At 32.0% G+C, this 130,281-nt stretch overlaps 8 protein-coding genes across 13 annotated transcripts; 2 read left to right on the top strand and 6 right to left on the bottom strand.

Annotated features, from left to right (window-relative positions):
• Window positions 1-18,194: 18,194 nt before the first annotated feature.
• Window positions 18,195-31,760, bottom strand: LOC143070574 (uncharacterized). Its single transcript, XM_076244817.1, has 6 exons — window positions 31,654-31,760; window positions 22,244-22,325; window positions 20,914-21,043; window positions 20,443-20,513; window positions 19,719-19,824; window positions 18,195-18,597 (listed from the first exon to the last, which is right to left on the bottom strand). Exons 2-6 carry the CDS (start codon window positions 22,296-22,298, stop codon window positions 18,555-18,557), a joined length of 405 nt encoding a protein of 134 aa, XP_076100932.1. The 5' UTR covers window positions 22,299-22,325; window positions 31,654-31,760; the 3' UTR covers window positions 18,195-18,554.
• Window positions 31,761-33,688: 1,928 nt separating this feature from the next.
• LOC143072037 (uncharacterized) lies at window positions 33,689-42,250 on the bottom strand. Of its 2 annotated transcripts, none has more exons than XM_076246810.1 (6): window positions 41,986-42,250; window positions 40,006-40,069; window positions 39,293-39,467; window positions 38,266-38,336; window positions 37,498-37,606; window positions 33,689-35,259 (listed from the first exon to the last, which is right to left on the bottom strand). In XM_076246810.1, exons 2-6 carry the CDS (start codon window positions 40,058-40,060, stop codon window positions 35,160-35,162), a joined length of 510 nt encoding a protein of 169 aa, XP_076102925.1. In that variant the 5' UTR covers window positions 40,061-40,069; window positions 41,986-42,250; the 3' UTR covers window positions 33,689-35,159. The 2 variants fall into 2 exon arrangements, with proteins under 2 accessions (XP_076102925.1, XP_076102924.1); XM_076246809.1 differs by lacking the exon at window positions 41,986-42,250 and adding an exon at window positions 41,822-41,979.
• A 2,500-nt stretch (window positions 42,251-44,750) lies between these two features.
• On the bottom strand, window positions 44,751-56,778 carry LOC143072039 (uncharacterized). 4 transcript variants are annotated; one of them, XM_076246815.1, is made up of 8 exons: window positions 55,294-56,778; window positions 51,787-51,851; window positions 50,715-50,771; window positions 50,160-50,331; window positions 48,794-48,870; window positions 48,524-48,635; window positions 46,304-47,183; window positions 44,751-46,267 (listed from the first exon to the last, which is right to left on the bottom strand). In XM_076246815.1, exons 4-7 carry the CDS (start codon window positions 50,297-50,299, stop codon window positions 47,147-47,149), a joined length of 366 nt encoding a protein of 121 aa, XP_076102930.1. In that variant the 5' UTR covers window positions 50,300-50,331; window positions 50,715-50,771; window positions 51,787-51,851; window positions 55,294-56,778; the 3' UTR covers window positions 44,751-46,267; window positions 46,304-47,146. The 4 variants fall into 4 exon arrangements, with proteins under 4 accessions (XP_076102930.1, XP_076102928.1, XP_076102929.1 ...); XM_076246813.1 differs by lacking the exon at window positions 50,715-50,771 and having other exon boundaries at window positions 55,294-55,598; XM_076246814.1 differs by lacking the exons at window positions 50,715-50,771; window positions 55,294-56,778 and adding an exon at window positions 52,644-52,787.
• A 1,406-nt stretch (window positions 56,779-58,184) lies between these two features.
• LOC143072038 (uncharacterized) lies at window positions 58,185-64,037 on the bottom strand. The gene is made up of 6 exons (XM_076246811.1): window positions 63,882-64,037; window positions 63,424-63,488; window positions 62,563-62,743; window positions 62,175-62,245; window positions 61,471-61,570; window positions 58,185-58,496 (listed from the first exon to the last, which is right to left on the bottom strand). The coding sequence occupies exons 2-6, from the start codon at window positions 63,476-63,478 to the stop codon at window positions 58,406-58,408; spliced, it is 498 nt and encodes a 165-aa protein (XP_076102926.1). The 5' UTR covers window positions 63,479-63,488; window positions 63,882-64,037; the 3' UTR covers window positions 58,185-58,405.
• Window positions 64,038-68,729: 4,692 nt separating this feature from the next.
• On the bottom strand, window positions 68,730-83,344 carry LOC143072036 (uncharacterized). The gene is made up of 7 exons (XM_076246808.1): window positions 83,212-83,344; window positions 77,850-77,914; window positions 76,984-77,173; window positions 76,554-76,624; window positions 74,199-74,301; window positions 73,141-73,170; window positions 68,730-70,540 (listed from the first exon to the last, which is right to left on the bottom strand). The coding sequence occupies exons 2-7, from the start codon at window positions 77,902-77,904 to the stop codon at window positions 70,435-70,437; spliced, it is 555 nt and encodes a 184-aa protein (XP_076102923.1). The 5' UTR covers window positions 77,905-77,914; window positions 83,212-83,344; the 3' UTR covers window positions 68,730-70,434.
• Window positions 83,345-88,456: 5,112 nt separating this feature from the next.
• LOC143072033 (CST complex subunit CTC1-like) lies at window positions 88,457-130,050 on the bottom strand. 2 transcript variants are annotated; one of them, XM_076246803.1, is made up of 24 exons: window positions 129,949-130,050; window positions 128,331-128,417; window positions 127,494-127,720; window positions 126,183-126,273; window positions 123,185-123,272; window positions 122,672-122,780; window positions 114,936-115,004; window positions 114,006-114,066; window positions 113,403-113,489; window positions 112,890-112,982; window positions 112,248-112,408; window positions 111,685-111,778; window positions 111,380-111,460; window positions 110,721-110,848; window positions 110,233-110,344; window positions 107,595-107,753; window positions 105,600-106,463; window positions 104,172-104,236; window positions 101,553-101,671; window positions 100,387-100,636; window positions 99,476-99,718; window positions 95,990-96,131; window positions 90,152-90,320; window positions 88,457-88,634 (listed from the first exon to the last, which is right to left on the bottom strand). In XM_076246803.1, exons 2-24 carry the CDS (start codon window positions 128,385-128,387, stop codon window positions 88,498-88,500), a joined length of 3,606 nt encoding a protein of 1,201 aa, XP_076102918.1. In that variant the 5' UTR covers window positions 128,388-128,417; window positions 129,949-130,050; the 3' UTR covers window positions 88,457-88,497. The 2 variants fall into 2 exon arrangements, with proteins under 2 accessions (XP_076102918.1, XP_076102920.1); XM_076246805.1 differs by having other exon boundaries at window positions 129,934-130,049.
• Window positions 92,633-93,667, top strand: LOC143072035 (uncharacterized). The gene has a single exon (XM_076246807.1). The coding sequence runs from the start codon at window positions 92,741-92,743 to the stop codon at window positions 93,665-93,667; it is 927 nt and encodes a 308-aa protein (XP_076102922.1). The 5' UTR covers window positions 92,633-92,740.
• On the top strand, window positions 93,677-95,047 carry LOC143072034 (uncharacterized). The gene has a single exon (XM_076246806.1). The coding sequence runs from the start codon at window positions 93,677-93,679 to the stop codon at window positions 94,712-94,714; it is 1,038 nt and encodes a 345-aa protein (XP_076102921.1). The 3' UTR covers window positions 94,715-95,047.
• Window positions 130,051-130,281: the final 231 nt, after the last annotated feature.

Below are 130,281 nucleotides of genomic sequence, written 5' to 3'. Positions count from 1 at the left end.
AGACTCATTTTGTTTATCTGCAGATAAATGCACATGCTATATTCCCCTTTCTTTTGTATTATGAAGATAACATAGACACAAAATCCGGATCTTCTATTGGTGCCATGTTGTTTTAACAAAAATGTCTTTGTTTAGGGTTTGTATCAACTTGAACCATAGTAATCTTCATGTTCCTTTATTATTTGTTTGTGCTTAGATACATGCTTTTTATGAAACAAGATAGGTATCATTTTTCGTTGACAGTCTAATAATAACTATCATTAGTTTGCTTGATCTGAATCCAAAGTTTTTGCTGATATATTGAATTCCATGATGAATCATTAATCGTTTGTTTTATTTTTTGGTCTTTGCTTTCAACTAATACTCGGAAAAAAATATGGATCGATAATGTTGTTTTTAGCCAGCGTGGTTGTTCGTTTTTAAGATTTAGATACTTATAAAATGCAGTGCTACAACTCAACCAACATAAAACAATAACTTTATGAAAATTATTCCTGGACTTTCCACAGAGCTGCCTAGTGATTTTGTATACTACACAAAGCGTGGAGAGCTCAGTGTAGTATACAAAATCACTAGGCAGCTCTGTGGAAAGTCCAGGAATAATGACGCACCAGTACTATCCAAAGAGTGGAAGCTTCTTACTACAGATAAGGAAAAGTTTGATCGTTGGGCAGAACACTTCAAAAGTATCCTAAATAGGGCTGATGTAAACGATGATATACCTGACATTCAACCGTTTGGAGATGCAATGGAAATAGACACAGAAGCTGTATGCAAAGATGAAATCCAAAAGGCAATTGAATAACTAAAAAATTGTAAAGCACCAGGTATAGATAACATCAGTGCAGAACTACTAAAATCAGACATACAGTCAACAAGCGAGATACTGCATTATCTATTTTCCAACATATGGATAGATGAAGAAATACCAACTGAATGGGACAAAGGAATTATAATAAAACTGCAAAAGAAGGAAGACCTGAAACTCTGCAGAACCTGGCGAGGAATATCACTACTTTCAATCCCTAGTAAAGTATTCCTCAGAGTCATCAAGAATACAATTACTGATTCCATCAACGGTAAGCTGCGTGAAGAACAGGCAGGTTTTAGAAATAACAGAGGCTGCATTGACCGTCTATTTACCCTCCGAAACATCATAGAGCAATTCATAGAGTGGCAGAACAAAATAGTATTAAACTTCATTGACTTCCAAAGAGCATTTGACAGTGTAATAAGAGAATATATCTGGGACATACTAAGAGCATATGGAGTACCATAAAAAATAGTCAAGCTGATAAAAATATTCTACGACAAGTATGAATGTAGTGTATTAAACAATGGACAGCGTTCTGATTGGTTCTCAGTGGATACAGGTGTCAGACAAGGATGCATAATCTCTCCTCTTCTCTTTTTAATAGTTGTTGACTGATGAATGAGATCAACCTTAGGAAATGGAAACACTGGGATTAGATAGACACTCAACTCCTTTCTTGAAGATTTGGACTTTGCAGATGACATTTGCTTACTATTCAGCAACAGAACACAAATGCAAAAAAAAACTTCAAGACTGAATGATATGTCAAACAAACATGGGCTCAAAATAAACATCGAGAAAACGAAAGGCATGTCAATCAACAACCAATCAAATAAAATTCCAATAAAGATTGGATCCATAAACATCGAGGAAATAGAAGACTTTACATACCTAGGCAGTGTAATAAGCAGTGTTAAATTCTCCCTCATGAATTCGTCCGAATTTAAAACATTTCTATACTAAATACATGGCTAAATAAGAGACAAGTCATAATTTAGGTTTGTTTGCTCGCAGTAACTTTCTTATTTTCTCAGCGAAACAACATTTAATATCTTGTAAACATTTTACAAATTACAAAAATATACCACAATTCCATCTATATACATTCACAATGTCCTCTAAATACATATCAATACAAACATAACTGTAATATATTATGCAGAGCTTAACGTTAACTTCGTCTATCAAAGTTACTCGAGCACATCGATAATAATCAAACGTAATCAGGACTTATATATGCCTATAAAACCCCACCCGTACTACCGCCCTCGAAATATACGTGCAGAAAACAACAGTAACATCAAACCACTTCTGATTTACATACTAGCCAAACTTGTACCACAAGTCTAAAGATAGAAATAGAATAGGGAAATTCCAAATATAACGGAATAGAAATAAATTTAAATTCTCCCTCATGAATTCGTCCGAATTTAAAACATTTCTATACTAAATACATGGCTAAATAAGAGACAAGTCATAATTTAGGTTTGTTTGCTCGCAGTAACTTCGATAAAACAAAGGAATAAATAATTTGAGAACTATATGCCAAGATTCAAGGAAACAGCCAATTGAGATTTTAAATTGTCTTTAATATACCCATCTTTGGCTTTATCAGAAGCCCATCTACCGTGGACTTTAAGTAACCTATCAGAGACTCCTCTATTAGCCCCGTAGAAGCGCCACCACTTCTCAAACTATGAAGCCCAAACTTAAGCTTATCTAAACCAATATCTGATAAACTCTCTAACAAAATTTCTCTCGCTCTGGTATAGGACAATGGACTATTTACATTACATAATTTATAAACATCTTTCGATTTCGTAAAAGACAGTGCTCTGAAAATATAGCTATCAGAATTTTTACTCAATTCAGCTAAATTGATATACTTATTTAACCAAAAAACTGGACATAAATCTGTACCTGTTGCAGCTATAACAACAGAATTACCCCTTCTGTATAAATCAGTTTTGCTTTTATCAATGCGAATTTTAACATGACTGACTTGAAACTCAATATTATTCATCTTAATATTAGCCAATTCACTATACCTCAAAAATCCAGAAAATCCTAACAGAAATAATACTACTACACGCAATTTTTTGAGATTATTATGATCTCCGAACTTCAAAACAATTTTCCTTAATATATCTGGCGTAATAGGTTCTTTTTTGTTTATAGGTTTACTTAGCAATCTCCTTCCTCCTTCATAAATAAAACCAAGGAATTTGTCTGAACAAGGATTATATTTGAAATTAAAGTCATGAAACCATTTTATTGAATAAAAACTTGCATCTAAAATCGCAACACTGGATCCCTGTTGAATGAGTCCACCTATATACATAGAAATCGTAGTAGTTTTCGCTGGTAAACACTCAAGTGAACATGAAACACACCATTTTTCAAACTTTTTAAAATAGCACTTGTATTTCTTAATTGTAGAATTTGATCTAGACGATTCGACAAAAGAGGGTAAATCTCGTATGATACTGGCAAATCTTGAATCATTGGCATAACACTCAAATTGTTTCCATTGATCTGTAAAATAAATATAATAATGAATACCAAGTAATAACTATAAACAAAGTAAATATGATTAACATTACTACTATAAATGAATGCGGCATTTCCCTCGCAAACAACCCAGTGCGGCATTTCCCTCGCAAACAAATGAATGCGGCATTTCCCTCGCAAACAAATGAATGCGGCATTTCCCTCGCAAACAAATGAGTGCGGCATTTTCCTCGCAAACAAATGAATGCGGCATTTTCCTCGCACACTTACTGTGGCATTCAACCTCACAGTATTTAAAAAAGTCATATACTTATATATATACAGTGGCATTAACCCTCACTGTATTCATAAACAATTAATCAACAATGTTAACAATGACATATCTAATTGTTGCAGTTAAAACATCACAATGTTAAATTTAACGTTCTTTCGAATATAGTCTCTGATAACTGCGGCAAATAACCATCGCAGAAAACTAAATCAACTACAGTCTGTATACAACATTCAATGCATAAATCTCAATACTTCGAGAAATCCAACAACAAAACATATACATTACTGTTAAAAGGTCTCTGTGCAAATATACTCTTTTCTTGTGAACCTTTTGTAAAAAAGTTCATAGGTTTTACATACTCTCTAAAGTCTATAACAAAAGATTTAAATCTGTCTGAAAACCTATTCACTAAGATAGGCCAAAATAACGCTGATGGCCATTTAGGTACAACTAAAGTGCCTTTAGCTTTACATAATTGCATGTGATTTAAACACTTGCTAACTAAACAAACTGGTGGAACTAACCAGTTATTATGAGCAGACCAATCATATGCGAAAGCATCAACCCCGGAAGTATCCGGTGAATAATATCTAGAGTTAAAATAGTCTACTTTTTTGTTTTTCGAATCTGCAAAACGATCGCATGTGAATGGTCCCCATATTTTATCAAAATATATAAAAATTTGATAGGAACACCCCAATCGTCATAATCAAAAATTTTGCTCAGATAATCTGCATAAGTATTTTTATCTCTAGGTATCCATTCAACATCCAAGAAAATATTATGTGACAAACAAATATGAAATAAGCTTAAAGCAATGTCTTGTAATTCTACTTTCATGCTACCCTTTTTAACAATCTGTACTACATTTTGGTTATCTGTATAAAGTTTAACAAATTTTCCTGTTAAATCAGATTTAAAAGAAGAAATATTCTTTTCTACAGTTTTCAATTCTCTCCATGTAGAACTTTTGCTTCTTTCATGACCATCAAACATAAAATGTACAATTTTGTTATCATTCATTATAAACCCTGCTCCGGCATACTGACTAGCGTCAGTGAAAATTACACGCTGTGGTATTCTATTTATAGGTACAATGCGTTGGAAAGATAATGACTCACATTCAAAATACCAAAATTTTAGTTCCTTCAAAATGTTGTCATTTATAGGGATGACATCGTCCCATGCAGATCTACAACAGACTAGCATATGCATATGCTTCGTCATCATTTGACAAACGTTACCAAGAGCAGGAATCATAGAAATGATTTTTCCACATATTTTAGCAATACATCTATAAGTCAAAATAGTTTTGCCATCTACTACGCTCGATATTACCAGCTTTAAAGCAAATAATTTTTAAGCGATATTTCTAAAGTACAATCTTTAAAGTTCCAAACAAAACCTAACCAATCAATATTTTGTACTGGTTCCCAGACACTCTTTTCTGTATTAGCAATAAAACCGGAAAGCAGTAAATCATTTTTTACTGTTTTCGATAATTCAAAACATGTATCAAAATTTTCTGCTGTACCCATACCATCATCTAAATAAACCACCATGGGAAATCCTAAAGATCTCCAGTATTTAACTAACACACGTACTGTCTTGGTAAATATATGACCAGCTGATGAAAGTCCAAAAGGCAAAACCGAAAAAGTAAAATAACGCACTGTATCACCATATTGCCAAGAAAATCCTAAATATTTTTGATGATCAGGGTGAATTTCTATATGGTGATAACCAGACTTTAAATCAAATTTAAACCCAAAACCGCTAAAAATTACAAATGTCATAGCTTCTTTAACCCCTTCAAATTTAACTTTTTGTTTCTCGACAAATTTATTAACATGTCTCAAATCTAAGACTAATCTTTCTTTACCCGTACTATTTACCGACACAGTAAGTGGATTAACGACAAATGGTCGATTTACTTCTTTCATACATTCTTTAGTTAAAAGTTCTTCAATAGAATTTTCCACAAATTCTGAGTGTTTTAACGCGGATCTATTATTATTTAGAAAAATAGTCGGTGGTTCACTCAGAAAAGGAATTCTATAACCAAAATTAATAACATTCATTATAAAATCATTAGCGTTAAGTACATTTTTCCAAAACAATGCATGCTTTCTTAAATTTCCTTTCACATTTATAAGATTTTGACCAGATTTTTTCTCATACTTGTTAACAAATTGAAAACAATACTCAACTTCATCTATGTCTGTATCTGTTTTGTTACTGGGTCTTTCCTGTGTTCTGTTCCTGGAACTTTGTTGCACCAACTGTCGCTGTAGTACTCCTTTTTTCGGGGCAGTTCCTTGCAAAGTGCCCGGGCTGGTTACAATAGAAACACTTGTAACTTTCTGACTTGCCTGCTTTGGAGAACTCGGTATCACTGACTTGGCCAAGGCCACGAAAAAAACTCCTAGAATTGAATTCTCCTTTTCCGGAACCACTATTGGAAGATTCTGGTTTACTGTACGGCTTGGAACTTCTTTGACGAGAAGCCCTGGAAATAGCAGCACGCAAATCACTAGCATCTTCTTTATTGTCGGCCAACGGACTATCCAAGTATTCTTTAACCGTGTCCCATCCATACTTGTCGGCTATCTTTAGAATTTTGTTACGCTTACGGATGATTTCCTTTTCCTGGGAAATGATTTCACTAACTTCGGAAGCGTTTCCAAGCTTTATACAACTTTCAACGGCATCAAGCCTCTCCAGACGCTCGGTATTAAACGAATGTTGCACTTTAATTCCCTCACTATGGAATACAAATTCTGGTTGATCGACACCGGTTGCTTTAACACTTTTTCCTAAACGAGCTTCAGAATGATTAATCAAGGAATGTTTTTGCTTCTCTAAAGCATTGTTTAAAGCTGAAGTGAAAAGCGAAATAGCCCCATCCGTACTTAACTCTGTTTCGTTACTATTTTCAGCATGTTGAGTAGTAGCACGGCGTTCATCATGGTCGGAGCCTTCCTCGGACATATTATGCAGAGCTTAACGTTAACTTCGTCTATCAAAGTTACTCGAGCACATCGATAATAATCAAACGTAATCAGGACTTATATATGCCTATAAAACCCCACCCGTACTACCGCCCTCGAAATATTCGTGCAGAAAACAACAGTAACATCAGACCACTTCTGATTTACATACTAGCCAAACTTGTACCACAAGTCTAAAGATAGAAATAGAATAGGGAAATTCCAAATATAACGGAATAGAAATAAATATAATGGGATCACCAAAGACATCAAAGCAAGCCTGAGTAAAGCTAGAACATCCTTCTGTCTACTCAGACCAATCTGGAAATCGTCATCCCTTGCCAGAAACACAAAGCTTAAAATCTACATCAGCAATGTCAAATCTGTACTGCTTTATGGCTCAGAATGTTGGAGAATTATACAAACTGACTTCAACAAACTGGCTGCATTCCATAATACCTGCTTGAGAAGAATATGCAAAATCTTTTGGCCCAACAAAATAACCAATCAGGAACTATTTAAACTGACAGCACAAAGAGACATAAGAGATAAAATAAAAACAAGAAGATGGAAATGGATAGGCAATGTCTTAAGGAAGGAACCAGCAAACATCGCTAAAGTGTCACTGAGGTGGACTCCAACTCCAAAACCTAAAGAAACATGGAGAAGAACAGTGGAAAGCGAGATGAAGGAGGTTGGGATGTCATGGCGAGAAGTAGAGAAGAAAGCACAAGACAGAGTGTTATGGAGGGATCTAGTGTCGGCCTTATGTGTATCGAAGCACGAAGAGGATTAAGTAAGTAAGTTATGAAAATTGTGTAACTGTTTTTTCATGAAATCAATATAGATGATTAGACTCATTGGATGAATTGTAGAATTTTATCTATGTGTTTGATAGAAACATCTTGGCAAAATATGCAAACGTAATTGAAGGATAACAAATGAAAAATATGTTCTACCTTGCACTTCTAGTAAGGACTTCCGCTCAAACCGATGGTAGGGGTCGTTTTGAACTTGCAGGATGAGGTGATTATAATGAATTTTCATAGATTTTAGTTTTTTAACGCAAGGTTAGATTTTATTAGTATAGGAAGTCGTTAGAGAACCAATGACTTTCGTCGGGAAAATTGGAAATCATTGTCAATACCGATTAGATTTGAACGCTCCTGTCACTTGAACAAACAGCATCAGTGTTGTTATGCTAATGTGTGCTGTCGATACATTTCTTTGACTCGACCAAAGCTTTCTGAACATTTTGTTCGTCTTACTTTTGAATAACGACTTTCAGAAAATGCGCTTTTTCTATGCATCCTGTTTTGTCGGATACGTGTTGTGATTATCTGAAATGATACATCTCATTATTGCTTTTCCATCAGACATACTTGGTAAAAAAAAAAGATTGGAGACGATCTTTTAATCTTTAATTATGAACTTGAGAGTAAATTGTAGAAAAAAAATAAGTTATAATACAGTTGTTTTTATTCAAAGCTAAAATGATTTTTTCTCGTAAGGTAGGCTGACAGAAATTGGAGGAATGTTTCTCGAATATTCGACAACTCCTTTTTCATTTAAATTTGGTTGTTCAGTTGAGCATTCAAATACATCCAGTTCTTGTAACTCCTCCTTTGGTTGCTTCTAAAAGATATATTTATATATATTTATATATACTTACAGTAATTGATTTCAGGAATATCTCAATACAATTTTGTGTAAGTAGTGATTGTTTGATGTACTAAGTTTGATGTTTACAGATTTTTTTTGTTCGAATTCTTGTCATAAGATAGCAGCTTCAATATGTCTTTTGAGTCATCGATTGTTCTGTTTATGCTTTGAAGCATCAGTCTGTATCAAGTTTGCAGTACACTTACAAGTATACCTAAATATTTATTTTAACAAATTATGTAGCAGGCGGCATCATACATTTAACTGATTTACTAAATATGGTCTTATTGGACGCACAATTATAAAGTAGTTTATATATTTGTGTGTACAGTTGATCATGTTTGTACTAACATGAGCAAGATGAGGAATACCGTATGTGGATCAGGATCTGCTAGCCGTTGTTAGTACTTCATATCTCCCACGGTTTTAGATTGGGTTCGTGTTGTTCAGTGTTTTTTTTTTTTTTTTTTGTCTTTTTTGTGTTTTGTATACTGTTTTGTGTGCTTTGTATATATTTTTTTGTGCAACTAAATATCTCTGATGGAATTTGGTGTGGTTTTTGTTGCTAGGTCTCAAGTTTTCTATGTTGTTTATGTTTTTTATTCTGTTGCATGTGTGTTGTCTTTTATTTTCTATAGGGTTGTCAGTTCATTTTTGTCTGATGAGTATGAATGTCCCTTTGGTATCCTGACCTCTCTATTAGACGACAAAAAGCAAATGGAGCATGCTCTCTATTCAAAAGTTCCTGACATATAAGACGTATCAACGTTTAGCCTAAATGCTCGATTTTTAAAGCATGATTTTATCCACTGTATATTACATTTGCGATTATATAAATAACTTACACAATGTCTCAGTAAATATATAGACATCTTTTTTTAATTGATTTATGTCAGTCACAAAAGATGCGTGTGCTGATAATTAAAGATTATTTTTCATTTCAAAAGTCGACATGAGTATCAATCATTTTATACTCCATAAATCATGTTCATATTAAAATATACACTAAATTATCAGGACCAAAAATAAAAAAATATAAGTTCTTTCAAGCTATACTTCTAAATATTTGTCAGTACTTTGAATCCCTTATATAACTGTATTATGCATATCTCTTGAAATAGTCTATCTCTTTTTAAAACATGAAAATTGACGGGGTAAGTGAAAGACAATAGACCATCGAATCGATAAAACGCATTTCAAACCTATTACAATGTAAATCGACAGTCAGAAATTCTCAAATATAACATTTCTTTAGTTTCAGCTTACGTATCAAGCCGCTTTAAACATTAACATCATAAATAATACCTCATGGTTTCCTAAAAATACACTCAACTTATTTAACCTGGTACTAAAGTAATCGCTTATGAATAAAAACTCACTTTGGTAAAGTATGTTTCCGTATGTGATCTGTGTACTTTAAAGAAATAAGCAACAATTATTCCGCTGGCTACCGCTCCAATGATTACAAAAACTGTTGTCATGCATATTCCTTAAAATAAAAGCATAAAAGCATTTTTTTTAAATATTCATAAACTGTTTTAAAATAGAAATTTGGAGTGTATAATATAACTAAGAGGACACATTAAGGTTAATGAGAAAATTATGTTGAAAATGACCTTCTTTTAAATAAAGCAAATACTTTACTGTATTCTATTACTTCAAATATGAAATGCTTAAAATGTAGTACTTGAGACATGCGTTCGGCAACATAAACATTGATATACACAATAATACAAATTCACTTTAACACAATAGAACCACTGTGTATGCTGATAAAACTACCTTTACAAAAGAAAATAAAGTAAACAGTATACATCCAAATAAGATGAAAATGTTAATTTTTCAATTTTGCTAAAGGGGGATAACCAAAACTAACAACAAGATGAAAAGGCAAACTACACATTTATAAACACTTAAGTCATTTAATATATATATTATAATAGCTGCATTGTATTAAGTAGGATTTTGTCTCTTCATTGTTACACATGCTTGTTATGTACTTATAGTGATAGATAGTGTCATAGTTTTACTTGTATACATTTACATTTTTAATTATACTTTTTTCAAAATTAGCTATAGTGTTTACATACTATTTGCTATCTCAGTAAAAGGGATAAATGATTATTATAAAGATCAACTGTCAGAGTTTAGTCAATTCTCTTTTATCTTTTATTTCAAATTAAATTGTTGTCATAATATAATGCGGATACGTAAGAGAAACAACTCTTTGCTTCCTAATTTTCCATGTACAACCTTACATTATCATCTAATAAGTCTTTATATATTTCATCTTTATTTTCTCATTTAATATCAAACACAACTGATATATTGAAAATACATTGTATCTTCTAAGAATCAAAAAGTAAAATCCCAAAAATACTGAACTCCGAGGAAAATTCAAAACGGACAGTCCCTAATCATATGGCAAAATCAAATGATAAAACACATCAAATAAATAGACAACAACTGTCATATTCCTGACTTTGTACAGACATTTTCAAATGTAGAAAATGGTGGATGTAAAGCCCCAGATATAATTAGGATTAATATGATTTTGAAATTAATTCAAATAATTGTTCGTACATAAATGACAGTGCATCATAAGCCTCTAAAGGCTGTTTGATATAAATTTAAATTTACTGTTAGAAAAAGATTATAACTTCACTCAATACACTTTTGTTTTCTATGACATATTACAAGACAGTGATCACCTTCAGCTGTCGATTTAAACTGCATATCTGATCTGAAAAAGTATAAGAAAGTTAAAATACAGGATTTCGCAGAGAAATCGATTTTCGTTCAATCACATACTAAGCTTAAATTTATATTAATTTAGACTGTGTAAAAATAAAATCTTATTACTTATCACACAGCCTAACATTTAAATGCTGCTCTTTGTAAAACTAATGGAGCTTTTTATTATATTCAAGGGGCATTAAAACTGCAATCATTTTAACGGGACCAATATTACTACACCAGATATGTATTTCTACATTTAATATCAATTTAGTGATGTAGGTTAAAATATTTGAAAATCCAAAACTTATTTAAAAATCAAAATGCTAATAAAACTATAAACAAGGCCACAAAGTTTAACAAAAACCGTACGTGAATCTAATCTTTGCATGAGGAAAGTATATTCCATAATTTTGTACAACTTCCAAAATTGAGTAACCGCATATTTCTATTAAACAATATTCGTATTTTCGTTCCAGGAACAGAGAACTTGCTAAATGGCAAGTAACACTTATCCGTTTGATTTTTTTCTCACTGTTATGTCAGTTAAATCAGAACGATTCCATAGAGAAGTATCCCTATTCAATTTGAAATTAAAAATAGATATCGCTTTTGTTGAATTTTCTTCATCAGGAACAATAAAATTTTGAAAGACTGGCATCTTGAGAAGTTTTATGACTTAAAAGGAATAACAAAAAGTAAATAGAAAAAGTGAACTAATGTCTATATTCAGAAGAAGGTGGAAATTCAATTCTTACTTATTTCTAAATTGATAAATATTAAATGAATATAAAGTATTTTTTAAGTACTTTTTTATGGATTTGGCTTTCAATGATTGTTGCTTTGGTCTTATATTTTCTCGATATTAAAGTATGTATCCATCTTTGACCTTTATTCTTACAGTTTGGGCGTTCCTGAAGAAAGTGATTATAGAAAAGCGCTTTTGACACGCACAATTAATATTCAAGATTTTTTATGTTTAGACACTTGATAATGCTTGGGTTAAACTAACGAAAGATTTTTGTTCAGTCTAATTTTTTTTATTGATGTCTACATTGTTTGGCTGTTAAATAAAACTTTTTTTTTCAATAATAGTTTTTTTTTACAAATGGTACTTTAAGCAAAATCGGATTGTCCCTTATCAAATTGCAACATAAAAATACGTGATTGCTAAGGTATTATATGTCGTTGCTAGGGACAAAAATGTCATTTCCAGTATTAAACATTTCATATTTATATTAATCATAGCCTTCTAAGTTCAAAAATATATGGTTGCTAAGGTGTTTTATGTCGATGCTAGGGACTTGACCTCTGACCTTGACCTAACTTTGTAGATCTTATTATGCTGAACATTTTTGCAATTCAAAGTTTCTTTCTATCTCTAACCACTTTTGAGTTATAACCAAACAATCATCATTTCGGACCCCAAAAACAGTTTTGGTGCCCTAGTTCCAAAACAGATTGTCCAATAATTTTAAATCCAACATAACAAATGTAGATCTCGACAAGACACACGTTGTTTCCGTTACATTTTATCAGCCATCTTTTACGTTTATTGAGTAAATCCGATGGCAGATCATTTTTAGCTTGTGTATTATTTATTTTTGACAGTTGAATGGTGACATATTGACTTTTGACTGATAAGTTGCTGTCTCACTGGCACATATTTCGTATACCGTTTTAGTAATGCATCAACACCAGTAAATGCAATTCGATTCAAATTATTTGCGTTTCAAGATTTATCTTGATGTAATGTTTCATGAATAAACTGATAAATGCTTAAAAGGTTAAACTTAAACTTGTAGCTCGTTTCTATATATGTTGCACTGTCGTTTGTTTTTGTTGCACTTGAGTGTCTGTGCTTTCGTTGTTTTCCTCTTATAGTTGATGTGTTCCCTCGATTTTTATAAAAAAAAAAAAAAGAAGATGTGGTATGATTGCCAGTGAGACAACTATCCACAAAAGACCAAAATGACACAGACATTAACAATTATAGGTCACCGTACGGCCTTCAACAATGAGCAAAGCCCATACCGCATAGTCATCTATAAAAGGCCCCGATAAGACAATGTAAAACAATTCAAACGAGAAAACTGACGGCCTTATTTATGTAAAAAAAAATGAACGAAATAGAAATATATAACACATAAACAAACGACAACCACTGAATTACAGGCTCCTGACTTGGGACAGGCACATACCTAAATAATGTGGCAGGGTTAAACATGGTAGCGGGATCCCAACCCTCCTCTAACCTTGGACAGTGGTATAACAGTACAACATAAGAACGAACTTAAAAATCAGTTGAAAAAGGCTTAACTCATCAGATGGACAAAAATACAAGTGGTTTGTAACCCGGATTAGTTTTCTCTCAATTGAAATATGACTTTTGAACTGCGGTATACTACTGTTGTCACTATCTAGATGTTTATAACACAATATTTAACAACAAAATGTATTAAAATGTGAATACATTGATGATAACAATTACATACAAATGTTAATCACAAACAACCAGCTGTTTTTAGATAATCTTCTAAAAGTTCAGATTAGTTAAACAAAATCAACCAGAAACTAAATACAAGGCTTACTTTTATTGTCATCAAAAATAAATCTGGGTCTATCATTTCACATTGCTTGCCTATATATTTACTAAAACATCTTAAAAATAAACATGATTCTGAACACGACGAAAATATCCCATTAGTCTTAAAAGACAATACTTTTTTTACAATGAATAAGGATTTACTATTTCTATTTCAAACATGTTTGCCAATAGCCTAAAATCATTTGCCAATTGATGGTATTTTTTTACGTTTTGCTTTGTTCGATTTGCTGATGGTTTGATAATACCACGTTGTATTATGTATTGTTGTGTTTTCATTATAGCATAAAAACTCATATAATACTCATGCACATTGCACTATCCTGTCTTCTACATATACTGTAAAGCACGTTCCTCCATTCAAACAGGCTAATGTTTGTGTTTCGTTATCTGTACATTTTAGTCTATGATTTTCTGGAATCAATTGGCTATTTACTTCTATAAATATACGGAAATCGTTATACAACATTTGACTTACACGGATACTAAACATTTTGTCATGAATTATCAATAAGATAGATAAATCAGAAATATGAAATGATTTAAAAATATAAACGTAGTTCAAGCAGAGTTCTTGGCAAGTTACAGATGTTAAGACTACACGATGACGTTTTCAAATAATTACCTGAAGTTTTCATCAAATAAACAAGTAACCTTAAACTGTTCTGTGCAAACATCATAATATATGTTAATTATAGTGTTATCAATAAGATAAATAAATCAGAAATATGAAATGATTTAAAAATATAAACGTAGTTCAAGCAGAGTTCTTGGCAAGTTACAGATGTTATGACTACACGATGACGTTTTCAAATAATTACCTGAAGTTTTCATCAAATAAACAAGTAACCTTAAACTGTTTTGTGCAAACATCATAATATATGTTTATTATAGTGTTAACTTTCCAATATTGGATACAAAATGAAGTATTTGGTATGTTACTCTTCAAAAATAAATAACGTACGATGCTCAGTTAGTTATTAAATTTAGCATATCATCCTCAGAGAATTTTATTTTGCATTCACCATTGTAAATAAAACGAGCATATAGCGATTGAGATTTTTTATTCAGTTCATTGAATGCTTTTGTTGTCGAAAAGGCAATATAGATGAGTTCTTACTTTGAATACAATTAAATATCTTGGCAAGTTTCTTAGGTTAATAAATTCATCATAAATACCAGGATTGAAATTTTATATATTTGCGCCAGAGGCGCGTTTCGTCTACAAAAGTCTCCTCAGTGACGCTCGAATAAAACAATGTTTAAAAAGGCCGAATAAAGTACGAAGTTATAAATTTACCTGTATACTCATACAGCAGACAAAAGCATGATAATAAAATGTTGCTTTCCTGAAAAAGTTAAAACATTTATAAGAAAATAAGGAATGATCAAGGCTCCGATTCAAAAGTGTACATATTTCCATGCAGACCGAAAAAAAACGCAAAAGTTACACAATATTTATAGTTACTAGAAATGATGTATTTTCATTAATCGTTGATTTATAAGCCTGATATCTCTGAAGAATTTTTGCACCATTCAAGCTTCTAGTCTTTTATAGGCTTGAATCACAAACGTAGGAACGCGAACGGTCAGGATTCAGGTCAGAAAAACAAGCAAATTCATGAATGAGGCTTGATTGCGAAATTCCATAATTTAATTCGTTCTTTTTATGATTTTAAAGTACATACTGTTATCATTAATTAAAACACTTATAACTACAATCCGTTTCCCTTTGCACGAATGTGACCTACGGAATAATACTATTTACTGGGTGTGTGATAACATGAGCAACACGATGGGTGCCAGGATCTGCTTAACCTTCCGGAGCACCTGAGATCACCCCAGTTTTTGGTGGGGTTCGTGTTGCTTAGTCTTTAGTTTTTAATGTTGTGTATTGTTTGTCGGTTTGATTTTTTTCTTCTTTTTTTAAGCAATGGCGTTGTCAGTTTATTTTTTATCTATGAGTTTGACTGTCCCTCTGGTATCGTTTGCCCTTCTTTTATTACATTGCATGTATTTATTTTTTAAAGAAACAGGAAATAAATCTGGAAAGAAAATTTTATATAGTTGTCGTTAAGCATATTATATGAAGTTCTTTCGTGTTGAATACGGTATATATACATGGAACTAAATATGTTAGTTAATGTAGCTTCGTGATGATCTATTTTTATTTTAGAACAGACCTCTTTCAGAGCAACATTAAACATGACGACGCACCAAAATCTATTAGTTGTTTCTATGTAATACCTCGATGCATTTCGTTAAAGTTCCGACGCGAACTCTCATTTTTACTGATCTTACCTTTCAAAATTTCAGCTAATAACTCACCATTGCATTCCCAAAAAATAATGAACAATTGTAATAGAACGTGCATGGCTTCCAAGAAGAAGTATTTTTTCGTGGATATTCTTATCGTTTAATCTACAGATCCGTGTAAATTGCTTCTTATTTAATTATAAAGATCGATTTTAAATATTACGCCTATTTGTCTGTTCAGCGACCCACCAAAATTATATCATTCATAATGTTCTAATACCAATTAACAAATAGAACTGAAATAGGTAACTCGATACTCTTCGATAAAAAAAAGTGCAAATCTTTACATTCTTTCATAAAGTCGTACTCCTTTCATTTCGTATTTACTAGAATTCATAATATAAAAACTTCTTAGATCTAAGCATATTTTTTAATAGTTTCTTCCAATAAATAGTATTCCTTGTTTAAAAGATGATTGTTAGTACAAAAATGTAGATATCAAAATATGATTCAACTTCAAATCTGTCGAACAATTTTTATTTTAAAACAAATTTATTCTGTCAAAAGAATTCTTATTACTGACTTTCTGAAGGTAAATGTTTAAAGGCAATTCTGGTCACATACCAATATACCAATATATAGCATACAACATTCAAAGCGTTAGATATAAGCACAGATTCCAAAGAAATGAAACTATACATTTTTATAACCTAAACAATAGAAAATGCAAAATCAAATTTCATAAATGTTATAAACTTCATAAATTTGGCTACTGTAAAGTGTGGAGGTTCTTGAAACCACTCTTTGTAAAAAAAAAAAGCAACATTGAATAAATCCAGAAGTGCCAATACCAATCGATCAAGAGTCATGAAAAGCTGTCCAGATAGGTTGACATTTCTTCCTATTAACTGTTTCCTTATAAACTAGCATCTCTAAAATATATTTTAAAGCAGGGTTCATATTCATATAAAATGAGGGAGGAAATATACCAATTGAACAGCAATCACCTTTATCAAAGAAATTATGGAAACAAAACAATCAAGCGCTTTAATATCGTATCAACTGATATATACTCCAAAAGCAGGCGTTGCTGGACTGTTGCGACAGAAAAATTGAAAGTGAACACTTTTGAAGCTGAAATAATCTCTGTTATCGTAAATTTTTGTTTTCAACTGACCCTTATTGTTATTTCTTTTTTATGTTATTCAAAATATGACCCGTATTTTACAGTTCCTGTTGTATCTGTTATCTTAAGTTCAATGGGATATATGAGTTCAACATAGCCATCAACTTTGAACTATCAGTGAGAAAATAAAGGCAACAGTAGAATACCGCTGTTCAAAATTTATAAATCGATTGAGAACAAGAATGTGTCCAAAGTACACGGATGCTCCACTCGCACTATCCTTTTCCATGTTCCATGGACCGTGAAATTGGGTAATTATCTAATTTGGCATTAAAATTAGAAAGATCATATCATAAGCAACAAGTGTACTAAGTTTCAAGTTGATTGGACTTCAGCTTCATCAAAAACTACCTTGACCAAAAACTTTAACCTGGACGGACTGACAGACGGACGGACGAACGGGGCCACAGACCAGAAAACATAATGCCCCTCTACTATCGTAGGTGGGGCATAAAAAAACTAATCCGGGTTACAAACTAAAACTGAGGGAAACGCTTCACATATTAAATAAAGGAGAACTACGACACAACAGAAACACAACATTAAAATGTAACACAGAGAAGCGAAATATAATATAACAATGGCTATTTCCTGACTTGGAACAGGACATTTAAGAAAAAAATGGTGGTTTGAACCTAGATTTGTTACATGCCAAACCTCCCGCATTTATGGCAATGTTAAATATAACATTAAAATGACAACATTACATGACAGGACTACAATACAATTACATGGGAGAACATATAGTACAGAGAAACACAGTAATAATAGCTAACAAAAGGTACCAGGTTTTCAATGTTAATACGCAAGATGTGCGTTTCGTCCACACAATAAAATATGACTTTCATTTTCAATGACATTGGGTAAATTTAACATTGTCATATAAACAGGGGTTTGACTAGCCATAAAACTAGGTTCAACCCACCATTATTTCTTAAAATGTCCAGTACAAAGTCAGGAATATAACTCTCGTTTTCAAATAGCTCGTTTCTATGTATGTTGCATAAGTATTTTTTTTATTGTTGCATTTTACTGTCATTGTTCTTTTAGTTGTTATGTTTCCTTTGATTTTAGATTGTAACTCGGATTTGTTTTCTCTTAATCGATTTATGACTTTTGAACAGCGGAATACTACTGCTGCCTTTATTTATTAACTATCAATGTGTTCCTCGCAATTAATTGTCAAAGTTTGCCATTTTGTTGTTATCTGTGTTTATGTTTTCTTGTGAGGACAGTTTTCCAAGGAATGTGCGTACATGTCTGTAACATTAAAAATGGAAATGAGGAATGTGTGAAAGAGAAAACAAACCGACTAAAGTGAAAACAGCCGAATTTATCTGTTTATATATCATGTAAACAGTCTTAAATTGTTGAACGTTAATAATTGTATTATTCGTACATAGAATATTTATAATCAAATACACATAAAATCTCTGTTAACCTCTTACATAGACTAGTAGAAATTTTATCATTTTTTTTTTGTTTACTTATATAGAAATTGTGTGAAGATACACCAAAAACTAGCAGCTGGTTCTGGTTGCTGTATACTGGTTGCCAACAGGTCTGAAAATAAATAATATAGATTATGAAATTATTCATTTGGTAAAATGTCACAATCCATTTTGACTTAAAAAGCTTGAATGACTTTAAACGACCCAAATCACATATAAAAATATCTCGCTATAAATGTAATGCGTCATACATCGATTCTTGATTCATTTCATCAGGAACTATCAAAGTGGAGTATTTGAAATCCAAAGATGTATAAGAACCGAAACAGTTGAAAAGAAATACTACCTAAAGGATTGTAAAATAAAGCTAAAACGTTACAAGGTCAACTTAGCCTCCAGGATATGAAACCTTAGTTTCTGAATATTTAAAACGTTATAAATCATACCTGAAACGAAGTACTAACTATGTTACAGAGCTCATGATACCATGTTGGACTTTTGAATCAAATTTTGCAGGAATAACCAATTCTGAATCGAACTAACTTAGTTAAAAATAACTAAATATGGATACATTATGAACAAGAACATTTCACATGTTCGAACTTTTGTACAACTTTGGTGAATATATTAATCATATCATAATGCTGTAATTTTAAATTATTTTTTAAAAAGTTCCGGTCCTATTTTCGGTTTGTTTTGCTCGCCAGGTTTCTTTTATGTTATAACACCATATCTTCGCGGATAAGATAAACTTGATGTATTGTCATGTATGTAAAATATTGTTGAACATAATAAAATGAAAAATATTTGATAGGTGTTTTTCTAAGCTTGGACATGTTTGCTATGACTGACATTGCATTTATATAACGCTTTGATGATATCTTCAAATACTTAAATATGATTGAATATAGGAAGATGTGGTGTGAGTGCCAATGAGACAACTCTCCATCCAAATAACAATTAAACAAAGTTAACCATTATAGGTCAATGTACGGTCTTCAACACGGAGCCTTGGCTCACACCGAACAACAAGCTATAAAGGGCCCCAAAATAACTAGTGTAAAACCATTCAAACGGGAAAACCAACGGTCTAATATATATAAAATAAAAAAAACGAGAAAAACATATAAATTACATAAACAAACAACAACTTCTGTTCATTTGAATAAGTTTCCTTGGTTCACACTTCGGTAGACCGTGTTGCCGAAACTTACCTTCTTTTTACAAACTTACTTTTGTTTTATAAACCAAACGCAGCCAATTATCACAAAAGCAATAAATAGGAAAATTGATGCTGCAAAACCTGAGATTAATCCAATTGCGACTTCTTTTTGTCCCGCTGAAAAGACAAATACTGTTCATATCATATCTTTTACATTTTCTTTATTTTCTATTAACAGACCTTTTAAGATAGTTTTAAAATTGATTAAAAATATTGACTGATGAGTTGCTGTTTCATCGGCATATATTTCACATTCTGTTTTATTCATAATTAACTGTTTACAATCCGATTAAATGCTTTTGCGCTCACATATTTATCCTGATGTACTGTTTCATGGAAACATGCTTAAATGTTTATAACACAATGTTATACCGAATCAATGAAAATCATGCTCTTCAACCATTTAGTAAAATTTTTATTACACTAAGGAACATAATTGCATCCAAAAGCTAAACATAAACTATTTAACATACCAGATTTAATTAATTATCTTATTGATAACGCATCTACACGAGTGGTTGCACTACATAAATCTTACCAGAAGCACTCATTTCAGAAGATCAAAGGCAAAAATAATTAGGGATAGAAGAGAATAAAAAATAAAAATTATCAAAACGAAGAGATTTTAATCGGCTTAAGTCTAGAAAAGTATTTAACAGTAATATATATAAACGGCTTCGCTTCGAAATATCTTTGCCAGCAGGTCATAACTTAGTGGTTGAACAGAAGACTTACTTTCTTTGTCATCAAATATTATTTCTGGGTCTATCATTTCACAGCGCCTTCCTATATATTTACTATAACATCTAGAAAATAAACAACAATCAGAAAACGAAGATAATATATTGATACATTTGACATTAAACTTGAAAAAAAAATATTTAGGATTTCGTTTTACATACTATTTGGCAATAGATAGATATCCTTGCCCATTAATGGTTTCCGTACACACGAATATCATGCTTTGCTTTGTTTTGTTTGCTGGTTATTTGTTAGTTCCACCAAGGATTTGTATAGTAAGTCTTATTATACAAATCCTTGGTTCCACGTTGTATTCTGTATTGTTATTGTTTCATAAAAGCATTTTATTCAAGTATATAGTTTTCCAAAATACCTGGCTTATAATCTGATACGCCAGACGCGCGTTTCGTCTACAAAAGAGTCATCAGTGACGCTCAAATAATATTTTTTATTAAAGATACTCACGCACATTGCACTGTTCTGTCTTCTACATATACGGCAAAGCAAGATCCTCCATTTAAACAGGCTACCGTTTTTGTCTCATTATCTGAACAACTAAGTCTATGATTTTCAGGAATCATTTGGCTATTCACTTCTATGAAAATACGAAAATCGTTATATACCACTAGCCTTGTAAAGATATTAAACACTTTCAATCAATCTTTACACTTTTAACAAGTTGTCTCACATGTTACTGAATTTGTATATCAAATGAATATCCATAATAAAGACTTTACTGTCTCAGTTACTTATGTCGAACTGGGACCGATATATTTATAGGGATTATGTGCTATATATTTTGTACACATTTTGTCATCCATTATTATTTTCATAAAAAAAAAAAGAAAAAAAAGTGTGATTCAAGCAGAGTTCTTCTACATGGTAAATATAGTACAAAATTGCTTTACGATGACGACTTCAAATAATAATTTAAATTTTTCATCGGATGAACACCATTTGTTTTGGTTCAACACCAGAATGTTTGTTTATTAAAGCGTAAACTTTTTCAAGGAAAAGCTACTTATTGACAACTTTTTAAATCTTAGTGTTTTATTTTTTGTACATCTCTTTTCTTTTCGAACATTGTCTAAACATGATTTTGATGAGAACGGCTTGATCATGCATATTTTCGTTCTTTCATTGTATCGTAACCTATTTCTTGGTTAATAGTCTAAATTCATGAGATGAACACTGTAGCTTTTTCTTCCATTTCTAAGTCGGTAAAATTGATTTGGATATGTTTGCTGATTCGCTTTCAAGCTGATACATTTTGACAAGTGTTGTAAATATTTCGGAGTGTGATATAATTTGTGTGTTTAATTTTTTTTCATTGTGTGATTCGGTTATAGCACTAAACAAAAATATTTTCACACATATATCTATTCTAAAAATACAGTTCTATACAAACATTAAACTACTCAAAAGTTAGTTATCGTTATTGAATGGTCTGCTGCTGTTCAACAATACATAAATTGCTAAGCTTAGTCAGTTATTTAAAAAAGGATACCATCGCCATTAGAATTTCGTTTTGCATTCACTATTTGTGTTCATCTTTTTGAGATGTATTATGGATATTAGCACATCTACGTCGTTTGTACAATACATTTGTTTATATTTATTAACATCTTATCTATCAGATTTTATTTGTTTTGGTTTTCGGAATAAAGTATTTTTATTATTGTGAATGAAAAAGAGCCTATATTTTTTATTTAATTCATTGAATGTTTTGTTGTCGAAAAAGCGATATAAATAAGTTCTTACTTTGAATAAAAAAAAGTTTCTTATGTAAATTTACCTGTATACACATACAGCAGACTAAAGCATGAAAACGATAGGCTCACTAATAACATGTTGCTTTCCTAGGAAAGCTAGACAATCTATAACAAAAATAAGACAAGATCAAAGCTAAGATTCAAAAGTGTACATATTGCCAAGCAAGTACAAAAATGAGACTTAAACTAAGAAATTCCATAATTTTATTCATTCTTTTTTTTTATTATTTATACAAGTACAGACATATTTCCATTGATTAAAACACATATACCAAGGAATAAATCTGGTAAGAATAATTTATATAGATGTCGTTAAGTCCCAGTCTCACTAGACCACGATCGCACCACGCTCACCGTGATCTAAAATAAATTCAGATCGTCGTGAGGTCGCAGTATGAGGGGCATGAAAATGTTAATTTTCGTTAATTTCAGGATGCTACTACATCCTCATTACGCTTCTACAACGCTCCCGCTACGATTATACCACGTTCTAACCATGCTTTCTCTACGATGATCGTGATCTTACTACGCTCATTACGTTATCACTACGACCATACCACGAGTTATCTCAATGCAACACGATCTTACCATGCTTTTTATGCGATTAAAGCACGTTCTTACCACGATTATACCACGTGTATACCGCGATCTTTCTACGTTCTCAGCAATAACGTAAAATAGTGTTCCATATAATACTGTTCGTTTCCTTATATTTCTGATTAATAAGTAGATTTCTCGGATATAACACAGTCAGGCCACCAAAATTTACCAGAACATGTGGGCGTGATGGTAGGAGTAGGTGTAGAGGTAGAGGGAGCTCTGATACTAACGAATCCTGATCTAGCAGAGACGTCGGACCGACCAATACAACCTAAATCACAACCTATTGCTGGTCCATCAAGCTCAAATGACGATGTTTAAGTGAACACCAGCAGAGATGACACATAGGTGTCAAGCATGATTGAGCTGTAGCAGAAAAAGGACAAGAAGTCCAAATTGCATTCAGACAAACAAAACCTGGAGGGTTTTTATATATTTCATGTGAAAATGACAATGAGCATGATGGTCGTAGTATGAACTTATTCAGGTCGTTCGAAGAGCGCGATGAGGACGGCATGCATGGCGTGCTAGAATCGTACTATGGTCTTGAACAGCGTGGTGTAAACGTAGTATAGTCGTAGTGGAAGCGTAGATGGGTCGTGGTGAGAACGTGATGGTCGTAGTGAGGTCGTAGTTACGTCGCTGTGATATCATAGCACAGTCTCTCCGAAAAGAAGCACGATTTCGCTACGCTCTCGCTACGATGGTACAGCGACCTTTACTATCTTACCACGACTTAAATTCGCTCTCACTACGCTTCTACTACGACCTGATTTCGCCACGACCATACCACGATTGTTTTGAACATGTTCAAAGATGTCCACGCTCATCACGATCTTGAAGACCTCACCATTACCGTATTATGACCTTACTGCAATCTTCACGATCGCACTACGATCGCCAAATTTTGCATTTTTTTCACAAATCATAGTGCGATCATGGCCTAGTGGGACTGCGGTATTAGGCATATACTAGTAAGTTCTGTCGCGTTCAACAAGGTATATGTACATGGAACTGTTTATGTTAAGCTAGGTTCACACTTCCGATCAGACCAACTCGACCAATGCCGATCAAGACAAATTAAACGATCTTGAGACTGGTCTGACTCAATTGACAAAAATGTTCGGGGTGGTCTACCTTGGATCTGACTTTCCTGCCGAGAGTTTTTGAAATGTCAAAAACATTCGAGTAAGGACCCAGAAGCCGTTCACTCGAGAAAAGATCGAGAATTTGTCGACTAGTGGTCGAATTGATCGAGAAAGAATCGTGTAGAGATCGAGTTTGGTCGGAATACAAATAGTTTACCGATCAGCACTCGATCATTTCGATCTTTGCTCGACTTATTTCCGATCATTTCCCGATCAAAACCAACCTGTTCGATATGTGGTCCAGATTAACTCGATCAATGCCCGATCGCTTTATAATCACTGCGACTTCTGTATTTTTTTCATCCTATACCAACTAGACCAACACCCGATCTCTACGCAACCACATTCGATCGACCACTCTTCGATCTCTACTCGGCCAAACACGATTCTCTAAATATGTGTGAGCTCTGATTAACTCCCGTAACTTCGTTTCTGCAAAACTATGTTGTCTCTATTTATTTCTAAACTATACACAAATGCCTCCATGTACAGTACGCGTCTGTACTTTTGCAAGGAGGCGTACAATTTTAAAAGACAGACAAAAGATACTAAAGGGACAATCAAACTCAAAGGTCGAAACCGACACAGCCAAAGCGAAAAATGAAAGCAGATGAGAAGACAAACAGCAGTCTACATAACACAACCTAGCAACACGAAACCCAATAAAGCCTGGAATGATCTCAGGTGTTCCGGAAGGAAAGTAGATCCTGCATTTTGAGCCAAGAGAATTTTTCAAATATGAAAGTAATTGTGCATTTAAACTCACTAACAGACAACTGATGACTAATTTAGCTTTCAAAGGTAGTTTTTAAGAACATCAATATTATTTTTAACCTGTCTAATAGGCAATTTTTGTTTGGCTGTCCGTATTTTCCGTATGTCCATAAAACTTTTGTAGTATAAAAATAAGAAAATGTGGTATAATTGCAAATGAGACAACTCTCCACAGGAGACTAAATGAAACATAAATTAACAGCTATGTGTAACCGTACGGTCGAATGTTCACAAACACTTTTTTCATACGGTTTTTGACGCAATTTTATAAAAAAACAATGAGACGAAAGACAAATACTTTTTATTTAAATTCGTGAAAGATATATGTAAACAGCTTCAGAAACAGTATCCTCCAAGAGATTAAAATTTTATATTTGGCCAAATTAAGTGAAAACATGCGACATCTTTACCCCTTTTTTGCAATATTATTAGTAAAAACAAGCAGGTTGTTGCCATGGATACACCAAAAAGGAATAGCGTGAACCATTCAACTACTGGGTATCAGATCTATGGAAATAACTGATTACATACATTCAAGTATGCACACATATGGCACAAACAGTAGGCTTAATTTGTAAGAAAGTAAAAATAGGGGATGGAACAATTGATGTTTAGATGTTTATTTCTACATGTATCTAACATGTATTTTACACCAGTACTTATCGAGTGCCAAATAGCAAGAAAAGAGCAGTTAAACTCCCATAACAAATCAGCGTCTCCTCTCTGTTGAGCTTCTGCAAATCTCTCCTACTTTTGATTTTTCCATTTGATTAGGGACATTCCAGTTTCCTCGGAGATCAGTATTTTTGTGATTACAATTGATACTGCCCACATAGTGGTCGCTGTGTCAACAACTGCATCATCCGTCAAAGCCATTAACCTGTCTATCTGAGCTCTAGCCACCTTGCCCAATAATCCAACTGCTTTATTTCCATGTAGATACTTTAAATGTATAATAATTTTTCTCAGACATTCTGTGAACTACTGAATCAAACCAAATAAACGGAAAATGGAACACAGATAATGCCCCAGCCTGCATATAACGCTATAAAGAGTGACTTACTTGACTTAATCCACTTCGTCCCATGGGGGACATAGGGCGACCACTGTAGCTTTCCATCTTTTCCTGTCCTTTGCCAGTTTCTTTGCTTCACCCCATGTTTTCCCAATTTTCTGAAGATCAGATGTTAAATCTCTGCGCCAGGTGGATTTTGGTCGCCCTCTTTTACGATGGCCCTGAGGATTCCAATCTAGTGCCTGTCTTGTTACATTTGTGTTGCTTTTACGAAGAGTGTGTCCAATCCATTTCCATCTTCGTGTTGTTATCGTTCTTTCTATTGGCTCTTGCCTTGTCCTTTTCCATAACTCTTTGTTGCTGATTGTGTTTGGCCACTTGATTCCAATGATGTTTCTTAGGCATCTGTTCATGAAAACTTGTAATGTTTTTGTAGATGCAGCTGTCAGTCTCCAAGTTTCTGACCCATAAAGAAGAATAGATTTTACATTTGAATTGAAGATCCTAATTTTGGTGTTTGTTCTGAGCGCTTTGCTTCTCCAGACTGGTTTTAGGATAGCAAAGGCTTGTTGAGCTTTTCTTTTTCTTGATTGGATGTCTTCATCTGTCCCACCTGATGTACTTATGACACTTCCAAGATATGTAAACTCATTGACATCTTCAACTTCAGCATCTCTCACTTTGGTTTTGTTAAGTTGGTTTGTGTTTACCCTCATAGATTTTGTCTTTTTTGCATTTATGTAAAGTCCTACTTGTTTTGCAGTTGTTTCAAGGTTGGTTGCTTGCTTTTGTGAGTCTTCATGGCGATGGGAAAGCTGGCAGATATCGTCTGCAAAGTCCAGGTCTTCAAGGCATGACTGTAATGTCCATTTAATACCTAATGGAGTATTGTACGATTTCCGACTCACCCAATCTATCACTATTAGAAAAAGGAGAGGGGAAAGTAAACATCCTTGTCTGACACCCGTTGATACAGGAAATGGATCTTTCAGAGTCTCTGCATGGCTCACTTGACATGTAAAACCGTCATAGAGCTGTTGGATGACGGTTATGATTTTTTCGGGTATTCCATAATGTCTAAGGATGTTCCATAGTACTTGATGGTCTATACTATCAAAGGCCCTCTCGAAATCTAGAAATGTTAAGTATAGGGATGTCTGCCATTCAATGGTTTGCTCGATGATGATTCTTAATGTGGCAATTTGGTCAATGCATGATCTCTCTTGTCTGAAACCGGCCTGTTAGTCTCTTAGTAACTTATCAACTTCTTTCTTTAACCTCTGTAGGATGATGTGACATAAGACTTTGCTAGGAATGGAAAGCAAAATAATTCCTCTCCAGTTGCTACAGATTGATTTGTCGCCTTTCTTTGGTACTTTAATGAGGATTCCTTTACGCCAGTCATCAGGTATATGTTCGTCATTCCATATTTTGTTAAGTAGTTGGTGAAGTTTATCAATACATATGTTATCCATTGCCTTTATAGCTTCAGGGGGTATGTTGTCGATCCCTCCTGCTTTCCCATTCTTTAGTTGTCTTATTGCAGTGTTTACCTCTGTTTTAGTTATATCTCCTGTCTTGATGTTCAGGACCTGTCTCCCTTCAATGTTAGGTGGGTCTGTTGGAGGGGGTCTGTTTAGCACTTCTTCAAAATGATCTTTCCATCGTTTTAATTGCTCTTCAATTTTTGTTATCACATTGCCATTTTTATCTTTAACTGTAGCATTTGAGTTCGATCTTCTTCCACTTAGTTGTTTAGTTGTGTTGTAGAGAGATTTTATGTCTCCTTTGCTACATGCAATTTCTGCTTCTTGTGCTAATTGTTCAACATAGTTTCTTTTATCCTGTTTACAGTTCTCCTTACTTCTTTGTCTTTCTCTCTATAAAGGTCTTGTGTTTGTCTTTTTTGTTGTCTTGTGGTGGCATTTAAGACTTTTTCTTTGGCTTTTCTCCGTTCTTCAACCTTAACCCATGTATTATCTGACATCCAGTTTTTGAGGTTATACTGCATGTATCCTAATGTTTCCTCACATGTTTCTAGTATTACATTTTTTGTCTGCTCCCATGTGTTGTTAATATCATTCTCCTCTATATCCAGGTCACTTATAGCTGAGAATCTATTTTGAAGAGATATTTGGAATTCTTCTCTTATGTTTGGTATTTTCAGATTCCCAACGTTGAACTTTCTTCTTTTGACAACTGATTTTTTTGGGGCTAAAAGTTTCATCTTTATTGACCCTATAACTAAATGATGGTCTGATGCTGCATCTGCTCCCCTTTTTACCCTTACATCTTGCAGTGAAGACCTCCATCTCTGAGAAATAGTTATGTGGTCTATTTGGTTTTCTGCATTTCCTGCTGGTGACACCCAGGTTACCTTATGGCAGTTCTTGTGTTTGAAGAGTGTTCCTCCTATGACAAGGTTGTTGGTAGCACAGAAGTCTGCAAACAGTTCACCGTTTTCGTTCATTTTTCCTATCCCATGGGGCCGATTTCTCTATCCCATCCCTTTCTTTCTGATCCAACCTTAGCATTTAGGTCACCCATAAGTACCAATAGGTCTCTTTTTGGCACTTTTTCTATAGTTGTTTGTAATGAGTGGTAGAAGTCTTCCTTTTCACAGTCATCTGCACCATTGGTTGGGGCGTAAACTTGTATCAGGGTGTTTTTTTGGAAACGTGAGTTAAAGCGTGCTGTGATAATTCTTGGTGAGATGGGATTCCACTCCAGCAAAGCTGTTTTAGATCTTTTCGTTATTAGAAATCCAACTCCCTTTTCGTGTGGGTCATTTTGTTTGGTGTTTCCGGAATATATGATGGTGTGGCCTGTATTCAAATTTGTCATGCCTGATGTGTTCCATCTAACTTCACTTAGTCCTAGAATTTCGATCTTGTATCTATCCATCTCTTTTGTTACTTGTGCACATTTACCACTTTGGTATAGTGTTCTTACAATCCATGTGCCTATTCTGGTGGTGAGTTTGTTTGAAAACAGCTCCATCGGCCTTCGCGTCATCTACTGTTTTCGATTAAAAACATGTTCTTCCTCCAGTCTGTGACGAGAAAGAGTATTGGCTATTGTAGTCGTTTCTGTAATCAATATTTTTTTCCAAGGCAGGGTGATTAACCCTACGCTTAACCCCCTGTGCCCGGAGGACCGGCAGCTTTTCTGTAGGGGTTCCATCCCTTAGACGATTGTTGTTGCTATCGAGTTCCATCTACCCGGATTTTCTGTCTGGATTTACTTCCATAGCCTTTGAATCAAGAATCCAATCACAAGGCAGTGATACTATTTGACCCATAGCTGGGGCAAGTATGATGAGTGCTAGGGCGTGTCCACACGCCGGTGGGCCTACACACTGCATCTCTGGGGCCCTTGCTGCTCCGAGATCCTCTACAGATGACGCCTAGGATAATAAAACCTAGTTACCGTGTGCTGTCGCGAGGAGGCACTGTAGAAGTCTTGGATAGTGTAGAGGCTGTGTACTGGCAGGAAAGATTTACACACTCGACTTTCTTTTCACCCACCAGTGAGTTAGCCAGCGGCAGTGATATAGTATTAACTCTACCACTGCACTAGACGCATACACAACCCCTGTGGTAAAAACCACCAGCATACGCTATAAAGAGTCATTACCCAAGAATGATAAAAGTGACACCACCCAAATACGCACTTGATCTGTGTTTCATGGTAGTAAGCATTGTCCAAACGTTTCATAGAATTTGATCGAGACAAAATGAAATTAGAGAACGGAAACTAATTGTTCGGACGTACGTATACGTTCTTACGGACGGACAAGGGTAACATTTAATGCCTCCTCCGCTGCATTGGGTGATATAAAAAAAGAATCAGACGTTTTATACTGATATTGTACATACCAGACTAATACCCGACTATCCCTACGACCCCTATACAATCAAGTCGATCTGATCTGCCCGAGATCAGACTGAGATCGAGTATAGTTAATTTGGTCTAGCTAGTCGAGTAAAGACCGTGTAGAGATCGTGAATTGGTCGGTATCATCGAATATATATTAAATTAGTGGTCAGGTTGGAATCGTGACGGAGTCGTCAAGGAGTCGTGAATGATCGAGTTAAGTTCGTGTACAGTCGGATAGTAGTCGGTTAGGAGTCGTCAACAGGCCTGATCAAGAATTTGGTTTCGCTCGGTCGTGGAAATTTGGACAATCGGGATCATCGAGTTTATCTGATCGGCAGTATGAACCTAGCTTTAGTTAATAACTACTAGTATGAAATATCACTTCAAGATGTTTACGATATTTGTATTTCATAGCCAAAAATGTGCAAAACAGACATAAATGCCTTATATTTTATATCTTAACATTTTTTTATTATTCTTTTAAGCTCATCTGGCCAGAAGAGCCAAGTGAGTTTTTTTCATCACTTGGCGTCCGTCATCCGTCGTCGTTAACTTTTATAAAAATCTTCTTTTCTGAAAATACTGAGCCAATTTAACAAAACATGGCCACGATCATCATAAGGTTGTCTAGTGAAAAAAAATGTGTCCGATAATCCCTCCTGCCAACCAATATGGCCGACAAGGCTGAAATAGAACATAAGGATAACATGCAGTTTTTGGCTTATATCTCTGAAACCAAATCTGAGCAAATCTGCTTGGAATAAAATTGTCCTAAGGTTATGATCCATCTCCCTTCAAATTTTGAGACGATTCAGACAACCCCTTGATGGGTTTCTGTCCCTGAATTGGAAATTTTCAGGCAATTTTACTTTTTGGTTTTTATCTTGAATACTATTATAGATAAACTGTAAACAGCAATAATATTCAACAAAGTAAGATCTACAAATAAGTCAACATTATTAAAATGGTCAGTTGACCCCTTAAGGACGTATTGCTCTTTATAGTAAATTTTTAACAATTTTTCTTACATTTTTGTAATCTTTTACAAAAACCTTCTCCTCTGAAACTACTGAGCCAAAGTTACCCAGTCTCGTCCACAATCATCATTGGGGTATTTAGTTTCTTTCAAAACTGTGTTTGGTAAACTGGCCAACTGACCTAGATGGCTACCATGACTAAAAATAGAACAAAGGGGTAAAATGTAGATTTTGGAACATATCTCTGAAACCAAAGCATTTAGAGCACATTTAACAGAGTAAAATTGTTTATCAGGTCAAAATCTATCTGCCCTGATATTGTCAGACGATTCAGACAACCTGTTGTTGGGTTGCTGCCCCTGAATTGGTAATTTGCAGAAAATTTTATAGCTTTTGGTTAATATCTTGAATATTATTATAGATGGAGATAAACTGTAAACAGTTAAATGTACATCAAAGTAAGACCTTCAAATAAGTCAACGAGACCAAAATGGTCAATTGACCCATCAAGGAGTTACTGCCCTTTATAGTATATTTTTACAATTTTCATAAATTTTGTAAATTTTTGTAAATTTTTTACAAAAAATTTCCACTGTAACTACTGGGGCAAGTTTATTATAGATAGAGATATTTGTAAGCAGCAGGAATTTTCAGTAAAGTGAGATCTATAAACACATCACCATCACAAAAACACTATTTTGTTATGAATCTTTCTGTGTCTATTTTTATTATGCACATTCACAAAGGTGAGGGAAACAGTCTCTTAAGAGCCTCTAGTTACTGCTAATTGTTATTTATTGGTTGGATTTGATAAATATTTCATTGCTTACAGTAATTTATACTAAACATAAAATACCATTAAGCCGACAAATATAGCTTCTGTTGATATATCATTGATGTATTTATCGTAATTTTAAACCAGATTTTTCAGAGTAACATTAAACATGACGACGCGACAAGATTTATGTATTGTTTCTGTGTAATTCCTCGATGCATAACGTTTATGTTCCTACGCAAACTCTCATTTTTACTGAACTTACCTTACAAAATGTCAGCTAATAACTGACCATTGCATTCAGAAAAGCTAATGAACAATTCTAATAGAACATGCATGACTTCCAAGAAAAAGTATTTTTTCATGGATATTCCGATCATTTAATCTACAGATCCGTGTACATTGAATTAATTTCAAAACAAAAGTTTTAAATGTCTACAATGACTATCTAATCCTAATATCGATTTTAAATACCCCGCATATTTACCTTTTCAGTGACCCACCAAAATTATATCATTCATAATGTTCAAATACCAATTAACAAATAAAGCTGAAATAGGTAACTCGATACTCTTCGATAAAAAAAAGTGCAAATCTTTACATTCTTTCATAAAGTCGTATGTACTCCTGTCCGTCAGTAAATTGTACTTTGGCTAATTTTAAAACATCATTCCGTTTTTACTAGAATTCATGATATAAAAACTTCTAGCTTCTTAGATCATTTAATAGTTTCTTCTAATTAAAAGTATTCCCTATATAAAAGATGATTGTTGGTACAAAAACTTCAAATCTGTCGAACAATTATTGTATTTAAAACAAATTTATTATGTCAGAAGAATTCTTCGTACCGACTTTCTGAAGGTAAATATTTAAAGGCAATTCTGGTCCCATACCAATATACCAATATAGGGCATACAACTTTTGAACCTTTATCGTAAAAGTGTTAGATATCAGCACAGATAATCACAGATTCCAAAGACATGAAATTATACATTTGTATAACCTAAACAACAGAAAATGCAAAATAACATTCCATAAGTGTTATAAACTTGGCTACTGTAAAGTTTTATTTTGAGATTTTTTTCCTCAGAAAAATGTTTATATTTATAAAGAAAATGTAGATCTTTGCTTTTGCCTCGAGTATGTGGAGGTTCTTGAAACCAACCCTTGTAAACAAAATAAACATTGAATGCATCCAGAAGTGCCAATACCGGTCGATCAAAAGTCATCAAAAGGAGTCCAGGTAGGTTGATATTTCTTCTTATTGATTTTTTACCTTGTAAACTAGCACTTTTAAAATCTATTGTAAAGCAGTGTTTCATATTCATATTAAATGAGGGAGGAACTATACCAAATGACCAGTAACCACCTTTATCAAAGGAGTCAAAATAAGAAAATCAAGCCCTGGAATATCGTATCGACTGAGAGATATATACTCCATAAGCAGGCGTTGCTGGACTGTTGCGACCGAAAAATTGAAAGTGAACACTTAAGAAGCTAAAATAATCTCTTGTGTCGTAAATTTTTGTTTTCAACCGACCCTTATTGTTATTTTTTTATGTAATTCAAATATGACCCAGATTTTACAGTATCTGTTGTATCTTTTATCTCAAGTTCAATTGGATAGATGAGTTCAACATAGCCAAAATTTTTGAACTATTTAGTGAGAAAACATTCTCAATTGCAATATAGAAGAAAGCGAAGTTTAACGACATTGTTAATTTCTGTTTTCAATGCTCTTCAACTTTGTACTTGTTTGGCTTTATAAATATTTTCATATGAGCGTCACTGATGAGTCTTATGTAGACGAAACGCGCGTCTGGCGTACAAAATTATAATCCTGGTACCTTTGATAATTATTTTTAATAAGAAGCTGTTTATGATGTAAGACTTAGACGAAAAAATAACAAGTAGGTAAGAAGAGAAGCTCAGTTGGTGTCGATGGGAATGTCGTTTTTTGTTTGTTTTTTTTTTTAAATTCAAACGTCCTCCAAACGTAACAAATATGTTGTCAAACAAAAAAATCATAATCAATTTATTATCGACTTTCCTCCAAACGTAACAAATATGTTGCCAACAAAAAATCATCATCTTCATAATGTCAGTTTCAGAGAATTGTAAACGAATGTAGATAATATCTCCCTTTATAGCGTAAACCTACCGGTCCCTTTTTGTGGTGTAAAATATATAATTGATTTCATTGTGTCAGAATAAATATTCCGAAAATATATTTCACCGTTCAGTAATTGAACTGATTTTGCTTTAAATATTTGTCACTGGACGTTATCAAATCACGATAATTTAACATTCAAAATTGATTTTAATAAAGATTCCTTTATCATAACTCTCCTGAAAATAATTGTCTTTAAAATCAAGTAACTACAAATACTATGAACATGATTAAAATATTTCCCCAAAAATTGTCGGGAACATAATATTCTTCCATAATGTATAAGCCTAATGTATAATGCATACTTGATTGACATTTTCATAACAACACATTAATTTTAAGCATTGAAATGTAAAAACCTCCTGAAAACACCTGCTGGCATCTATACACAAAATAAGATGTTTACAAATATAGTTTTAAAGGGAACAATTATCAAATCTAAAAAACAGTTCTATTAAGAAATTAAATGCTGCTAAACTTCACTTCACTAACATACACAAAGCTTCACTTCAACATAAATATAAATGAAATGGCATTTATCAATGTTATCTAGAATTCAATAATTAGTAACATGATGATATATCTTGTATAATCGGTTTTGCATTGTACATGTATGTGATCTATGTTTTATGGACGGGTCCCACATGTGCAGCAGGATCTGCTTACCCTACCAGAGCACCTGAGATCACCCCCAGTTTTTGATGGGGTTCGTGTTGCTTATTCATTAGTTTTGTTTTTCGTGTTTTATGTACTGTTATTTGTCTGTTTGTCTGTTTCTTTTTTGTACGTTTTCAATTTATGATATTGACTGTCCTTTTGATATCTTTCGCCCTTCTTTTATTCTCCAAACTATAATAGAATCTGATCCACTTGAACGGAACCCGTTTACATCTATTCTTGAGAGGGAAAATGTTAAGTCTTCAATTATCATATGCTTCGATTAAAAATTTCAACCGACTGATACTTTGTGATTGAGGTGAAGGTATATTCAGATAGTTGGGATTAGTGTTAAAACCCAAAACTGACATAAAACAACTCAAGATTTTGCAAGATTTTTCTTTAGTCATATAAATGTAGGTGTACGGATGTTCTATTTAGTGAATTGTAAAAATAACTTCCATCCTTTACTAAGCAGCTAGTATAGTGTTATGTTCAAACAAGAACGTTATTTTTAAAGGACAACTACAGATTTGTCAGTGGTGTTGGTCCTTAGAACAAATTTTTTAAAAATATTTATACATTGAAGATATGTTACACGAGTATACATGAACGAAGATTCCTTTTTATGGCAATTTGCTTCTACGATGTCACAGCCTTTGCCTATTCAAAAGAAGTATCTACGTCTCCTGTTCACGTGTTATCCTTTGTCTGGAATAGTTTAATCTAAAAAGCGCGGTTTTCATGTTAATTCAGAGTTTTAACGCCCGTTTAATGTTTGTGTCTTTGATAATTTTGCATTAAACGCATAACGTGACGTTTACATGAAATGCACATGAGGTTACGCCGAATTAACTTTTTCCAGCTGTTTTCACGTTACGCTTATTCTGCACCCAACTGCACAGCTACGGGAATCATATCTCGTTACAGACACACAGTAATCGTTAGATTAATGATGTCTCTTTAATCGCTTTCTGTGTTCTTTGTTTATCATCGTATGGGTTCAAAGGTGTTGCTGATTGGTCGCGGTTATGTACATCATCACTGAATAAGAAAAGAAAATACAAGGAATAATAAGGAGCATGTACCACTTTCCTAGCATTACTTTATAAAAAAAATTATTTCTAGATATGAATCGTGATCGTGATATGATTTAATGAAGTTGGTTCAAATAAATGCAACAGGTGTATAGCGCTGTTAAATTGTCATGAATCGATAAAAAGCGATAACAAATCCGGGTTACAAACGGAAACACATCAAGTATAAGAGGAAAACTACAGAACAACAGAAACACTGTACTGCGACAAAACAAAACCCCTACATCCATTGATAAATGTTCGGAAGGATGACGTTATAATTTGAATCTATGATGATTAAACAAGCTAAATAAAATGTAATTTAGATTGTCTATGATTTGTTGCGTGTGTTTTAATTTTGAAAAAATTTCATCTCATTAAATATTGTACATTTCATTAATAACTATGATGCAAATAAAGAAAAAAGATGGTACTGATGGTTTTGGTTTTATTTATGGTTTGGTTTGATTAACTATAGCAAACTATCCATTGACTCCGAATTCTCAGCGTTGTAGATGTTACATGTGTGTTCTATTACTAGATCAAAGCCTGTAACATTGATACCAAAGCAAAAACATGTCTTTCAACTAAAAAAACAAATAACATTTTGGCCTTTGACATAATCTTTTTCATCTAAGCAGATGCAGTTTGCAGGGAACATTTTCATCCGAACGAAAAAAGTATTGGCTATTCCTATAATCAGACTATTTCTGTTTATCAAATTGCACCTCTCAAAATTTGTTCTCTTTTGATTTTATTTTACTTTTTTTATTTGTTCCCCACTTAGCATCTTTGATGCATGTAATTTGAAGGTACGAATTCTTCACAGCACTAATGCAAACGACGTGCCTATTCTTTATATTGATGAAGAAAGATATTTTATGGTGTTTAAATGTTTCACCTCTCTTTTATGATTCTTCACGAGATATAGATAGTAGATCAAAATGTATTATAATCTTCTTACCATACTTGAAGAGTTTGCAAGATGCTTCATACCATTAAAATCATTGCAAAAATATATTAGAAATTGATAAATGGTTCTCGATGAAAGTTTTAATGTTTAGAATTATTCAATTTCCACACCTTTGAGGATTTGATGAGTAAACAGTTGATATATCAAAAAGTTTCCTCAATGTTAGTACTTCATGTTTGGATAGGAAAAGGGTATAGTACGACAAATCAATGTTGGTAGTCCTTTAAGACTTGAATTAACAGTGTACATGATTACAACAATGAAAATTATTACTTCTGTTGCTTAAACAGTTGCTTGAAGGATGTTCTCACCATTAACTATCATTGATGCACTTTAATCGAGGTTTTGTTTGGAGATCAGATCCATTATATCAACATATGGTTTTATATGATTGCCAAAGCCATGATATTTCATATTTTTTCAGACCAAGATTATATTCACTCTGAAGTGTGTTTATCAAGATGCATTTGTTTATCTATTTATAGAATAACTAATCGAAGAATTTCAATAAAGACAAATATTTAACGAGTAACAGAACGAATTTTCGAATGACAACGCCCATTGTTGTGTGACGTCACAAGAGAGTGAAATAACCACGTTTATTTCACATGTGAATTTATCGGATTTTATTTCACTTGGAAATCAATGTAATAAATATATGTATTTACGTTTTTTGATTGAGTTCAGCCTTCCAATTGATAATTTATCGTGTGTTTTTCTATGTTGTGATGTTATTCTATTGTTTCAGAAAAAGGGAGAAGGTTTGGTACCATTAAAACGTTAAATCCCGCTGCAAATGTTTGCCCCCTGTCCTAAGTCAGGAATCTGATGCACAGTAGTTGCCGTTTGTTTATGTAATTTATACGTTTTTCTCGTTTCCCGTTTTTAATATAGATTAGACCGTTGGTTTTCCCGTTTGAATGGTTTTACACTAGTAATTTTGGGGCCCTTGATAGCTTATTGTTCGGTGTGAGCCACGTCTCCGTGTTGAAGGCCGTACGTTGACCTATAATTGTTTATTTTTATAAATTGTTATTCCTATATCTATGTCTTGTCGTTTCATACGTTATGAAGTTTATGCCATTAACGAGATCATGAGTAGATTTAACAGTGGTATGTTCTTCTTAAAGTGAAAATGCTGCAGGGATATATATGAAGATGTAAAAAAGTTTTTCTATTGAAAGTAAGAACGAGTAAGGTATTTTGTAAGTTTCATTGAGAAACCAAACTTACCTCTTCTTTGTACATATTTTGTAAACAATTGCTAAAACAATAATAAGTAAAACGTAGCCTAATCCACCAAAACCTGAAATGCAGGCAATTTTGACTTTTCTTTGTCTCGCTAAAAATATAAAAACAAATGTAAAATAGTAAAAATAGCAAGATTCAAAACGGAAAGTCCCTAATCAAATTCGAAAATCTAAAGCTCAAACACATCAAACGAATGTCCTCCCATTATGAGTGTATGTCGACATCTATATGTATTTTGTCTGTTAATGTCGTTTAGTCAGTGTTTCATTAACAAATACATAAATGTGTATTTGTGTTTATGAATACGAAACTGCTTGCTATATTTTTTAATGAATTATTGCCGATTTGTTTCTTGCAATACATTACTGAATGGTTGAACATCATAACAAAATAACATGTTTCAAAATTATACAGTATACAAGGCGTCGAATAAACATAGCACTAGAATCCAACCGTTAAAAATGACAAACCAATTATTAAGTTGAAATGCAGTAAAGTTCACAAATTAATTCAATGAAATTGTTGATTATATTTATAAGTGAATTTAAAACAAAATTACTGCTGGGCTTGGATAAATAATTCAGATCTTTACCGTCTTGCTATGGAATACAACTGACAAGACAACGCAGTATATATTTATATAAATTGTTACAGTTTTTTTTTTTTTCGTTCTTCGTTTTTCGTTTTTTATGCTGTTTGTAGATTTTATTCTCAAACTTTGGAATTAAATCAATTAGTCAAAAAGCTTACTTTCATATTGCTCAAATATAATTTCAGGATCTATCATTTCGCATTGACTACCAATATATTTAGTTAAACATCTGAAAGAGAAATATGAATGAAAACCAATCATATATTACATTTGTATATTTCAATAGTTCAATTAATTGGGAAACAAAACCTTAAACTGGTTTACATTACTTTGACTTGACTGTATTAGTAGTTCTCCACCTGTTGCAACTTATTCAAAATTATGACCAAATTGCATTTTTTTTATAAAACCAAACTGTTTAACTGGTCAGAAATGTCAATAAATTGCTGTTGAAAACCACATTCAAGTTGTGAAATTGCCAGGTGATAAAATAAAGCATACAATCCTATACTACTTTAATTCCATTTCAATGTTATTATGTAAAATCAGTTTAACAGTTTGTATATAAATTTATTGTTATTGTCATGCGGAAGGTAATAGGTAGTAATTTTGAATGGCTATACAAAAGTATACACTAAGCTTTCATACAATTGTTGTTCGATAGTCTTTTATTTCATAAGAATCAGACATCATTTGAGTTAAAACATTTTATATTCAGTAAAATATGTCTGCAATAACAACACGTTTTTATAAAGTGTTCATGAGATATAATAAATTTTTACTAGACTAAGTTATCAAAAAAAAATAATGTTTTAGGTTATATCCCATGGAAACTTATCAACAACGTACTGTAACTTCAACACGAACCTCATTTTTTTTTAAACAAATTGCAAATTGGTAAGAATTATGAATAAGCAGCAAGGTAGAGAGCAACACAAACAGTCAAGTCACAGTAATTGACGTAAAAGTAGGTTTTGCTAATTTCTTTTTGATATTAACATTCATATGTGCACAATATGTGCACAATCAATGCTATCTCATGAGCTGTAACTTCTTCTGATTTCACACTTGAACTCGAGTTCATCTTAATTTCATCTTCTACTAAACTTTCTCATTTACATTTTAGATTTGGTGTTGTATCGATTTATGGAATGAACTTAATACAAATATAATATAGATACTCACGCACATTGCACTGTTCTGTCTTCTACATACACAGCAAAGCATGATCCTCCATTCAAACAGGCTACATCTTGTGTCTCATTATCTGTACAATGTAGTCTATGATTTTCTGGGATGGTTTCGTTATCTACTCTGAAGATTATTCTGTTTGAATTGTCGGAACGTCTCCTACAACCATCTATAAAATATATAAAACTGTAATTTAAAAATTGACCATTACAGATTTAAGTTGCAGTACATCTTCCAAACATAGATACAATAGAAAAAAAACAATAACTTTTTATTACCCTGGTAACAGCAACCAGATGGAGGACCCTTAGGACGCTGAAACAAGACTTGGAAGGTTTTTGTCATGCACAGTATATATCAAATTAAACATTTTTATTAATGGAAAAAACCCTTTGTTGTTCAGAAAAAATAATTCGGGGTATATCATACATGAAGTAATCATGACTAAGAATGTGAAGATAGTTTGTCGATGTATCATTTGAAGCCTAACATCCATTAAACCGAAGAAACCGAAAGTAAATTACAGAATCCAATCAATTATTTATGAAGTTCAGGATTTGTTTTTATACTGTTTGCATGTTAGTGAATATAAACACAAAGTGTATCAGATTTTTGAATTGTCGAAAGTTTTTTTGTCGAAAAAGCGATAAAGGTAGCATATTAAATAAAATATGAATAAATACATTATTGGCTTAACGCAAATTTACCTGTACACACAAACAGCATACTGTACCATGACAACAGTAAGCTCCATAATGGCATATTCCCTCCCTGAAATATTTTAAGTAGAGAGGTATACATACATGTAGAAGTTTTAAAATTTCAAGTGCATAAAGCTGTGTGATTAAAACTGTTCATATCTTCATTTTAAAACGTGACCTGTATTTACAATATATCATAAAAAATCACAAAACAATGATCGAATACTTAATGTCATACTGTAAACCAACTAATTTTCGCGAGCGATTTATTTTCGCGACTTTCGCGAGTAGAAAAATAACGCGAATAGAAATCGTCGCGATTATGTCAAGCTTGTATTTTTTCGTAGTTAACTTGTATTTTTTCGTACTTAACTACATCAAGTAAATTTGATAATCGTGAAATTAAATCGCCGCGAGATGTGCAAGAAATGGTCAAACGCGAAATAATGTTTCCGCGAAAATAAGTTTGTTTACTGTATATTATAAAAGTCAATAACAATAAGCTGCTTTAATTTTAAAAAGCAATCACCTCTTTAGTTTTTAGAACCAGCATAGTATCCTTTAAAAACTTTTGATAGCTAAAAATTGTAACTGATGTCTTACTATAAACTACAGCTTATTTCATTTTTTAAACTATTTTAGATAGGACGGGATTCTTTTGAATCTTCCTAAATTGTAATAAATATATTTCTTTGATCAGACTGTTAAATCAAACACGCGAACATTACTACTATACAATTTTTGGTGCTAATAGCTTTTTATCAAATCAAATAAAAAAAAAAAATACTTGTGTTGATTCAAAGTCTAAAAACCAAAGTAAATGAGAGGATATGACTCAGATACTATACTTAATAAAATAGCTGTGAATTTATCTTTTTTATAAGTTGGCTCTAAATTTTGGGACACCATCTTTCTTTTAATAAATTAATTGTCTTAAATCATTTAATGAGATCACAATTATTTTCTCATGAGGTTCTTGTTGCTCAGTCTTTGTTTTCAAAGCAGCGTTTTGTGCTTTCATTCTGTTGTTTTTCTCATTGTAATTGGTCGTTTTGCCATGGCATTATGCGTTTGAATATTCATTTGGCATGTAAACACATCTTTAACACGGGTTTTCATCTTTAATCAATTTCAAAAGTCTTTCATTTCGTTTTCCTATGATTGCAAAATATGGTTTTCCCATACTATCATCATGCCATCCTTACAACGTATGGGAATTCAATAAAAACTGTAGCCTAAAAAGAATTGAAGAAGTATATCTTTATTGTATTTTCTAAAATGTCCTTAATCAACTCAATTTTACATGGTAGAAAGAATCCTTTGTTTGATTATATACGCCCATGTGATATTTAAATGTCAAATGTATGCATCAAAGTGTATATAGTGTAGTACATTGTTTACCAACTTCTGAACATTCAATAAAGTTCATTTGACATATTACGTTTGTCAATACGTTGATCGATACAAAGATATTTAAAATAGATTTCTGTTTGTAGATAAATATATAAAAACAGGCATAACATAAACATGATAAACCAAACATAAATGAATAGTATTTACCCATTGCAAGATCTGACTTATTGTTTGTTTATTCATACACTTCGTCGTTATCTCTTAAATAGTTTAGCTATGTTGATATTTCTATGACATTGTTACTCTATATAAAATTTGTAGAAAAATTTGCAATAAAAAATATGTATGTATCGTCGCATCTTTTCCACGTCCCTCTTTTATGTTTACTGCATTTCATACACATATATGCAACAACCACTTTCATCGCTAACTCGCGTCCCTCATCAAAATTAACAATAAACCTCTTTACCTTAACAATTTCGGTTGAGCCAACCCTACTATGCCAATCAGTTAAAATTCTAATCACAGGTGTATGACATCCATGGTGAAGTATTTTGATTGTTATTCCACCGTTTCTGCTTACAAATCCGTCTTTAATCTAATTAAGGAAGTATGTAGGATATTTAAAATTACCTTTGTAATGTCAACGTAGATTATATTCAGCAATACATATCAATTAAAATACTACAAATATGTTCCCTTTAACCTTCACACGAAAATTATTTCATTCATAAAGCTCACATACCAGGTAACAAATAAAGGTGAAATTGGTCAATCTATAGTCTTTTATATATTGTGTGTTCATCCGGAAAACACATATGAACTGTTCCGATTATTAACTTTTAGTACTTCAGCTAACTCTGAAAATCTTTCTACTTTTTGAATTTTAGATAGCCTTTCATTATTTTAAATTTTTTGTATGAGAAAATGTTAACCAAACCTCCGATCGGTCGCTAATGAAATCCAATTAAAATTCATAATATCGTGAGCAAATAATTTGTTCATAAAACTAAAACAAATTTATTAATTTTCTGTGAAATTATTCTTATTTCTCAATCATGATGTACACTAGTATTGCAGAATATTGCAGTACATATACGTGGTGAAAATACACAAAAAATAAAGCATAACCCTATAAGTGTTCCTGTTGATATAGAAAATTATGTGTTTTATCATATTAACGGCTGTATTTTCTATAAAAGACAATACTTATGTTTGATTCATTTTTTTTCAACTTTTTCCTCATAAGGGGAGGTAACTCTAATTGTAGGGTATAATTTTATAATAGAGAGTGTTGGGGAGTTACGTATTTTGATATGAAGAAAGAAAACAAGCCGGCTGACCTTATTTTGTCTTTTTTTTATCTGGTAGCACATTTGATCTTATCAAAATTCTATAGTATAGTTTTCTTTTTATCACATAAAATTGGGTTTTCCATGCATTATCATTCAAAATTTTACAATGTTGAACAAGCTGTAGACTGAATAAAAAAAGTTCGGTGACCACATTTTTTGTTATATTTGATAAAAAGCATGATAAAAACTACATTTTGACGAATTATCCAAAAATGTTATGGCTTTAAATTCAAAGAGGTGTTTTCATCTTTATGGTCTACTTCGTGTTTCTTCCATCTTTTTTTAGAGCAGCGGGGAGGTAGAAGACCTTCTTTTTTATATGATTTTTAACGATTTATATGTGTGGAAGGTGAACTAAACGGGAGATGTAGTTGACCAAGGGTCAATCTAATCATAAAAATAGGTCAAACAAAAAACCAACACCATGGTAGAAGAAAAGACGACACTTACACAAAATAAACGCATTTACCCCTACTGCTGAAATCGACAATGCTGAAAATGTCATTGTTACTATATATTTGGTAGATAAAGATAACAGAACGAACACTAGCTGTTATATATATGCACTTAGTTTTTTTCTTCTAACATATAGTTAACTGTATACGTATACAAAAACATTCAGTCTTGAAAAGTCTTAAATTCAGCAAATATGTATAAAAAGTAAAATTACAAAAATAATGAACACCGAGGAAAATTCAAAACAGAAAGTCATTATTCACGTGGCAACATTAATAGTTCCAAGACATCAAACGAATCGATAACAACTGGCATATTTCTGACCTGGTACAGACATTATCTTATGAAAATGGAAGATTAAACCAGGCCTTAAAGCTAGCCAAAACTTTCACTCGTATGAAAGTCTCATCAAATTCAATTATATTAAAAACGATGTGTGAATAAAACAACCAAACACAATGTATAAAAATGCCGCAAATAGGGGTTCAACAGCAACTCGAACCCCACCAAAAACTGGGTGGATTTCATGTGCACTGGAAGAAAAACTGATCCTGATCTACATGTGGCACCCATCGTGCTGCTCATGTTGTTACAAAGCCGGTAAATAGTCTGATTCGGTAGGTCACATTCGTGAAAAGGGAACGGGATTGTAGTTAAGTCATAGGGAACATATCCGATATCATCTGTGAAAGGGATATTTTTCTTTTAAGGTTCACTAATAACATTATTTAATTAACGAAAATACAATCTGTTGTCTGGAAAATTCACGCTGGTTCAGTCACAAAACATCATTAACTTTATTAACTATATAACTATAACACAATGTTGCCCATTTTTGCGTATTACCTTTTATGTGTGTTTGTTTTGTTCATAAAGTATTGTCAATTTGATGCAATTATTGCGACTTTAATACAAAGTTTGGCTGGCTTTAATACTATATATAATCCAGCTTTTCTACATTGAAACATGCATGTGCCAGGTTGGGTTTGTGACTGTTTTTTGTCCATTCGTTTGATGTTTTTAACCCTTTTGCTATTTGGTTCGGGTCTTTCCTTTTTAAATTGTCCTCGGAGTTCAGTATTTTAGTTATTTTACTTTTTATTAACTATGGCATTTGTATTCATTCAGCTTTCGTAGAAACTGCACTATCAAAAAGTTGCATTTCATAATTTTAATTAAAAACAATCTTATAAAAACTATAATCGCTTCATAGATGATCCAACATCTGTAAAAAATTTCAACAACAGTTATACCATAGAAAAAGAGAAATAATCAAGGGTGCAATCAAAATGTATAAGTAAAAAAGGAGACAACATCCTAGCTTAAACACTACATATAACAAAAACGATTGCGAAACACAAACTCTTCCAAAATAGGGATAATCTTTGTAACTCTGGAAAGAACATGTTCCCCTTTTTGCAGATAACTTTATTATCTCATTATAAATTATTGCTAGACACACTTATATTGTCACATTGTTCTTAACTGTGCATTTTCAATCGTCTATGAAAATTGTCGCCATGTTTAACTTTTAATTCTACTCTTAGATCACGTTAAAGGTTGTCGCATAACATCAGTAAATACACAAACTTTTATAATTTTATTATCTAAAAAATAACAAAGATAATGACACATACATAGTCTGATTATTATTCAACAAAAAAATATATGATTGTCAAAAATGAACACAATATTTGCTCTTGATGTTTTTTACCGTTTGGGTGTTCTTAACATTATATTTAAGAGTACCGGTGTTCAAAAGTCATAAATCAATTGAGATAAAAAAAAAAATGGATTGATAAAAAAGAGCACATTTAGGTGAGACGATCAGCTTTGTTTTGTGTATGTTATTCTTTATCAATATATTGCGTTACGTTGTAATTGACAATGTGTTAGAGTTTATTTCGACTATACTTACTCGATAACGTGAAAGTTTATAAACCACTCCTATTACTGCAATAATTGGCGATCTAATCAAAGTTATTAACGGTTAAAGATAATGAAAATAAACTTGTGTTGCACTCAAAGCGCCTTTCTATATTTAACTTCAATAGGAAAGCCACATATGTATAAGTATCCTGAACACGCAAAGAGCTATATGACCTGAGCTCGACTTTTCCTGAATAAGTTTATCAATGAATATGTAATAGATTGTTAGTACATTAAAAACTTGTGTACATTAACAGTTCATTTAGTATTTATGTGACGTTAATTCCTGAAAATTAAGCATCAATTGCAATAACATCACCTTTATTGGTTTGTTTCTACTTGTCAATCTCTCCATTTATAGAAACATTGTGCAAGATATATTAATTAGACACAAGTTAATGTCAGCGTGAAGTTTAATTGTAAATAGACTGTTTACCTCAGCTTTTATCTATTAATTTAGAAAACTACATATAGGTCATCTTTTATAATATACACATGCAAATGGATATTGAATAAATAACAAAATGAATAGATAAACAACAAAATGAATAAATAAGTAACAATATGAATAAATAAGTAACAAAATGAATGAAAAATAATTGAATAAATAAATAGAAATGACATTGACCAATCATACATCAGTGAAGCATATTCATAACATTGCAGTCTGTATTTACAAAACTGTTCCTCGAAATTCAGTTCTCACTATTATTGATTTCAAAATAATGTATAAGAAGTATAAGATTTACGTAAATGTAACGCAACAATATAGAACACTGGACCTTTATGTCACTTTGCTGCATGGAGTTTTACATAAAACTTAAATTTTCGATTTTTATAGAACATTTTGTATATTGAAGCGTTTGTCAAAGAAAAAGATTAGGGCATTTCAACAAAATCTGCATTTTTTAGATTGAGAATGTTTTGGGTTTTTTTAAAATTCAGACTTCAACAAATTTTCTTCGATAATGTACTGCTAGTAATCACTTATAATTGTATGTCCATGATACGTGTATAATTAGTTTTATATTCTTTAATATTCTGCAGCCTGTTTATTGTCGTCTGTGTTGAATAGAGAATTAAATAATATTTTTCAAAAGGGAAGTTTTGTTGGGGTTATTTAATGGGGACATAAGGGATCCAATTAAATTTACGAAAATAACAATGCAGTGAACCTGGGGTTTTAGGCTCTCAAAATAAAAGGAGTGAACTTGGGTCTTTAGGCTCTTAAAATAAAAGGTCTATATCAACACGATGTAAACCAACGGCATTGCAACTTTGATATAAATGTTCCATATTTCATAAATTTGTTTTTTTCTTCCAGGAAGTGAGGAGAATACGTTAGATTTATTATCAGATTTTACTGATCTATTACATTATTATAGTCAACTGTCATGCTTAAAGTATCTGATGTAGCTTATTGTTTAAGTTTAAGCTTTTTGAGTACGATTAAATGTTTATGAAAAAGATACCAGAGCAAGTATAATCATCTTCACGAAAACAGTCGTGCATTTTATATAAATGTATTCATTAGTACAAAACAACGCTAAGATGATAAAATAAATGTATATGTTATCACAACATACACACATCATTGCTCATAGTAATTCTTTCATACCAAAAATTGTTGCATAATACATCAAAATATTGCTTCACATACATGTGTAAACCAAATTAAGATACAGTTTTGAAATTAAACATTGGGCGTACAATGAATACAGGCTTGATGCTGACCTCAAGATTTAATAACTCATAATTGCAATATATAGAATTTAATGTTTTCTTATATTTATGCTTTTCTTCCACTCCACAAAACTTCAGTTTTGATATTCCAACAAAAGCTGTCTCATTTAAAGATAGCGAATTAACACTTGCTATGAGTACAAAGCAATCGTAATGAAATCAAATTAATGAAAAGTGAATGAATACAGTCATTTGTCTATTATCATAAGTTGTTTTTGTGGAAGTGATTCAAATTATTTTCGTTGTTGGTAGTGATTCCAACCATTTTTGTTGTTGGTAGTGATTCAAACCATTTGTGTGTTGGTAGTGATTCAAACCATGTTTGTTGTTTCTGATCCATTACCCTCACTACCAAAAAAAATTAGAATATGTAATTATTTTTCTACAAAACAAAATTCTGTGAAACGTCAGTGGTATGCTAATTGGTTATCAAAGGTACCAGGATTATAATTTAGTACGCCAGACGCGCGTTTCGTCTTTATAAGGCTCATCAGTGACGCTCAAATCAACGTATTTATTAAGCCAAACAAGTACAAAGTTGAAGAGGATTGAGGATCCAAAATTCCAAAAAGTTGTGCCAAATACGGCTTATGTAATCTATGCCTGTTCCTCAATGCCCCAGTTCAGAAGAGAGACGCATTGACTTTCTAGATCTTTCTAGATAGCAAATACATAAATCACACTTTACAGTTAGGTTAATACAAGTATAGGACGTTTAATACATTTTCAAAGGGTGATGAAACATTGTTTTGTTTCAAAGTTTATCTTTTTCTGTAGTAATTTTATAACAAATCGTATATATCACATCATTTTTTACGGCGATAATCTTAGAGCTTGCAAATTTAGATCCGTTAAATGTTAGTTTACTTTTCTTTTAGAACAAATCTATCATTCAAGATTATCAAATTACTGGGAGGTCTTTGAAAATCGACACTAACATTGGCGTTAAGTTTAACAGTTTTCCCATGTTTAAATATATGTATTCTGCAATGTGTCATTTATTATATTTCGTCATTGCACAAGGTAGTCCTTCATCTGAACGTGTTTGTACTATTCTTAAAAACCGAAGGTGCTGCACTTGTGTTTACTCCTAATATGTAAATATATGTTGTATTTAGTGATATTACTTACTATACATAAAAGATGACATAGAACACGAATGTAGCCACTTCCATTTGAGACGATTTATGGCACATTTTATAGATTTTTGATAATTAAGCATGAATTTGAGCGTCCTTTATTATCAGATCAGTTAAAATCTTGAAATTACGAAATAATTCAATCGACTGAAGTTAACAATTTAGTGTTTAAAAATTGTAAAAAATCTTTCATCAGATGAAATTATAAATTTAGAACAAATTTAACTTAACGGTCTGTCCTTCAAACGTCTGTCTAATGTTGAGGTGCATGAAATTAATCTGGTTTTTTTTGGTGAAAAATCTGACAAACTCTGCTGAAATCTTACAAAAGACGTCCGAATCGAATTATATAATCAACAAAACAAAACTTGTATTCTTCAGTTTTAGAACATCATGGCCGAACGAGATTTATACATTTTTTTTTATTTTAGGTGAATATGAAGGATAAAACGCCAAACAATGTACCTTAATCTTTACGAATTCAATGCACATTTCAGTTGAAAGTAAACGTGACAAAGGTGTCCTTGTTTTACAAAAAAAAACACTAACCTACTCTTTCTTTCAATTCTTCGTATGAGTATAATTGCCAAAACAACAATAAATACAGCGACCACTCCTGCTGTTATACCTGGAATATGTCTATTTTCGATGTCTTTCTCTTCTAATAAAAAACAAAACGCAATTTATATAGTAACAAAATGTAAATACATATATTCAAGTATATTTCGATTTATATTATAATTTATATACAGCGAGAAATTTATTTATATCCATTTATTCTAAAAAATATTTACAGTAACAACTGAAAAAAAATCTTACCGGTACTTTCAGATGATTTTAACGTAATATTCCGGTCTATCATCTCACAACGGTAACCAATATACTGTGTGTAACATCTGAAACAAGAAATGTAACTTATATATGATCAATAAATATTAAGTATAGAATACATACTTGTTGATAAACTTCCCAAATCCGAAACTGATATGTACTTTTTTAGTGTTTTTTTTTTTAATTTTGCGGTATTTAAAAAAAATGTATAACATTAATAGCGGACATAAAACATTGAATGTTCATGAATAAGTTCTTTATTTGCTTAACATTATGAAACAATATAAACAAAGTTTATTTAGTAATCATATCGGTCATCTGTTCGATGGCTGTAATTATCCGATTTAGTTGTTAGTTACGCAATAAACGAATCCTATTTTTGATGTTTTGGCTTAGTTTGAAGTTGTTCTCGTTAATCTCTTTTTTTTCAATGTTTCTGTGTGGATATGTAGTGTTGTTTTAACAATTTCACAGTTCAATTGAAGTTATGTAAGGTAACCATAGTGAACATGCATATTATATTTTTTTAATGGGTTTTCTACATAAGAAAATGCCTGTTCCAAAAGAGGGACGAAAGATACCAAAGGGACAGTCAAACTCATAAATCTAAAATAAACTGACAACGCCATGGCTAAAAATAAAAAAGACAAACAGAAAAACAATAATACACACGACACAACATAGAAAACTAAAGAATAAACAACACGAACCCCACCAAAAACTAGGGGTGATCTCAGGTGCTCCGGAAGGGTAAGCAGATCCTGCTCCACATGTGGCACCCGTCGTGTTGCTTATGTGATTACAAATCCGGTAAATAGTCTAATTCGGTAGGTCATATTCATGAAAGGGAAGGGGATTGTAGTTACGACGTAAGGAACATATCCGATATCATTTGTGAAACGGTTATTCCATAACGGTCAACCAACTCGTGATGGCGTCCGTAAAATTTACGAAGGGATGATTTCAACTTCACCATCCACTTCCAAGTCAGGAATGTGATAGTTGTTTTCCATTCGTTTGGTGTGTTTGATGTTTTTGAGCTTTTGATTTTGCAATTTGATATGGGACTTTCCATTTTGAATTTTCCTTGGAGTTCAGTATTTTTGTGATTTTCCTTTTGTATATGCCTTTAATCAATATTTATATTCGCGTGTATTTATTTATGCGAAAATAACCTACCATGATATTTGTGAATGCACTAAAACGTTAGCTACAGGGCGAGTTTTTTTTTTTTTTTTTTTTTTGACTCACTTCTTCGTATGCTTAATATTTTTATAAATTAGAAAAATAAGATATATTAGTGTAATTGGAAAACTAAAAAAAGTATACTGAAATATATATTTAAGATACTCACGCACATTGCACTGTTCTGTCATCTATGTATACAACAAAACAAGATCCTCCATTCAAACATGATAATGTTTTTATTTCATTTTCTGTACAGCCAAGTGTATGATTTTGGAGAATCGTTTGGTTAAAAACTATTTTAGACATGGTTGAACTGTCGGAACTTCCGTAAACGCCCACTATGAAAAGAAAAGATATCTTTACAACGATTTTCATATGTTAAGCATTTCCGAATTTATAACCCCTGTATGCTGAATCACATGTCATTTTCAGAGTATTCAAAGAATGTAAATCGTACTTTTGACTGATTCACCCCTAGGCCTGTAACAATTGCAATGCGATGATTTCCAGATTTTGGTAAGGCAAAGGCATTTTTACAAATATAACTTCACATTTTACAAATTGCACATTAAAACATTGTTTGATGTAGTAAACAGGCTATTCTCTTTCAACTGAAGCTGATGAAAGGATAATGTTTATATGTACATAAGTTCATTATAATTTTTGATCGGTAAATACTATTTTTAAACCCCATTTAACGATAAATGTGGAATGAACCTACCATGTTGATTTATTGGCAGATCCAACAAGCATGACAAATTAGACCATAGTTAAAAACCTGTAATTGCAACAAAGGTTTTCTACAGAAGTCCATTTTTTTAGATAAAGACAGCATTTACCAAAATGACGAGTAATACGAGATATAGTGCGGTTTCGATTTCCGTCACAGTTATTTATATATTCTGTTAAACAAATTGAAAAATTAATATTTTAACATGTTAAGAATAGGTTGTAGTAAAGATATGTAATGCACATTATGAAATCAGAATTGCAGGTCTAAACCTAACTTGCTTATTAATATTCACACCGTAAATACAGCAGTAAGGAAAACTTAAGCAAAAGCAAGCTTTTAGAATCAAATATTTTCAACTTTTGAAAATACTTCGACTCAAAATTTTTAAATATGTATCCCTTTTTCTTCAAGTGTTCTACTTTAAGTTCATTAACAGTTGTAATGGAGAAAGTTTTTTATTTTCTGAGACCATTTTACCATCTAGGAACTAACAGAATAATACCATTGCAATTACATGATATCATTGTTTAAATGTTATTTGTATGTATTGTCATATAATTAGGGTTCGGCTTGCCATAAAATTTCGAAAAATGCTTGCCTTGATGTCCCCTTGATAGCTATAGATAGCGTTTAGTCTTGTCTGTTTTATGTATTGTCCCTTTTTTAAATTTCGTTTGAATATTCCTTTTTTTTTTTATTATGCATTCGAAATAGCGAGCAACTGATCATTGATGGTCTTTCAGACAAGAGACAGTTTGCGGCAATTCTTATTTCAGGACGCCTTTATAGCCTTAGAGATAGTATAACTTGAAATTAATGAAATTACTACTATTGTTTGCTTAACTTTTCATGTAATATATCAATAAAAGATTTGATGAAAAATACTTGAATGTACAAGATGTCTGCATGTTGATTTATATTTACATGTGATGTCCTTACACCGATAAGAATTTTTAGTAATTTTATACACTTTTTGAAGATTCTTTTTATCGTAAAATAAGTTGGAAATAAAATACAACTCTTACATATATCCCATATCAGATTAATAATTTAAATTTACCTCTATATACAAATAGCAGACTATAAAACAGATATGATAGGCTCAATATATGCATGATTGATACTCTGAAAATAAAACAAATATTTTTTTTCAAATTTCTTCCATCATTATTTTCATTTAAAGATGACTTCGTAAGGTAAAGTAGACTATTAAAATATAACGTAGATTCAATAACTGCATGCTAAACAGCCTGAAATAATACAAATATTTGTATTAATTCTTAAATCATTTTTTTCATTTAAACATGTCTTTGTAAAGTAAAAAAAAGCAAGCAAAATATAATACCAACGTCTAAAGATCATTTTAAAGATCAAAAAAGTTTGATAGCATATGGGAATGTAGAATATCTTAGCTTGTTTATTTTCTCTATTTGTTATGAATATACTTTAGTGATTGGTTTTTCAGATAATATACAAGAGTCATGTCTCAATTTCTCAAGTTATCTACATTTTATAAATAAAAGTCTTGATGCTCCTGTGGTTATTGAAATCATTTAGTTAATAATTAAAAAGGGCAACTAAGGGACAATAGATATCACAAGGACATTCAAACTCAAATGTAAAAAATAAACAGACAACGACCTGGCAAAAAACGATGGCAGAACAGCCGCGGAAAAGTCATGCTTTATCTATGCATTATATGTTATAATGGTAAATAAGTGAGAAAAAAATAACAAAATCTTAACATGTATGCCAAATAAGACTTTTTCATGCTTTCTTGTAATTTTACGATTTCATGGGACCTCTTAACACAAAAAAATGCAAGGTTCTTAAATCAACAACCAAATAAATGCCAGTATAATTTGGAAAATGATGTTATATTCTTCATAATGCAACAAAAACTTTCATTTTACGTACCTTAAATTATGTCATCAAAATACTGGTATGCAAATTAGAAATATATCTGCATTTGTTTAATCAATAGAGCATCCATTATTTGTTTAAATTGAGCTTTATTCCTGTACATATATTACGCGAAGTCTTATTACATTACTTTTGGTCCAACAATCAGCTGAAAAGTATGTTTACAACCTTTGAGTTGAGGAAATTAATAAGGACATTTTTAATCGAAACTAAAATGTAACCGGAAGTTGAATTTTTTCCTTTCTTCACCAAACACTATTAATTCTTGCTGGTTTTATAGATATGCAGTTAACATTTACATTGTCTCTATTTAAACTCTGAATAACTTTTAATTTTTTTTAAATATAAAAAAAATATATTTAAGACCTTTGATGTTAAAATGAAATCAACACTAGATAAATGTTGTGTGTGCATAGAGGTTTTCTTGATCTACTATCATCAGGGAACTTATTTTAACCATGCTTCTTAATGACCCAGTAGGAGTAACTAATGTGGAACCTAACTGTTTTTAGCTGTCCAGCTAAAGAGAAATTAAACGTTATGAACAATGTTCTATGTCTTTTACGTGGATCAGAGTATGCTTACCATACAGTAGCACATGATTTCAGCGCTATATTTGATTGGGTTCGTTTTGCTCAGTCTTCTGTTTATATAAAAAGGAAATGTTGTATGATTTCCAATGAGACAACTCTCCACAGGAGACAACAATGACACAGAAATTAACAACTATAGGTCACCGTACGGCCTTCAACAATGAGCAAAGTCCATACCGCATATTCAGTAATAAAAGGCCCCGATATGACAATGTAAAACAATTCAAACGAAAAATCTAACGGCCTTATTTATATTAAAAAAAAATGATCGAAAAACAAATATGTAATACATAAGCAACCACTGAATTACAGGCTCCTGACTTGGGACAGGCACATACATACATAATGTGGCGGGGTTAAACATGTTAGCGGGATCATAAACCTCCCCCTAACGTGGGACAGTGGTATAACAGTTCACCATAAGAACAAACTATAAAATCGGTTGAAAAAGGCTTAACTAATCAGATGGACAAGAATACAAGTGGACGTGGCCGGGTTTCATTGACTTGCGATGGAGACCAACATTTATCATAATCCTTAAGGCTTAAGTCATGAAATACAAACTCACCAAAAATACAAAGCTCTTAGTAAAAAGACAAAAAAAGACAGACAATCCCAAGGGAGCATACAAAACTTACAAGTTGCAGTTTAAAAAAAAAGTTCTACTCGGATTTAAATTGGGTTGGTGCGAGTCCGTCTTAAGTTATCGATGTTGTGTAACTTGTGTTATATGGACTAGTTATTGTGTTCGTCGTTTTTGTATTTGTCATTGTGTTGCCATCAAAGCACATACGGCATTTGTTGTGTTCATTTTGGAATTATACATCCGGTGATAAGTCTTTTTTATGAGGTCACAATCGAGGCAGAAAAAACAGGATTGGGGTTACGACAATTGGAACATATATTAATAGTACACAAGCAATTATACAGAATTGCTATAACAGTAAATTAATTCTAAAAAACTCGAGCTCTAGAATATCGAGTTCGATAAGAAAGAAACCTTAAACATAGTTTCCAAGCTTTAGATTATTTAGTTAGATGACACCATTTAAACAGCGGAACAACAACAATAACAATACTTTATTTTAAGAGGGTTAAACAGTTAGCTATATAACTTATCCTCCTTGTTGCCCTCATCATAGAAAAGCATAAAAAGAAAAAAATCGTTGTAAAAACCACAATGCAAACAGTGATATACATGACATACATGAGTATAAACGCCAAATAAAAGTCAAGAATAAGGACAAATCTACAATCTTATTGTATAAATTGATATGAAAAAAATAATCATTATAAAACAATATTGATATTTCATATTCTTTCAATTGATTGCTTCCAATAAATGATATGTTTATTTTTAACAGGTTAACTTGAAGTTGAAGATTATACTAGGTTATTATATTATTCATGAGAAGCTCATGTATGGCAATTAAAGCACATTACGTCAACACAAGTGTATTTAAAAATACAAACAAATTACGGAATTAAAAGTAAAACTTCAACAAACGTGTGTTTTGAATGATCCTAAAATTTATCAATACTTTTGAGTATATTTTCAGAAAATGACTATATCATCTATATTTTATGCACGAAAAGAATTGATGTACCCTTTTGTACACATGAAACTTCCCTTACAAACATCATTATTCATGATGAAATTACGAAACAAAAAGTTATGAAGTATCTCCTACATATTTTGCTTCATATGCCTGAATTGATATTCTCTAATTGGGTTGTACAATCTCTGAAATCTTTTTTACTCGATTGATTTTGATGAGGCTTTTATTTAAGAACAAATATAAAATGTACTATTAAAACTCTGATAAGATGATTTATCAAATCTGAAAACACATTTTTTATTGTGAGGCTTTATTATCGAAAACCTTCATTCATAGTTTTAAAATTCATAAATACTCTACGACTTTGATTTGACGCCATTGATGAATCTGATTTTCATTGAAACCATCAAGGAGTTTTTGTTTTAACTTTAATTCAATCACAAAAAGTATATGAAGACATAACATCCACACGTGTTACTTAAAGATATTTACCTATTAATTTTTCACTTTAAGTGCAACATACATCCAAAAGGGCTACCCAGTGTCCTTAAATCATTTAGTTTCTTTTTCAATTTCCGAAACAAAATATAAGTAAATTACCACATTTTATATTTAGGTGATTGCGTCTTGCCTAAATATATGAATAGGATGTAATAATAGCATATTAATGATAAAATTTCCGGATGATTTTTTTTTCTATTGTCTCTGAAGGATAAATCTATACATGTATTATATTGTTATCTATTCTTATATGTATATCATTGTCATAATTTAATTTGTAATCCTCACACGTAACATATCACACTTTTTTATATATACATATTTAGACATATATTCATATGTTATAAGATGCAAATAAATAAGCACACAGTATCAGCAAATCATCCGGATAATACCATTGTATCAATAAGGGAAATATTGTTTTACGTTCTATCTAACATCATTAAGGAAATTAAAACTAAGATGAAAGCATGCTACTAAAAAGTAGCTACCTGATGTTTTTGTTGAGTTGATATGAAAAGTTTTCAATAAAAGTACAACATACATTAAAGTGAGCTTTCAAGTGTTCTTTTAGCATCGTGATTTCTTAAAGGAATTAAAAGATTGAATGTAACATGATTATTTTACTATTTAAGTGTCACCCAATTGAGATTTGATATGTATTGTCCTTCAAAAGTATCAGACCGTTTAAAAGTCTAGCTTAAACAATAACAATTTGACCCATATTTGTATTTTATGTTTAATAATTGTAATGTTGACTATTGTCGTGCAAAGAATCATATATTGTTCACATATGGGATATCTATTTCGAAGTCATCATTTAATAAACGTCATAATTTCAGTCGAATAGACGTTAGTTCTCTGCAATGCATCTTCATTTATGAGTGTAAAATTGTTGTTCAAAGTTACTCAGCAAAAACAATTATAATTTATATATGATTGGTCAATAAATGACATTACTTTTTTCAACCATGTTATTACTGAATGCGCGGCATCATCAACTCATCAAAAAAACTATCCAAAACAAGTGCCGTAGGAACACCTGATAAGTCCGCGTTACTGAATTAGTTCGTTTTTTTATTCTATTTTGTGTTCTTCTTGTTCTGGTTTTGTATCCTTTATTTTCTCTTTTTGGTTATTTGCAGTGAGAGGGATATTTAAGGGTCATGTTAATAGTCTGTACCGATATATACATTGTTGTTGTATTTAAAAAAATATATGAAATTCATGTCACATCAGTTCTACATAGTGCATACTATGTACCGGATTCGTTGGTAGAAATTATGTTTAGTATTTCATGTACAGTGTTTTGTAGACTGAATTCCGCATTAGGTTTTGAAAGCAACTATTGTATGTTCCGCCTCTTTCTTTATTCGAATGCTTTCTACAAACCTCTTTTACCAAGCGCCATTCTAATCAATACAACCTATTACCTGATACTAAATGGACATTAAAACTCATAAATCGAAAATAAATTGACAACGACATTGCAAAAAAATAGAAAAAGACAAACAGACAAACAGACAAACAAAAGTATATTCGCCCAACAAAGAAAGCTAAAAAAAAAACGAGGAACACTTACCTACCAATAGAAAATGGGGCGACATCGAGCGTTCCGGAAGGGTAAATATCTGTTGCAAATGTTACATTTCTATATCACCCAGGACATCGCCGATCGTATACATTTTGTTCATTTGGCCATTATAAAGATGACATGGAAAAATGCTCTATTCAAATATTTCCCTTTTCAAAAATACACTTAAAATATATTAATGCGATAAATGCTTAAATTTTGACCCTTCATGTTACGTCTATTTATGATACAATTCATATATAATCTGGCCTCGTTATGATGGTAATTTTTTGTTTGTACTCTACATTTATGTACGATATAAAAAAAAAACGAGTGCTTAAATACTATAAGGCTTGTATAATATAAAATAGATTTCACCAGATAAATATCGGTACTAGACACAGTTACTCTTTCTAGCTTGTGTAAAGGGCCATTTGATTGAAAGTTATTATGAAGACCCATACCTTGAAATCCTTCATGTCACACTTATGAAAGTTTCTCTGTTTTAATGTTTTGTGTGACTAATGCTGCTCATGTTTAATAAGAACTTTATGAGATAATAATTATCATCTGCCGGACAACGCTAAATGTATACTAGATGAAAATAGGGTATCGCAACAATTTGAATGAAGAAAGGGACAAATAATTCTAGATTTACAATAAAGACCAAATGACCATATGTATTATCATTTTTATAGATTGATAGGGTTTTTTATGATATATCTATTTGTAGATTGCAGTTATACATATGAAGGCCGTACGGTTACCTTTAGCTGCTAATTGTTATTTGATCTCTCGTCTCGCATCTTCTTATTTGTATATAACACACCTTTGTTGGATAAGACTGTTGTTTTATGGTCCATCTTTGTCATAAAGCTCTACGCATGTTTCGTTTTTTATAATCATTGGGTTTGAAATATTTGGCCTTGAGCGTTCTTGGGAATAAAAATCAAAAAACGCATTGGACATCTTTATTCAGCTCGGTTGTCAGTAGTTTGATTAATACCAGAAAAGCGCGTCGTACGCTTGAAATTTATAGTGTTGTTTCCATTTGTTTAGTACTTTTTTGTTGTGTGTTAATTTATAAATGATTAAATCCCGGTATCTGTGAAGAGTTCATTGTTACTTTTCTCGATTCCTGTATTATTAATAGAGATACGTCAAAGTTACCAAAAAACCCACTTAATTCAAACTATTTTTGATTTTTCATAGTGTTGTTTCTGTCATGTTCAATGCATGAAGTATGTTTGTTGATTTACATTTCCTAACTTTTATATTCACTAAATGGGAAAGTTTAAAGAAAGAACTGTAAACAGTGTATTTTTGGTAGAGACTAAATGTTTTTGATTTCCATCTTTATCCACATTAAAACTATGATTATCAACTAGCTATAGAAACAAAGCAATCTTTATAAATCTAAGTGTCAAAACTTTATGTTCTTTCCATTCATTGAAACACCAGTTTATATAGCATTCTATTGATATAGTAAACTAACGGATTCTACCGGAATAATTTGATCTGGTTGTTTTATTATTTTGTTCCCGTCAGACTCTCTTTCTCAAGCGATTCTTGATCTGATGTTTTATTACTTTTACTTGTGTTATCTTTTGATTTCTTGCTCCTGTTAAAATAAAACAAAATGTTATCCGTTGTTTGCTTCTCTCACCTTTTTTAATTTCAGCAAGAAGTTATAACTATTTGACTAATTACACTCCAGCTCCTGCTATGACATTTTATTTCGGACAAGAATGATTCGGGGTATATTTGACTCGTGTAGCTTTGTTGATAACTTTCGTTTCAATTATTATTGGATGATTGACTTAAGTTGAAAAATATGCGGATCACAAAATATTTATAAGTTCTTTCATAAATGATAACTCTCTAACCAAAATTGATTTTGTTTAAAAGAATGATGGTTTGGATAACTTTCTTGGTACCACTTGATATTACAACAAATAGGCCCCAAAGTTCCGGATAAAGGTAGATACACAACATGAACGAAAAGGAGGGAAAATTCGTATCAAAGATCTTCATTGAAGGTAAAAATATCATTGTAACTGAGCAACCATGAATCACCATTCCCCTCAAAGATATTTTTAAAATTTAACGATTTCCACTATTTCAGAAGTTTTATATATATTATTGGTTGTTGTAAATATTCGAAAATGAAAAGGTAATGTACACTAAAGAATCGTCGATTTTATATCTTGTGTGAGACTATGTAACAAAACAAAATAGATAAAATTGAAAATATAATGGGGAATATGTCAATGAGACAACATCCAAACCAAGGAACAAAACACAACAGAAGGCCACCAATGGGTCTTCAACACAGCGAGAAAATCCCGCACCCGAAGGCGTGCTTTGGGTTGCTCATAAACAAAAAAGTTTATTTCGATTTTTTTAATGTTAAAAAAGAGCGGTTCGTATGACATACCGAAAGTAAATGACTGCATTTTATCAAAATAATAAACCACACACATTGTTAGGAAAATAATCAACCAGTTCCGTCCCAGTAATCGCTCTATTACACCAAGATATGAAGTAAGCATTTAGAACTTGACGACGTTCATTCCGTTTAGTTTCAAAAGTTAAATAAAACTTAGGCGCTTTGTAGGTTCAAAAGCTTCCGTCTGTATGCTCTCTGTCAGTATGTTATTCTGCTTGCATACAAGTGTGCGTGGATGTCGTATCCGATTTAGAATTTAGGAATGCTTTGAAGTCTGTTAAGAGACTAGAAGATGTGTTATTAATAAGTTTAGAATGTCAGCGTGGTTAAGGTCACAAACTAGCTTCAATTTTAATACAAAATATTTAATGTTGCTCCCATTTTATATATCCAGAATTTTTTATAATTATTTTCTGGTCCCATTATACTTTAAAAGTCATAAGTATGAGGGAAGAATAATAATTTTTCTGAGTTGAACAAATTTGAGATTGTATTGGGTATTCTGCATATATTCTAAGAATATGAACAAATATATATGAACAAAGTTGCTCAGGTGAATATGATAGATGTTAACTACGAATTAGTTTTTGTTAGATTTTAACATGCAATTTTCAGTTAATCATAAGTATGATTAAGGGGGTTCGCGGGTCTAAATCATTTATATAGGATTTCTCTATAGTTTTCTATAAATGAACTTTATCTTATAGTTAATAGAAAAATAAAATAAAAAAGTGGGGTCACCGTTCATTTGCGCTCACAATTTGCCTTCGAAAGCAGCATACATTTTTGTAAAGGCGTTTTTTTTCTGTTGAAGTAATAGGAGGGATAAAGGTAATATCGAGAGAAAAAAAAAAGAAATTTATTACAGAAATCGCTAAAATTTCACAATAGTTTAGTTTAAGTACAGCTTATATGGAAATTATATTAAAAAAGATAGGTCACCGATGAGTTGAAAAAGATATTTCAATTTTAGAGCCAAGAAATTGCATTTTTCCACCAAAGGGAGATAATTTGGAACTTTTTCAATGATGTATACATTTTGAAAGTCATCTGGGGCCAACACGAATTGATTGTTTTGAATGATTTTTGTACCATATGATAAAGTAACAACTACAAAAGGAAATTAATAGAATTTGTAATGAAAAACAATTGTTTGATTTTTTTCTGAAATTTTTATACCCTCGAGCCTCCTTAAGGAGAAAAAATACTTTAGCTGAGTCCAGCAAGTTTAATATTATTAGTATAATAATAAATAAGTCCGTAAGTTTGTTAAGGTGTCAATGATAGTGGGACATTACGAGCAGGTTTAAGATTGTATATGTGCATCCATCGGTATGTCATACGTATGATAAAGGGGCGAAACAGACACTTCCTGTCGGTGTGACCCAAGCCTCCGTGTTGAAGACCGTACTTCGAGCTATAATGGTTTACTTTTACAAATTGTGACTTTGATTGAAAGTTGTCTCATTGGCACTCATACCACATCTTCTTATATATTTTTGTTGAGTTGAGCAATTTTTAGTTTTCAATGTGTATTCTTGATATATTCTAATCATAAAGAAAGAGTCAAAAGTGAGACAGAGGACAAAATGACAGTTGCTAATCGATCAAGTTTTAGATTTTGAATATGACTGTATATACCAGTTTAGATATATATAATTAAGTGTTGTGGCAGTGTCTATAAGTGTACAAAGAAGAAGTTTTACAATAAAAAGATTTTCCAGAGAAGCTGATTAATTTATAACGGATAAGGGATTATTCACCTCAAGAGGATCTCTCAACTAAAGTGCTTCATCTGAAAAAGTTGGAATTAAAAGAATAGGTAATATGTAACATTCAAAACATTTCTTTCTTCCGAATGTCTGATCATTCAAAATACATGCTAGCCGGTTTCGAATTAACTTGATGAGGAGATTTCACGAAACATGAAGGAAGTATTCCTTTTGGGGCTTTTGTGTCAAATGAATGTTAATAAAGTCTATATGATATCTGTCTCATATTTCATCTAATGTAGTTTTGATAGTGAAAGGAAACGTTAAAATATTTGCAGCAGGTAATTTAAAAGACACGCAACTAAATGTGTACATGTTTGACATGTTTTAATATAGCAATGATCTAATTACCAAACTTAAAAACACAAACTTACCTCCTTATTTTACACCATATAAGTATCAGAATAACGATAACTAATAAGATGATTAATGCTGTAAAACCTGAAATGAATCCAATTCTGACTACTTTCTCTCCTGTTTAAAAGAAAAACATGTATTTAAAAAAACAAATGATCATATACATGGAAGACTTGTCTGATAATTTCTTTTTAGTATGTAAACTTAACTTTTACACACATTAGTCGTTTGAAATCAAAATATATTTTGTGAACTTTTAACTTGGCGGATTGTTTAAGATCTCTCGATTGATTATGTAGTTGGGTAACTGACACATACACAGCATATCCTTTTATTCATAAATGGTATGCAATCCGACATAAATGGTATTCAATCCGATTCAGTTTGATGTGCGCTAAGAAGTTTGGTTTTATCTTCTGTATCATTGATTAAATATTGTAAAAGTCGTAAATCTTACTTCACCGAACGATTGAAAATGAACACATGCATAGCAATACTGAAAATGATTTAAACAGAATTAGCTCTGTCATCTGATCATCCTAACGATTAAGCTATTTTGCCATTAAACGTAAATAGAACTATTACCCGAATTTCATGGGCGAGGACATTACCACACTAAATATAATTATGTCCTCGTTTTTTATCATTCGTATTCAAAGTGTTTGATATTCTTTTTAATCTACATACGCATTATTTATCAGATGTGTGATATAAAGCTTACTTGCTGATTGGTCAAATATTATTTCCGGGTCTATCATTTCACAACGTTTACCAATATATTTATTTAAACATCTGAAAAAAGAAAATTGATTAACTATCAATTAAAAAAAAGCAAGTACTTTTCACATTGGTTTGCAAAATAGTTAACTGGTTTTGACTAAGTACGATTTACAACTTCTTTGTGCATAAATCTTCCTACAACACATGATTGCAAATTAGATTAAACTTATCATTTACTAACAATGTTTTTTTAAGATCAACTCGGTTTCATCTTTAAATTTGATAATCAAGCTCCTTTATATTTAGAATTTTTTTTTTTTTTTTTTTTTTGGAGGGGGTATAGAAAACACACATATACATAACTATGGTGAGCATATTCATGTACTTACGCACATTCTACTACTCTGTCTGCTACATATACAGCAAAGCATGACCCTCCATTCAAACAGGCTAAAGCTTGTGTCTCATTATCTGTACAATCTAGTCGATGATTTTCAGGATCTGTTTGGTTATTTACTTTGTATGTAAGTTTGTCTGGGTTTGAATTTCCAGAACTTCTAATGCAACCTTCTACAAAATTAATACTCTTCAACTTAATACTTGTCTGGATTTTTAACAATTTAAATCTGAGAGTCGTTGGTGAGTCTAATGTAGACAAAAAGTGCGTCTGGCGTATAAAATTATAAGCCTGGTACCTTTGATAACAAAGAATTTGTATGGGTATTTTCGTGATTTGTTAACAAGCAGTTAAATAAATTGTTGGTGGTCAATCTAAAATTTGTATTAACAGGTATTTTACATCAGTTGAAAACAACTATATAGCTAAATTAGGGCAACAGTAGTTTATCATTGTTGAAATCGTGTAAATTGATGAGGGAAAGACAAATCAAGATAATAAGCGAACACTGATGGACAAGCATGACAACACAAGACAACTAGAAGTTGAAGAATGAAAAAATGATTGCGGATTGAAATCGAAGACATATGAAGATCTGGATATATTTTTTTCTCTTATTTGATATTAGCAACACGTTTTTTTTTAAATGCAAATGATTTTTATGTTAAAGACCGCATGCATGGAATGAATTTATATGTTAAACTTCAATCCTTGTTCGGTACATCTTCATAAAATTGAAAGCGAACTGGGGACTTTTTTTATACCTCTTATAATTGCTGTTAAAAAATCAGTAGGGTGAAATCTTCCTCCGAATATAAATAAATGTCCTACTGACTTATTAACGTTACGTTACCTGTATATACAAGCAGCAGACTAAAGAAGGAAAACAGAAGTGTCGCTAATGACATATTCGCTTTGCTGAAAATATAAGTATGTAATGTATGTAATGTAAGGTCAAGTTGGAAATAATCAAAATACAAAACAAGATAACCATCATGAATAAATTCCCCAAAAATATATTACCTGTAACAAAAATTCTTAAAATTTACAAAATTTCGCTTTTAAAGTGCTTATTATAACTTATTTTACTTTTAGTCCAACCATCTAATTACCATAATACTGACTCGTTTAGCAAGCGTGAATATTCCTTTGGTATAATCAATTTAAGCAAACATGCAGAACAACTTGGGAAAACAAAGTTATGTACGTCGAAGGAAGAACTATACCATTTTTTCTGTGTCACTCTTCGTTCAATTGCATTTAATGCGTATCGAAAAATAATTGAAATAATTTTGTTTCTGTATTACTTACATTTAAAATCTCAGTTAGCTACCATCCCTTCCATACCCAATAACTAGCTGGTTAATAAGTGTAATCGAAAGAGCGTTACTTTCAACAAGAAGTATTTTTCAGGTAATTCCACCTTTTCTGTTAACACATCCGTGTATAATTAGAAAGGAGCTTTGAATAGGCCAAAAATAATTTAAAACGTCAACAATAGCCATTGTAGGTCACATTCTTATTTTTAGTAACACATATCTGTTTAAAATACCACAAATATTTCCCTTCACCTACGCTCATAATTTCATTCATAAAAAGGTTCGCAAAAAAAATGACAAAAGGAGAACTGAAATCGGTAAACCGATAAAGACTTCTATATTCCAGTGATGATATAGAATTTTGTTTCTGTTCACGAAGCATATGGTGAATTACCCAGAAATTATTTTGGTTTATATATATATTCTATACTCACATTCATAATTTGAAAAAAAAATCATATATGAGTATTTTTTAGAATCAATGTCATTAAGTCTGTGTTAAAAAAGCAACTGTAGTAAAAGCGTCATACGGCAAATCGAGACAAATAATCGTGATAATCTTGAAAAGTAAATACCTGTGGTCAAGTAATCAAGACTCTTGCCTGCACATTCGTTTTTATGTTCATATTAAATAACTATGAAAGTGCCACTTTACGATTATCATCTATCCATCGTATATATTTTCGTCTTTGAATGACCGATGAATGGTGCTACATATATACTTGGGTTCTGGCTTACGTGTCATGCCTAATGAAATTCAAGGACTATATACCATCAGTGCGTGCTTAATACAATGTGTAAAATTGAGAATGGAAATGGGGAATGTGCCAAAGAGACAACAACCCGACCATAGAAAAAAACAACAGCAGAGGGTCACCAACAGGTCTTCAATGTAGCGAGAAATTCCCGCACCCGGAGGCGTCCTTCAACTGGCCCCTAAACAAATATATACTAGTTTAGTGATAATGAACGCCATACTAATTTCCAAATTGTACACAAGAAACTAAAATTAAAATAATACAAGACTAACAAAGGCCAGAGGCTCCTGACTTGGGACAGGCGCAAAAATGCGGCGGGGTTAAACATGTTTGTGAGATCTCAACCCTCCCCCTATACCAATGTAGAAAAGTAAACGCATAACAATACGCACATTAAAATTCAGCTCAAGAGAAGTCCGAGTCTGATGTCAGAAGATGTAACCAAAGAAAATAAACAAAATGACAATAATACATAAATAAAAACAGACTACTAGCAGTTAACTGACATGCCAGCTCCAGACTTCAATTAAACTGACTGAAAGATTATGATTTCATCATATGAACATCAGGCACAATCCTTCCCGTTAGGGGTTTAGTATACCATCATAACATATATGAGAAGAACATAACCCGTGTCATGTCAACAACTGGTTTTGTCTTCACATCTAAAGCATGGGTGACGATGCAAACCGTGAGCAAAAAGAAGTACGGGTTTATATGTGATATTGCTTACATAGAATATCTAGATTCACACTATGAAAATTCTACCAAAATGTTGTAAGTGTATTTATAAAAATGTTGGCATTATTCAGTAACTTGCTTTAGTGTTTTGAAACGGGTTGTATGCCAGATTTCGAAAATAAAAAATACTTGAGATATCGTTTTCACGATTTCTCCCATAAACATGGTAAAGACGGTACCCTTGTAAACGTTATTTTGTAACCTATTACTTGTTAGTCTCTGATTTATTTCACTCGAGGTGGAAAGAATTTTGCATAAAGTTTTTGTGTTTTTTAAATAAGGTATATATAATTTCTGCGTCAAGATGATTATAAAAACATTGCCAAGTAGTGGGGTAAATAGTCCGTACTGACATATTGACTGTTTGATATATAAATCTACCAAACTAAATTAATTAATAGATCTTTGTTTTTGGAATCAGTTCTTTACAAAGGAAGATTTTCAATGACAAGAATTATGTTTAAAGAACACGCACGATGTTTTGATTTTTAAAATTACCTTTGAAAATAGAATGGGAAACGTAAAACAAATCAAAAAGTTCGCTATTTCCTCAAAAATGTATAAATTGTGCCTTCAGATTGCAGTTGGTCTTTAGAACTGTTTATAAATCACATCTAATTAAAATCCTTGTTGAAAAACACCGTCAAAATCTTTCTAAATGCCATCTCTTACTATAGATCAAATAGTGGTTAGAATGATATAAATAAGCCATATTTTTTATAAGGTGTAGGCATGAAATATATTTGAACTACTCCATGTAAAAAAATTAAAAGAATGTATTGATAAAAGGACACCTTAAAAGTAGTTTAAAACGATTTCATCCTTAAATTTGATTTGAATGTTAACATTTATAAAATGGTCAATTCTGTCTCGAATTTTTTAGTTAAAATTAAAAAAGACGAAAAAATACCTGATTTTTGCACTAAGGCAAGCAAGAGTCATATTGATTGTTACAGGGGAAAATGAGCCGAAATCAAATTATTAACAACGCCACAGATAGAAAAGGACAGCAGTTTTCATCCTCTCTACACAAACATACAATACGTTATCAAATGACAAAGCATGTTATATATACACAGGAAAACAGTATTGCAACACCAAATTGAAATTCAAATTAAAAAATAGTCTATATTGTTTTGTGATATAATTTGTTGAAATAGAACTAGTTAAACATTATTTAAATATCACCCGAGTTTAATCAATAAATATCGACTCGATAAGTTCTTATCTGCACATGCAGCACTGTACTCGTAAACAATAAAACAGATGTTTGTATCCTCATTGTTTTCAACACTTTAAATAACCAAGTTTATAAATTTATGTGATTGATACCTTGTCAATAGTCATCCACAACTCATAACTGTAGCAAGATGGCAGATAATCAGCATGAGAGAAGCAGGTATGTCGCTGTAACAATTGCACGTATTGTTGGTCATCACCATTCTACTATAAGTCGTTTTGAGAATAAAAATCATGCAAAACCGATGTTCAAGACCTTCCGAGATCAAGAAGACCCCCTATAACATCTGCTAGGGGAAATCAAGCATAATGAAGGTTGGTCAGAAGGAAACCCATTGCAAACCAAACAATCCTAAAAAAAAAAAGGAGAGTAATGACCATACAGGAGCCTTTAAACAAGAACTGTTCGAGATCGGCTCATCGGTACAGGTTATCGTGCGATAAGACAATTTCGGGGACCTTTGCCTACGAACAGACACACAATTTCCCGTATCCAATATAGTGCAGAGCTCGCCAAAGTTGGAAATTAGCATCGTGGAGGAAGATGCATTGTTCCAATGGAATTCGGTTTATCTTCCTTGGCCCGATCGTAGCCCGAATTTGAACCATATCGAGTATATATGGGACACTATTGGGCCTAAAGTGCACAAAAGGACACCCCAGTCCAAACACGTCATGAAATAAACAATACCCTTCGTCAGTAATGTTTGCTGGTACCTTAGCAACAAATAAGTCGACTTATGGCAGGAATCAGAAGACGTTAAAATGCGGCAATCCGTTTGAATGGAGGCTGCTCACAAAGTACTAATTCTTTGGCGTATAACGATCAACCATGATGTGAACAATCATCTGAAGATTAATTTTGAAATGTCAGACATTGTAAAGTTCGACTACAGTAAAAGTTGTAAAATGCATTTTTTTGTACAAAATACACTTCATTTTGTTATAAAAATTTTGGTTAGATAAAACATTTTTTTTCATACATTTTTTGTTCGTTTTAATGCCAATGTTATCATAAACTACTTTTCAATATTATTTTGCAAATATTTTATCATATTCCATCCAAAATAAGAGCTTTAAAAAATCAAAATGTTGCAATACTCTTTTCCATGTGTATACATGATATAATTCACTGTATTTAAATTAGACGGTTAGCGTAATCTTAGACACAAAAAACCTTCAAACTGAACCGATGAAATCTTTACTGTACTAGTTTTATAATAATAATGCAAATTTAGATATACATTGGTACATTTTTTGTAATTTACCACATGAGGAACCTTAAGCTTGTATATTTTTAGGTGCAGTTATGATGTTATGTCCTTTAGGGCATTTGATATTGATGGCATATGTCGTCTATGTTTGATTTGTACTGAACTTATGTTGGTTCAGGCGACTAAGTCTGACCTGATATTTAAAAAGAAGTCAATTGTTGAGGACCGTATGATGACTTCAATCTAAGTGATAGTGTGTGTTCCAATACACTTCATATAAAAAAGAAGATGTGATATGATTGCCAATGAGACAACTATCCACAAAAGACCAAAATGACACAAACATCAACAACTATAGGTCACCGTACGGCCTTCAACAAGTTTAGCTTACTTAAAATATATTATACTGATACCTAAGGAAAAAAGATCAAAGACAATAAAATGCAAGAGGCTTTCAATAGTTATCAAAAGTACCAGGATTATAATTTAGTACGCCAGACGCGCGTTTCGTCTACATAAGACTCATCAGTGACGCTCATATCAAAATATTTAAAAAGCCAAACAAGTACAAAGATTAAGAGGATTGAGGATCCAAAATTCCAAAAAATTGTGCCAAATACAGCTAAGGTAATGGTATTGTCTATCTTTCGATTAACAGAATATACTCAGAAAGCGACCAATTTCATCTATGCTGCTGTATTTAAATTTATCATGTGAAGATATTTTTATTAATTGTCGTGTTTAATTCGAATAAGAAATATGAACAATTCGATCTGTTTCTTAACAGCTTTTGGAAACTGTTTCATTATTTGAAAATCACTTAAAAGTAGTCTTTTAATAATTACAGACCATACGGTATAAAATCCAAGGAAATATGCTATGTATATGAAAATAATTGAATGTGTTTTAATCAGACGGTTAACATGGTATATCAATGCTCTTCAACTTCGTACTTTATTTGGGCTTTTTTATTTTTATATGAGCGTCGCTGGTGAGTCTTTTGTAAACGAAACGCGCGTCTGGCGTAAATGTAAAAATTCCAATCCTGGTATCTATGATGAGTTTGTTTTTACACGACAACCTTGAAAACTGACTTGAATAAAAACAAATCTATGATTCCTCATTTCGATTTCATTTCGCAAACAATAATGAATGACATAAAAATTAAGTGAACATCTAAAACCATGTGAGTGGATTGGAAATAGCCATATGATTAACATTCACAAGATAAATCAGGCTACACGCAATGTGAATATGTTGTAATGGTATTGTTTATTAAATGTAAGAATCAAACATGAATTTACATTTGTGATTTCTGTCCTTTCGTGATGTCTTTGGTTGAATTTATCCTCCATTTTGGTACCCTGATTTTAGATTCTTCCTTCGATCAGATGTTTTTGTCTGCTCTGGACATGCAAGTACCTAATTTCAACATGCATTTATGTACGAGTTTGGCTACTAAGCATTTAATTAAACATTTATATATTTTGTATTTTCCCTTTTGCAATTTTTCAATTCAACTTTGAACATCATTTAGCTCTTCACATGTCTCGGTTGTTAACCATCTGTGGCATTAACATATTTGGCTTTGAGTTTCCGATAAAATCGAGAAAAACGCCTCAGACGCTATATATATCAATATCGTGTTCATATCCTTTTTATTATTGTGTCGTACCATTCCTGGTAAATTATTAGTTCGTGATAGAATTATCAGTTTATAAGTCATTGCTTCGATATGTAACATACCTTTCGTAATGTTTCTGTTATTAGAAATAAGGTTTCAACGACCTCAAGAAAGGTTTCATAGGAGGGGTTAGGCTGTTGTTTCTATGTCTATTTTGATAATATAACTCATTACTTGTTTCAGTTTGTTGTACATCATTTGATGACCTCAGGGAAGGTTTTCGTCGTAGGGATTAAGCTGTTTGCTTCTGTGTCTCTTGATAATATAACTCTTCACTTGTTTCAGTTTGTTGTACATCATTTGCTTTTAAATATAATGGCTTTGATCGTTTCTGACGAAGGTAAATCCAGAAAAATCTTCCAACGCATCACATGTGAAAAAGTGTTTTTTTTTTCATTTTCAAAGCGGAGATTGGCTTTAGCAGTAATTGTATCTTATGTCTCGGAAAGCATGTAAATCCTGTGTGATTCAAATACTTTTTAACCTTTCATTACACTTAACATTTACATAAAATGAACACATCAATGACATTTTCCGTCAACACAAAAGTGTTGATTACTGGACATGGAATACCTTCGGGATTACACGTTTAGCCTCACTGACAATGACCTACTGGTTGCTAAAACCTCTTCAAAGATACAAGGATTATAATTTGGCACTCCATTCTCTTTTACAATCTTCTTGAGATTAGTCAATGGCGCTCGAATAAAAAACTATAAGGCTTACCAAAACGAAGTTGCAGAGCATTGACAGCCCATCATTACGAATAGATGTGACAAATACAATAGGCAATTCATGTATGTGAGTTTATGCGTTAATGTTTGCGTCATTTTTATTACAAATTTCATATTAAAGCTAGAATTATCAATACACGATATGGAAACAAAGCAACATTTTTCGATATCAACATCAAGGTGAAATGTTAGTTCTATCTGTTGAATGGGTTTCTGCAGAATCTTTTAATGGAATACAAATTTCCGATTCTGGAGGGCTGTCTTTTTCCTTTTTATCGCATCTGTAAAAACAAAACAAAAACAATCACAAAGTATACGAAGTAGGTCTTTTTCTATTATATGAACCAAAAATAATTTGTGTATGTGACCTCAGCATGATGAGTTATCACCGCTCCAGCCTGTTTTGTTCTTTTTTTTATTTAAAAAAAAACAGGGAGAAGATTGTATGTGTTATTAACAATGCAATTGAAAGAATCATTAAGATTTTTTTTAAATTCAGTTAATACAGCACTAAAATATAAGTATAGCCTTCATGAATAAGGACATTTAGATAAATTAGGGTAGACTGGCTATATAAAGTCGAATTTTGGCTAAGTTTTGGTTTAATTCCATTCTCCCATAAGTATCAACTAATTTTCAAAATGTCATAATTTTCTTTAAGTTTATATTTGGAATTGAATAATTATTGTTCACTCATAAAACACTTTCATCTCGTGTAAGATTATGTCAAAAGTAAGAAAAAAGCTTATTTAAATTTTTTTATTGTTTTTTTTTTCTGTGTGTGATTTTTTCAGCAAAAAAAAACTGGATTTTTCGTTAATCTTGTAAATATCTTTCTCATCTGTGATTCTCACTGTCTTTCTGTGCAAGTCATATTTGAATCAGAACTTAATACTCTTGAAATAGCCAACATCAATAGGATGTGTCACCAATACCGTTTGAATGTTTGTAAGGTCAATGTTACGAATTTCTGATAACACTAAACCAAAATATTGAATATTGCACAAATACTAAATGTAATCTTATTGATATAGAATGACGAGATTGAAACTACAATATAGAAGAAAAGAAGTGATTGTTATTTTGCCATCTTCAACCTACCATTGACATGGCCATGTTCATCTTACCATACACGATGGCGTGTACATTTTAAAGCGTTAAAAAGCGGAATTAAATGCATTTAAAATCATATCAACACATAAGTTAGTTTTGGAGGGAAACAGGAGGCACATAGTTCTTTAATGCTTTTAAAACAACTTATAGGCATTGTCATTATCTGTAAAGTATTTTTTAGATAGTAACAGTATTCCTCGTGTGGTTATGACTTTATAGGTCACTTAATTTACTTTAGTCCCGCTCTTTTGCCTGTGATATGTAATCTGAAAAGCTATGTCTCTCTATTCTTCTGCAGTATTGAAAACGTTTCAGAAATGCCAGGTCAGAATTCTGTGTTTGACATAAGCATCTGAGAAATTGTATATATATTTTTTTGTCATTGAAATAATGGCTCTGTGTGCAGTTTTCCTCCATTCGAATATAAACTCAGTCAAAATGTCATCTTACGGAAAAGGACACAGTTGGTAATATAATAGATAAAGGCAACAGTAGTATACCGATGTTCGAAACTCATAAATCGATAGAGAGAAAAAAATTCGGGTTACAAACTAAAACTGAGGGAAACGCATTAAATATAAGAGGAGAACAACGACACAAAAGAAACACAACATTAAAATGTAACGCACACAGAAACGAACTATAATATGACAATGGCCATTTTCCTGACTTGGTACAAGACATTTTAAGACGAGACAACTTTTCTGGTATGATCTTCTAATGAGAAAATATATCGCTAAAAGATTCACAGATATATCATAGTGGTCAACCAATTTTTTATGGTAACTTTGTGTAAGGAGTAGACCCCTGCTAACCAAGTGTAACATGCAACATGCCCATTATTGAAAGACAACGTAACACAATGGGACAAGACGGTGCGCTACTGCTCATATATTCGAAGTTGACAAAACGTTAAACTAATCAAGTTTATCGCAGAATTTAGTTTAAAGTCGTTTGTCTACGCGAATATCGAGGAACGGATCAAGATACGACGCTGATAGTTTCTTTAATCCTAAATTCGCCAGTATATATTTACTGATGCAAATATATTCAATTGTATTCAATTAACTACACAGCATTTATACACACAAACACACACACATACACACATATATATATGTATATATATATATACGAGTCTAAATTGAAAACTACGTTCAAACCTATGATTGCGTTGGATAAAAACCGCAATTTTTATACGTGTGCATGTAAAACAAATTTCGTTGTAGAAGGGTCTAAAAACAGCACAAACAACATTTTCCAAAAGACCAAAAAAGTGAAAAAGTATATTTAAACAAAACGCATTTGACTAACAGGTCAAACAACTGATGTTCTTTAACCCTGCTGACTGCCATTGGCGATTGCCAAATAAAATTGATCACAAGATGTAACAAAATGGATCTTAATATAAATTTAATACTAAACAGAAAAACATTTTTTAACTTGTGGCCACGATGTTATGCCACAATCATACGGTGTCAATATGTTTTTAGTACACATATATATATAGCAAAAGTAAATAAATACGGTGTACAGAATGTATATATTATTTTTTTTCAAATTCGCAAACTACATTTCACATCAAATAATAACAGTTCGTTAAAATATTGTCACTAGCGCAACAGACAGAAGGCATGAAAGCCCTAGTGACAATATTTCAACGAACTGCAGTTATTATTTGATGTGAAATGTAGTTTGCGAATTTAAACAAAAATAATATATTATATACATATATATACATATAAATGGATGATGTAAAGATATTTACCCTATTACTTTATTGCAGTGTTTCTTTAATCTAAATAAGAAAAAGAAATGAAATAATATAACTTTTATACGGCTATTTTATGAAGATGTGTAAATAATTTCCTTTTGGGCTTTTTTTAAACTGTGTTTTTTGTACCAATCCTATTAAATCAGTGTAAGGTATGAGATTATATCGTATAATTTAGAAGTTTGATTAAAAGTGAATATACAGATGATGAACGTAATACCCATGGGTACGAAACGTGGCACATATTGATGTTTACAATATTATGATGTCGTCATTTTTTTCAAACGTTTACCATGTGATCTTTAATTTGAGGCGAAGCTAAGACAATGCCACAATAGCAACTTTCATTTTTGTTGATATGTTTTCTTGCCACACAATGTTATTACGTAAGACTTGTGGAATTTGCAGTTGGGGTACGTACTATAGAAAATTTATCAGAATTATTTTTTTTTTCAGTTTTCAGAGCTCATTTTACTTGGCAATCTGAGGCAACAGTAGTTTATTTGGTTTTGATGTTATATTTGTTATTCTCGTGGGATTTTGTCTGATGCTTGGTCCGTTTCTGTGTGTGTTAGTTACATTATAGTGTTGTGTCGTTGTTCTCCTCTTATATTTATGCATTTCCCTCAGTTTTAGTTTGTTACCCCGATTTTGTGTTTTGTCCATAGATTTATGAGTTTGAACAGCGGTATACTACTGTTGCCTTTATTTACCAATGTTTAAATCTCGTAGACCACCCGTTTTACAAGGTTGGACTCCAATTTACGTATTATGACAGTGTAAATGAAAGTAAGTAATGAACTTTTCATATCCTTTTATATCCTCGAAATATTTCTAGATTCAGACTTCTACTAATCTTCAGTTTGTTCGGGTTATTTTATAAACTATAGTTGCTGTTTTGAAGAAAAAACTTCAATCCTTTACAATATATAATTCAAAATTACTTGTGAATAAACTTGTATATGTTTGTCATTTTCAGGCATTGAAGTGATGACGATCCAGATATCAAAATACATTCCTATTGGAAATTAATTTACCGGTATCAGACTTACCTGTCCTTGTTAAGACATATAAGTATCAGAAGAGCAATTAGTAATAAGATGATTATTACTATAAAACCAATAATGAATCCATTTCTGGTGTCATTCCCTTCTGCTAAAAAGATAAAATGATCTTAGATAACAAATCATGGCGTTCATGGCAGATTTTGTTGGTAGTTCCTGTTTAATATATTCAACACTGCCGTGGTTAACATGGGACGCCATATTTTATTGATTGAGTAATTGTTTGTTGCTAAACAAAAGTGGCAAATATTTTGTACATGTTGAGGAAGGAACAAATTAACAATAAATTCAATGGGTAGGTCCTGTATTATACACCGTCCGGACTGAAGGCCAGATACATTCGGACTGGCACTGGGCATGGGACAATGAGGGTATATTTGGTATGGATAGACATTTTGACTTACAACAGGGCCGTATACTGACCCCTAAAACAGTTGTTGAACTGTTTTTAAATAAAAGGCAGTATGGCATTCCCTTACACGCTGCATTAGATTCAACACTCCTATTCTTATGACGTATCTACAATTTGTCCACAATTAAACGGACGTCTCACTTTGGCAAGGGTTTAACTGCCGGTTGGAAGAAGACCTGCGTGACCATATACTTTTCACAAGTTTACCCATATTTCTTTTATTAACACATATCTATTGTTGTGCACTGTACGTTTGTTGGTAGTTTATTTTCGCTGAGAAGCTGACATAGACCTAACATATCTTTTAATGCATAAATAATATCAATCATATACAGATTGGCTCTTCGGGGTTATTCTAGTGATCTACTGTATACTGGTTAATTGTGATATTGTCCTTTACATTATAAAATTGAGAAAGGAAATGGGGAATGTGTCTAAGCGACAACAACCCGACCATATAGCAGACAACAGCCGAAGGCCACTAATGGGTCTTCAATGTAGCGAGAATTCCCGCACCCGTAGGTGTCCTTCAGCTGGCCCCTAAAAATATGTATACTAGTACAGTGATAATGGACATCATACTCAACTCCGAATTATACACAAGAAACTAAAATTAAAAATCATACAAGACCAGGCCAGAGGCTCCTGACTTGGACAGGTGCAAAATTGCGGCGGGGTTAAACATGTTTATGAGATCTCAACCCTCCCCCTATACCTCTAGCCAATGTAGAAAAGTAAACGCATATCAATACGCACATTAAAATTCAGTTCAAGAGAAGTCCGAGTCCGATGTCAAAAGATGTAACAAAAGAAAATAAATAAAATGACAATAATACATATATAACAACAGACTACTAGCAGTTAACTGACATGCCAGCTCCAGACCTCAATTAAACTGATTGAAAGATTATGTCTTCATCATATGAATATCAGGCACAATCCCTCCCGTTAGGGGTTTAGTATCACACCATCATAAAATATATGAGAAGAACATAACCCGTGTCATGCCAATAACTGTTTTTTTTTTAAATAAATGTGTTTAGTTCCGATGCAAAGACCCTATAAGTGAATCAATATTAAAGCCAACATATGCAATCTTTAATGACCTGACAACAGTATCGTAACTATATCCCTTCTTAATAAGTCTGTTTAAAGGTTTTGTAAGCTTTTGAGGTGAATATTGACATTTTTGTGCTTTGTAAAGAATATTACCATAAAAAATTGGATGTGAAATACCTGAACGTATAAGATGATTATACTTCTCTGAATGATGCTTATACTAGTAATTAGTAATTGCATACAAATGCTGAAACTAATTTTCACTAAATGTTATTCTCAACACATTCTTGTGTTTAGCAAGTAAAGTGTGTTTCTTTGAAGGATATGTGATAATGTGACCCGAATGACATGGGAGATAATCAGAAAACCCAAAATAAATATTGCCGTGTTTTTCAGAGTTCATTTTAAAAACTTTATGTTGATATATACACGACATTTACTGCCAGATTGCTGCTAACAAGGAAGCTATCCAACCAAGAGTTTCAAATGTAAAGTTGAAATCATATCGTCGTAAATTTTACGGAAGGGTTGGTTAATCGTTATTGATTATCCGATTCACAGATGATAGCGGATATATTCCAAATGTCGTAACTACAATCCCGTCTACTTTTCACGAATGTGACCTACCGAATTACACTTATCAGGTTTATACTAACATGAGACACAGGATGGGTGCTAAATGTGCAGCAGGATCTGCCTACCCTTCAAGGGCACTTGAGATCACCCCCAGTTTTTGTATCGAGTTTGTGTTGCTTAGTGTTTAGTTTTGTATGCTGTGTTTTGTTTACTATCGCTTATCTGTTTGTTTTTTTTTTATGTCCTTCTGGTATCTTTCGCCTCTCTTTAAAAAAGAAATCAAGTATAAAGCTTACTTTCTGATTGACGAAATATGATTTCCGGGTCTATCATTTCACATCGCTTACCAATATATTTATTTGAACACCTGAAACAAGAAACATGGCTTTAACATAGGTCATTACAAACAGATAATACATGTATATAAACCTCACATTGGTATTCATACCCATAAATATGTGGGTTTATACACATCTATGGCATAACAGAGAACCCGATTTATTCATTTACGATAAACAATTTAGTTTGGCCTACTTATAATTGACAAGGCATGAAATCTAACGATGCTCTATGCTGGCAAATGAGTTAAATCTTATCCTGACCATACACCGTATTTCATGTTCACCTTTGTTTCATTCTGTTACTACATCATTACATTTTAGATTAAGATTCGAAATTGTATTGGTTTGTGGACAGATTTTATACTAATACACATAAGATACTCACGCACATTTCACTATTCTGTCTTCTACATATACAACAAAACATGATCCTCCATTTAAACATGCCAACGCTTTTGTCTCATTATCCGAACAACTAAGTCTATAATTTTCAAGAATAATTTGGGTTTTTATTTTGTTGTCTATTTTGGCACGGTTTGAATTGTCAGACTTTCTAATGCAGCCGACTATCACACCTATAATACACAATATTATTTAAGACAATCATGTAGTTTAAGCATTATATTAATCATATAAGTTAATCACATGTTACAGTATGTAACATAGAGAGTTTTAGATATAAAAAAAAACGCGATGCATTTTATTGCCTAAGTTTCACTTATAAAATGGAGTAAAGATGTATTCGTAGGGGACTAAAACAGGATTCGTATGGATTTTGTTATGCATTGTTTACATATCAGTTTAAAAATTATAATAAATGATACAGTACCAAAATGTGTTTTAAACAGATTTCTTGTACAAGATATCTTAAAATCCAGGTTATTATTAAAAACTGAAAGCAATAAAGATTATTTATATGATGTTCGATTTTCCCACTTGACATCCAGCAATTGAAGAAATAAAAGAAAATTGCAGATTTAAATCAAATTTAAATGAAGATCCGGATACATCATGTACATCCCTCTTATTCAACATAAATACCATATTCTCGAAGCTGTTTGAGTCTGTTTGCAAATTTAAAAATATCAAAATGTTAATGAACTGTCTAGAATTGTGAAGATGAAAGAAGTTGTAATGTTTAACGGCAATTGTCTTTTAGAGTCTTTACATGAAATTGAATATAAACTCGAAGTGTTTTAGACTTTTTGACTCAACGATTGTTTTGCTACCGACATACAAACGTAAAGTTACCTGTATATACAAACAGCAGACTATAGACTGTGAAAAGGTTGATCAATAAAGACATTTTTGCTTCTCTAAAAAGTAAAAAACAATTGTTTTAGATAATTAAAGATACAAGTTCTGAATCGTTCAAAAACGTAAAGCTGAAAAGTAAAATCACATAAATACTGAACTTCGAGGAAAATCCAAAAAAAAAGTCTCTAATCAAATGGCAAAATCAAAATCTCACTTGTCGTACAAAACTTTAAGCATGGTTATTGATAGTCTTCCAAGTGACAAAACGAACCGATTAGTGACAACAGATGACCAGATGTTTTATTCTAGGTTTTTTGATGAAAAAAAACTTTGAACGTATAGATCAGGCCAGATATAGATTCACACTCGTATGCATTACAAATTAACCCAAGGGTCAACAGTAAGAAAAAACACAAACCTACCCCGCTGCTGTCACTTGTTTCTAAAAAGTTAAATTACAAAAATACTGAACTCCGAGGAAAATTCAAAACGTAAAGTCCAAAATCAAATGGCAAAACCAAAAGCTTATCACATCTAATGTCGAAGTACCACTTGTCATACAAATTTTTAGCATGGTAATTGATAGTCTTCCAAATAACAAAACAAACTAAAATGCGCACAGATCCGTTCAGAAATGATGAAATATTATTCATTTGAATTATTTCCTTAAGTAAATATGTTAATCGCTTCCAAAAAAATTAAAAGGAATGCTTGCTTGTAGAATAATTATACTATTGTTCAATACTACACCCTCTTAATTCGTAGAGGATTAGAATCAGATAGCCAAAAAAACTAATGAAATATTTAACATATTTTAAATAACAAAGAATTCTTTCAGAGCTCAGATTTCAACAACATATTTAATTAATCAGATTTATAGCGTGTGAATAAACATTTAAACCCAATTAAACAGCGATTTCTTTTTTTGTTTCTTTTTTTTTTTTCATTGTTATGTCGCTTCAACAAATACATATACACGTATCTGTATGTGAAGTAAAACTTTATCATAAAGAAGACAACAATAATAAAAATGCAAAAATATAACCATCATATATAAATCAAATTATTTTATTATATGTAATCAAGCAATACGAGTAATATTCAAATGTTTCTCTCTTTTCAATGTTAAGTGTTGAACGTGATTTATCAGTTAAGATTTTCCTGAAAATTTAATTTTCATCCACCTATATGCTAATTCGTCTAGCTACTTTTCTGGAGTGGTCGCTTTTATCTTTTGAACAGGTATGTATATTGTAATGCATTTATCGTATTATATCATAATGACTTGATCGATCTTAAAGTGATATACAGGCGTCACTCATCAGCGTATAGTACTTTCGTATGCCTGGCGTGGTCAAATACCATGTGCACTGCCAACACGATAGTAATTCTGGATGCATTCAGCTTGTCAATCATATCTGTATCGTATGCACAAGCGATTAATGTTCCGGACGTACGAGAAGCATACATACGCGTTTATCTGGCGTTCTAGTAACGTATGTATGCGTATGTCTGGCGTTCAAAGGAAAAACGTCCTTTGAACGTATTTGAGACGCACCCCTGTCGTACCTGGGGCAATTATCCGTGCTTTTGGCGTGTCTGGGACATGTAGTTATGGGGTGTTTCACCGAGCTAGTACATATTTTATATAGAGATCAGCTGAGGTCCACCTACATCTCGCTGCATTGAAGACCCATAGGTTGCCTTCAGCCGTTATGTGCTCTTTGGTCGGGTTGTTGTCTCTTTGACATATTCCCCAGTTCCATTCTCAATTTTATTGTTTGTACTATTTCTGGATACGCATGGTCTTGTGAATAATCGGACTTTTGTAACTAAATTAATGTCAGAACAAGTATCGTTGAATATCTGAATACGTTTTTGATATGCCACTGTTGTGTTTAGTTTTCATTGAGCGCTGAAACTACGCCAGGCGTACATAGGCGGATCCAGGGGGCCCTGGGGGACCCGCCCCCCCCCCTTTTTCATGGGAAAATTTGGTTGATTATATAGGGAATCATTGAAGCATGACTGGAGCGCCCCCCCCCCTTAGGTCAGTCAGCGGGCCCCCCTTAGGAAAAGTTCTGGATCCGCCACTGGCGTATGTTTCAAATACGCCCTGCATACGTCCATGTAAAGGTCCAAGTAAAAGTCGAACGATGTCGAGGCGTATACAAACTCAAACTTATCTGTAGCGTTTTCCAACTTGTAACGTATGTATTTACGAGCGTGTAACGAAAAGTAAAAACACAAAAATACTGAACTCCGAGGAAAATTCAAAAAAGAAAGTCCCAAATCAAATGGCAAAATCAAACGCATACGCTTGGAACTTTCTAGAGTAAAAATTTCCTAGATTTAAAGCGTTCAATAAGCGTATACCTTTGCATTTCGATGTAGTTTAAACTTATGCAACGCGAGTCTGACGATTGCTTAACGTTCCCCTCACCTTACGTAAACGGACTTAAAAAGGCTTTGATTTTGTAAATATTGCCGGTATATTTAACGACCATTCTGTTAAAGAACAAATTCCTGGATATTTTGACAATACTGAGCTACCTCTTATTTGTTATATTTACAAGAAATCTACCCGGAAATTTGTGTTTAATTATAGTCAATTGTGTAAAGATGTTAATATCAGTGAAAATACACCTACTTCATGTAATTGCAGTAATTCCGAATATATTTATGGACCCATTTCCCATGTTATAACAGGAGATCTTAACATCGTTCAAGACCGAGAGTTAAAATCATTCCACAGTAAAGGACCTAAATATCGTCCCCCGTCAATTATTAATTGGAATGAGTGTCATAATATCATCCACGACTCACTCCATACTTACTGTATGAAATGGATAAAACGGGAAAAAGCTGACAAAAAATCTTTGGACTCTTTTTTTAATTCAGTAATGAAGATAGTTGATTTACGTATTCAACATTTTAAAGAACATTTTACTATAAACAATAACCACAATAAACCTATTTCTCGTATCAAACATAAACTAAAAGAACTAGCCAAGGAATTTGTTTTTGTCCCCGCAGATAAAGCTGCTAATAATATTATTATTGTTTGACGTAAATTTTACATTGAGGTTCTGAAAAAGGAAATCACCAATTCACCAACATTCCAACTGACTCCATTTTCAGAAAACGAAATCTGTAACAAACATAAACTTTTAGCCACCGCTTTACAAGCAGAGCCAAATACAATGAAAGTCCCAACTATGTATTGGCTTCCGAAGCTACACAAAACCCCTTACAAATATAGATTGATTTCGTCTTCAAGCCATTGTTCAACTACTAAATTGTCTATTCTTCTTACCAGCACACTTGGTACAATTAAAAACCTGATAATAAATTGTTCAAATAAGGCCTTCGAAAATAGTGGAATTAATTACTTTTGGAGTGTCAAGAACTCGTTGGAAGTACTTGATAAATTGCATGCTTATATTGGTGATTTTGAATCTGTTCAAAGTTTTGATTTTTCTACCCTGTATACCACATTGCCTCACATTCTCATTAAGAAAAAATTCACACACCTAATTAAATGGGCATTCAAAAAATCAGAATGTGAATATATATGTTCAAACTCTTTTAGGTCATTTTTTAGTAGCAATAAACAAAAAAACTATGTTAATTGGACATGCTTTGATACTATATATGCCCTTGAATTTTTACTAGATAACATTTTTGTTCGCTTTGGGGATTCCGTATATCGTCAGATTATCGAAATTCCAATGGGGACTAACTGTGCACCACTTATTGCGGACTTGTTTTTGTATTGTTATGAGTTACAATTTATGACAAAAATAAGCAAAGACCCATCGAAACAACATCTGATAAACAAATTTAATAATACTTTTAAATATTTGGATGATATTTTGGCTCTCAATAATGACGACTTCAGTATGTATATTTATGAAATTTATCCTGTTGAACTTACTTTAAATAAAGCTAATACTAACAATGACCACTGCCCTTTTCTCGATCTTGATATCTATATCACTAATGGAAAGCTGAATACTAAAATTTATGATAAAAGGGATGATTTTTCATTTCCTATCGTTAATTATCCGTTTTTAGATGGTGACGTTCCCTTGTCACCATCTTACGGTGTTTATATATCTCAACTTGTACGATTCGCTCGTGTATGTAACAATGTTTTAGATTTTAACGAGAGAAATTTATGTATTACTGAAAAATTATTACACCAGGGTTTTCGATATCACAAACTAGTCAAAACATTTACTAAATTTTATCATCGGTATAAAGACATTATTCGTAAATATAGCTCAACATGCAGACTTCTAATACGTTCAGGTATTTCACATCCAATTTTTTATGGTAATATTCTTTATAAAGCACAAAGGTGTCAGTATTCACCTCAGAAACTTACAAAACCTTTGAATAGACTTATTAAGAAGGGATATAATTACGATACTGTTGTCAAGTCATTAAAGATTGCATATTTTGGCGTTAATATTGAGTCACTGATAAGGTCTTTGCATCGGAACTAAACACATTATTTTTTAAAAACAGTTGTTGGCATGACACGGGTTATGTTCTTCTTATATATGTTATGATGGTATGATACTAAACCCCTAACGGGAAGGATTGTGCCTGATGTTCATATGATGAAATCATAATCTTTCAGTCAGTTTAATTGAAGTCTGGAGCTGGCATGTCAGTTAACTGCTAGTAGTCTGTTGTTATTCATGTATTATTGTCATTTTGTTTATTTTCTTTGGTTACATCTTCTGACATCAGACTCGGATTTCTCTTGAACTGAATTTTAATGTGCGTATTGTTATGCGTTTACTTTACTACATTGGTTAGAGGTATAGGGGGAGGGTTGAGATCTCACAAACATGTTTAACCCCGCCGCATTTTTGCGCCTGTCCCAAGTCAGGAGCCTCTGGCCTTTGTTAGTCTTGTATCATTTTAATTTTAGTTTCTTGTGTACAATTTGGAAATTAGTATGGCGTTCATTATCACTGGACTAGTATATATTTGTTTAGGGGCCAGCTGAAGGACGCCTCCGGGTGCGGGAATTTCTCGCTACATTGAAGACCTGTTGGTGACCCTCTGCTGTTGTTTTTTATTTGGTCGGGTTGTTGTCTCTTTGACACATTCCCCATTTCCATTCTCAATTTTATTAGTCAATTTTCTCTGTTCGTATGGTGCACGTCTATAAGCCAATGTGTGACGCCGGCATTACTTAACTTAAACAATTTGTGTCTTATTCTGTAGAATGCAATTTCACTCTTTCAATTTGTAGATATAAAATTACCAACCAAAAAAAAACATTTGCAGATTTCCTTTTTTAAGAAGTAATCATATGTGTCATTTCTATTGCACTTACCTTAAAAGTCTCGACCAGCAACAATCCCTATCCTCCCAAATAATAAAGGTAATCGGTAGTGCATGACTTTCAAGAAGAGATGTGCTTTTTCTAGTAATTCCAATCCTTCTGTTTAAAGATCCTTGTTTAATCATGCAAGATGTAAAAAAAAACCACGTATTTTAAAAGTCTATTATTACAAAAGTAGGTTAACTCTACATTTTTAGTAACACAATATGAATTTTAAATGCCGCATTATATTTCCTTTTATATACGATCGACAATTTATTATTTCATTCATATAAAGGAATACAAAACAGTCAACTAATAAAGTGGATTAAGACATCTATATTGCAGTGTAAGTCCGGATTTCGATTCAAATAGGTGAATAGCCAATTCTATATATTCACGAATTTCACAAATAGCCTAATTTTAAAAGGACTTTCAGTCAATTCATTTTACAATAGCTTTATATGAGCAGTTATATTTTTAAACCATTTAATCTGTGTTTAACATGCAATTTTAGTGTCAGTATCTAAGGTAAATCTTGGCTACAACGTCTGTTTCAAATTCATATACAACCAACGTGTCTTGTCTTAATATCTATGTAGTATGGGCAACTTGATTATTAACATTTATATGTCTCGTCTCACTTTGACAGGTGAATAGTGCGACTTCGTTTTCAAATACAAGGTAATGCTAAACAAAGATCCAAGATAACAATACCATCAAGGGATTGGTTCTTACATTTCAAAAGCATAGGCGACGGTGGTAACTATAAGAGGTTATGATATTTACTGAAAATATTCATAGTAAAAAAGGAACTCACTTTTTAGTAACGTGCCTAGACACCTACCCTATGATATCAGTTATTGTGTATATTGCGAACGTTTAAACATAAGTTGGGGGGGGGGGGGGGTTGGATCGAATCAGTTTTTTATTCAGATGCTAACCGTACACATTTAGTATAACATGTACGAGTAGAGTGATTTGTGTTGCTGCGAACTATTCATTATTTTCAGAACGCAGGGTAATTATTGGGTTTTGCTTGTCGGTTTAGGGCAAGTTAGACACGACTCAAATATCATATTATCTCACATGTTTATTATGCTAAAGACACTAATTAGCCCTGTAACTTATGGCTGAAAATAAACTTATATTAACAACCCGAAACTCCTCCATTGAAAATGTTCTCAAAGCATCTATAATAAAAATAAATATACATGCTTTTTTCTTCATTTTTTGCTTTACTTTTAAAAAAATTGTTCTTACGACTCAAAATTGACCATATTCTAGCAATTTCCAATAGGATGAATTATACGCATTCAAATAAGGATTGTGTGCTTAGAAATAAAGAAAACAGTGGATGGATCGATTTAGAAGACAAATCAAGGAAACAAACAGAAACTCAAGGGAAGACCATAAACCCTCAAAGGGAACCAGCGAACGTGTGTCGACAGGATGATAGGCATCTACTATGCCTGAATCGCTTGCTATTTGAATCCACACTCAGTCAAATTATCAATCAGGAATAGGATAGAATCTGTAAATTTGCACATTAAACTATTCTTGTATCTAAAGATCAAAAACTGGGGGTGCTCGGCTAGTGAGCTGAACAACAGACATATCGTATTGGGTTAACATTTCAAGTTTAGGAAGTATATTTAGTCGTAATTCACTGGAATATGAGATGCAAGCGCTCATTGTTATGCGGGTTTTAACAATCATCAGTATATTTGAAACTTAAAAGCTCAAACACATCAAACGAATGGAAACAACTATCGTTTTCCCGATTTTGTGCAGGCGCTAAGTCAATCAAAGAATTTTGAAAGTTGTTTGTCTTTTGGCCATGGAGGTTTTGCGTTATATGACTACAAAACTAGTCGGTCAGTAGGGGTGCACATTTAGTATATGAGGGGAAATAAAGTAAAAAGCCACGTCATTTTTTGTTTATATGACAAAATTGTAGATTGAGACTGTAAATTTTTCAGTAAATTTAAGAATCAACATGATTAACATAGTTGATTGAAAACACACCCTTACCCTGACGGTCGTTCTATTATATAGAAATAATGATGATTAAAATTCAAGACAGAAGTTAATCAGCAAGGGTTAACAATATGATTGTTTTGATTATGCAGACATGAAGCTGACACTGTAAACTTTTGTCAAGACTGTAACACTTTTATAAAATATGTAAATGAGCTACTGCCAATAGTTTTGGAAATTTCAGAAATTCATAACAAGGAATGTTATTCTTTTGCTACATTTTTATGTCCGAAATTGAAAAAATGATGAGCAAGCTTTTTTTCGATGTTAGTTGGTGTGTTTCTCTCAGTTTTTGTTTTATAACCCGGATTTTTTTTTCTCAATCGATTTATGAACTTTTTGGAATTTTGGATCCTCAATGATCTTCAACTTTGTACTTGTTTGGCTTTATAAATATTTTGATATGAGCGTCACTGATGAGTCTTATGTAGACGAAACGCGCGTCTGGCGTACTAAATTATAATCCTGGTACCTTTGATAACTATTTACACCACTGGGTCGATGCCACTGCTGGTGGACATTTCGTCCCCGAGGGTATCACCAGCCCAGTAGTCGACACTTCGGTGTTGACATGAATATTAATAATGTGGTAATTTTTATAAATTTCCTGTTTACAAAACTTTGAACTTTTCGAAAAACTAAGGATATTCTTATCCCAGGCATAGATTACCTTAGCCGTATTTGGCAAAACGTTTTGGAATTTTTTATCCTCAATGCTCTTCAACTTTGTACTTGTTTGGCTTTATAAATATTTTGATATGAGCGTCACTGATGAGTCTTATGTAGACGAAACGCGCGTCTGGCGTACTAAATTATAATCCTGGTACCTTTGATAACTATTTGAATACCGGTATACTACTGTTGCCTTATTCGTAAAATAGAGGATGTTTATCCTTTAACGGCACAAATGTTCGAAATTTTCCGTATGTTAATCATAAACAAATATGATTTGGTTTTCCAAATGTTTTGATTCGAGCATCACTGATGAATCTTGTGTACAAACGATTATCCGACGTATCAAAATATGAGACTGGTATCTTAAGTAAGTTTTTTTTTCTTGAACACATTTTATTCAACGTCTGATACAAGCGTCGGTGGTAGTAATTGGTCGGTGTTACCCTTCCCATTGCACCCTCTTATCTAAACAAATCGAATGAAGGCAGTGGCAAATCGTCAAACTTGTTAATTTTTTGTGTTTAGGAATAAAAAGAACATATCAAACAAATACTAAAATTATATATGAAAACAAGAATGTGTCCATAGTACACGGATGCCCCACTCGCACTATCATTTTCTATGTTCAGTGAACCATGAAATTGGGGTCAAAACTATAATTTGGCATTAAAATTAGAAAGATCATATCATGGGGAACATGTGTATCAAGTTTCAAGTTGATTGGACTTCAGCTTCATCAAAAACTACCTCGACCAAAAACTTCAACCTGAAGCGAACGGACGCACAGACGGACGGACGAACGAACGAACGGAGGCACAGACCAGAAAACATAATGCCCCTCTACTATCGTAGGTGGGGCATAAAAACTACTTTACTCCATATACCTCCTTATTAATTCCATTCCAGATGTCAATGATGCAAAAATGTGCAGGAAAGAAACTTGTTTTCAACAGCAAAGTTTGTTCTTATGTTGTGCTGTTATACCACTATCCCAGATAAGGGGTACAGAGCGCTCACAAATTTGTTGAACCCCTCAAGATTCTTTTTATGTCTGTCCCTAGATAGGAAACTGCAGTCTAGTGGTTGTCCTTAGTTGCTGTTCATCATTGCTTTACTAGCGAGAAAAGGGCTCCAAGTTTTCTCCTTTGAATGATTCCTCATTTTTATATGCCAGTGTCTGCTATATCTTACTATACAGAATAGGTTTTGCTTATTGTACAACAGTAAAGTGACCTTAAAAGAGAGGCGAAAGATACCAGAGACATTCATCTTGGTAATTTTACAGTGAACCATGATAAAAGGTGAAACGAATCATAAACGATGGACAAAAAGACCTAAAAATCATTAAATTCCCTAAAGGTCGCCCATGTTTGAAGGCAGGATTTTCATACATCTTTTTTTAACAAAATAAACCAAGGACAATTTTGACAATGTGTGGTACCAATCAGCCAAGTTATTTTTGAGTAGATTTTTGTCAAATTTACGAAAATGCCACAAGCTTTGTGATGAGGACAATAGGACAGCTCACTGGATACTTTGGGTACAGGAAGCCACATAAATACCACACAGTTAAACAGACTACATCAACAACCAAAACCTTATCCATAAAAAAAACATCCAGGTCAAGTTAAAGATCAACTCTTGCTATCTGAATCTGAGGAACATACCTGATCATAAATATTTCGTGCTGACATGAAAATGAGGTCAAAGCTTGTTGAATCCTGACTGACACAAATATTCTATACATCATATGTAGCTCATAGTTACTTATAAATATACCCAATCATTTCAAACATAATAAACATTGACCAATGAACCATGACACTATAATGTCACTATTGAGGTAAAAGCCAGATGAACACCTAACAATCCTTCTTTCCTGGCAAAGTTGACCTGTGACTAAATGTTTGTTTTCTGTATTGATTATAGATCGTCAGGCAAATTATGTGCTTTTTTGTTTTTTGGTCCAATTACATCAAAAAATATTTAATATTTATAAACATCTTCAAGAAATTTCTTTGATGTATGATTATTTGTTCTGTTATAAGAGGCCTCAATGTAACTTATATATGAAAAGCAGTAATACAGACTGCTTTGCTTTGACCAACTTAAAGTATCAAATTCATGTATTTTTCAAAGTTCAAGAATAAAACCTTTGCACAATATGTCACATGCTCACTCATATAGATTTGAACAAAATTCTGTAAACATCTTATAGGAACTCGTTAAAACTTACATTAGTATAGTTTAGACAAGGTCAAACATTCTTTGCTACAACTATTGAGTTGAGTCCCGAAAACTCCCCAAAAAAATGTATTCATGTCAAGTATTTAGATTAATATACTGTAACAGTTCTATATATTTTCATGTCTTTTAGCTGGTATTAAAGTTATTACACAGGCATCATCTGAAAGTTGTTACCATAAAAAATGTTATTTTCTTTTTGGAAAAATAGCGCAGCCAAAAACTGTTTGATTCATTGCTTGGACAATCAATTTTAGTAACACTTTTCAGCGGACATACCTGGAAAAAAAACATGAAATAAATGCTAAAATAATTTAATTATAAATGACTTTAATTCATTTACAGATCAACAAAAGATGACAGTGTATGTTTAAGATAGTCCATTTCTGTAACTTTCTGACAGCTAAACTGGATAAAGGGTAAACATCTTGTCTTTATGGTAGCAATTCCTGTATCTATTGTTTTCTCTGTGAAATCTGCAAAATAGTTCAAATTTGTTTACAAATATATATAAATTCAGTTTTTTTCTGTAAATGTATATCCAGCTTTACTCCAATTTTAGGAAGTTTTCGATTTTAATTTTTTTTTTTAAATAATAAATTTAAATGTTTTCAAAACAAATTTAATATTCAGCATTTTAAGTATGACATTGTTCTTTGGCATTTGAAAGGTTAAGATGAAAAAAAAAAAAACATTTGAAATGACATAGCCAGCCAAGTTGAACATATCAAATTTAAATTCTGTTATGTAATCTTTCAAATAATACCATTCAGCCATATATATATACCTTGTGCATATTTAAATGTCAAATATTGCTTTTGTTAAGATGACAATGATGCATGTATATATGTGTATATAAACATCAAGCTGTGATATGTGTTTACAACGTAGACAAATCTTTTCTTTTTTATATGGGTGTCATCTTCTGTCTCAAAATTAATATTAAGCAGAAATGGCAAAGCCTATGTTTAAAAGTTGACACAGCAAACATCACACAGATAAAAATCAGATTTGCAGATGTACAACTCTGTTAAGCTGTTTTCAAGACCTTCTGATTATCAAAGTGTGATGAGAATGACAAGGAAAAACCACAGAAGTGTTGGGTAAATGTAAAAACAGCTTTGTTATCAGGCCAAGAAACTCTCTTCAAAGCATTACTGATAATTATGACAAATAAACTTCTATTGTAAAAATTTACATGTTTAAGTGACCAATTAACACAAAGGTGCAAACACTGAATGTCTTATTAATATTAATGAAAATTTACTGCACCAAATGTGCATTTCCACAATTCTTCAGTGATGCACCAGGCCAAAATATTCGAAAATTAAAACCTAAAATAAATGTTGAAGAGATGATAAAACACAAAAAGGACCAAAAGTATAGCATAACTTGGACAAGGAATCAGAACTATGCTCCCTAGGGATGACATCAAAAGTTCAATGTAGGATAAACAAAAACTTAATTCATATAGTTTTTTCACTGACCCCCCAATCCCCCCCCCCTCCTCTTAACTTAATTTGGGAAAAATTGATTGACCAATAAGGATATATATAAAATCAATGTCAAGGATATATATAAAATCAATGTCAATTAAACAAAACTTGCAGCAATTTCTACCCCACCCCATCCCTAAACTATTTGAATTAAGTTTTTTATCCTTCATTGATCTTTTTTATGTCGTTCCCTACTCTTTATGAGACAAGGTAAAAATCTTTACAATTCTGAATGACCAACTTTTGAATATTTTTTTCTGTCACTGTGTCCACTAATAGGTCACGACTGTCAACTATGACCATTCTATACCCTTGAATATATACCATAGATTTTACTAGTTGGAATATTTTGTCAAGACAAACAAAATTGAGAATGGAAATGGGGAACGTGTCAAAAAGACAACAATATGACCAAAGAGCAGAAAACAGCCGAAGGCCATCAATGAGTCTTAAACACAGCAAGAAAATCCTGCACCTTGAGTTATAACTATAAGTACCTTCTAACCCCATGTTATTTAATAGATCACAGGGATGTAGATATGGTTCCTTTCCATTACAGCTGATAGGTTTACATGTTAAACACATGTTTACTGTCCTTTTAATCACTGAGCTCTCACATAACACATATACAAACTTCTCTAATGTTGACCCAAAATCTGGAAAACTCTGAAATTATAAGCAATTATTTTTATTTGTTTGTATGAATCAATCCAATTAAATGGTTCTTGTGTATTGCAAAATGGTCATTATTCATTTTATCTATAAATCTAATATGATCTACCAGCTAAAGGAGATATCCATGCTTCTATTTTATGTTTCTAACTATTTTGATCTGAGCGTCACTGACGAGTCTTATGAAGACAAAATGCACATCTGGCGTATCAAATACTAAGCCTAGTACCTTTGAAAACTATTATGTGCTTTACCATCATTAGCATTAAATAAATAGAAAAAGTTGGCTTTCATATATGGTTTGAATTGTCAAAACAAAATTCTTCATTATATATAAGTTATTTTTTTTCTAATTACCCATTCTTATATGATTATTACAAGTCTGTTCAATAGTAGAAGAAAGATCTCCGTCATAGCAGTCTAAATAGTTAGCTTACTGTATACCGATATCTAATATTTAAAATTTCATTTCAATTTTTAGTGATAGTTTGATAATCTCAAAGTGTATATAATTCAAGTGAAATTGCAACAAATCTACTGGATTTCATTTCTTAAAATACTTTCTAATAGTATTGACCTAATTTAATTGCCCCATTTTTTTAAAGTTCACAAAACTTTTTTGTAAACTATCAAAATCATTTAAGGCCAGAATTTTTTAATTTGTTGGTTTACGGATCCGCCGACCCGATTTTGTCGATTTCCAGAATAAAAATAAAATTGACTTTTCATGCTTTTTTATTCCCTCCGACCCTAACAAATGCATTATCCCTGAAAAATAATTAAAATATTCATTTTTTTTATGAAATGATTGCATTAATCACTAATAAAATTGATAACACTTTCTGTACAGTGAAAAAATAAAACTTCCAGTTGTCGTTTCTAAAAAAAGAGAAATCAATTTTAACTGACCTTGAAATGTCAATTGCGCAAATAATTTTGCAAAACGAAACCTGTGTTTAAAACCAATTACACAATAAGTTCGTTTCTCGTATTTGTCATTAGTCCGTAAGATGCATCATCTGATAGAAATAGACTTGTCCAAATGTGGACAGGTGGAAGACATCAAGTTAAAGTACTGAATATTAAATAATCATTTGGAATTTTCTTGTTTCATAGATAATAAAAAAATATTTTCCATTTGGATAAAAAAACGGGAATGCATGACAACAGATTAAGCCGATATTCTCGTTTTTCAAGTGGACGAGTCTATTACGTTTTTGACACGTGTGTTGAAACTTATTTTCATACGAAGTTTTTACATTTTTTTTCTTTATCAGTTTTCCTGCTGGAAGATCATTATTCACCAAGTTTTTGTAATTAATTAAGAGCTATGCGAATCTGTTTTTTTCTTTTTGTTATGAAATGACGATTTAATTTCGTCTTTGTCCGTGTACCCCCCTTTTTTTACAGGACATTATTATTATTAGAATGTCATGCATGTTTATGACATCTGAGCAATAAAATTTCATCGAACTAAAATCAAAGAAATGATGACAAAATAGCATAACAAACATATTGTTAGAAAGGTGAAATATATATTTATTTTGCATATAATTTTTTCTGTCTTGAATAATTTTTTTTCTTTTTTTTCCCGACCGACCGACCGGACTTTTTCATGGAGAAAATCCGTAAACCAACAAATTAAAAAACCCTGGCCTAATCTATTTATATCTGAATTATAATATCTATAAATAACCATTTCACAGGTAGATTTTAATATATATTGATTGATCAAAGTAACGTCAAGGTAAATTTCAAACAGTAAATAGAAAACAAATGTAAGTGTAAGGTAAAAAGTTAATATATTTCAATATCACAGTATTTTACAAAAATAAAAAAATGAATATTTTTTTTTAGAAAATTGCAATCAATGAAAGAACTTTATGTGAAATTTTATGATGAAATTTGAATCTAGTTTCTGACTACACATTAGTAATATCTATGGGTATATTTAACAGAAATAAATACTTGACGCTTGTTTGAATAGTAATCAATGAAATATTTGGATCTGTTATGAAATTTTATGATGAAATTTGAAAACAGTATCTGACCAAAAGTAAGATCTATTTTTAAATGTTTAAAATTTTTAACTAGCATATATTCACTTATCATAGCAATACAACTAAAACAAGTAATTTTCTTGATTTTGGGTTAAAGGTAAGACTTTTTCAAATTTAATCATTTTTTGAAATAAATCAATATTTTGTTTAATCAATACAAATTCAAAATAACCACAGTTGCAAAATTTGATGATGTTATTTGTATAATGATCCTAAAATATCACATAATTTATAAAGTTCCAATCATTGACTATCTGATTATCTATACAACTTTTTTTTAATTTCCAGATTTAAAAAAAAAAAAGCAATACATAATATTTACGTAAACATTCTATAAAAAGCTGTCATTTGTGAATGAATTTTGAGGACAACATGGCAACGCAGTCATATTCTTTAACAAGTTTACCAGATGAAGTTATAGTGAAGATACTTTCATTCATTTCACAGTATGAACTGATTTATACCATACAACACATCAATACAGACATGCACCAATTATGCTATGCACCGTTACTATGGAAATCTATCAACAGCATACAAGATCTTATTGAGGAGGAAGATGACAATACAAAGTTTAACATGTTTTTACGAACAATATTGCTGTACGTTGAGGAAATAAATATTGATATCGATCTGGATTTGTTCTTTACAATTCTTACTAACGATGAGAATATGATTTTACATAACTTGAGAAAAGCAGAAATTCAGTTTGTTATCAATTGTCCCGAAGAACTAGAGAAGACCTTTTTACATTTACCTAACATAAGAGAAATTAAAGTGATATTTTCTACAGCATACACTGATCGACTTCCTCAGTGTATTAAAGTTCTGTCTTCTTTGTCCAAATTAGAAAAGTTGAGACTCATTCGTCGAGGTAAAAGTCTATTTTACCAAAAACCTTATTTGAAAGATGTGACTAATGAATTGTACAATCTAATAGTAAATCATCCTGGGCTCCAGTTGTTTTCTATAGCAGGTCAAAGATTCTTCCGCTCCACTTTTAAAACACTGCTTACAACATGCAAAGACTTGGAATGTATAAAGCTGTACAACTGTATGTTAAAAATGGCTGATGGAATTGTGGTGCCTTTGAAAACATCATTAAAATCATTTATATCAATAGATTGCAAGATAGATGATAACTTGGTGAAAAATCTGACTACAAGTTGTCCAAATCTGAAAAAAATCTCCTTTGATCAATGTCAGACCATCAATGATCGATATTTACAACTTATTGGAGATAATTGTCCCTTATTAAAAGACCTTAATCTTAATCAATGAAACCCTGATATGCATATATCATTACCACCTGAGACCTCAATATCTGATGATGGTTTCGAAAAAATCGCAGAGGGATGTCCAAGATTAAAACGTTTACTTGTAAATTATTGTAATAATGTGAGTGATTCAGGTATTATGAGTATTGCCGAAAATTGTCCAATGCTTTTAGTTTTGGAAACCCAGGGATGTTCAAAAGTTACAGAAGATTCAGTAGAATGCATTGCATCTAAATGTAAATGGCTTCGAAAAGCGAATTTCAGCCATTGCAAATACATACGTTTTCAAAGTATAAACTATTTAATTAGGAAATGTAGTTATTTGGAAAAGTTAGATCTTAAATTATGTAGCGATAATCAACTTGAACAGACAGACAGTGTATATGAAAATCAAATAAATCCAAATCAAGTCCAAGATTTAAATGAAAACATAAGTTTAACTCAAAATAAACAAAAGGATGGTTCAAAAATAAGGACTGTGTTGTCATCAATTGAAAGTGTTAATGTTAGAAGAACCCATCCATTGTCAGAATTATATCTAAACTCAGCAAACATTGTTGATGAAACAGTATTTTTTATAGCAAACATCTGTTTAGATCTGCAAACTTTAAACTTGAATAATAACCCGCAAATTACTGATATAGCAATGAATACATTGATGCAAAACTGTAAATGTTTACAAGTCTTACATCTATCTGGAAGCATAAACCAAACGTGTAACTTAACAGATGATTCTCTTTCATCAATTTCTAAATATGGAGAAAATTCAAAAGTTCTAACAATAACCAGTAACAAACAATTCACCATAGAAGGAATAAAAGAGATCATCTGTTCATGTGATAGTTTGAAGCAGATTGAATTCACAGTTGGAAGCATTGTCAAAGTTTTGGAAACTCAAGTCACAAGTTTTATTGACAAATATGACCAAAAACGTATCTTCATGAGGACAGGAAGAGGCATGGGCCATGAATGTCAAGTTTATGCTATGAATCCAGACTTTTACCATGTTCAACTCTATATAAATAGACTACATTCAAGATTTACTATCTAAGAAATAAATATCATTCTAAAACATATATTTCAGGTCTGAATGAATCCAAATATGTTTTTTTTTTTCAAGGATCATCTTGGATCATCTGACATTAGTGTGAACAATGTCTAGTATATAATAAAACAAAATACATACAGTACTAATAAATACACATACAAAACAATGTGGATTCAGAAACAATTAAATAATGCTTAAATCTATATGAAAAAATAACAATTCTCTGTAAAATGTGAACTTGGAATTTTTGTTTAACCATTGAGTGGAGTAGATATCAAAAGATTAAAAGAGAAAATATGATTTCCCAATATTGTGGTTTAAATGAAACAGAAAATGAATCCCACAACTTTTTCTACCTCAAACTTGACGTCTTGATTTTAAAATACTGTTTATAATCATATTGCAAAATTTTAATAACGAAGATAAAAAAGTTAATAAAAATGTTATCTTTGTATCAATTAATGCATTTTGTCGATGCATGATGCATTCATAAAAATGTTCAAAGTACCATGACAACAGAACTCTATAACTATAGTTACAACACAACTATACAATTAAAAGTTTGAATTCTATTTTTATTGTGTTCTTGTATGTTAATTAGTGTACACCATCAATCCTTCAGGGTGTAAATGTTCATTAGAAATACATAACTTAATCTCTTATCTAGAACACATTTACAAATTGACATATTGAATCTCCATAAAAGTTTACCATAGAACAGAGCATATATAAGTAAGTGAGATTGACTTTTTTCACATTCACATATTTCAAGGTATCAAGTTTTTATTTGTGAAAATAATGTATGGTTGTTATATTCCAATAATTTGCAAGTATGGCTAGTACACGTTTTTTACTTAAGGCTAGCTGAGGCCCACTTTGGGTACAGGATTTTATCACTGCATTGAAGACCCCTTGGTGGCCTTTTGCTGTTATCTGCTCTTTAATCAGGTTGTTGTCTCTTTGACATATTCCTTATTTCCATTCTCAATTTTACTTTATATTTATAGATTATCGTTGATCATCTCAACGAGATTGATTTTCTCGCTTGAGCCGGGACGGGGAAAGCAAGAAAGGCAATCGAGTTGAGATGATCAATGGTCAATTTCATGTCAATTTCTTTAGCAACGCCACATGCCTGCTTAGTTTCTAGCAATAATTTTCCATCTCAAGCGAGTAGCATGATATGAAAATTATCACAAAAAAAGATCAAAGGAAAAATGCACAAAATAGCGATAATATAAAATATCTTTATCATCACAGAATAAAATATTCAAATACCTGTTGTAAAAACACTTCACCATGTTGCTTCACTGAAAGTTTCAAAGCTTCCCATTGATCATCAGACAACAACAGTAATATCTGAACCTCTTTATCAGAACAAGTAACCATAGCAACACTGGTTCCATCATCTATTATCAAACTGGAAAAAAAATAACTATAAACATTAAGATATTAAAATTCTTAGCTATGTTATAGATCATGCTTGCAGTATTTGACAGTTTATTTCTAGTTTGGGTTTATATCATTTCAGAAATTATAAAACAAACACAACTAAAAATGTACCTTTTTCAAAAAGGGTGATGCAATCTACATTATAGAAATCTTCCTTTTGTATATACATCACAAGTGAAACAAAATATATAATTTTGACATTGTCAGCAGTTGAGTAGATGAAACTTCAAGCAGGTCGAAAGAAGTCTCATACTAAAACTTTTGTTGGAATTGACATTATTAGTGATAGGACAGACAGAAACTATATGAAGAGCAGAAAAAGAAAGAACCTTTTTTACTGCTCGTTATCTTATATACCCATTCTCGCATTTGAGAAAACAGTACTTCATATATGAATTCATGTGGAAACAGACAATAGAAAATGAATAAGCATATGATTTACCAAAGCAATTCAAAGCTATTAAATATGTAAATGCTTAAAACATAATCCTATTAATGAATCAATGTGTAGCACATGTATATTTGTTGTAAACAGGGATTTGTTAAATTAATTAAAAGTATTTAAAAGAGTTTACCTTTCAGTTTTTTAATTTATGTATAATTGTCATTTTGCTTAGTTTCTTTTGTTTACTTTTTTGACATCAGACTCAGGCTCAGACTTGGCAAATAATCTTCAATAATTGACGGATCACTAGAAACTTAAAGAAGAAGAAGAGAACTTATTTTTAACGGGGTTTAACTGTGTTTATTGCTGTATGTTTCTTTATCCTTCATTGGCTAGAGGTATAGAGGAGGGTTGAGATCTCATTTTTCATGTTTAACCCCAACACATGTTTGTGTCTGTCCCAAGTCTGGAGCCTCTGGACTGATTTTTGTATGTTTTTAGTTCAATTATATGCTTTTGAGTTTAGTATAACATCTATTTTCACTGAACTAGTACACTTATTTAGGGGGCAGCTGAGTCATGCCTCCTTGGTATGGATTTTCTCACTGCATTGAAGACCCATTGATGGACTTCAGCTGTTATCTGCTCTTAGGTCAGGTTGTTGTTGTCTCTGGCATATTCCCCATTTCTGGTGGACTTCAGCTGTTATCTGCTCTTAGGTCAGGTTGTTGTCTCTGGCATATTCCCCATTTCTGGTGGACTTCAGCTGTTATCTGCTCTTAGGTCAGGTTGTTGTCTCTGGCATATTCCCCATTTCTGGTGGACTTCAGCTGTTATCTGCTCTTAGGTCAGGTTGTTGTCTCTGGCATATTCCCCATTTCTAGTGGACTTCAGCTGTTATCTGCTCTTAGGTCAGGTTGTTGTCTCTGGCATATTCCCCATTTCTGGTGGACTTCAGCTGTTATCTGCTCTTAGGTCAGGTTGTTGTCTCTGGCATATTCCCCATTTCTGGTAGACTTCAGCTGTTATCTGCTCTTAGGTCAGGTTGTTGGCTCTGGCATATTCCCCATTTCTGGTGGACTTCAGCTGTTATCAGCTCTTAGGTCAGGTTGTTGTCTCTGGCATACTCCCCATTTCTGGTGGACTTCAGCTGTTATCTGCTCTTAGGTCAGGTTGTTGTCTCTGGCATATTCCCCATTTCTGGTGGACTTCAGCTGTTATCTGCTCTTAGGTCAGGTTGTTGTCGCTGGCATATTCCCCATTTCTGGTGGACTTCAGCTGTTATCTGCTCTTAGGTCAGGTTGTTGTCTCTGGCATATTCCCCATTTCTGGTGGACTTCAGCTGTTATCAGCTCTTAGGTCAGGTTGTTGTCTCTGGCATATTCCCCATTTCTGGTGGACTTCAGCTGTTATCAGCTCTTAGGTCAGGTTGTTGTCTCTGGCATACTCCCCATTTCTGGTGGACTTCAGCTGTTATCTGCTCTTAGGTCAGGTTGTTGTCTCTGGCATATTCCCCATTTCTGGTGGACTTCAGCTGTTATCTGCTCTTAGGTCAGGTTGTTGTCTCTGGCATATTCACTATTTCAATTCTCAACTTACCACTTGCTTGGTACCAAATTTTTAAACACTTGTTTGTAGTACAAGACATGAGACAGAAATGTGTCAAAGATGGACGGACATAAGGAGAAATACCCCTCTTTAAGGGTATAATTTTAATAATCAGCTGTGTACTTTTACACCAACTACTTTAACATTGAATCAAACCACATGAATTGCATTGGATTGTATTATAATATAAAGATGAGCTTTATCAGTTGTTTTTCCTAATAAGGGGCTTCAGAAAGGAACCTTGCTTTGGTCATGTTTCAAATTGCCTCAAGTCATGACCAGGTCATTATTTTATTGGAGTCCTTACCAATTATACTCCTTAATAACTTTGAAATGAATTAGGCCTACATTAAAAATATCTTTGTTTCCCCTCCCCTGACTGAGGTTGTTAGGGTATGGGTAGGTAGGTAGGCAAATTATTTTATTTTATTCCTTGATGGTTTTCTATATTGAATTTGTACAAAATTCAACAGGTAAGGCTCAAGTCAAGAAAAATTGGGTATTCCCTTATTCTAATTCAGTTTACTCCCCAGTTTTCTGGTGTTAAAAAAAACCGGTAAACAGGGACCTCCTTATTTTCCTATTCATTTAATGTAATGAAATCTACAAAAGCACACATTCTACTTGTGGTAACAATGCTTAATGATAGCAAGTGTTTTTCTAGTTAAAAAATCAAGCTTATTTCAAGTCTAATTTGATGCATAACTCACAACAAAACAATTAACTTTCAAATGTGCCCTTTTGTAATTTTCATGCCATAAATTGAAAAAGGAAATCCCATTTAAACTGGGTTTTTTTTTTACACCAGAAAACAGGGACGTTCCCTGAAAGCAGGGAATACATGTATTCCACATTTCCTGACTTGGTGCCCAACCTGTTCAAAGACAAAGTAGATAGATTTTAAAGCATGATTCAGACCATTTTTACTCAAACTCTTTAAGATTATATCCTTTAAACAGGAACAGAGGTTAGACACAAAGCAAATCAAGATGCACTCAGTGGGTTGAAAGATGCTTCAGTTTTTTTTAATTTTCAAATCGTGTGGCAAAGCATTTTGTTTGTTTTCCTTGATTCCGAATCATGTAGACGCTTCAATGCAAAAATGCCTCGATTTAAAATGCTCGTTGACTATAGCATCAAAAAGGTTTCACCAAAAACTAATGCTTGTTGACTACAGCATCGGAAAGATATCACTAATAACCAACATAGCAAAAAAAAAATAGTGGACAAGAATTGCCAATAAAAATTTTCGGGTCGCAGTGATTTTACCGGGTCGGTCAGGGGAGGGGAAACAAACAATATTTTATGTTTGGCCTTACCTAATTCTAGCAACAAATTTAAACTCCTCAGAGTGACATAAGTTGTTGCCACATCGATCTACAAAAACACCACCACACATCTGACAGCAACATTTCAATGATATCTTGACAACCTTTTGAACAAAACAGACACAGGAGAACTGCAGTATTGAATTATCTCCCCAAACATCTGCTAAAAAACCTAAATTGTACTGTTCAGTAAGAGGTTGACTGTCATTACATTCTTCTGAGGTTTCTGCTTTTCTATAAGATAAAATTAAGTCATCTGAAATACTTGGCATACATGGTACATAGCATGCAAATGTTGTCGTTTCTAATTCATTTATATTTTCGTTATCAGATAAGGGTTATTTCAGAAAAAAATATATTTGAAGTTGTATAGAACTTGAATCTTTTTTGTATTGGTGAGTATTAAGGTCAGGAAGTTGAAATTGTATGTTTATGTATGCAAAGTAACATGCAATTGTATGGATGATTGCCATAAGAAAAATGTGCCTTCCAATCCCAAATATTGTTGCATTTGGAAAAATCTCAAAGTCTATATTTTTATCTACAAACATTATGTCTCATTAGAACATATAAAGTTTTATCTCCCACCCCTTAAAAGGATAAGAATTTCTAATTTTGTTTTTCGGGAGCTTTCTTCTTGAGGTTTACAACAAATCTACTTTTGCCATATCAAGAACAGTTAAACATTAACTTTTAGATTACTGTAAATTCCGAAATGTGTGCATTTATTATTACGATTAAGTCATTTTAGACTAAAATGCAATTTTAATTTTCGCGACATTCAAAATAATCCTGTTTGCTTCATATAAAATAATTTAAAATGCAATTTCGCAATAATAAAAACATCACAATAATTTCTGAATTATAGTGCATGGAAAAAAATTGCTTCTTTCCTTTATTACCTTGTTGTCAATTCTGACCATTTCTGATGCAGTACACTTAGTGATGATACAATACTGAACTGACAATACACAACACCCTTCCTTGAAACTCTTCTCTCTATTTTATCCATGTACACAACAGTTCCAGGAACCAGCCCCAGTGGATAGGTTATGTTGTCAAGTTTAAGATATACAGATATTTCTCTTTCTGATTTCATACACTTTATTTGAAGCTGTATCTGCCAGTTATCAAGAGTTGATATTCCATTATCTATAAATAAAAATAGCAAATAACATGTAAGTGGGTGTTAAGGTGATACCCAACACTTTCACTAAAATAAATTTGGCTCGTTTAATTTTCATAAAATTTTGTCAAAGTATTTATTTTGACACTTAAACAAAAATATAAAAATTTAAAAAACACAATGTAATTAAAACGTTAAGCTGACTTTACAGAGTTATCTACCTGTAGTGTTAGGTACCACCTAAACTGAATTATTTTTATGATGATTAGTATTGAGTTTTTCAATCGATTGATATAGTCGGATGTTTGGTTTTGTCAGTTTTAATGCAACTAGGTATTTAACATTATCAATGATCCATGAATATAGAGTAATAATCAAATCAGTCATAAGAAAGGATCCTTTCATCATGTTCATCATGAAAACCAATGATGATGATGGATGGCTGTTGAACATCCAAAAGCAAATTAAATGCAGTCTTTGCTCTTACTCATAGATGCCTCCTACTTAACAAACAAACATAAAATACAAGTTTTATAGTCTGATTTGACCTGGATGGGTTCTTGGCGAGCATACTACCACAAGACCATTAAGGAGGTTGGTTGACAAATGACTCATGCAGTAAAGTAGGTATGAATATGGTAAATATTAGATTAGACTGCATTACAATTTCAAAACACATGTTGATGTATGAGCTTGTATCTTCTGAAATGCCTTGCTATTTCTTAGGGCTGTCCCAAAAAATCCTTTTTTCCCCAGGGAAGGCAATTTTTTTTTAAATTTTAAGTGGGTGGTTGTATTTGAAATATCAAAATGCAAAGGAAGTGTTGTTCTAATTTGTTTTTATTTCTGTTGGTGGTGGGGGTTAAAAAAAAAGTGCCGTCCTTTAGTGGGGAGGAGACATTGTATCTTCTGGAGCAGCCCTTAATGCATTAAATTATATACCTGATGTAAGATGTTTGTTGTTAAATTTCAGTCTTTTAAGAACTAGACCAACATCATCAGGTTCATGATGAACTCTTCTCACAATTGTGCCAAATATACTAACATAATCTTTACAATGTCTGTAAAAAACAAGAATGTGTCCCTAGTACACCGATCCCCATCCACACTATCATTTTCTATGTTCAATGGACTGTGAAAATGGCGGGAAATCTCTAATTTGGCATTAAAATTAGAAAGATCATATCATAAGGAATATGTGTACTAAGTTTCAAGTTGATTGGACTTTAACTTCATCAAAAACTACCTTGACCACAAAAACGTTTAACCTGAAGCAGGACATACGGACGGACTAATGGACAAATGGACTGATGCACAGACCAGAAAACATAATGCCCATAAATTGGGCATAATAAAAAAACATTACAATATTGTTAATTCGTTATCATTTGTGAGATAACAATATTCCTGCATTTTGTGGGTACAGTTGAATCAAAAATTCAAATGTGTAGTCTACAGACTTGTATGCAGACTTTGGCAAACAACGAAATCAAACTTTGAAGTTTTCTTTTATCCACGAAACTAGAGGCTCTAAAGAGCCTGTGTCGCTCACCTTGGTCTTGTGCATATTAAACAATGGACACGGATAAATTCATGACATAATTGTGTTTTGGTGATAGTGATGTGTTTGTAGATCTTACTTTACTAAACATTCTTGTTGCTACAATTATCTCTATCTATAATGAACTTGGCCCAGTAATTACAGTGGAAAATATTTTCTACAAATTTACAAAAATTTATGAAAAATGTTAAAAATTAACTATAAAGGGCAATGACTCCTTAAGGGGTCAATTGACTATTTTGGTCATGTAAACTTATTTGTAGATCTTATTTTGCTGAACCTTATTGCTGTATACAGTTTATCTCTATCTATAATAATATTCAAGATAATAACAAAAAACAGCATTCCTTAAAATTACCAATTCAGGACAGTATCCTAACAACGGGTTGTCCGATCCATGTGAAAACATCAGGGCAGATAGATCTTGACCTGATAAACAATTAAACCCTGTCAGATTTTCTCTTAATGCTTCGGTTTTTGAGTTATAAGCCAAAAACTGCATTTTACCCCTATGTTCTATTATTAGCCGTGGCAGCCATTTTGGTTGATTGGCCAGGTCACGCCACACATTTTTTAAACAAATTACCCAAATGATGATTGTGGCCAAGTTTAGTTTAATTTGGCCCAGTAGTTTCAGAGGAGAAGATTTTTGTAAAAGATTACTAAGATTTACAAAAAAATGGTTAAAAATTGACTATAAAGGGCAATAACTCCTTCAGGGGTCAACTGACCATTTTGGTCATGCTGACTTATTTGTAAATCTTACTTTGCTGAACATTATTGCTGTTTACAGTTTATCTCTATCTATAATAATATTCAAGATAATAACCAGAAACAGCAAAATTTCCTTAAAATTACCAATTCAGGGGCAGCAAATCAACAACAGGTTGTCCGATTCATCTGAAAATTTCAGGACAGATAGATCCTGACCTGATAAACACTTTTACCACATGTCAGATTTGCTCTAAATGCTTTGGTTTTTGAGTTATAAGCCAAAAACTGCATTTTACCCCTATGTTCTATTTTTAGCCATGGCGGCCATCTTGGTTGGTTGGCCGGGTCACGCCACACATTTTTTAAACTAAATATCCCAAAGATGATTGTGGCCAAGTTTGGATTAATTTGGCCCAGAAGTTTCAGAGAAGAAGATTTTTGTAAAAGATTACTAAGATTTACGAAAAATGGTTAAAAATTGACTATAAAGGTCAATAACTCCTAAAAGGGTCAACTGACCATTTTGGTCATGTTGACTTATTTGTAAATCTTACTTTGCTGAACATTATTGCTGTTTACAGTTTATCTCTATCTATAATAATATTCAAGATAATAGCCAAAAACAGCAAAAATTCCCTAAAATTACCAGTTCAGGGGCAGCAACCCAATAACGGGTTGTCGGATTCATCTGAAAATTTGAGGGCAGATAGATCTTGACCTGATAAACAATTTTACCACATGTCAGATTTGCTCTAAATGCTTTGGTTTTTGAGTTATAAGCCAAAAACTGCATTTTACCCCTATGTTCTATTTTTAGCCATGGCGGCCATCTTGGTTGGTTGGCCGGGTCACGCCACAAATTTTTTAAACTACATACCCCAATGATGATTGTGGCCAAGTTTGGTTTAATTTGGCCCAGTAGTTTCAGAGGAGAAGATTTTTGTAAAAGTTAACGACGACGGACGACGGACGCCAAGTGATGGGAAAAGCTCAGCCAGGTGAGCTAAAAATGAATATGAATATCAGTACCATAGTTAAAAGAATGGTGGAATATGGCTATGCAACAAACAAAATAATTCTTCATAGTCATATGAAAAAGTCATAGAGATGCAACAAAATAATTGTTCATGGCACATCTAAATATGTATATTATAATTAGCATCCATGACATATTGTACAATTAATGCAAAATCCAGTGGTCAAAAAGAAATTTAGCCATTTTTGTTATAAATTGCTTTTTTTCAATCATTTAATCAAATCATTTCAAGCAGAAGATATTTTCATACCTGTCAGTTAGGATATGTTCTATACTTTCAACCCTTCCTTCCAACCAGCTTACAGCATTACTATTCTGAAATAAACAGAAATGTTTAACTGATCTTTAAAATCAAGCCATTATTCATGTTATTATGACAGTAAGGCTTTAGAAAGAGCAGAGGTTATGAAAACTATTTTCAATTTCAAAAAACTAAATTCATAAACTGTTAAAATGAAATATGCACATGTATCTTTACTTTGACATCTGATGTTAAATGTAAAACTACAGAAAACAGTCTATCTTTTCAACTTGGAATTATTTTTAGTTATGGAATTTGCATAATTTCTTGTGCTTGTAATTTTTAATGAATTCCATGTTTATTCTGTATTATAATGTTGTGAGTGGTGCATAACACTTTCCATACAATTGATTTTGTATAGATAATGTTGGGGACTGCACAATTCATTCTATTGAAAATGTGCTATCTTCTTTGTAATAGAAAGTGGTGTGTGCAACATTAAAATACAGAATAAACATGGAATTTATCAAAAACTTCTAGCACAAGAAATTATGCAAGTTCCATAAATAAAAATAATTCCAAATTGAAATAATAGCCTGTTAGATGCATTATGGGTACATAAGCAGTTGTGATTAACCTAGATTTGTAGAAGAAGAAATAGAATCAAGTATTTAGTACAAAGACTGGTAAGTTTGCTGACAATTTATGTAATGATCTGCTAATTAGGTCAAATGATGTTGTTCAGAAACAAAAAAGAAATCAGTAAATTCCAGTCTCATGAAAGATGTGCAGACCCATAAGACCTTAGACCATAAAGCACTAAAAAGAGGATTTCCCATTTCAATTTGGCAAATGGTAGACATATTGTTTAATAATATTATCCGTCAAGTTCCCTATTTACTGAAGATATCAAAATTTAATAGAAAAGTAGTAAAAGATTGCATCATAAGTTTTTGCTGTACATAATCTACTAAATTATGATTAGCAGGTTCATGCAATCGTAAATTCTTACTGGCAACCCAATGGTTGTTCCAATTTCAGTCTTTCAAAATTTGTGAAATGTGGGACATATAGTTCAAAATATCTTCAAGAAACTGAATTTTGACTTATTTGCACTGTGTTTGATTTCAATAATGAAAAAAAAATAATCTTATTTTAGATGTTCTTATCAAATAGATATGGGTGAAACTAGTTTAGAAAGAACTTTTGATGATACAGGAGCACCTAACTTCATAGCCTGTTTTTGCTGTGGTTCCTGTTGCTCAATGTTTAGTTATCTATGTGTAACTTTTTATATTGTGTGTTAGTTTGTCATTTTTCTTTTGACCAAAGTGTTGTTGTCATTCTTCTTAAAATTCCATGTTAGTATTTCTTTTTTCTTTTGTTTGTCAAAAAGAGGTTAAGTATTGAATGGTCTTGGATCTAAACTATTCCTACCTGATCATGAAATTCTCTTTCAACTATAAAATCATCTGGCAACACATAACACAGGTTGTCACCAGCTTTCTTTGCAGACTGCTTTAGTTGCCATGGTAACTTTCTTCTTTCTTTCATAACACCATCAAAACCAACAAACTTATACAAACATCCACTTTGTATGACATTATAATATTTGACATTGGAGTTCTCAAATAATATAAGCTGACATTTTGCACAAGACAGTTGTTTTACTTCAACATTAACATCTTTTTCAAGGTCATTCTGAGTTTGGGAAGTCAAACATTTCTTTTCTAGCATGTCTTCTCTTTGATGTAAATGGTCACATATATGAGCAATAAACAATAATCTGGCTTTGCTTTTGTTATTGTCATTCATATGCAAAGACTCCTTATGATTAACACACTGCCAGTGAATATCAGAAACTTTTAATTTATTATCTTTTTTGTCTTTTACAGAATTTTGAAATGTGCAATGGTTGCAGCTGATTGAATATTTAGGCTTGTGTATCAAAATTACATCTGATAAACTGAAAACCAAATACTTTATATGCAATTCTTTAGATTTGTTTGTCACAATATTGTCCTTTATTTTTATATTTGTGAAATTTCCTAGAAGAAATCTCTCCTTGACAACAGTGAATTTTGTTATGGCAACCAAGCAGCCACTGTGATGTGGATGGAGATGTGGACATTTGAACTTTGACCTCAGTGCTTGATAGCACATGCAACACTCAGCTGTACATTCATGGTATTGTTCATTTTCTGTTTGAGTTTCCATGACTACGCAGTCTATACACCCAGTTTGATCTCTAAGCTGAACTTTTCCAGATCTAGAGCTTGTATGAATTTCTCCTATTATTATCTGGAATAAGAAGAAAATAAAATATGTTTCAATTTTTTTTAACCCATATTCAAAGGGGAATACCAAATATAAACCTGTGAACAGTAAATCAGATTAAAAACACTATGATCAATCAAATGAGGCGAATTATAGGGAGAGTTAATCCTTTCTTATTCAGGAATACAGTTTGGACTACTATAGCAGCCAAGAGTCTGTTATTTCAGTTTCAATGAGTCCAGCAAAGAAGAAAATCTGTTTGTTGAAGATACTGTAAACAGATGCATTGCAAAAAGTGATAGTCATGAATATTTTATGGTTTTATCTCACAACACTACACGGATTACACGTTCATATTTTTGTCAAATCATAAATTGTCCTTTTATATTAATTTATAGGGTGATTCAAATATGAGGTCATAGAGACATTTATACTACAGTTTAAAATTGTCTTGATATCTATTTCAAAAGTGAACACTTTTCATGTGACAATTATATAGAGAATATCATATGGCTTTTTCAATATCGCATCCGTATCAACCCCAGACACCAATATAATCCCAAGAGCTCTGCTCGAGGGATTATATTGGTGGAAGGTTGATACGGTGTGTGATATTGAAAAAGCCGTATCATATACACTTTACTATATACATATACCTCAAGAAGAATTTTTTTATGTGACATGACGTCATACAGATAAGGAGGTTTGAAATGACATCATACAGATTATAGGTTTTACATGACGTCATACAGATTAGGGATTTGATAAAGCCTTTGCAACAGTGACTGCAATCGATGACGTGACGTCATACAGATTAAAGATGTGATAAAGCTTTTGCAACCGTGCTGATATCAATATCATCACGGGTGGCTGATACAGCACGCTTGCCATTGATTGTATTACATAAACAACTTATCTGTTTTTACTAATAAATATATAATAAAAGAAAATACTGAATGATATAAGCTTAAATCATGTATATGGAAATATTGATGAGGAGGAGTGTCAAAAACAATTTACTTGAATATTGAAATATAATAATTGAATTTTTAAAAGTACTAGACTTTACAAGCAATACTACAGTACTCAAGAAGTAGTTGCCATTCCTAGTACTTTCAAACAATTCATGAAATATAGTAACAATTTTATATAAACCTGTTGTACAGCTCCTTGTTGTATGACATAATTCCAATAAAGGACATGGTTCCAATCTTTACTCCCATCATGCTTAGCTATAGCTATATCATTCATTTTGTCGTCTGCATCATGAATGTCAACCTCAATCACTTGCGGAAAACTGTTTTTATATTCTGTCTGAGCAAAAAGATATTTCTGTTTAGTTTGATCAGTAATTACTGAATTTTCATTTTTATGTGTAAAATTCCAATTTCGCTTGTTTTCCTGGGTAAAGGTAAAACCATGAATTTAAATAATTCAATGGAATGCAATTTTCTATTTTTTTGTATGCATACTTGAGTAAAACCATGAAATCAAATATTCATGAAAGCACAAATCATCAATAACCCAAGAAAATAGTTGATCAACAGTATAACAAAGAGACTATAAGAAGTTGAAATCTCATTATCTACTATTAAGAGAATCAGCATAAACATATGTCTGTTTATAAGTTAAATGTGATGGGGAGTAAAAGTCAATGATACAGCAATATAACATAAGTAAACCAGGTTAGATTAAAGAACCTTAGTGAGCACACTCACATACCCCACGTCCCCACATTGTCATTGGAGAAATTAAATAAGTATAAGATAAAAAAATTGTATAAGAAAAAATACTGAATAATAATTTCCTGTCAATATACACATCTACATAGTATGTTCTTATTATCTACAAAATTTCATGAAATTCTGTTGTGTGTTTTCAGAGGAGTTGCGATGACAAACTGTTGCAGAAGTACATTGAAGCAAATAAGTTCAAAGGGGCATAACTCCTAGAAAAAAAATTGAATCGTAATTTCCTGTTGATATGCACATCTACGTAGTATGTCCTTATTATCTGAAAAGGTTTCGTGAAATTCTGTTGTGTGGTTTGAGAGGAGTTGCGATGACAAACTGTTGCAGTAGTACATTAAAGTAAATAAGTTCAAAGGGACGTAACTCCTAGAAAAAAAATTGAATCGCAATTTCCTGTCGATATGCACAACTACGTAGTATGTCCTTATCATCTGAAAAGGTTTTCGTGAAATTCTGTTGTGTGGTTTGAGAGGAGTTGCGATGACAAACTGTTGCAGTAGTACATTAAAGTAAATAAGTTCAAAGGGGCGTAACTCCTAGAAAAAAAATTGAATCGAAATTTCCCGTCGATATGCACAACTACATAGTATGTCCTTATTATCTGAAAAGGTTTCGTGAAATTCTGTTGTGTGGTTTGAGAGGAGTTGCGATGACAAGAAACAGGACTGACGGACGGACGGATCAAAAACATTATACCCTCCGCAACTTCGTTGCGTGGGGTATAAAAATGACAAGTTGTTATATTACTATCTTTGTTGATACACCAGCAGCAACACTATAAAATGCATCAAATCATCACACCAATCACTTCAATGTATGAAATACCTCACTGCATTTAGATAAACAATAACTCAATCAAAACCATACAAAACAAGAATGAGTCCAGAGTTCAAGGATGCCCAACTAGTACTATCATTTTCTATGTTCAGTGGACTGTGAACTTGGGCTCAAAACCCTATTTGGCATTAAAATTAGAAAGATCATATCATAGGGAACATGTGTACTAAGTTGATTGGACTTCAACTTCATCAAAAACTACATCGCCTTTATCCTTAAGCTGTGTAAGAACCCTCTTTGCAGATGAAAATTCACCTGCCATGTTCACGATTTTACAACTAGATGAAAACAACACAAGTTTAAAATCTAGCATGCTAGGATTGGCTTAATAATTTGATCATGAGAAATTTGATTGGCTAAACACGATTGTCTTACCTTGGGAACAAAATAAGGAACAGATGATTTTCACTAAATCCTGTTTTAGAGTTTTTTTAACGATACCCTTAATATTAATATTTTTTAATAAATGCAAGGACGTATTATAAAACATCCTTGATAAGAGTAAAGAGAATGAACGGACTAATGGCCAAAGAACTCAGGACGAACAGACCAAGAGCAACAAGTACACAGGGCGAGTTGACCCGATACCAAATTCACGCATGCGTACTACAAATATCTACATAAAAAACATCTGGTTACAAGTAAACAAATAACGTTCATGTAGATGAGATGATATCTTATAATTTACATAAATAAAAGGGTACATATTTACGATAGTGATTGTTTTTCAATCCTGATTTACTAATGAAATGATTCAGATGCTTAATCATGTGTAAAAATCGATGTCAAGAATTGGAAGTTGTTATGAAATTGTAATACATAGAACGGATGGGGCATACAGAGGTGATAACGGTTCAATGATTTTAAAGTGGGCCCCATAGGCCTTCAGAAGACTTGAAGTCTTCTTCCACCAAAAAGGGTCATTATTAACAAAATGCTTGCAATGAATTTTCTATGAGGAATAGTTCACCAATATTCACATATATACAATAAAACATATTTTTGTCACTGATGATGTTGATAATTTGAAGCTTGATTGTGCACTATCTTTCAATTCATTTCTGAGTGAAAAAAATATATTGCCAAACAAAAATTACTTGTAAACTTTCTCATGTCTTAATTTAACTGCCAAATTTCAAATATAATGAAAATATTTGACAGTATTTTCTTATAAACACTCTTCTATCAGCTGTCTTAATACTCACTTTATCTGAAATAAAACAACATGCAGTAGTCAGAACTTCTTGTAAATGATTTCTGGTCAAAGAAGTGTTTACTGAACACAGGTCTGATATAACAGGTAGGAATTTTCCAAATCTGAAAGAAAATAGCACATCTAAGAATTATTTTTAAAATATTTTATGCATTTGAAAAAAAAAGAAAAAAATTTCCTGCATTCATTCTGTTGTCTTCAGTTGAAAGTCATTAATATCACAAATAATTGAAGTCCTGATTTAAAAAATAGTTAGTTTTTGATATTTTTTCAGAACATAGCTAATTTCTTTTAAGAAACTGTAAGTTTTAGTTTTTATATGGTTTTGTAATGATGACACATCAATACCTTTACAGCATTAAAAATTACAAAAAGGTTATAAAATTTAAAGTAACCTAAATTTTACAATTATAAATATTTTATCAAATCTGTAAAAAAAAATTGACTTTTTCTATTAAAACTGTGTCTGATGAAACATACCTTTCATTTGAATAGTTGGTGAATTTCTGTCTCAAATGAAGCATAACATCCATCACAAAAGTAAAACCATTCAAACTATATTGTTGTTTCCACAAGCAAGCTTGAATAGATTTAGGAATCCTTACATTCTGAAAGACAATTTTTGTAACAAAGTTTAAACTATGAGGTTTTGAATAAACATTATACATTGGACATACTTTGATCATTAACTTATAAATTCATTCATTTTGTGTACGAGCTGACTTGTCTTTTTAATGACTCTAAAATTATGTATGTTCATAAGGCCATCAGCAAATACCCATTTAAAGGTCTTACTTTTACCTGGATGATGTTTGCATTCACAACTCCCTCACTTGTGTCGAGTGCACTACAACATGTCCATAGAAGCAATATCATTCACTTCAATTTGACAAGCTCTTATTTTACAAATAAATTTAAGGCTGTACATAGGTGAAATAAAAAAAAAAAAAATTAAAATTGATACTTTAAGTCAGAAGAGCATTAGTCAAAATAAGCTAAAAATATTGATAGCTAGGTTAATGGAGCTACTTTTTCAAGATATTTAATTTTTTAAAAAATGGCAGAAAAAAATCAGACTCAGACTTTTACCTTATTTTGGTATTATTTTGGTCTAATTCAAGTATAATTTTCTATCATACCTCTGCAGAAAGATTTGTAGTAGAAAACTCGAGAATCTTGATACAGCTAGACAAACACCCAACTATTCTGATTTTTTCATCCTAAAAAAAATAAACTTTAATTATTATGAATATTTATATGTGGCGTTAATGTCAATAAATAAACAACTACACAAATCAAGCAACCAACAATATAATTTCAAACATGTGAATTCAAATCAACCCATAATAGAAGGTGCAAATCTTCAATCTGTTTGCAATCAAGGTGTGTTTTTTGTTGGATGTATTTCTCTTGCATTACTGATTATCAATTATTTTATCTGTACCTTCTCAGATTTGTGTAGGTGTGCATTGTAAACCAGGATCTTGGTTCCAAGTCTCAGACTAACATAAGTCACAGGAATGTAGGATAAATATAACCTGTAAAAAACAAAATAGAGCTATCTTAATGTAGAGAATTTTATACTATAAAACTCATAGCTGAATGCATATTTTGTAGCTTCAGAAGTAGGTAAAACATGTTTGAATAGTTTTTGAAAGTTAATTGTACAAAAAGGATGACTATCACAATCCTTGACATCCCAACAAAAGGCTCTGTATAACGGATAGACACATGCATAATGTACTTCTCAATCATAACCATTAGAGCAAATACCCAAGAATAGGCCTTGCAAGTGTTCAACAGAAGTAAATTTTTTTACCTAGTACACATTTTTGTTTAGGGGCCAGCTGAAGCCCATCTCTGAGTGGGGGATTTTTTCTCTGTGTTAATTACCAACTGATGGCCTTGGAATGTTTTCAGATCTTTGGGCATGTTGTTGTCTCTTTGACACATTCCCTGTATTCATTCTTAATTTTATATGGGATGTTAATGAACTAATGCACATACCTGATCTTCTGATCCAGTTCAAATATACCTAAGTAAGCATCTTCATCACTTGTGATCACACCTTGATAAGAAATGTGATTGTTTTCTACTATTTTATCTGTAGCTCTGTAGTCTTTATTATCTATTGATACTTCAGTTATACCTGCTTTTGACATCCAGTCCTACAGTAAAGCAAATTGATAAAAATATGCCATTAAATTATCATTGTCAATATTTCATATTTCTTTGCCTGTCATTGAATCATACCAAAGTAAAACTTTGAAACAAAGAAAACTTTTGACACTATAGCATATTTGCTCCATACTGTACTTGGGCTATATAAGTTCTTTAGTAACTTATAAGTGCCTCAAGCTAATAGATATCCAAACACACTGTTCTTCCCTAAAGTTGTTATTCTTTTTTTATAAAACTGTTAAACATTTCACAATTTATTAATAAGCAAGTATGTTTTCATTCTGATTTGTGCATAAAAATACTGAATACATAAAAATATAATGCAGTTTTACATGGCCTACTATAAAAAGAAACAATAACTTATCTATGAATCAAATTATGCGGCATGGACAAGCAGTACAAAATTATCCATTGATATTTCTATTTATTTCATTTTATGTTCATTTACTGCAGAAAAGTTTCACATACCTTCAATGACAGTATACTGCTTCTTTCTGGTGTAGGACAATACACAATACTATTTTTAGATGGAACAAATAATCTCACAGGATGGCCAGCACCCTACAAAAAGTAAAGGAAGAAAGTTTAAACTTGTAATGTAATAATTGCTTAAGATATGCTAATTTTTTATAAAAGTGGTGTTTGTTGGTAAAAAACATGCAGTGTCTGATACAATTCAAATATTATGATAGGACATACTTTTTATTTGCATATGTTAGATGGGATCAAAGAGGATTTTTTTTTTTTGCACATAGTATCTAAACTGATGCCCTGATCATTTTTAAAATAATTTTTTTGGGATCAGTCTTCAAAAGGAAAAAAAATTCTTTAACTTGTATTCAAACTTTATCGCAAAATAATGCAGACAAAAGTCCTACTTGACATCTCAAGGGATACTGATTTTTTTTTTCAAAGTCATCAAAATTTTTTTTTTATTTTTTCTTGTTTGATTGGTTCATGAACTAATACAATTGATATTACCTTTTGTAATGTTGTTGGTTTCATATTGGAAAACAGATACTCTTTCTTTGGTGATAGAAATTTTTGCCAGTACAAAAACTCCTTTTTCTAAAAAAAAAATAAAAGGTTTGTGTAATAACGTATCACCTTTTATAAATTAGTCACATGGCACCTCAAATTTAAAACAAATGTTTTATACATTCTATATACTTGAATGGATAAGTTTTGCTATAAATCATGTCTACAATAAATCCCTTTATCCTATCCAAATCTACAACAATGTACCAATTAGGTTTAACCAAAGCATTTATTTAATGAACAAATAGTTTATAGATAGATACATGAAGGTGTGGTATGAGTGCTAATGAGACAACTCTCCATCCAAGTCACAATTTGTAAAATAGTTCAAGTCTGGTAAACAATAATAAATACCTTCTCAATCATTCAAACTAAATTTCTCCAACATCTTTCAAGATGATAGGTAACAATATGTGTCAGTCCTACTCTTTTCTATTCTTCATTTTCACACTTATTACATGTGTTAGGTAGTTAGTTTCTCTTTATCCAGTATTTCTCTATTAATTCATTTCAATAATATTAAAGTACATAATTACATATATATACCTTAATGAGTATGTTCACATCAGATTCCAGGCTCACACAAAACAAACTGTCATGTTTAACACTGAAATTTAAATATACTTCTATTGATCAAATAAAATGTATAACTTAACTTATCTTTCTCTTTAAAGATAATAATCAATGCAAATATTCACGAAAGATCAAATACTGTCAAACTCATTTAAAAGTCCTTTCCAAATATCTTTAAAATATCAATTTCACATTTGTCTTGTACTTATAAAGAAGCACTATTTATATGTAAATGAGTTATATTTCTTCAATGAGTCAATGTCATAATAATCAACAATTTTAGTGCCATTCAAAAGTAAATTATTTTCATAGATAGTCTTATTCATGATGTAACAAATTCAATATGACCCAATGATTTACATTTAAACAATACATGCATATCCAGAGGAAAACATGCTAATTTGGAATGAATATAAACCATGCTTTATACTACACTGACAAAATGATTCAAATTGTTCACAAAATATAAGTCTAAGGCAAGATTCTCCTACTAGACATATTATTCTAACTCAGAGCCAACCAGTTTTTGCTTTAACTTCTAAATGCCATGTCCTTAATGCAGAAGCACCAAGTACTAATTTCCAAGTCTTTTGGGTGGACCCCCCTTCCCTACATGGTTCAAACTCTCACTTTAGCCAAGCAAGTTTCCGCAAGGCCAATAAGGTGGTGATTTTTTATAGGCACATAAGCCACCCTACATGGAAAAGTAACAAATATCAATTTTAGTGTAAGTAGCTGGTCCAAATTATAACACCCTTCATTATTCCAGTTTAAACCTCTCTATAAACAGTAATTAACTATGAAATTCTCTTCTATCAGATTCATTTCATATTTTTGTCTACCCTCAACCATAACTGCCTCATCCTTGAATTTGTGAAGTTCAAAGCTTCTTACATATCTTACCTGAAAATTTCACTCACAACTAAAATTCGTCCAATGATATTTATAACTTCAGATTTCTTTGATACTTCCCTGAAAATAAATATCAAACTTATGTTTAATGCACATTATTCATAAATCTTTAAAAGAAAATCTAGAATGTTATTATTATGTGTACAATACCCTACAACATTAGGCATATATTAGATGGAACTGTTATAGTTGATAAATAAAACATCATTTTTTGATAAACAGAAGTCTTCAAAGTAAAGGAAAGACACATTAACACGTTCTGGTACTGCAAGGATATGAGGACCCGGATGTGTTGTGAGAAGGCTGTACGGAAATTTGCTCTCGTTAAAAATCCAAGTCTTACATGTATGAAGGAGAGTATCATATGAAAAAACTATGTAAACTTAACCAGCATTTCAATCTGAGTTAAAAGGTAAGACTGGTCCAGTCAAACACCGCACCAAAGCCATAATTTTTATAATATTCATTCAGCCTAGACTGTTGGAAAAAACAACGCAACGAATAACGTCGTCATAAAGGGGAACTGGATTGTTCCACTTAGTAACGCTATTGTTCAACAAAATGGTAGCCTAACTACGGAAACAAAGGGTGCAATCAACAGTTTTTTACGTGACGTCATTCTGTAACAGGGCATGTAATAGTGGACCCATCATGCAGAAGTCAGATTTCATAGTTATATAGATATCTATACATCAATGGAAAGATAATTCTATGAACTTTCTGAATAAATAAAAAAAAATCCAACATCTCTTGTTTAAACATGCAAATTGGTACAAGTTATCAGCTGGAAATTAGGCATTTTCCCCCTAAAAAACCTTAAAAACAGACCACCTTTGGACACACGGATCAGTAACCTGTGCATATATTTGAGATTTCTTATAATATGCATTTCGAAGAGCTTATCCGGCTGATTTAAGAAAATGTAGTTTCAGCCTACGTTCGCCTGCTCCGAAAGGAGCTATCTTACCTGACAAATCAAAGTGCTTTTTGCAACAGGTGAAAATCAGCTGTTTATGGAGTTGCCTCCCATATAGTAGGAAGTCACAAAAACATTTTTTTTTTTTTAAATCTTGACAAAAGTGGCATTTTAATTGAACTTCAATATATGTTTTTCACATTGAACATAAAAAACAATCAACTTTTTCATTTAGTGGTATATAAATAGCAGGGAATTCCATCAGTATGTAAATCTCACTGGGGAAATACCCCTAGTTTTTAGTACGAAACTGTTTATAGCACCCTTAAGCAAAACCTTGTATGCAATATATAAAAAATTCTCAGCTTTTCTGAATCTGTACACTATACCGATTAAAATGATGTCTTACTTTAAGAATTGTGACCACAAATAGTGAAACAACAGCTCTTTTTTTATGTCGTGCTGTAGTGGCATATTGGCCAGTGGCAAGCAGTTTAACTGGCAAATCCCAAACATTTCCTGTATCCCATTTTCATCAGTTTTACAAAGAAAATAAAATGAAATAGGGTTTCTTTTGAATAAATAGAATAAAAACTATGAAATAGGCATGAATAAAGTTACTTTAAATAGATTTTGTCCCTAGTATTATATGAACTAAGTTATAGCTGAGTTGAGAAAATATTGAAATAGTGTTTTTCTTAGGAATGGCATGTGTACCTTTTTGACTATAAAAAGTACCAAATATATATTATAATGAATAAAACTTTATGTAACACTGATCAGGAGTAAAAGTCAAAGTAGAAAAAATCTACACTTTTCATATGCAACTTTTGGTTCCAAATATATGAGAGATTGAATAAAAATATCATGACGTCGCAAAAAATTTAAAAACTTCAATATTTGCACAGAGTCTGGTTTTCCTATATCTGGTTGCTATGTACAAATCTGTAATATTTGCATTAAATATACCAAACTGATGCTTTTAAATTAATGTATACATGCCGTACAATATTTTTCAGAATTATTTTACTCCATTCGCAAACACATTTCTATGCTAAAACATCACTATATTTTGTATTTGTCTCTTAAGGGTGCAATCAACAGTTTTTTACGTGACGTCATTCTGTAACAGGGCATGTAATAGTGGACCCATCATGCAGAAGTCAGATTTCATAGTTATATAGATATCTATACATCAATGGAAAGATAATTCTATGAACTTTCTGAATAAATAAAAAAAAATCCAACATCTCTTGTTTAAACATGCAAATTGGTACAAGTTATCAGCTGGAAATTAGGCATTTTCCCCCTAAAAAACCTTAAAAACAGACCACCTTTGGACACACGGATCAGTAACCTGTGCATATATTTGAGATTTCTTATAATATGCATTTCGAAGAGCTTATCCGGCTGATTTAAGAAAATGTAGTTTCAGCCTAAGTTCGCCTGCTCCGAAAGGAGCTATCTTACCTGACAAATCAAAGTGCTTTTTGCAACAGGTGAAAATCAGCTGTTTATGGAGTTGCCTCCCATATAGTAGGAAGTCACAAAAACATTTTTTTTTTTTTAAATCTTGACAAAAGTGGCATTTTAATTGAACTTCAATATATGTTTTTCACATTGAACATAAAAAACAATCAACTTTTTCATTTAGTGGTATATAAATAGCAGGGAATTCCATCAGTATGTAAATCTCACTGGGGAAATACCCCTAGTTTTTAGTACGAAACTGTTTATAGCACCCAAAATAATGAATTCCGATAGCTCAAATGAAGAAGCTACAATTGCAGAACCTACCGTTCTTGTAGAAATATTAAAGACACTTACAAAAATGGAGGAAAGAATGGGTAAAATTGAGAGGAAATTTGACCAAATAGAACGAATTACCTTCAAGCTAGAAGAAATAGAGAACGCGGTAAAAACTATAAATGAAAGAAACGAACAGACTGAGAACAGTTTTGTAGGTTTAAGCACAGTGGTGGATGACGTTATCAACCAATGTACCGGGAATAAACAGGAAATTCAAGAGCTGAAATTGGAAATGGAAAAAATAGGATCGGAAGTGAAAAAATCAAACACCGCAAAAGTCACTGATCAATCTAACGTTATTCAAAAAATGGAAGAAAGTTTGATAGATTTAAAGTGTCGCTCTATGAAAAATAATCTGATATTTTCTGGTCTACAATACCAGAAGGATGAGCATGTTGAAGAAAAACTTAGAAATTTCTTACAAAACGAACTTAAAATAAACCATCGAATAGAGTTCGGAAATGCCCATCGGTTTGGAAAACAGGGCTTTAATGGAACGAGGCCAATAGTTGCAAGGTTTTTGTTCAGAAAAGAGATGGTGCTTTCTAGTGCTTACCACCTTAGAGGAAAACCTTTTGGGATTAAAGAGCAGTTTCCGTTTGAAATTGAACAAGCGCGGAAAAAGCTTTATCCTATCTTAAAGAAAGCCAAACAGGACGGCAAAATGGCAAGCCTGGTACGGGATAAACTATTTATAAACGGGAAATTATACATGGAAGAGAAAATAAAGACACATTCTCCAACACCGGCAAAAATGACACAACAGAAAATTGAGGCAACCAACCAGAGCCCGCCAATCCCACCGAGATCAAAACGAGCTAGGACTGAGTCAGATAACAGCCCTATAAGAAAAAATCTCAGAAACAGTGATTCCATACCTTCTCCATCAACACATGCGAACAACACACAACCAAACCAATATTAGAGTGGCCACGGAGAACAACCAGCTAGACAACATACAAAAACGAATATTGAAAATGATTTTAAAAGCAGTAATATATTCTCACTCCCGAATTCAGACATTTATAATGCTTCGACTTCAACCAGTAGCGATACATGTAACAGTCCTAGAAAAAATATTTCAGCTGGTAGTGATCTAAACATTTTATGCCTGAACTGCTGTGGAATAAAGTCTGTCGTGAATTATCCAGAATTTAAAGACATTATAGATAATCATGAAATAGTATGTCTTGTAGAAACTAAAACCGATGACATTGATGTGATAAATCTTCCCGGTTATGAATTCAAAATGAAAAACAGGAAAAAAATTACAAAAACGAGATCGGGTGGTATTACAGTTGGCTACAAAGAACATTTGAAGACAATGATAGAAATAATAGACACAGAATGTAAATATGTAATGTGGTTTCAAGTTAACGGTAAAGCATTTAATTTAGATAAACCCGTTGTTTTTGGAGTCGTTTACATACCTCCGGAATATACTAGGTATTCCTCAGATGAAGCTGTTAATGAGATTGAACAAGAATTTCTACGCTTTTCGAACATTTCAAATTACATATATGCCTCTTAGGGGATTTTAATGCCAGGACAGGTTGTGATGATGATTTTGTAATTATAAATGAAGATGAACATGGTGATAATAACTTGTCTGACTTTATCGAAAACCCTATTAATGCTCTAGAAGCTCTGTCTATTCCCACGAAGAGGGAAAGTATGGATAAAGGAAAAAATAGATATGGCAATATGCTGTTAAATTTTTGCAAAGGCAACGGGGTTTTTATACTAAATGGAAGATTGGGAAGGGATCAAAATATCGGGCGATTTACTTGTCGTAATGCCAGTGTAGTTGATTATTGTATAAGCACTCCTGAACTTTTGAAAACGTTTAAGGACTTTGAAGTTTTAGATTCAAGTAAGTTATTGTCAGATGTTCATAACCCACTCTCTATTACTTTTTTCTGTGATAAAAACTTGGCAATTGCCCATGCGGAAAATGTCGATTATTTTAGTAAAAAGAATACGTTTACGAAGATAAAAAGATGGAATTCTGAAAAGATAAAAGATTTTCAAAATAATATTGATGTAGAAAAAATAGCAGAACTTGAATACAAACTTAGAAATACTGATTTAACTGTAGTGAATAAGAACATCATTAATTCACTTATAGATGATCTGTGTAATATTTTTGTCAAGTCTGGGAAGACAACTTTTGGTACTTATACTGTAAAACAGACTAAGAAAAGGGGAGATTTTGGAAATAAGAATAAACCCTGGTTTGATGAGGAATGTAAATTTGCACGTCAAAATTACAGGAAATTAAAAAGACGTTTCAAGTCCAAAAATCATTCTAAAAACCATTCAGACATGTTAAATGCCGAAAAAGCGTATAAAAACATTCTCGATAGCAAATTTAGAAACTTTAGAAAAGATCTTTCAGATAAAATTCAAAATTTGCGTGGCAAAAATCCGAAAGAATATTGGAAAATTTTAAATCAGAATAAAAGAAAGAAACAACCCGATATTGACATTGGAAAATTACACGATTTTTTCAAAAATTTAAACGCTGCACCGGAAGATGAAAAAAATGTGCAACTTGCAGAGATCAATCCCATGCAATGTGAACAGATGAATGAACATATAAATTCGCCTTTTTCAAAAGATGAAATTCTCCAGTCTATTAAAAAACTGAAGAATGACAAAGCTTGTGGTGAAGACGAAATTATAAACGAATACATAAAATCCACATCAAACCAGTTTTTATGCATTTATGAGAAACTTTTTAATATTATATTTGATAAAGGTCTTATTCCACATAGGTGGCTTATAGGTACAATTAAACCAATTTATAAAAACAAAGGAAACTCCAAAGATCCAAAGAATTATAGACCAATTACTATCGTTAGCTGTGTGGGAAAACTATTTACAGCAGTTTTGAATAAAAGACTTAATGATTTTTCAGAATAGTTTACCTTAATACAAGAAAATCAAAGTGGTTTTCGGCAAAAATATTCTACTACAGATAATATTTTTACCTTGTATTCTTTTTTTGAATTATTGAAATGTAGGAAAAAGAAATTATATTGTGCCTTTATAGATTTTGAGAAGGCTTTTGACACTGTATGGCGAGATGGTTTGTTTTATAAAATGTTGTTAAATAATATAAATGGTAAGATGTATAAGGTTATATCTAATATGTACTGTGATACTAAATCTCGTATATCATACAATAATTGTAATTCAGAATACTTTGCTTGTGACAAAGGCGTACGACAAGGAGAAAACTTATCACCTTTCCTATTTTCTATATTTTTAAACGATTTAGAAGATTTCTTGGTTAGTAAAAATATTACAGGACTTAAAACCTTATCAGAAGACCTTGAAAGAGAATTAAAAATACATCTAAAACTTTTTATCATATTATACGCAGATGACACGGTGCTGTTGGCCGAAACAGCACAGGATCTGCAGACGCAACTCAATGCCTTTCATGAGTATTGTAAGGTTTGGAAACTGAAAGTAAATGTTGACAAAACTAAAACCCTAGTATTTGGTTTGGGACGTTTCCCAAAAAATCTCCAATTTACTTATAATGGCATAAGCATTGAGTTAGTAAAGCAGTTTAACTATTTGGGTATTGTTTTTACTAAAACAGGAAACTTTAATATGACTAAAAAATATTTATCCGATAAGGCCTTAAAAGCCATGTACGAAGTCCTGAGAATAGGAAGGATGTATCAGCTTTCTGTTAAATGTCAGCTTGACCTTTTTGACAAAATGATCAAGCCCATTCTATTGTATGGGTGCGAAATATGGGGCTTTGGTAATAATGATATCCTGGAAAAGATTCATTTAAAATTTTGTAAAATTCTTTTAAACTTGAAATCCTCAACGCCAAATTATATGGTTTACGGGGAACTAGGTCGTCATCCGATCGAAATAGATATTAAAGTTCGAACAGTACTATTCTGGGCAAATTTGATATCCGGTAAACAAGCAAAGTTTTCCTTCATATTATATCAACTTTCTCGTCATATGAACGAGCACCATAATGTCCAGATAAAATGGATCCTGTTTATACAAAAAATATTTCAAGATTGTGGTTTCTCATACATATGGGAGTCACAAAATTTTGTTAATAAAGAATGGTTAAAAACTGTTATAAAGCAGAGATTGCTAGATCAATATATTCAGAACTGGAATTCCCTCATTCAAAATTCACCAAAAGGTATTAACTACAAATTTTTTAAGAAAAACTTGGAATTCGAAGAATATTTTAATATTTTGGACTTCAAAGACGCTATTGTTTTTTGTCGATTTAGATTGACTAATACTAAGCTGCCGATTGAAACAGAGGAAGATGGCAAAACGTGACCAGAGAAAACCGCTTTTGCAGTCTATGTAACAATCGACAAATAGGTGACGAATATCATTTTATATTTGAATGCAATTTTTCTATCAAAAACGCAAAGAGTTTTTAACTGAATATTTTACAAAACGGCAAAATACAGTTAAATTCTCTGAACTTATGTCAAGTACAAGAAAACCAGTTCTGAAGAAGCTTTGTTCTTTTATAAAAAATATAAATACTAGTGTTTGTACTCCTGGCTTGTAACTTTTGTAACCTCTCTCGCTTGTTTTGTACATATTGTAAATATTTATTGTTGTATCTGTTATCTCTGTACCGATGTAATGCATTGGCTTTATGAGAATAAAGATATATAAGTGAGGCAAAACATATCAAGTGCATGCATGTTTTATTGTTGTTGATCTTAACTGTTTGGATATAATTAACAATTAACAATTCATGATATGAAGGGATTGGTGCTGACATTGTGAAACCAAACTATGGTGCACTTAAAAAAAAAGTCTTCTCATGGTAAATTTGGAATATATAAAGTTTAAGGGTGGAAATCCAAATCATTGTAATAACATTTAAACAGTAAATAATGAGCAGTAAATCATTAATTCCTTGAAATAAATGACTCAAGTATTACTTATTGAAGTTAAAAAGGCATCAAAACAATACAGCCGATATCCTTACTTGTTTTCTAATACAACCTTAGCATCAGCTGACATTAATGTTGTACATTTCTCATCATCTGCTTTCTGTAATGGTATAATTGGACCAGAAACTTCCACATACTTTTCACCTTAAATAAATGCCAGAAATATCTACCAAATATATAAAGAAATTTTTACTGTGTTCATATAAAGAGCTTAAATTGTAGTATGACATCATATAAGATTTTTAATAGAAGACAGATTAAGCAATACTATCAGATCATATTACAGCTGCATATCACATTACCAATAATTGCAATTACTCAAATGGTCAAAATATAAAATTACATCTTGTTAGGACTAGATTGATTGATTCAATCATTGATTTGTGTTCACCCCTAACTTTCAACACTATAGTGCTAGATCTTGGCAATCAAATTATAGGAAGCAATGGGGCTGTAAAATCATCATTACATTTGAAGCATAAAATAGAAAACTCTTATTTGGTTGTTTAAGATAGGAATACAATATTATAATTGAAATTATAAAATACCTGAAGAAGTCACAAATATATTATTCCTTGATGTTAGAGCACACCACTTGTTAATACTGGATATAGATTCTCCATGTTGCTCAGTCACCTAAAATAAGAATTTACAATATAAACATACTGCCCTTGATGAAGGTATTAGGATAAATAAACACACAAGGAGAAAATATATCATTTAAGACGATGACAAAACCCTAATTTATGGTATCTCCAATTGTATTGTTGGTCAATTTCACTAACCTTGAAATGCATTTTAGTAATTCCTGTCTTAAGGAGGCTCAAGGGTACAAAAAAGTCAGCAAAAATTGAAACATTTGTTTTTTTCATTACAAATTTTATTTATTACACTATTAGTTGTTACTTTATGATATGGTACAAAAATCAACCATAAAAATTTAAATAACTTTTTTAAATCATCGATGATCTTTATTTTTTATTACTTTTTTCAAATGAACTGTACTTTAACTAAACTATTGTAAATTTCAGCGATTTCTGTAATACACCAGTTTCACATTTAACTGCGCATGTCTAATCTAATTAGCAAAACTATGAAATCACGCGATAATTCTCGAGAGTTTATCAACTGGGGGCTAACGGTTGTAAGCAGTGACCATTAAGACTTGGAAAAACAAGCATCTGATTGAGTGTTTGCGTTTACATTTGGGTCATTTCTAACAACATGAGCATCATTTGAATCAAAATATAAAATGTATATTGACCAGACAACTTTAATTATTAACAATTGACACAATAAAAGATTTTAAAACGGACTACTGCTGTGTTGTTGATTGCAGTAATATACGATCTGATATGCCGCCTGGCTTTATATTAATTGTACCTTTAAATGTCACGAATTCACGCTGAGATCGTTCACCTAACGGGAAGAATAAATTAGATAAATAAGCGGGGCTCACTTCATATACATAGTATAAGGTCATAAATTAAGAAGACAATTAACACCTTGGCCATGTGGAATCCTCGTTTCACCTTGTATAATCTCACCAGGTGAAAATTGATAAAACGTACCCTTTTCTGTATATACAGTTACTGAAAAAGGGCGACCATTTGATAATTCATTTAACTTTTGTACACAATTATTTCCTGTAGTTTGTGTTGCAGATCATTCTTTTCCATCCTGCCTAGGTCATAATTATTTATTAGGAAATTAGTCTAAGAATATTATTTTTCTACCCCTCCTCCTGAAAATCAAATGGTCATCCCCTAGTACAGATGTTTAAAATGTTAACCCTGGTACCTTATTAACACTGAGATATCATGGCCAGTGTGGTTATTATAGTCCGATCTTTGAAAATTGAAGATGAACCTGTATTTCTGATACGTATTTTAAAACTGCCTTATATCTCACTTCATTTATATCATGGCCGTCTAAACATCATTGACACAGAAATATTTGAAACAAATGTACATACAAATAAGCAGATGTGGTATGAGTGCCAATGATTCAACTGTCGATCAGTCCATGTCACAATGTATCAAAAGTTTAACAACTATAGGTCAATGTACGGTCTTCAACACGGTACCAGGGCCCTGTCTACTACGTGTCTATTACAATCAATATATGAGGAAAGTGTTCTATTAATGTTATATGCCATGTACGCTAAACAGGATAACACGCATGGTGACTCCATTTTTTCTGTTGTTTTCTGAACGCATTTTATAAGAGCTATTTTCTCACATTTTACTTTGGAATTCTATCATTTGTTTTACCTTCAAATATTCATATAATGATACTTTTACCTTAAAAATGCATCTGTTTAATCCATACAAAATGCTTCAGCGTATAGCTTGAAAACAAACTCGGTGACCTATCATTGTGTTTTTCATATTGTTAGCATATCACAATAATTATGTACTACATCTTTGACAAGAGTATGTAAGGAAAAATTCTATCAATTTTCGTTGAACATTATATATTATACTCCCCTACATTGTACTACCATTATTGGAAATTTCGATTATTTAGTAGTGCCGGTATCATGTCCTTGTACCCATAAAATTTCATGCAAAAGTCACCATAACAGTAACCTGTATTTTTTTAAAAGAAAATTAAAAGTTCGAGTCTATGATACTAAACCTATATGTAGGCCGTAAAAACCCTTTACATGCATATGAAGAAGATGTAAAAAATATTTAAGAAAAACTGGAACAGAACTGAAATTAAATGAATTTCTGATCGCGTTTAGGCTGTTTTCTCTTTATCAAAATATTTTTCTCTTTTCACGAAAAATCAAACTGACATACAGCAATGTACATAACGCAGTAATTATAAGCGGTTGATTTATTATTGTGTTGCTAAATATCAGTAGCCCCCTGTCACGTATGATATCGTTAATTATCGCGAGATTTAAACTCAAACGCGCAGAAGATTTCGAGATCAGCGTTGATTAGTAGCTTATGTGAAACTGGTCTATTCAGTATTTTTTTCATTTTGATTTTACCTTTTTTTCTCCTATTAGTTCAACAGGAAAAAAGTACCTTAACAAAAATGCATACTTCTATCAAAGGCAGATTATGAGCTTAAATGAACGGTGACCCTATATTTTTTTCTAATTTTTCCATTAAGTATATACTTTAGAGAACAGCCCGGATTTTCTCTGATATTCTGCATTGAAACCGTGTAATTGATTGTTTATACAAGCAATTAAATGATTAGGTTAAGTGCTTCTCTCACAGTTGGTGTCCACTGATTTTATCAAATAAACACAGATGGTCAGTTGGTCAAGATTATTTAATTTCCACATCATTTACACTAAATACATTAGATAGGATAAAGTTTATTTATAGAAAAAATAGAAAAAGTAGAGAAATCCTTTTTTTTTTTTTAAATAAAAATTTAGACCTTAAGGCTTCTGTTTTATTAACATAAGTACAAATTCTCATTTTATTCATATAAATACCTCATTTTATTCATATAAATACCTATATAATAATAATTTTCTGTATCAAACTCTGATTTAAACATAAGAAAATGATTTCTTACATTGCATAAAACTGAATTTTGCTGATTGTCCATGATACAGAGGCTACCAACAGGAAATCCAGATGATATTAGTTTACAAATTACTAATGATCTGAAAAAAATAAACTAAACTTGGGTATTGCTATATATATATATATTGAGTATAAAGATAAGATAAAAATGGGGAAAAAAAAGTTTTCCATTACCCCCTATTGACTTTTAAAACATAGCTATGAAATCTTAAACATTCTTAGTGGTTAATCACAGGTCCATCATAACAGGCCTAATTGAGCATCAATATTTCATTTATTTATCTTAAAAAAATCATAATGATACTAAAGGCCTGTTTACACTTTGAGACATCTCTTTAACAATATGTTGTTTTAGTGGGAAACAAACAATCTCTGAACATGCAACATTTGTCAAAGTACATGTTCATAAGTCACTGTAGATATTTTAATCCATACAAAATGAGAGGGTCTGGACTCATTACTTCTGTATTCTATAAATAAATTATTTCTGTATTTTTTTTTCTCTATTTTACCTTTTATCTCTATTTTATTTATTCAAGCGCCCCATTATTCTCTATCCATTATGTTGTTGCCCATTATTCTCTATTCTTTATATTTTAGAGTCCCGTTGTTCTGGCACATTATCTCTTCTATATACCCTATTATTATTATCCAGCTTATACCTAAATGACAATATCATTAAGATGCAAAACAAATTTACAAAGATGATAAATATCTCTGATAACTATACACAAACTTTTACTGACCTCTTTTTAAATTCAGACAAATGTTATATGTCAGTTTGGTATGGTCAAGTCATTTGGTAAAGTTTACATACTTTTATGAGAGTTATCTCTCCTTAACCATTCTCTGGTGTATTGATATGCGGATTGCATTCCGTATTTGTATGATATGTTAGTTTATCTTGTTCTCTTGATTTATTGGTACCATACCATGTGGATGTGTTTTTGAAGAATAGAACATTATTGACTTGAACTTTATTTTATTACTTATGCCAGAGTAAAGCATAAAACAAAGACTTTCCTGTTTGCTTTTCATAAACATGATCAACTTCATGCCATATTTCTCTATTCCTTATATGTTTTTACTGTTATTACATTTAAGCACCCCATAATTCTCTTTTTTTATATTTTAAGTGCCCCATTATTTTCTGTTTTTCGCCTGCAATTATTCTCTTTCCTGTAAACCCCCAATCCAGACCCTCATACCTAAATGACATCTGATGTCAAAACATATTTACAAAGATTAAAAAATATCTCTGATAACTGCAAAGAATCTTTAGTCAGTAACTGTTACTGACCTCTTTTTAAATTCAGACAAAGAATTTCCTGTTTGCTTTTTATCAACATGATCAACTTCATCACACAAGGGAGATAACTTCAACAGGTTTGACAGAGACAACACTGGTAAACCTAAAACATCTTGCTCTTTGTGTAATATCTCCAGTATAAATTCAGGTGTGAGATATGAACAATCATCCTCAATGTTCAATGATTTAACATGTTTCAAAAATTCTTTCAACCAAACCTGAAAACATAATGTTGAAAGTTTGCTAATTATAACATAATTCTGACATTGTCAAATTATATATGCATTTTGTACTTTTACAATACTAAAGGTTACTAGAGAATTCTGAAGAGCTCAACATGTAAAAATATGCCAAGTTAGTAATTATTTTGAAAATAAAATCCAATTTCTTAGAGCCTAATTCACCCAATGGGGTGTATTCAATACAGTGCTTCTTTTCTGTATTTACCCTCAATGAAACAATACCACAAACAGTCCCTATGGATATTGTCACCAAAGCCAAGTTTTAATTATCCAGAGTCAAAATATTACAAAGATGGTTAAACATCTCAGATTAATGTTAATAAAATGCTATCAGGTACTGTTACAGTTGTTTCCTCAGATTTCTGTATTTTTGTTATTTTACTTTTTACTAACCTCGATTAACATTCAGACAATGAATTTTCTGTATGTTTTTATCCACATTATCACACACAGTACTTTCAGAAAAGAAATTGAAAATCTGACATTGTGGCTTTATTTTATAACATTTCGTTCTTTTTTCCATTCACATATTAAAATGTACAAGACAATTGATTGATTGATCGTTTAGTTACTTCAATTGACATACCTTTTCAACATTTTCATAACTTTCTAAAAGGTATTCTAAGCTTTCATCTCTAGACATCTCTATCTAAATCTACCATTTATGCTTATCCTGAATATAAAAATAAGAAGATTTACATGTGGTTTGATTGCCAATGAGACAACTCTCAACAACAGACCAAATGACATAGAAATTAACAATTATAGGTCACAGTACAGCCTTCAGAATGAGCAATACCAATACCTCATAGTCACCTATATAAATAGCCGCAAAGACTGTTATTCTGTTATGTAAATATTTCTATAGGTGCAATGACAATATTTAGAAGCAAAAATGCAATAACATATTTAACATATGTAAACAATGACATCATTTATATTTTTAGATATTAGATTCCTGCACCTTGCAAAAGTTATGTAATTTTCTTGACAGTTGTAACATTGTTTTGTGACTTAAATATCTGAGCATATATTTACATTGACAAATTTCTGTAAATGTTGAGTTCATGGATAGAATGTATAGAATGTTAAGTTCAATGTACTATATTTTGTGTTTCAAAAAGATAATGATCAGCCTTGAAATATTTAGATACCAAGTCAGTAACATAGGGTTTTGATTGCATTTCTTGCAATCTTACCCCAAAATATACAGAAAATATATGACTGGTAACTATAGTATCCAAAGGTTGTATACAAATCATATGCATGTACACATATAATTCACAATTTTGTACACATTCTTTCTAACTTAATATTCAAAAATATAATTATATTTAAAAAAAAGCCTGCCATCAAAAAAGATGATGTGATGTGATTTCCAATTCAATGTCAACTTTTCACAAGAGATCAAATGACACAGAAATCAACAACTATAAGTCACTGTATGGCCTCCAACAATGAGCAAAGCTCATGATGCATAATCAGTTATAATTTGCCCAGAAATGACTAAGGGAAAACTAACAACCTAATCTACATTGTAAGTACAAAAAATGAAAAATAATTAAAGAAAATATGTCACACGACAACCACTAAATTATTTATTATTAATAAAAATTAATTTAAGAAATAAAGTATATTTATTTACTCTTATTGGTTGTTTTGTAGATGAATATGTAAACAGGTCATAAATTTAACATGAAAGTGTCTTTCATACAAAATCTTCCCCTCAGCTGTCCGTGTCATAGCTGAGGGTGAGATCTCCCTCTTTGAAGGTTTCAGATGTTACAGGTATATATGTCATTTCAGTCAGCTACATGTAACGCAATGCTTTATAAAACAAAGGGTTCCAGTCACAGAGGAGACAAAGACAATTTTGAATGCAGAATCATGCTCTCTGCTTTCAATGGGGTGGGGATATACGGGGTCCATTAACATGTTAACAACACCTCGATTTTGACAAAAACAGTTAACAACAAATGCTGATAACAGTTAACACAGTGGGTTGAAAATAGTTAGCAGTTTAAATTCATCTCAGAATCTTGAAAAAGGCCAAAACGGGTTAAATATGAAACGGTATTGCATAACATAACCGGTGTCTGGGATGTAAATTTATTTTTCAAAATAAGTTAGTGCAAAACGTTTACAAAGATAACAAGGCAACAACAGGTATGTTGGGTGATTGTCCCAACCTTTGAACTAGCTACCATTTACGATTTATATGTCCTTGCTATCATTATCATCGTACAAAGTGGAAATTGGGAACATAAAATAGCAGAATTGTTGTTGTTTTCATTTTTGTTTTCCCGCGCTTTGCGGTAAAAAGTCGTAAAATTATTAAAATACTTAAAAATAACAATAATAAAAAACTTTGCATTAACTATTAAATAAAGTGATATTATCGATTGAATTATAATTTATTTTTAATAGACTTCTAGATTATAATGTTGTCGTAATTTCTTTCGGAACTCAATTTATTGGGTCTCACTAATTAGCGACAACAAGCGTCAAGAAGCGACAACAAGCGACAACAAGCGACA

The sequence above is a fragment of the Mytilus galloprovincialis genome, chromosome 4 (genome assembly GCF_965363235.1).
Source record: "Mytilus galloprovincialis chromosome 4, xbMytGall1.hap1.1, whole genome shotgun sequence".
NCBI classification, from domain to species: domain Eukaryota; kingdom Metazoa; phylum Mollusca; class Bivalvia; order Mytilida; family Mytilidae; genus Mytilus; species Mytilus galloprovincialis.
This window is presented reverse-complemented; position numbering and strand designations above follow the sequence as displayed.

Coding starts and splice junctions, on each gene's coding strand:
- LOC143072038 (XM_076246811.1), bottom strand. CDS start 63,478: ATGTCATTAGCGACACTTCTGTTTTCCTTCTTTAGTCTGCTGCTTGTA. Junction 62,744..63,423: donor TCTGCTGCTTGTATATACAG/GTAACGTAACGT, acceptor TTAATTTTGTAG/AAGGTTGCATTAGAAGTTCT. Junction 58,497..61,470: donor ATATGGTGTAAAATAAGGAG/GTAAGTTTGTGT, acceptor TTATTTTAACAG/GAGCAAGAAATCAAAAGATA.
- LOC143072033 (XM_076246803.1), bottom strand. CDS start 128,387: ATGTCTAGAGATGAAAGCTTAGAATACCTTTTAGAAAGTTATGAAAAT. Junction 122,781..123,184: donor TATATTTGTGACTTCTTCAG/GTATTTTATAAT, acceptor CATTTATTTAAG/GTGAAAAGTATGTGGAAGTT. Junction 90,321..95,989: donor GTGAAGTGTTTTTACAACAG/GTATTTGAATAT, acceptor TTATAATTTCAG/AGTTTTCCAGATTTTGGGTC.
- LOC143072039 (XM_076246813.1), bottom strand. CDS start 51,841: ATGCATATATTGAGCCTATCATATCTGTTTTATAGTCTGCTATTTGTA. Junction 48,871..50,159: donor GACAGAACAGTGCAATGTGC/GTGAGTATCTTA, acceptor TTCTTGTTTCAG/ATGTTACACACAGTATATTG. Junction 47,184..48,523: donor AGAATTGAAAGAAAGAGTAG/GTTAGTGTTTTT, acceptor TTTTTTTGGTAG/TGAGGGTAATGGATCAGAAA.
- LOC143072037 (XM_076246810.1), bottom strand. CDS start 40,060: ATGCCATTATGGAGCTTACTGTTGTCATGGTACAGTATGCTGTTTGTG. Junction 39,468..40,005: donor TATGCTGTTTGTGTGTACAG/GTAAATTTGCGT, acceptor TATATTTTATAG/ATGGTTGTAGGAGACGTTCC. Junction 37,607..38,265: donor TATATTTGAGCAATATGAAA/GTAAGCTTTTTG, acceptor TTATATTTTTAG/CGAGACAAAGAAAAGTCAAA.
- LOC143072034 (XM_076246806.1), top strand. CDS start 93,677: ATGCATATATCATTACCACCTGAGACCTCAATATCTGATGATGGTTTC.
- LOC143072036 (XM_076246808.1), bottom strand. CDS start 77,904: ATGTCTTTATTGATCAACCTTTTCACAGTCTATAGTCTGCTGTTTGTA. Junction 76,625..76,983: donor GACAGAATAGTGAAATGTGC/GTGAGTATCTTA, acceptor TTCTTGTTTCAG/GTGTTCAAATAAATATATTG. Junction 73,171..74,198: donor ATATGTCTTAACAAGGACAG/GTAAGTCTGATA, acceptor TTTCTTATTTAG/ATTAAAGAAACACTGCAATA.
- LOC143072035 (XM_076246807.1), top strand. CDS start 92,741: ATGAATTTTGAGGACAACATGGCAACGCAGTCATATTCTTTAACAAGT.
- LOC143070574 (XM_076244817.1), bottom strand. CDS start 22,298: ATGTTATTAGTGAGCCTATCGTTTTCATGCTTTAGTCTGCTGTATGTG. Junction 21,044..22,243: donor TCTGCTGTATGTGTATACAG/GTAAATTTACAT, acceptor GTATTTTCATAG/AAGTGAATAGCCAAATGATT. Junction 20,514..20,913: donor GACAGAACAGTGCAATGTGC/GTGAGTATCTTT, acceptor TTTATTTTCTAG/ATGTTATAGTAAATATATAG.